We start from the raw sequence: 124394 nt of genomic DNA on the forward strand, positions 1-124394 counted from the left end.
CAATAACAATTATCAACTTAATTAACCCCACGACATTGCACCCAAGATTTATGGTAGTGCAATTAAGTAGGGATAGCTTTTATTTTACTATCACCTTATATAGATGGACCATAAATGGGAGTACACCAGTCCACACATAATATATTCATTATTCGGCCAATAAGAGTTGCTTAAAGAAAACGAGCTCCTTGAGATGCTCAGATAGTTGCTCGTAGACAATAGCCATATAGTTTCCGGGTAGACAATTATCGGATTCATCCTTAGCCGTCAAGGTAAAACGGTAGTTGACTCCATTCACAATTTGCGACTCACACTTCAATATACTAATAAACCTCAAGTGCGTCCCTTCTTTTTTGTTGTGCTCTGCTACTGCCCATTCTGCTAATTCTTTCATGCGTGGACTTTGAGGATCCTTAACTGGAGTATAGCCCCCAGGCTCTGAAGAAGCCATCTTAGATCTTTTATTCACTTGTAATATTGACAAACTTATTACAATATGGATGCTTTTAACACGTATATGTTTTGAAACTTTGGTATTTATAATAACTCCAGTTTATTCGTATTCCAACTACTCCTTCCTTTCAAATAATACATATTTGGACAGTAGACAATAAATAATAATAATAAAATAAAAAACCCTCTTTCATGTGCTTTTAATTAAATGGACAATGTAAATTCAACAGAATTATTAACAAATGAAACTTGGGTTACTAGTCAATTAAAAAAAGAAATATTTTATTTTATTTGGATCAATTTGAGTTAATTAAGAAATGAAAACGCGAGTCAAGGTCTGTAAAATTTTATATTTATTGTATCATAACGTAGACTTATAAATTGATTTAAAAAGGTATATATAAAATAAAACTAAATTATAAAATAAAAAATAATCTTCCAACTTTGTGATTTGTGAGTACCTGACTTTCAAAATTTTCAAAAACATATTTAACTTTTGAAAATGGTTCAAAAAACTCATACGTAAATGATGATTGTAATCTCACTCCTTTTATTTGTGGAGGATAATGATGAGTATATCTCGAACCTCAAGAATGCTATTTTCCTCTTTGAAGCTGCATCGGGACTAAGCATAAATTTAATCAAATCTACCATATCCCCCATAAATGAAATGTGGATTCTTGCAGAACTGAAGCTGTGGCAAAATTTTAGGGGATTTAAAACTAGTTCCTACCCATAAATTATCTCGGAGTTCCTCTTGGAGGTAAACCATCATCAGCCATTTTCTGGAAAAATATCTCTAAGAAGATCCATAAAAAATTGAGCAGTTGGAAGTATTTTCATACCTATCTAAGGGTGGAAAATTAACTCTTATTCATTCAACTCTTTCCAGCTTACCAACATATCAATTGTCTGTCTTCAAAGCTCCTATTGGCATCTGCAAATCTATCGAAAAGTCATGGCGTAACTTCCTCTGGAAAAATCATGGTGATGATAAAATTACACATCTTCTGAGATGGAACAAAATCACCATCACCAAAGAAAATGGAGGCTTGGGTATTTACAAAGTTGCAGACACTAATTTCTCTCTTCTATGTAAATGGCTTTGGAGATTCCATGTTGAACATAATTCCTTGTGGAAGAGAATTATCCTTGCAAAATATTCTCAATCTTTCATCGAGGAGATTCTGACTCTTGCATAATATAGCTCAAAGAAAGCTCCTTGGACAAACATTATCAAAGGGGTGGACTGGTTTAATTCACAGATCAAATGAGATTAATAATGGAGAAAATCTCTCTTTTTGGAAAGGCATCTGGAGTAGTCTTAGCCCAAGATTATTCGCTCTATCCACAATACAAAATGGATCTGTGAAGGATGCTTGGAATTCTATCTCTGCGAACTGAAATTTTCATCCGAGAAGACCTTTGCGTAGCTTGGAAATTCAACAATGGAGGGAGATTAAAAGTGTGCTGACGACCCCTATTGAAAATAGAGGTCAAGATCTTCCATTATGGAATCTGAGTACAAATGGGTTTTTTTCAGTTCCATTGGTTAGAAAAGCTATTCTAAGTTTTGATCAAGAAAATTTAACAAATATAAATGCTGATGTTTTCAAAAATCTGTGAAAATGTAAAATCCCAAACAAGTGTAGATTCTTCATCTGATCTCTTATTCACAGGTGCATAAGCACAACTGAGGTTCTTCAAAGGAAAATTCTCACTCTTCATCAAAATCCAAACTGGTATTATTTATGTCGTCAAAGCAATGAAGACATTGATCATATTTTCATAAATTGTTGTGCTGTCAAATTTCTATGGGCTAAAATTGAGGATCTTCTTCAATAGCCAAACCAGCTTCTAAATGTTTCTTCTCTATGCGCCGATCTTTGCTCTATTACGCAGAGAAAACAAAAAGTATCATAACATTCAATACCATTTCAGCTGCTCTTTGGTTCGTTCGGCTGGAAAGAAACAATCCTATTTTCAAAGGGAAAGACAAACTACAAACTTTATGATACAATTTTGATAATTAAGACTAAAATAAAGAGTCATAATAAAGCTGACATGATAATTATAAATAACCAAAATAATACCATAACGTTGTTGACCTTTAAAATTTTAGTTTAAAGAAGGGAGAGTTTTATTCTAAAGTCTACCATACGCATGAGCTTTACTCTTATCCCAATTATTAGTATTAAATAATTAACTAATTATTATAAATGCATTCACATTCCTCTCATCCACAATAATAATATTTGTAACACAATAATATTGTTTTTTTTTTTTATTTCCTCCTATAGTTTTCTACTAATTCTTTTTATTTTTCTAAAAAGATGTAACTTATTATACACCAACAAGTGGACCGTTTAACCCATAGAAGACAAAGATTTATGGCCAAAAATTTTTTAAATCAATATAGAGAATTCAAAAACTTACTCTCGGATATAAATAATCAAATTAAATTTAGAAAAATCTTGGTAATTAACTTTGAAAAAAGTTATTTATATAAAGTCGACAAATAATAAATGGTTAGATTGTTCAAACATAGTATGGAAAGAGGCCGGCCACATTACTTTTATTTATTTAGTAACCATTAACTAGTTTGATTATCTTAATAAACAATATTTATGTGTATGCTCATGTTCACATGGATGTCTATGTGAACATGTAATTTGTGTGGGTGTGTGTGGAACATGTAAATAGATATAGTTTTAACATTTTAATAAATAATATTTTTTATGAATAATATTTGTGTGGCATTCATACGCACATGGATGTCTGTATGAACATGTAAACAGATCTCTTATGACAATCTTACATTTTGTGAATGTTCAACGATCATCGTTGATGTAGAGTTGTTGAGTAATATAAATAATAATATTATTTTTAATAAAAAGATACGTTAGATCAATAGATGCACCAGATAGTTTCACTAGGTAAATATCCCTTAGTTCCATCATCATTTTCACTTCATTACAATAAAGATCTGTAAATGTAATAGTTGTAAGTAGAACACTATCTACATTTGTTAAGAGTTGAAAAGAAGCAATGCATTATCTCCAAAAACAAACAAAAAAGAGGTAGGTAGAAAATTGCTCAAAAGTTATATTCTATTAGAAAACAAATATAAACAAGACATGTGTTATAAATTGATATATTAATTAAGAATTTAAAAAGCATTTCTTTGAAAAGGTCAGAGAAAGGACTAAAAAATGTGAATAAATAAGAATAATATCTAAGATCAATAATTAAAATGAAATGGTTAATCATATGAGAAATCTTCGGAAAAAAATAGCTATTTTAATATAGGAATGATTATTATATTAAATGGAGAATAACAACGATTGAAAATTTTCATCGATTAATGATATCACTTTTGATTTTGGAGCTTGATGAAGATGCTATAACAGAACTGTTAACCTAGTTGAGATATATTGTACATCCTTAATCTCTTCTTTCGGTATACTTTAAAAAAAGTTATTTAAAAGTAAATTCAAATTCAGATCACAATCCCCATGTAATTCAGTTTCGTTAGGAAAAATAACATTTTAGGAAAGTGTTTATTTATTTTTTGTGTTAATGTTTTCTTTCAAAAGTTAGATGACTAATTATATATATATATGAAAAAGAGTGAAAAAAACATTTTATTCAAATAATTACCTTGGGAAGGCATTTTGGAGGAGTTAATCCTTCCATGGATATAAATATTGGTCGAAATATATTCTTCAATATATATTTCAAAATCGAGAGATTTGAGATCGATATTACATATCTATGGATATCTTTGACATATTTTATTAATACGAGTGTAGAACATGAAAAGGTCAACTATTTAGTTAAATATAAATAAGAATTAATATTAATAAAAATATTTGTTACATAGTTTTGGAATAAAAGACATATTTATCAATCTTAAGTAAATTTTATAATTGATATTTTAATCCTGGATCAATTTATCAAAAGTTGTCATAAAACGAATAAAAGAATCTTCTTTTCTAATGTTTCGTCTCGGTTTTAACCTCTTTTTTACTATCCAATTGATATACATATTTTTTAGGTCACAAAAAAATGCATCTAATATTTATAACTCAACCTTGCACTCCACACAAACATTTTATAGAATCAAATCCAACCCATCTCTACACTCCAAACACAATTTCACTCACACCTCCATCTTACTCCAAATACAGACAATAATTATCAACTTAACTAATCCAATAGCTTTGCACCAGGTAATGCAATTAATCAAGGATAACTTTTATTTTATTATCCATTATATGAATGGACCATAAGGCAAAGGGGAGTAGGCAACACATACATATATAATGCATAAAATCAGGCAAATTAAAAGTAGGAGTTTTATTATATATTCATTATTCGGCCAAGAAGAGTTTCTTAAAGTAAACGAGCTCCTTGAGATGCTTCCATTGTTGCTCCAAGACAACAGCCATGTATGCAGCTTCATAATCGTTTTCATCCTTAGCCGTCAAAGTGAAGCGGTGGTTGACTCCATTCACAATTTGCACCTCACACTTCCATATACGAATGAACTTCAAGTGCGTCCCTTCGTTTTTGTTGTGCTCTGCTACTATCCATTCTGCTAATTCTTTCATGCGTTGACTTTGAGGATCCTCAACTGGACTATAGACGTTGGACACTGGATCAGAAGCCATTTTAGACCTTTTACTTACTTGTAATATTGACAAACTTATTACTATATGGAATGCTTTTAATAGATATATATGTTTTGAAAGTTTGGTATTTATACTACTCCCATTTATTCATATTCCAACTACTCCTTCCTTTCAAATAGTACATATTTAGACAATAGACAATATAGAAAGAAAAAAAAACCCTCTTTCCTGTGCTTTTAATTAATTGGACAATGTAAATTCAACTCATATATTACCTAATGAAACTTGGGTTATGATTGGAGAGAATAATTTATTCTATTTGAATCCATTGGAGTTAATTAAGAAATGAAAACGTAAGTCAAGGTCTACAAAATTTTATATTTATTGTATGATAACGTAGACTTATAATATGATTTTAAAAGGTATACATAAAATAGAGGCTAAATTATAATAAATAATATCCCACGAATTTGTGATTTGGGTAAAAAATAACTCTAAACTTTTAATTTTTTTAAAAATGTCTTTAAACTTTCGAAAAAATATTAAAAAATACTCATGAAACTATTGAAAAGTTTCGTAAATAACATTTTTTTTTTAGAAAAAGATATGTTGAATCACTTTGGTGCACTTGGACATCTCCACTAGGTGGACACTCCCATAACACCATCATCACTTTCGCTTCATTGAAAAGATAAAACAAAAAATACAGGAAGTCGGAAAAGAGGACTAGAGTTAAGCCCATATAGAGTTGTACAAAAGCATTGATACAAAAAGAAAAGTTTCATAAATAACATTTAACTAAAAAAAATTATAAAACTCTCGTTCAATTTTTACACCAAATTTCTTAGCACAAAAGACAAAAAACCAAAAAGTTAAAATCGTAGTTTGAAATTTTCATCCATATGTTGGTATTTTCACATTTATTATATAGGTTCGATTTTGAAAGAAGGGATGAATTGACATTTCCACTAGAAAAATCCACGAATCACAAAAAATAAACATCAAAATGACACTAATATAAATAATAGATATGTTTACTTATTTGAAAATAATGACATATTTATTTACTAATATAACTTTTTTTTTAAAAATTCTGTTTTTATAATTTTTTTCATAAATATCCCTCGAATCAAAATTTCTCTATAAAATTAACACTTCGATATATTTATCGACATTGATATTTTAAACTTTGTTCACACATAAAATTTCAGTTAAAAAAAAAAAAGCATTCTCCTTTAAACGTACTAAAACAATAACTAGTCAAATAAAAAAAATCACACACCAACAGATCTATTAGAATGTCGTTAATAGAACATAAAAATGTCAACTATTTAGTTAAATGTTAATAAGAACTAAAATTAATAAAAATATTCATTATATAGTTTTGGAGGAAAAAACATACCTATTAACCTCGGTAAATTTTATGATTTAATTTATAAAAATAGTTGTCTGATATTGATAAAGTATATGTTGATATATCCATAAAACTAAAATCTCGATATAACGACGGTCATTGATACGTGTTTTTTTTTCTTTTCTAGCTAATGTTTTGTTTCCATTTTAGCGTTTTGTTGACTAGCTAAATCAATATACATGTTCTTTTAGGTGATAAGAAAATGCATCAAATATTTATAACTCAACTTTGCACTCCACCAAGACTTCTTATAAAATCAAACCAACACAACTCCACACTCCAAACATAACTTCACTCTCACCTCCATCGTACCCCAAATGTAGACAACAATTATCAACTAAAACTAATCCAAGGACTTTGCACCAGGTAGTGCAACTAAGCAAGGATAGCTTTTATTTTATTATCTCATTGTATGGATGGGACCATAAAGGAGACTACGCCACACATACATATAATGCATAAAAGCAGGTAAACTGAAAGTAGGAGTTTTCTTATATTCATGATTCAGTCAATAAGAGTTGCTTAAAGTAAACCAGCCCCTTGAAATGCTCCCATGTTTTCTCCCAGACAATAGCCTCATAGTTTCCTTCATTATCGTTTTCATCCTTAACCCTCAAGATAAAGCGGTAGTTGACTCCTTCCACAATCTGCGACTCACACACCAATATACAAACAAACCTCAAGTGTGTCCCTTCTTTTTTGTTGTACTCTTCTACTGCCCATTCAGCTAATTCTTTCATTCGTAAGCTTTGAGGATCCTTAACTGGAGTATAGCCGCCGGCACCAGGCGCTGGATCAGAAGCCATTTTAGATATTTTACTTGTAATATTGACAAACTTAGTACTATATGGAATGCTTTTAATACATATATGTTTCGAAAGTTTGGTATTTATACTATTTCGATTTATTCATATTCCAACTACTCCTTCCTTTCAAATAATACATATTTGGACAATAGACAATTAAACAAACCCTCTTTCATGTGCTTTTAATTAATTGTATAGTGTAAACTAAACTCAATTATTAATAAATGAAACTTGGGTTATGATTTAATTAAAAAGAGAATAATTTATTTTATTTGGATCAATTTGAGTTAATTAAGAAACGAAAACGCCAGTCAATGTCTATAAAATTTTATATTTATTGTATCCTAATTTAGACTTATAAATTGATTTTGAAAGGTATATATAAAATAAAGGCTAAACTATTCAAAAGAAAAAAAAGACACCCCTCCAGTTTGTGGTTTGTGTCAAAAATATCTATGAACTTTTAAAATTTTCAATAATATCGTTAAACTTTTGAACCGCCGTTAAAGTTGTGTTTCAAAAAATACCCCTAAACTATTAAAAATTTTCATAGATATCCTCTAACTTAAAAAATTATAAAGTATTTTCATTAATCCAAATTTTATTCCAAATTTCTTAGCACCCAAAATAAAAAACCAAAATTTTAAGTTAAAAATGTAGTTTTAAATTTTCATCGATATGTTAATATTTTCACATTTCCATGGATATATGGTACTCATAGAAGGGGTGAATTTGTATTTCCGCTATATCGTAGAAAAATTTATGAATCACAAAATATTAACATCAAAATGACTCTTATATAAATATAATATAAATAATAAATAGGGGTCTTTTCAAAAATAGAACAAAGCGGCAAAATATTTAAACAATTTCGAAAACGGAAAAAGGTCACAGGCCTACAATAGAAAATTTAAAAAATGTCTCTGATTAATTGGTATCTGGCACGCATAATATATTTGGAAAACCATCCTTTAGTATTTGGAAAACATCGTTTAGATTTGGCTCCTAAATATAAACAAGTCAAATCTAAACGATCAAATCTAATTCTAAATGGTTTTTTAATAATTTTTTGTACGCGATCGTTTAGATTGATCAGTTAAATTTGGATCGTCAAATCTCAATGATTTTTTTGAGTTGGTAAGAACAAAGTGGACATACCCCTGCTTTGCCCAATATAGCCTCTTCTTTCCTTCGTCACATTGATAGGAGAAATTGACGATTTGTTCAAATTGATATTTGAGACCAACAACTTGTTTGAACAAGTGAATTGCGTTTTTTGGAGATTTCTTATGGATGTGTCATCATCTTAGACAAAAGGAGAATGCCATATGCAAAAAGGAGATGAGTAAGGTTTGTGCCATTAATGATAACTCACTTTATCTTGTTTGTTTTCTCAAGGTCTTTGAGAATGCCGCTTAAATAATCCATGACAATAACAAAAATAAAGGATGAAAATGGATCCCCTTGTTTGATTCCTCTTTTAGGTTTGATTCTAGGACAAAATATTGAAGAATAGAGATGCATTTTTTTATCAATCTTCTACATTTACTAGGAAAATACTTCTTCAATTGCATGAAGTTAATAAAATTCCAGTTGATCTTGTCAAAAGCTTTCTCAATATCTCGTTTGAACACGAAGCCTTTTGTTTTTTTACATCTTCAGTAATCAACTGCCTCATTTGCAATAAGGATTGCATCTGTAATTTGTCTTCCCTGTACAAAAGTCATTTGGTTACCAGATATAGTGTTGGAAAGAATTTCTTTGAGTCGACAAAGTTTTGACCACTATTTTGTATAAGGATGTGGTCAGACTAATTAGTCTAAAATCAGAAGCTTCTTTGCATTTTTCATTCTTAGCAATAAGAGTTATGTATGTTTCATTTACAACTTTGTTTATCACCTCATTTAATCTTGAAACACCTCCGTAATTTTAACATTGAAGATGTTCCAAAACTTTTTATAAAATTCGTGGGTGAAGCGCCCATTAGGTTTAGGAGCTATGTTGCCATGAAAGGAGAGAAGAGCTTCTTTGATTTCCATCTGAATGAAAGGCTTAATAAGAGTCTTGTTGAGCTAGCAGTATCAATGAGCTCTAGTTAAGATTGTATCGATCGTGTTATTTTATTTTTTGAATAATAATATACTAAAGGTAGAGGGAAGGAAAGTCTGTATTCAAATATCTCAATTATATTGACGTATCTCTAACAAAAGTAAACAGGCATAATAATAAAAGCCATGCATTATCTCAAAACAGAAAAATACAAAAGAGTGGTAGCTAGAGAATAGGTCTAAAGTTATATTCTATTGAAAAAACAAATGATTAAGACAGTTCTCATAAATTGATGTATTAATTAAGAATTTAAAAACATTTCCTTGAAAAGGGCAGAAAAAGGAATGAGAATTGTGAAAGCATCCATATCTGCTTGTAAAAAGATAGAAAATTTCTGGAGAAAATTCTTGTGGAAAGGCAATTTTGACAATATATGTATCAACGAGAAGCTCAAAAAGGGGATAATCTCGGTCAAATGGACCACGGTTTTAAGTCCCAAAGACAAAGGAGGCCTTGGTATTACACCTATCGCCAACACAAACTTTGCCTTGCTTACCAAATGGCTGTGGAGATACCACTGTGAGCCAAAAACTGTTTGGAGATCTTTCATAAATGCAAAATATCCAATCTCTATACTTGGTGATATTTATGACAAAGGAAAATACAGTAGTACAAATGCGCCTTGGAGATCTATTTGTAAAGGGATTGACTGGTTCAACAGCAAAATGAAGTGGAGAGTGAAAATGACAGATCAATTACATTTTGGCACGGGTTATGGACCGATAATATTCCCTTGAAAACAAAAACCCCCAGACCTTATGCACTCTCCATGATAAAGGATGGATCAACCGCAGAGGCGTGGAACGATGATATTGGTGAGTGTGGAACATCAAAGCTAGAAGACCTTTAAATGATAGAGAGATCATTCTCTGGAATTCCATTAAAGCATCTTTCCCCACGATATCGAGAGATGTGGATTTTCCTTCTTGGGAGCTGAATAGCAATGGCTTATTCTCTACAATGTCTTCTTATCCAACAATGTGGTTCATGAGTCTTCAATTTACAAAAATTTTTGGAAGTCTAAATTACCAAAGAAATGCAAGGTCTTCATGTGGTCTATGCTCCATAATGACATCCTTACCTCGGAATTGATTCATAATAGAATCAAATCCATGTGCCTCAATATGAATTGGTGTGTCCTTTGCAAGGTAGAAAATGAAACCATTGATAAAAATATTTCTTACATAGTTTTGAAGTAAAAAAAACAAACTTATTAATCTAAGAAAATTTTATAAATTTAGTGTTTTACATAAATAATTGTTGTCGATATTGATAAAATATATGTCAATATATTTGTAAAATTGGAATTTCCATATGGATAGCTACATTGATATTTTAGTTATTGGTCATAAGTCATATTGGTCATAAGTCATAGCAACCCATGAATGTGTGTGTGTGTTTTTCTCTTTTTTTTAATGTTCGATAAGTTTTAGAAATCCCTTCAATTAATTTTATTTTTCGAACGCTATTCATCAACCTCAACCCTAACCTTAGTGGTTTTCTTTGCCCACAATAATCACACGAAAGATGCATATAACTCAATTACTTAAATCAATAATTTTTTTTTATATAAAAAAGATATTTCCGTGCATTTTGTTAAGCAAAAAATTTGAAATTTTATGTAATATTTTAATTATTTTTTATGTAAGTGATGAGAAATGATACATTAATTAAAAAAATATATATGAATATGCCATTCATTTCTGCTTTGTCAAGTGAAAGGACCCATTAGTTTTAGCCCAAGTTTCATTTTGGTAAACCATATTAGCTAGGGGTATCAAATCATCAATCTTTAGATAGGTAATCACACGTGCATAATTGATAATATACACCCCCTAAAAGATTTTGTAGAAAGGTACATTATTATTAACTTGATTATTCATCTAAATTATGCTAATGAATTAGTGGACATATAACTCATCTGATTCAAATACATATCATCAACCAAAAGTTGAGAGGTGTTAGACTTCCAACCCTTGCTGAAGAAAAACATAAATTGTGAGAAAACACTATCATTTGGACCCAAGATTAGACATAGATATATAGCCTATAGGCTTTTTATTTTGTTGATATTTTTCCATTATAAACAGATGTGAAGATGATGTACATCACACAGCATGCAATTCTTTAAAAGTAGATAAACTAAGTAGATAGTAAGGGCACGCAACCTCTTCCCTATTGAAACAACACGAGGAGGCAGGAGTAATTAGTAGAAGCCACATAACTCTAATTTACAAGGTCGTTCAAAAGCTATGAGTTACCAATATTTATCTAATGGCTTCTCCAGAACAGTTGCAAAGGAAAACTCGGTAGAAATTACTGAGAGCATTGAATTGGAGGACAATTTATCTGTTCTTCCACTTCCAGCACAAGCCTGTATTCTTTGTCTAGGCTCATTGGCCTACTGTGTCAGCACCCACCTAAAAGTACTTTGGATCAAAACAAGTCTAATCCATAAAAATTTTATTTAATTTGAACCCAAATCCAACCAACCTAACTCGAACCATTTAGATTGAATTGAATTGAGATCGAGTTTTTCAAGTCATCGGCACCCTAATATCGACCATCAATAGCGGTTTGTTTTGGAGGATCCTCTCCACCGCTGGTCGGTTTTTTACTGTGGAAAACTAAACTATAAATTTTGTGAGGAAGGAAGGAAGAAAAGAGAGAAGACGAAAAGGGAAGGGAGAGGAAATGAAGCTGAAAATAAGAAATGGAGGAAGAGAGAAAGAGAGAAAGAGAGAAATCAAAATAAAGTGGATAATTGTTTTTTTTAAAAAAAGACAGTTATTATAAATGGATATATTGATTAAGAATTTAAAAAGCATTTCTTTGAAAATATAAGAAAAAGGACTAAAAATGTGAATAAATAAGAATAATATCTACAAATTAATAATTAAAATAAAATGGTTATCCTACTGTAAATCTTGGAAAGAAATTAACTATTTAATATAGGAATGATTATTATATTGAAGGGAGAATAACTACGATCAGGGACGGATTTATTAAAAAAGAATGATGTGATTTCTCTCCATCCGGATAATTCATAAAGTCACATCATATTCTGTTGTTTCTCTGAATCCATCACCTTCAACGCCGTTGTGGTGGCTTTATGGGTTATCTAGATTGAGAGGAACCACATAATCTTTCAAGGGGATTGAAAAAAGTAATGCTGAGATTTGGGACGACTGCATTCAGGTTACTTCAGACTTTTGGTCTAGTAGACCAAAGCTTTTTAGAAATTACCGCGCTAATTCTATTGCTTTAAATATCAACACATTAAAGTTATCCAACCATAATTTGATATTATGAATATTTTTCTTGTTTTCTTTATATAGTATTTTAATTCTTTTGGTATGCGTGACAAAAGTGAAACTACGTGAAAGATAAAATGTTTCTTCAGATGGCACCCAACTACTATAGAAAAAAAATGGGTTGGATGGTTGAGTTTGATTAAAGAAAAAAAGAATGGGATAGTTTCCACCTATCCTGTCTTCTCTTCCTACTAATGATAATTATAAGGGATGGACAGGTTGGGAAGCATGACAGCTGAATCAATAATCTTAAAGTATCGTATTTGTATTATAACTCAAAAAATAAAAGTTATATAATAATAACAAAGAAGGGTATATAAAGAGGAGTGAAGAGTTAAGTAGAGATCACAGAAGTTTGTGAGAGAATTAGAATTATAGATATCCAATATATCATATCATATCAAATTAGCTTATAATTTGAAAGATGTCTGTTGGAATGGGGATTGGTGGTAGCCTTCAAATTGTTCCAATGGATCTATCGGACAATACGCTTTGTGATTTACTGGTTCAGCATGTGATGAAGCACTGTCAGACTGTACTTCAAATTGACGCCACCTATGAAGGTTTTATAGATGGTTCGATTGAGATTGGGATGAATGGCAAAACATATTCCTTTAAGTTGAAGTTGAAGATCAAGGTTGGTGATGCTTATGTTATTAAGCCCGTTCTGGTTAAAATCTTTTTTCCATTCATTGGCCTTCCAAGCATTGTGTCTTTCGAGTATCTTGAATGAAATCATGCTATGTATAATGAAAATGGTGCTTTCTTATGCATCATTTTCATCTCTTTATATATCTATCAATAAATATGTAAAACCTCTCTTCAACGAGGGATATTTCAATTTACGTTATATTTCTACTTTTTCTTAATATCGACTTTTTTTTTTTAATCTTTCTTCTACTTCTTCTACTTCTTCAAACTTAATCAAATAATCAAATAGATTTTGGCATGTACTTAACTGATGTAGACTTGTCATCTCATGGGCGTTTAACAATTCAATTAGTATTTAGTTTAGTTGTCGTCATAGATTATTTAGAATCATTTTGCAAACCTAGAGAATTAAAGTGTGTATATTTTAAAACTGTAGAGACCAAATTAATATCTTATACAAACTTCAAAGATAAAAAGTGTATTTTGCCCAAGATTTTAATTGAACTGTCGTAATTATTTTGTAACTAATTCTTTGTTCAAATATGAACTCTGATTAAGACTCTAGACTAGTATGAATGAGTGTGCGGTGAGACACACTTGGTGTGATTTTGAGTTTGTAGATTATATAGAAGTTAAATTTTTCTCTCTTTTCAGGTTTGGCTTGTAATGATCCAACTTTTCTTATTTAAGTCAAAGTTATTATTTTAAACAAAAAACACTTTGGTTGACACAAAATACAATTTTTTTTTTTTTAAATAATAATTAACAAAGAAACTTTATTCGGGCTCTATTTTAAATAAAATGAAATTTCTAAAGTATTGTTTATAAATTACTTAGAAACAAACCATTACATGAAACTCATTTTAATACTCAAAATTGGAAAACAGTGAAAACACTAAGCGGAGCAATTTTGAAAGAAAGTTTTCCTATGGCGATCACGCGTCCTTCTTGTCCCTTGTCGGTCTATCTTTTGTATTATCGCTGCTTGAAAAAATTAAATATAAAGGGTGAGTATGAATATACTCAGTAAGAGATCCACTATCGGACCCGTCAGGGGTAAAAATTGTTAACTTCCTATTGGAAGGTACCCTGTATCATAACAGTCTCATGATCCCGTAGGATGCACATAATGTGCTTTATTGAATATATTTTTAGGGAAGATAAGGGCGCTAAAAAGGTGTCCACCTAGTGGAGATGCTTGAGTGCGTTTAGTGACCCATCAAGTATCATTTTCTAAAAAAATGATGAAAATATGATAGTTGGGAATTCAAAATAAAATAAACATTTTACTTAAATAATTCAACCTTGGAAAGGCCATTTTCAAGGCGTTAATCGTATCCAATGATGAAAATATTTGTCGAGATGTTGATATATTCTTCGATTTATATTCGAAAATCAAAATGTTTGACATGATAGCTTCAATATATGTTAATAATGCTGGTAGAACATAAAAATGTCTTCTATTTAGTCAAATATTGAGAATAATTAATATTAATAAAAAATATTTGTTACATAGTTTTGGAGTAAAAAACATAAATATTAGCCTAAGTATATTTTATAAATTTAGTGATTTACAGAAATAGTGGTCAGTATTGATAAAATATATATCTATATATTTTAATCTTTGGTTATAAGCCATAATAACACATGAAAACATGTGTGTTTTTTTCTTTCTTTTAATGTTTGATAAGTTTTAGAAATTCCTTCCATTCATTTTTCGAACTCAATAGATCAACCCTAACCCTAACATTAGCACGGGTGAGTGCAAAGACAATGAAAGAAAATGTGATTTTCTTTGTCCACGAAAAAAAGGCATATAACTCAATTATTAGAATCAATAATTATTTTCTTATAAAAAAAATACACAGGTGTATCTTAGGTAACACTTACCTTTGTGCATCTCGTCGAGTTGTCCAATCAAATTTTGTCAAGTGAAAAATTATTTTTATTTTTTATGAAATATTTTAATTGTTTTTTTAGGTAAACGATGTGAAAAAAAAATGTAAAAATGACTTCTATTGCAATTCCTTTCTGCTTTGTCAAGTGGAAAGACACCATTTTAGCCACAAGTTTTTTTTTAGTAAACCATTATTAGGTAAGAGTATCAAATCCTTTCACGTGCATAATATACACCCGTAAAAAGAATTACTAGAAAGGTAAATTATTATTAACTTGATTATCCATTTAATTAATGTTAATAAATCAGTAGACATATAACTCAACTGAATAAAGACATATATAATCAACCAAAAGGGGAGAGGTTTGAATTTCAACCCTCATTAAACAAAAACATAAATGATGAGAAAACGCTCATTTGGATCCAAGATTAGACATAGATATAGCCCTATAGGCTTTTTATTTTGTTGATATTTTTCCATTATTAACAGATGCGAAGATGATGCATCGCACATGCATTATTTATTTAAAAGAAGTAGATAGCAAGGCAATCTGTTCCCTCATGAAACAACATGAGGAGGCAGGAGTAATTAGTAGAAGGCCACATAAATATAATTTACAAGATTCAAAAGCTACGAGTTACCAATATTGATCTAATGGCTTCTCCAGAACAGTTGCCAAGGAAAACTTGGTAGAAATTACTGAGAGCATTGGATTGGAGAACAATTTATCTGTTCTTCCACTTCCATCACAGGCCTGCATTCTATGTCTTGGCTCATTGGCCCTACTGTCAGCCCCACCTAAAAGTACATTGGATCAAACAAGTCTAAATCCTCATGTACAACAAGATATGATTGATTTATATTTCCTTTCTCTGAAGACGTGCTCATCAAATATTCATCTTCTAGTTACAAACTTACAATTCAGGTAATCAGATCAACTTGTAATTTATAATAAATTACAAAGAAGTTCATAATTTCAACCTTAAAGTGAATGTATTTGTTTCACTTTCTGGATCACTTGCTTAAACTTCCTTGATGGTTCTTCATACAAGATTGCAGGGTTATCAAACTCTGACGCCATGCTTGGCTCATCAAGAAATGCACGGAACGAATCAGCCACTGAATACGAAAGAGACTCAAGGTTATAACCTCCTTCTAGGAAAAAAATACATCGACCTCCGCATAACTCCTTTGCCAGTTGTTTAATATTGGATGCGAGCATGTAGTATGTTCCGGTCGTGAATTGCAGATTGGCTAATGGATCTAACACATGAGCATCATACCTGCAGATGTAAGTGTCAAGACATTCAGACTGGAACATAATTAATTACTATGAATTTGGAAATCATCATATTAACACACTCGTATACATAATGAATAGAACTTTTTTTTTAGTACAAATGAATAGAATATATGCTTAAACGTGCATGATTAAGAATATATTAACAAAATGTCATTACACAAAAAAGGTTGATTGATGATTCAAGCTTTTATTAAAATTTTCTCGATGTCGGAAACTCACCCAGCAGAGACAAGAATGATATCAGGCTTAAATCTTTGAGCACAGGGTACAATTACTTCATCAAACACCATTTTCATGGCATAATCACCTGAGCCTCCCGGTAGAGGAATATTCAGAGTTGTTCCTTCTCCATCTCCACAACCCACTTCGTCGATTTTACCAGTTCCAGGGTAACTTCCATCCTGAATCAGAAGGGATTAAATTACTAATGACCAACGGAAGTTAATTCTACCAAGTAAAAGAAGGGCAAAGTAGTCTAGGAAACCCCAAGTCTATGCAGTTACTAATAGTCGTGCATTACAGGTTCAAAGTTAATTTTTCATGTCTGAGTTGTTCATGTTTCTGATAATCACGTCAAAGAATGAAATATATATATATACATTGTTCTTAAAGAAAGCTAACTTGGTGAGTCGAAAGGAAGAATATATCTGAATCATCATAGAATGCATCACTTGTTCCATTCCCATGGTGAGCATCAAAATCTATAATAAAGACACGTTTCAATCCATGCACACGTTGAGCATAACGAGCTGCAATAGCTACGTTCCCAAAAACACAGAATCCCATCGGTCCCTTGGGGACAGCATGATGTCCTGGAGGTCTTATCAATGCAAAACCAATTGGTGGATTCTTGTGGGTTTGTGACGCTTTGACCTGAAACCAAGTATAACGGAATATGAAACTTTCAAGTACTTATGAGTTATGCGTATGTGAATGATTGGAAACAGGAACTAAAATCTAGTGTCTCAATGCTTAAAAGTAGAAAGTTCAGAATCTCCCTACAAATTGGCAATTTGGCTAAATATATGGGATAACATACAGAAATTATAATTAAGAAGTGACTAACGTGCTGGGTTGAGACATCACCACTGAGTCAACTAAAGAAATTCCTGCTCCAGCTGCAACTAGTGATTCATTAAATGTCTGCATTGCCAACAGTATCAAAATCTCGTCATGCCAATTGAATTGCTCCAAATAAAAACATTAGTGCTAAATTATCATTCGATATGTTACATATAAGATACTTGCATATAGAACTCCCGGTTGGTAAAACTGGAAGGCTCCATACCAGTGAAAATAATCAGTCCTCACTTGTACAATATGGATCGTTCTCTACCTTACCAATGTGGTACCTTCCCAAGCTAATGTGGGAATTTGTTTGCCTTCCTAACACTCCCTGCTAAGTATAACAGTTTAAACCAACTACCAAGAGAAGATAAAAGGGTAATATAGATGACAGGAGATGTATTGACCAATGGTGGATCCTACACAACTACCAAAAGTGTAGCAACTCAGATCAATGAGTAACTATGGAAATGGGAAACGCCACTAAAGGGAACTAGAACGAGCAAGGCAATGAATGTAAGGTTGGATCAGAAGGTAATGGAGGTTTTCTTTATCCACTCCACATTCATATGAAATCTAGATACAGTTTGTTAAAATCATACTCACCAGGTATCTTTAAAAAAAAATTCTGATCTAATAACTACAGGTTGGAAATGATAATTGACATATTCCAACTGGCTGCACAAGGGGGAGAGTGGAAATGATTTAGTGTTTTTCTGAAGAACATTCCATTGGGATGTTAAGTAGATTCCTTCAAATGGATGGAAATCACTATAGTCCTTGATCTTTTAAGTTTCATGTTATAAAAGTTTAGCCTATTTCAGGGCGCTAATAGCTATGGTCCCAAACTTAAGTAGATTCCTTCAAATGGATGGAAATCACTATAGTCCTTGATCTTTTAAGTTTCATGTTATAAAAGTTTAGCCTATTTCAGGGCGCTAATAGCTATGGTCCCAAACTTAAGGGTCCCGACTTCGTGTATCATAATTTAGCTTAGAGTTCATCGGGCCCTGACTTGACTTCATTAGTGATCACCTTAGGCATACAAGTAAAAGGCTAAGTGGCTATCTTTCTATGTGGAACGCCTAAGTAGAAGACCAGTAATAATAGTATTGTGAAGTATAAACAAAGAAGCAGAAAAAGAGGCAGCAGACAAACTCACAGTGGCAGTGGCATACGTCGGTCCAGAGCCTTCAATTAAAATAAGTCCATCTCGAGAAGCCCTATCCATAGCCTGCAAATATGCAGAAAAAAATAAGAATAAAACAAGACTTTAAAGATGTTACTACATCAAGTATCTTCCTTGGTCAGATCAGTTAACTTCGGCTTGTCTCAAGACTTCTTGGCGTGCTGCTGGATATTCTATTCAAGATTTATCTTAATTGGAATAGTTTTATGCTTCTGGTGCAATCTCGCTACTTCAATGATTTCACTTCACTCACTTTTTTAGCAAAATTGGAAGATTGGATAGTGTATAGTGTATATCTTCCTTTGGTATCTTAATCACAGGAAACTTTTCTGTAACTAGCCTTTTCATGATATTGTGAACAATTGGAAAATTCTCCTTTAGTTTCCTGTAGGCGAGGGTCTTCCCCAGACCAAGGCTGATTCTTTTCTCTCTATTTCTTTAAATACAAACAGGTTTTGTTCCCGATCCACAAAGGGGCAAAGCAATGCACCAAAAATGGGGCACAAAAATTTGACAGGAAAAAAAATCCCAAGGGGCAGAGAAAGACTTGTATTTTCCATGCTCGCTAACTTAAGACGTTGGATTTTTCACCAGAAATTTACAATAATTTGTTTTCAATCCTGTTACCATCTCAATGGATCTACAGGCTTGAAAAAAAACCTCCATGATTATATGTGCACATGAAAGACAGGATTGATATCAGTAAATTCTACAGATATGTTCTGGAAGTGATTTCAAAATAAATTTTACATCAACTTTAGCAATAGAGTGACCCCAAAAAAATGGAAATAATAGATACCAAGAGGATACCTTCTCAAGGCCGGCCACGTATGATTTTGAATGAACACTCACAATGTCATCAACTGAAGCAGGTTTGTAATTTTCAAGTTGAATGACGTTTGAGCCTAGAAACTGCAATACATTGAACCGAAAAATTATCATGAAAACAACTAAGGATAAGAGAAATAAATCATCAAAAATGCAAGAGAGACCGTTAGACAACTCTCTAATGGAACAGAAGTTTATGAGAACAAAAATGTAATTTATTGTACAAGTTAAATGAGCTTTTCCATCCACCAAGCACTAGAAATGAAGAATCAGCTTTCTAGTATTTTACAATATGGGATTAAGTGAGAATTGTTGGTTTCAGAATCTCCTTCCCAGTGTCTAGAATTTCTGGCTTCCAACAGTAGAAAAAAGTACTCGAAATCAGGTCATGTCATTTCAAATTGATGAACGTTTGATTTTACAAAATTATTTTTATATTAAGTAATAAGCTTTCTCGTTGATGGTTGCATAATATTTTACCTTAGGTGTGAGTTCCATATCTTCAAGAGCATTTGCTATTGCAGGAACCCTGAGATGAGATTCTGGATGAGATTCCTGTTACAGAAAATTTAACTAACAAATAAATACAAGAATGAATGTAGGAAAAAGCAGAAAGATTTTGATGGTCCAGTAAATTATAGTTCAAATACAATGTTAATAAGATAGAAATTTCATTTCACAAAATACAACGCTTTCAAGTGAATTAAGCTACCAAAATATTCTTTTCCATGGCTGTGAATCACTGTTATCAGATAAAAATGTTACCGTCCATTTCAACTTAAAAGCATGGATCCAGATATGACACACCAGGGACATGGTGGCAAATCATTTCTAAGAAATCTAAAGCATGAGTATGGCAAGGACTTGTCTATTGAAATGTGTATCATTTTTCTAGGACAAAGAAACTCAAAGTCAATAAGTTTATTGTTTATAAGCGAAACATAAGTTTGATGTATTTCTCTCTCAAAATTTATTATTTTGTCCTACATTATAAAGTGTTTGTTTATTTACAAGTGTTCAATGCATGTCTAACAAATGTTTGAAGACTTATATTGATTTTGTATATTTAGTGTCTAACACATGTATATTGTGCAAACGAGTATCCAGTATGTAAACAAAAGACACGAGACAAACTAAAGTGTTTGTGATTCTTAATCTACAAATCTAGAATCCTAATTTCAAGACTTGAAATGATTTCTTAGCCAGACTGCTTAAGCTAATAGCTTTTTCCAAACAAAGAAAAAAATTATAATTTGACATGGAATATCTGATGAATTTGAGACAGAAGTGATTACTCCAAGGTACTAAGGACCTCCCAAGAAACCATGAACAGTGAATAAAAAACTAAAATTACCATCACATCACTTCTTTGGGAGAAATATTGACCATACAGAGTCTTAAGTAGACTCAGAGTACCTTATTATGACCCGTGGCAGCCGCTATAGAATAAACAATTTTCACGTTATCATAGTTCGCCAGCGGACTGTCATTTAAACTAGTTGAACAGAGTACAGCCCCTCTATTAACTTCCGAACGATATTGTGGTTGTCTCCTAGGTTCAATTCGTAAAGACATCTTCTGCAGAAACGTCGTGTTCGCCGAAGACCAACCAAAAAACTTCCGAATTCCCAACCGGGGATTGACCAAGCAAAGGAAACTCCCTGTTCAAATTTCTCTTCAGAAATTTGTATACAAATAATCGAATAATCTGCTAAAAAGCTTAAGAACAATCATCAAACAAAGATGTAAAAAAGGCTCCTCATTGAAATCGCAACCCCAATATCGAACTTTCGTAAAAGATAGCAACCCTGCTTTTGTGTAAGACTTGGTGAAATCTGAGCATAAGTTTGTTGATCATCAAATAGGTTAATGAACTAAAAACACCAGAACACCCGGAGAAAATCGATTCAAGACGAGGCTTCCACAAGAAGAACCCAGATAGATAAAATCAACTAAAATCCTAATTTTAAAACTGAAATCAAATGCAATCCACCAGAACGAAGAAGACATTAAGAAAACAAATGCATGCAGCAATAATATGAGTTTGTGTGGAGAGAAAGAGATGCCTGCATAACGCGAGGGAGACTGTTGAAGAATGCGAAATTCCATTAGAGAGAGTTAATAAACTGAAATGAACAGTCTAATACAGCTTGGACCAAATATCAGAGGAAGCGGTAAGGTGGAGAAGCCGGAAACATTTCTATCCGCAACGTGGTTCCATTGAAACCCACGATTATTAGCGACAAAATTCGTTGATCTTTAGATGAGTTTCCGTAACTTCTAACTACAAGTTTAACCTCTCACGTACGGCTGCTGAATTAAGCCCTAAAAACTATTTCTCAAAATGATGCCTAACCAAATGAAGAATTTAGAAAATTTGAAAAAATACAGAAAGATCCGATTTTAAGAAAAAATTAATCGAGTTTATGCAACCAAAATTCACATCTCACGTGATAATCACCCATACAACTAAGTACAATTATATTTATTGATATAAAACCTTTTGAAATGATATCAAGCATAAAGTAACGAAGAATATATTAAATGTGAACAATATTATTTGAAAAGTTTGTTCTCCTAAGGTTCGTTACGAGTATATTCAATATCCATCAATCGTAAGTTTATTATGACATTTTCTCGTTTAAAAATGTGTAAAATATGTTGTTGACATATTAGACATAAAATTAAAAATCATAAAATTAATAAATATTTTAAATGTTCCACAATTTACTGCATACACAAATATTTATCATCCATTCGTAACATTTTAACTAGGGGAGAAAAAAATTCTAATGTCAAATTGAAATTAGTCCCTAGTAATTGATGTGACATTTTATTCTTATTCGAGAGTTTTAGGACGTAACTTTATTAATTCAACCATTGCAATATTAAGGATAAGAAGATAAACTTTTTAAAATTAAATCAACAGTAGCCGCTCCATTATACCATATTTACAACTTTGCAAGACTATGAACATAAATGCAAAGTTTCTCATTTTAGATGAGAGAAAAAATGTAACTTCATAACGAGTCGTGAAGAACATGAACAACTACACATTTCTCAGAAAGCAAAAACAACAACAGAAATATAAACATTTTTATTTGTAGAAATATGAATAGTACTTTTTTTTTTTTTTGCTCTCTCTCTCTCTTTTTCTTCAACGGATAGTGCTCATACGATGGCTTCTTATCCGATTGGCTGTGGAGTCTGAAATTAGATAATCATTTCTTTAATGGAATTTAAGGGACTACGTCAGATTGCAACAAACTTACCAAAATCCCTCCTTTCCTTCATTTATCTTACGAACCCCAATAAATTTATGCTATATTCTCCCAAGTAATTCATCAATCTAGAGCACTCTCCGTTCAGAAATGGCTTTTCAGGTGAGAAAAGCAACAACGAAGATCATTCCCCATTTTAGAAACGGGATGGGTTTCTTCTTGGGTCCTCTCGAAATGGGTTTCTTCAACTCTTATTCAACCCATCTTCGTAATACTTCATTTTCTGCTCATAAGATCGGAACCAGAATTTTGGGTTCTGAAAATATGCCTACCCATTTGTTTTCTCGTCGTTTTGAATCGATTAAAGTGGGAAAGCAGTTGAATTGTGTCAACGATGATCGTGACGATCAGGTAGAATACACTATGATATGGTCAACTTTGATTAGTTTCTTCCAATTTCATATTTCATATTCTTTGTTTTTATAACCCCATATCGTTTTAGATAAGATACCTCTTAGTTTTTTAATCTTTATGTTGACGAGTGAGATTGTGTTCTTGTGATGACTGCATCTCTATAATTATTTTTCTCAAAATGGGATCTGATTGGTTGATAATGTAGCTTTAGACTTTGAACTGTATTTTTTTTTTCTTTTCATTCTGCTTGTCAACTCCCTCCTCTTTAGTGTATGTTAGACTTTGAGACATTTCTATTTGAACTGAGAGAGATATTAATAAGTAAAACTTTGAGGGAAATTTCTGTTTTTAGAGTGCGCCACCCCCCGAGTTACATGTCAATATGGTTGTTCTTCCACTTGTGTAGTGTGGAAGGTGGAAAATGTATGCCAAAAAAGAGCAGAAAAAGAGATTACTTTGTTCATTGAGATAATGTATTTTGGAAAATATGCATTTCAAAAAGAGGAGCCAAGCAACCAATAGCAAAAAGGTGCTCCAATCCAGTAAAATAAGGTCTAGAAGGTTAATCGTGAAAAGACCTCTTCACCGATGCGCAAAGAGAAAGATAGAATCTATCAAGGTCAAACATCGCTCTGCTATTTCTCCTGCCATGCTCAAATAAAGACATCCTCTCAAAGTCTTATCTTAAATTTCTCTGTTCTTACCAATTGTGAACAAGTTCATGATATTCAACAATATTCCATTATGTGCAAGGTTTTGGAGTTCCCAGGAGGAAAGGTAAAATTTACTTCTCAACTGAGTTTCATCCCTGATCGCGAGGAGGAGCGGATACCTTGCTTTCGGGTTCTTGATGACAACGGCCGTCCTTGTATGTACAGTAATTTTACACAGGTAATTGTATGCTGAAAATGCCCCAACTCCAAGTGCAACGATAGTTATTTATGTAGTTCCTTTCATTTAGGTAAGCAAGGAGGTCGCTATGAAGATATACCATGACATGGTTACCCTCCAAACAATGGACACGATCTTCTACGAAGCGCAAAGGCAAGGAAGAATTTCCTTTTATGTGACCTCCCTTGGAGAAGAAGCAATCAACGTTGCTTCTGCCGCAGCACTGTCATTGGATGACCTCATTGTTCCACAGGTTACTTCATATCTCCACCTCGTCATCCTCCTTAGTAATAGGAGTACATTCTCATCCTCACATGGAAAGAACACTCTTTGCTTACACTAACATCTTATCTAATTAGTTCACATTTGTGAGATTGGTAATTCTTAGTGTAATTCTCCCATGTCATACAGTACAGGGAGGCAGGAGTGCTTATATGGCGTGGTTTCACTCTGAAAGAATTTGCAAGCCAGTGCTTTGGAAACAAATATGATTATTGTAAAGGGAGGCAGATGCCTGTCCATTATGGGTCTAAGAGACACAACTACTTCACTGTAGCATCAACAATTGCGTAAGATTTGAGCTCCATATGTCAAAACTTTTAACCAGATATTTTAACACTTCGAATCTTATTACTCGTATTTTACTTCAATTTCTAGTTCTCAAATTCCTCATGCTGTTGGTGCTGCATATTCAATGAAGATGGATAAGAAAGATGCTTGTGCAGTCACTTATTTTGGCGATGGAGGAACAAGTGAGGTACTGAATACTATGAAAAAATCGTAGTTAGAATGTGTTGCATCTAACATTACCTTTGTACAGAACACTATGAAAAACTCTTATTTGGGTTGCTTGTTGATATTTACTCTATCGGTGTTCGTAGTTTTTATATTTGATGCTTTGCGCTTCTTCTCCTTTTTCATTTTCTTGTCATTCTTTGGGACTAATGTAACTTGCTCGTTAGTCTCGTTTCATTTCATCAATGAAAAAACTTTGTTAACCTTACCTCTGTAGAATTTTTAGGAGATAAGCAAATAGAAAGTCATTCTACTAAATCTGGTTGAGTCTATGGAGTAATATTGTGTACTCTGGCTTGTTACAAGGTTGATTTTTCTGTTGTTTCTTTTATCATGTTACATTAGGGAGATTTCCACGCAGCTTTAAATTTTGCCGCAGTTTTGGAGGCACCTGTTATCTTTATTTGCCGGAACAATGGATGGGCGATCAGTACTCCTATTTCAGACCAGTTTCGAAGTATCTCATTCTTCTCAGTATTTCCAGTTGTGAAAAATGTATTATGAAATCTAGATTTTGAAGTGTTCAATTATTGTGCAGGTGACGGGGTGGTTGTAAAAGGCCAGGCTTATGGAGTTCGCAGTATCCGTGTAGATGGCAATGATGCACTTGCTGTATATAATGCAGTTCGAGCTGCTCGAGAAATGGCAATTCAAGAACAGAGGCCAATTTTAATTGAGGTAACAGGTGTACACAAACTCTCTCTCTTAATATGGATACCTTTGATGATCTGGTGTCTTTTGTTTTCATTAACAGGCTCTCACTTATAGAGCTGGACACCACACGACATCAGATGATTCGACCAGGTATCGTCCAGCTCAGGAAATGGAATGGTGGAGAGTTGCAATGGACCCTGTCTCTAGATTTAGGAAATGGATTGAAAGCAATGGTTGGTGGAGTAATGAGGCTGAAGCAGAGCTTAGAAGTCGCCTAAGAAAACAGGTATATTTTGTGTTTAGAATAAAGTCTTTTCAACGCCGCACACACACACCTACGTGCACATGCGCGCACACACGAGAGACCACTTCAATCTATGAACAAAAAATTGAAAAACAAGAACAAAAAGGACTAACAAGCGAAGGGAGTTGACCAGAAAGGTTACAAAAACACCATCCAGTGTGAATGGTGGTCAGCGAGGTTAAACACCTTACACGAGAGACCACTTCAATCTATGAAAAAAGAATTGAAAAACAAGAACAAAAAGGACAATAAACAAGCAAAGGGAGTTGATCAGAAAAGGTTACAAAAACACCATCCAGTGTCAATGGTGGTCAGCGAGGTTAAACACCATACACCATCCAATGTCAATGGTGAAATTTGAGTTGAGTTGGCAAGAAACATAGTAAATGAGATAAACAAGAATAGGATATATTCAACTCAAAATTATCATTTGCATTTAGGCTTCTTGAAGAAGAAAGACCTTTTTTTTTTCTCTTTAAAAAACCATTTTTTCAAGACAATAAAAACATATTTTTGAGAGTTAAGTCTTTTTAAGATTTTACAGGAGAATGATCACAAATAACACAAAAAAAAATGAAACTATTTATAAAATATGGTAAAATTTTCAAATGGATTAGAGAGGGTTAGATGAATTTTAATATATTTTGTAAATAGTTTCAATATTTTGCTATTCTTTCAAAATGTCCCACTCTAATACTCAATTAAAATTTTGCAAATACTTTAAAAAGTAGGTTTAAAGAAAAAGAAACGGTGAGTGAACAAAGTGATATATTTTGAAAGTACTTTCATGTCGACCAAATTCTTGTCTATCATGTACGTTTTTAATTCCATGTGTTTTTTGGTTCCAACAGCTATTAGAGGAAATCCAGTTGGCAGAGAGATCTGAGAAGCCCCCTGTGGCAGATGCTTTCACAGATGTGTATGATGTTCCTCCTTCCAACCTCCAAGAGCAAGAGAAGTGGTTAAGAAAAACAATCAAAACACACCCACAAGATTATCCATCTAATTTTCCTCTGTAATTTGTCATTGGGTTTTGAAACACTCTGCCTTAGAAATATGAGAATGGCGGTGCCATTGTTTATGAATAAAGGCCATAAGGCATATTGATCTAATAATTAAGCAAGTGTTTCACTGTTCCTTGGCTTCTATGATTGGAATGTCATAACAAAGTTCTAACATAAATTGACAGATAAAGCTTTTATAAAGGACTGATTTTAATTTCAGTTCAGTTGCAACCTTTGAAATCTTTGCAATATGAAATAAGTGAAGATTGTGGGTGGGGGAGGGTTAAAAAGGTTACATGTCCTAGCATGTGGAATTAAGTTTATCTACAATATTTTAGGTCAAATTCAGTGATTTTACTTTTGTTAAATCTTAAAATTAGTTATTTGAAGGCAATTTTCATCCAAATCGGTTAAATAGTAATAATTTTGATGAAAGAAAAGAAACAATGTAGATATGTTTTCAGAAGTTGGAGAAGCAAGGCATAAACTTTTTTAGTGGAAAAGTACACATTTCAAAGATTTATTGTAAGAACTAAAATAGGAGAAATCTAAAAAAAATGGAGGATGAAAAATATATTTTAGCCAATGTTATTTTAGCCACTGCAGTCTTTACCTATCTCTATTCATCATATTCAATCACAAAGAAAAAAAATATATAAATCATATATATTTCTTACAAATTTTCAATTTGTGATTTAATCACTTGGTAGGGTTATACACTAGATGTATTCATCACCGATGGTTGAGAACTATTTTTTATTTTACACAAACTTCTACAATTTTTTTAAGATCATAAGTACTTTTTTCACTTAGCATTTGTCTCTCCTAGTCGTTACAAACATAGGAAATATCTACTTGGCAGTGAGGAGGCAGGTACTTTGCTTTTATTTTTCAGCCATGAATGTCACCCAATCAACTTACACCTTGCCTACAGTATCTAGTTGTTAGAAAACTTATAAATTAACATCTTTACGATGAAATTTGAATCCATGGCCTCATTCTCTCAGGATGTCACACTTGAGTCTACTGGTATGATAATAAAAGGACAGCATAACCCAAATACAGGAGCTTTATTTTGCTAGATTTTGTTCAGTTGAAGTTCAAAGCGGACAATATCAGAAAAACTGATGTAGTTTCAATTCAGGGAAGAGTTGAGCGGGTTGAAGAAAAGGATTCAGAGCTCAAAACGATGTGAACAGAATCCACTCCAGGGGAAGAAAAATCACAAGGTTGAAGAAGCTGTCTGTTGAAGAGCTTCTTGAACTGCCTTGAGGAGTGATGGCATTAATCTCTGGTTAGTAACAATGATACCCTTGTACAGATCCAAATATCTTCCTTTTGAGAAATCCAGTGCATTCCCAGCTGCATCCGTAACGACTCCACCAGCTTCTGTAAGAATTTTCAGCCAAAACAAAATGTCATAACAAAGCAAAGCACCGTCTGCATATAATGGAATAGAGAGGATCCAGAGAGAAATTAATTCAATATTGTTTTCCCTCAGTTTCATGTTAGTAGTAACGATTCAATAACTAAAGTCTAATAGTGATTTAATAACTCCAATTTTTTGTTTCACCTGTAACAACAATGCATCCAGCAGCATGGTCCCAAATCTTTTCACGGTATCCTTTGTGAGGAAAACGAAGGTATATGGCTCCATCTCCTCGGGAAAGGGCGCCATATTTTGCTTGACTGTCGATTCTAACTGGTGGCGCTTTAACACCAAGATTCTGTTTGGTAAATAATCATCTCAGCCAATGACAGAATAAATTCTTTCAAGGAATAAAACAAACCGGTAGAGATCAAATGTGGACCAAAAGGCATACTTGAGCAATGGAGCTAGTAAGATCATGCAGAGAGTGAGCAGCTTCATATGATTCAAAGAAAGATGCTTCTTCAGGATTTTCAGTAGCACTGACGCTCACCTAAAGTGAAACAAAATACCCCATCTCATTTCAACTTTTCTTTCCAACTCAGCAAAAAATTCCTGAATAAAACTACATCCAATTACGAACCTTTGTTAATGTAGAACCAGTTAGTGACTGCATATATGTTCCCGCACCAATCGTAGAAAAGAAAAGGCAACCAACATCTCCAAGAAGTGAATGCTGATTACTGCTATTAATTGGTCCCAAGGGAAGATTTGGACAGGCTAGGACACCCAATACTACTTTCCCATCATCAAGCAATGCCAATGCAATAGCATACTGGTCTCCTCTTAGAAATCTAAGACACAGAAACATGCACATAATATAGACATATAGACCCATCAATATGAACTCATAAGTAAACATGGTTGGATTAAATCACTCCACCTCATATTTAAAAAAAAAGAAAAAAAAACTAATCATCCTAAGAGTTAATCACATGTAAAGAGACTTACTCAAAGGAGTAGATCTCAAAGTTGCTTCTTAAATAAATAAATGAACAGGTAAAACCCTAACAGATTCTTTGAAGTTACCTGACTATATATCACATTTGTGAATATCAATTACAGGTGCAAAGTAGCTTACCCCTTTGTCCCATCTATGGGATCCAAAACCCAATGCCGACCAGTAGGGCCTCCTTCAGATTTCCCACTGTCAATAGCCCTAAGCACATCTTCTGCTGTTAAGGTTGAAGCACCATACGAGCCCTCGCTGGAAATTGTTTCATTTACAAGTTCTGTAATGCGATGTAATGTTTCCTGGCCACTCTCAGTTCGGAGATCTCCCGAATCCTAGAGACCCCAGACTCCAAAATTATTTTGCTGAACATGTCAAAGAAAATACAATCTCCACACAAACTAGATGCTGACCTCCTCAGCTACCAATGAAAAAGGTTCGGAAGGGAGTTCCCTTTCCAGTACAAAACTAACCAGCGCCTGTGAACCTGGAATGGAAACAAAAGAGCAGTAGAAATCTAGTCAACGATTGTCCTATTAAAATAACTCTTTAAGCATGCATGAGGCAGGATGTATAATTATACACCTTATTCTTGATGCTAGTACATTGGGAAGGGATTTACCAGTCGTAAGTAGTGAAGAGGCAGAAGATAAACTCATAATAATAATGATTTGTATAACTTCCTATAGACATTCAAACTCTTAAATAAATTTCATTTCTTCAATAACTTTCAGGTTCATTCTCTTCTCTGCAGTATTAGTCAAGAATCAAGATATACAGATTGCCCTGGACAACCACGATCGTATGTTTTTTACTCATATGATAAAATAAAATAAGTCAAGATATATTCGGATATTTTGTATCATAAGTTCTAGTATTCTGCCATGATCTAACGACCAGACTAGCTGACTAATTGTCTTGGACTGGGTAATAACAAAATACGCAAACTGAGTGAAGTGATAGAAACTTTACGAACCGTAATCAGCTACGGTCACTGGGCTTCTATCTGATTTGGATTGAACATCAGATTGCAACAATGCCTTCTGCACATTCTGTGACCAGAAACACCAGATATAATAAGCTTAAAGAAGCAATGTATAATTAGTTACAGAAATCCCCAAGAGCGCAAGATTGTAAAAGAAAATTCTCAAAACGTAGGAATTTGAAAAACAAGACCCGATAAAGAAGGATATAGAAATGTACAACAAATTGAGAACTTGGGTTTAGGTCAAAAAGGAATTACAGGAGCAGGGTTCGAATTACACTCTGAATTGCCATTTTCGCTCACAATTCATAGAAAATAAGAAAGGAATTAGAACAAAGAGAATTGCCTGGCAGAGACGAGCGGCGAGAGAGGCGGCTTTCTTGGCAGCGGCGAGCTCCTTCTCATAAGACATTGAACAAACAGCTAACGCAACTGGAGGGTATGAGGGGAAGGAGAAGGAGCTTCTGGTGGTGAAAAAAAGAGAGGTTGAAGGTTTATAAGTAATGGAGGTCTGAACTTTGGGAAAAGTTTTCAACAAATTTATAGCCATCTCCTTCTCTCTCCCTCTCTTCGCCCCTTTCTTTCCTCATTTTAAATCAATTTTCTTTTTCTTTTTCTTTTTCGCCTTCACTGCCTAACAAGAGATTTTTATCTTAAACGTAGATTACCAAATTATCTTCTTTAACTCATGGGCTAACTTGATTTGGGCTTTATTCAGGTCAATGTAAATGGGCCAGCTCAATGGCAATCCCATTGGGCTTAGGGCTCAGTCAGACTGATGATCTTAGCCTGCAGTTTTTTCTTGGTCCAGACCAATGAAGAAGATGATGATTTGTGCCATTTTTTTCTTCTCTAAATTTGTTCAAATAATTTAATTCATTGCTTAGGGTACACAGTTTATTACTCAAACATCTTCTTCCTTTAATTCATGTTCTGTTTTTGCTCTCTTTCTCATCCATTCTCTTCACTCTGCTCTCCTCCTCTGTTTCTACTCTTTGTCAACTTCGACTTGTTTCCAATTTAAAGCTTTCATTTCCCAGAAGGAGTAATCGAGCTCTAGTTCTGGGTTCTGTCCCAAATGTGCTGAAGCATGTTCTTCAAACCAAAAACTAGCTGACGATCAGCCAGACCTGCCAAATTTGGAATTCAGTACTCTGGAGATCAGTTGTTGCATTCACAATTCGCGTTTCTAGCTAAGATGCTCTGTAAGGACTCATAAAAGATGAATTGCTGTGGTCTTTTCTCTGTTTTTCTTCTTTACCCAAAATGACCCACGGTTTTGTTTACCATATAGCTCATGTTTGTGCATTATTAGATATGGGATAATGAAACTTGATTAGTCGTTAAATATTTATGTGATTAATTGCTTTTCTTGTAATCTGTAAAAACATTTTAGGAAAAGGTCTTACCCATGTGGAAATAATGGTTTGTTTCTTCTATGAGGAATGGGGTTAAATTTCATTTAAATAATACACGACGCCTTTGGTAGAATATATGAATGGAAAATGAGAATATGTTTATGTGGGAAGAAGTAACCTTACTCCATTAGTTCTTAAGTCATATCTTAATTGGACTGACAGCCCAAAGCCATGTAAGTAAGTTAAGAGTATATGTTATATGAAACTGAGATAGACAAGAACTCAAAAATGATATCAAAATAATGCCAGATGCGGATGCCTCTGGATGTTTTCAACATATATGATTTGAGGCTGGAAATTGCTAATACTAATTAGGGTTGTCATGTTCAAGATGAGGGTGGGCTGGTATGGAAGTTCCCTCGTGGTTCCTGGGAATGGAACACTAAACGCCTGTAGCCTCTCTCTCCCTCTCCTATGATTATATGATTGTGGAATCTCATTCTTCCATGCACTGAGTTTTGCAGATTTCTAGGAATTGGAGTTTGAAGCTACATTTCGATGGCTATCGTTGAATCAATTCTTGATCTTCAGGTACAAGATCCGCCTGAGGAAGAGTTCTATTCAGCTGATTTGACTTGGACCAAGTTTGGCACTGTTGAACACCATGATGAAGTTGCGTTGATTCCTTATGCCCGAGTAGATGCATTTATAATTGGCGAATGTACTAATATAGAATGCCCGACCCGGTTTCACATTGAGAGGGGAAGGAAGCGATCGAGGGGTAGCTTGAAAGAGTTCAAGGATGACGAATATTTGGAATATCGACAGTAAGTTTCACAGCAGTTCTTACGGTTCTTATTTTTTTCCACTCTTTGTTGCTCACTAAAAAAATAATTTTAAAAAACCAAAAAAAGATGAGTTTTTTTTTCTCAGCAAAATACATTACAAAGTATTTCTAGCATCATGTGATTGTGAACAGTGCATGAAGCTGGGTATAGTTGAAGAAAAGTTCAGCAAATTAAGATTTTAAATTTTCATATAGAAAATTTTAGCATGAGTTTTTTTCTTTTAAAAAAAAAAAGAAGCAATGTTCCTACAAAGTAACCCTTAAATAAAATAGGTTTCCCTCATTGTAGCTTTCTATAAACTCTTTAATTTCTTTCAATGACACTCTGTCCCTTTTATGCATGTGTGAAGATATTGGTGTTCATTTGGTCCTGAAAATTATGGTGAAGGTGGAAGTATTTTGCCTAGTAGAAGATATAGGCTTAACACTCGAAATCGTGCTGCTAGACCTCAATCAATGCGAGGTTGTACCTGCCATTTTGTTGTTAAGAGACTATATGCTCGTCCATCTCTGGCACTCATAATATATAATGAGAGGCGTCATGTGAACAAGTCTGGCTTTGTATGCCATGGGCCATTTGACAGAGAGGCCATTGGCCCTGGTGCCAAAAAGATTCCATATATTTGTAATGAGATCCAACAACAGACAATGTCAATGCTTTATCTGGGAATTCCTGAGGCAAACATTGTTGAGAAACATCTTGAATGTCTTCAGCGATACTGTGGTTCAAATGCAAAAGCAAACAGTCTTGCTTCTCAGTATGTTCACAAACTTGGGATGATCATCAAACGGTCTACCCATGAGCTTGATCTGGATGATCGAGCTAGCATTAGCATGTGGGTTGAACGCAATAAAAAGTCCATATTTATTCATCAGGATACTTCAGAAGATAATTCTTTCATTCTTGGTATTCAAACAGAGTGGCAATTGCAACAGATGATTCGGTTTGGCCATCGTAGTCTCATTGCTGCTGATTCAACGTTTGGCATTAGGAGGCTTAAGGTGATTGGACTTGCCCTAGAATTTACAAAAACTTATGGATATCAGTCACTTCTGATTTTATCTAAAAATTGTAGATGTTTCATCTTCCTTACGTGTGCAGTATCCCCTGTGTACACTTCTCGTGTTTGATTCTAGACAGCATGCACTCCCTGTTGCATGGATCATCACTCGCAGCTTTGCAAAATCAGATGTATCCAAATGGATGAAAGCCTTACTTGATCGGGCTCAGTCTGTAGAGCCTGGATGGAAAGTTAGTGGGTTTTTAATTGATGATGCAGCCACAGAGATCGATCCTATCATGTAGGTTCACCAATCTTTCTCTGTTTTCTCTTTTTCCCTTTCTCAACTCTGTGTAGCTTAAACATAGTTCTAACTAACATGGTCTCATTTTTCAGGGATATATTCTGTTGTCCTGTGCTTTTTTCCCTCTGGCGCATTCGTAGGTCATGGTTAAAAAATGTTGTTAGGAAATGCAGTAGCATTGAAGTTCAGAGGGAAATATTCAAGCGGCTGGGAAAATTAGTGTACAGTATCTGGGACGGAGTCGATGCTTCAGTTGTCCTGGAAGAATTTACCCGTGATTTTGTTGACCAAACTGCTTTCATGGAATATTTCAAGGGTTGTTGGGTGCCAAAGATTGGTTAGACTTCTTCTATTTCTATTTCAATCTGTCCCTGCCCTCAGTGAAAAATAACTCAAAGTAATTGATGAAGTACTTCCGTTTGGAGTGCTAAATATTTTAACAATTGATGGAAGGGTACCTGTTTATGGACCTGGCCTTAAATATTCTTTTTGCTAATATTTTTCTACTGTTACAGAAATGTGGCTTTCTGCGATGAGAGCTTTTCCACTTGCAAGCCAAGAGGCATCTGGTGCTATTGAGGCCTATCACATGAAGCTGAAGGCAAAACTGTTTGATGACTCGCATCTCGGTGCTTTCCAGAGGGTGGATTGGTTGGTTCACAAGTTGACCACTGAATTGCATTCAACCTACTGGCTAGATCGCTATGCTGATGAAAGTGATTCGTTTCAAAATGTCAAGGAGGAGTATATTTCTTCTACTTCTTGGCACCGTGCACTTCAAATACCAGATTCTTCAGTTACCTTGGACGATGAAAACCACCTGTTTGCCAAAGTTCTGAGCCAAAAGGACACCAGTATTTCACACGTAGTTTGGAATCCAGGGTCGGAATTCTCATTTTGTGATTGTTCTTGGTCGATGCAAGGAAATCTTTGCAAACATGTAATCAAGGTGAATATGGTATGTGAAAATTGTCCGAGTTACAAACCTTCCATGTCTTTTCAATCATTTGAGGAGATATTGATGAATATGTGGAAACTACCAATGGATGATTCTGTTGCCTTGGATGTGTCAATGGCTTGGACCCATCAGATTCTTGATGAAGTTCAAAAACTAGTTGAATTAAATTCTTCAAATGATATTAGCTCTGTGGTAAACAAGCTGCCCTTGAAATGGGCTTCTGGGAAGGGAAGAACCAGTTTTAGAAAACCGTCATCTACCATTCCTTTTCCATCGGAGTCCAATACTGTCAAAAAGGCCATGCAAAAAAAGAACCAGAAAAGGAAAAGATTGTCATCAATAAGATAAATTGCCCTACCTGTTTGCTGTTTTATTCCCGTTTGAAAACTATTGACACTGGGTTCCTTTCAATACTTTGATTTTAACTCGGATGATTGTACAAGGTCTGGTGGCTTATTGAGTAACTTAACGTCAAAGTATGCTCATTTAACAAGCACAGATCACAACTAGCACAGCCAAGATTAACTGGACCTCGCTCATTATGGCATGAATATGTCCTCCACACGAAGGTGGATCTCTCGAGTTTTGCCATAGAGGTCAGACTTGTAACGTATTCAAAACCATTCAAAACTCTGCTTGCCATCTGCATTATGCTCACATAGTTTATGTTTTATCCTTTTCAGGTCCTTTCCATACACTTCAATTTACCAGAGATCATTTATATGAAAGCAATCCTATTTTGTTGCATTACATTCAGATTTGATGCTCCCAAATTTTGCAGGAATGTGTATATAGAAACATTGTTAATATGATCGTTTTAGGTAGCTTGGCTTGAACGTGAGGAGAATTATTTGGCTAGCAGTTTTTTGCCATGGTGATTTACTGATTTTAGGTAGTTACTCCAGAAACCATTACTCTGATTTTACAGTGGTTGAGAGCCTAGTTTTTTGCCAATAATATATTGAAGGGAATACACATTAACTGATGTACTTGCATTCATTCCAATTGCTGAGAAAATAAAGTTAAAGTTGCTAGCAAGTTTTATTGGTTCTTTAGCTTGTTTAGAAGTTTTCTATAAGTTGGGATTTGAATTATTTTTATACTAGTAAATTTTCCTTTTCACTCCAAAGACATTTTTCTTTTTGGAGTAATTAGATAATCTCTTTGATTAATTTGGATACACTGAAAAAAAAAATGTTTTCAAAATTAACACTGATCGTTTGGATCACAAAATTGTTTAAGGATCTCTTTGATGTATTTTCAAATTCAATAAATTTGTGATTTAATCAAATTTAATAATAAAATTGAAGTTTGCCTTTACGAAGAACCGAAATTTGAAGCACTCATTCAAGATTTCAGAGTGGGTCCAAAATTGAAGGTCGCCATAGAAATTTCCATGTCCGAAAGCCCTAATCACAGCCATTGTTTGCCAATTGGGAGTGAGGAAATCTCACCTTATCCACACTCTCACCACAATCCCTTATCCATTTCCATCTCAACAAATCTCCTCTTTTATCAGATTCCCTCATAATCTCATTACCCCCCATTAACAACAACTGACCGCCATTAATTCCATCTCCAACTTTGTCCAATCACTTCCAAACCAATGGCCACCATGAATTCCAGTGTTCTGGCTTGCAACTATGCCATTTCCGGCGCTGGATCGGCTGACCTCAACTCTAAACTCACCGCCGCCCCTTCTGTTGCGTCTCCTGGGGTTGTGGGTTACAAGTTGCCGGCTATTAGAGCTCAACAGACTAAGGTTCCTGAAGCTAAGAACGATGGAAGGAGGACTGCGCTTCTTTACCTTGGAGCCTCCCTCTTTGCTGCGGCTGCGGCTGCCTCTAACTCCTCTGCTAATGCTGGAGTCATTGAAGATTATCTTGAGAAGAGTAAAGCTAACAAGGTGAACTACCTATTCATATTGCCTTTGTCAAATGCTGTGTTTCAATACTTTGATGAAAATGTGTTTGATCTCTGTTGGTGTTGAATTTTCAAAGTATGTGAAATCAAAATATTATTTTGGATTTGTATCTTAAACTAGAAGTATCTATAAGGTATGCTGAGGATTAAAACTAGGAGTTTAAGTCTTTAAGATTCATGTTGAATGTCATGCTGAAATTTGAAGCTATGGACTAATGTTTTAAAAAGCCCTCCCATGATCAAGGCCAAAAGCCTTGAGTTTTCTTAGAAGACTATTGCACTATATCGTGCCTTGAACTTTTTAAAACACTACAATGGACTAACATAAACGTATAAAACAAGATTTATATGAAAAGTTTTTCATGTTTCTAAACCTTTTATTGCGATTTTCAACAGGAATTGAATGACAAGAAAAGATTGGCAACAAGTGGAGCAAACTTCGCAAGGGCATACACTGTTGAATTTGGAACATGCAAGTTCCCAGAGAACTTCACAGGGTGCCAAGATCTTGCCAAACAAAAGGTTTGGACATAGTTTTAGTTGTAATCATTATCAGTTTTTTGAATTGTTGACAATATGAGATGGGTTTTTGTTTTGCTGAGTGCTAAGTTAGTTTTATGTTCTGTTTTTGATTGATGCAGAAAGTTCCATTTATAACTGATGATTTGGAATTGGAGTGTGAAGGGAAGGACAAGTACAAGTGTGGTTCCAATGTCTTCTGGAAATGGTGAAGAGAAGAGAACCATTTTTAAGTCTTTGTACCCATTACTCACTTCTCCCCTTGTATCTAATTTTCAACTATTGAAAAGTGTGAAATTTTATTGTTTGCCTTTTTTGGGGACATGTGTTCCAATTCCATTGTTTTCTCTTCTCTATTTGAGACCAAAAGAAGCAAAATGTGAAAGTAGAAACCCTAGACATCTATGGCCTTAACATTTGTTAGAATTCTTCCTCAATAAACATCATTATATGCATTTAATTAGGCCTAATGGAATTATCATGAGAAAGAGTGCACAAAAACTCAGAGGATTGGTGTGTTATTTAATGTAAGCAAATATGTGTCAAGTGATGCATAAACAAATACGAGAGAAAAGTATGGACAAATATAATACAATGCATAAACATAACAAACTTTGGATATAGGTCTTATAATCTATCAGAAATAGACTATATTATTAATAAAAGTACTACTCAATTACTTTGAAGTACTGCGTTATCAATTTGACCGATATTTGATATAAGAAAACGTATATGTATGTTGAACGTATGAACATAAAAGATTCAACATTTTACTTCTTGGTCAAATACAAGTGTTTTAGACTTGTTTTAATTAGTCGTGTGTTTAAAATGGTTATCTAATACTCTATTATTTCCCCTAAAAATGGAATCTTAAAATTTGGAATAACCACGTACAATAATAGGATGAATTAGTGCTAGAAATGTGGGAAAACAAAAAATCAACAAATAGTAAGCATGTTATTTGAGAAATAATGCAAAACTAAATTTTTAGTACTATAATTATATACCGACCTTGATCAAATTTCTAGTTTGATAGGAGAATATGTAAATTATCATTAAATTGTCACTCTTTCCAAAATTATAACATGAGTTCTACACATAAATTTAAACCATTTGTAAATGAAGTTATTAACTAAAGTTCTAAAAAATTGTTGAGCATACCATTATGGTGAAATTATAGTGAAATGGGAATAGATGGGACACAATGGTCAATATAGCATGGAAGTAAAATAATAATGAATGTATAATCGAAAATCAACAAAAGTTAGAACTACTGTATTTTATTTAAATTGGTTATCGCAATGAATAACCAACCAATGAAAAAGTAGTATAATATCATAATCTTTTAACCAAAACTATAATACTTTAGTTAATCCGAATTATGTTAAAAAACTTTAATGTCTTGAAAGTTCAAGATGAGTTTTGTTTCTAGTTTGACTGTACGTAATAAAGATATTTTAAAACAATAAACACAAATAACTCAAACAAAGTTCAACAGTTCTCGAAAAGAAGCAAGATAGAATCTAATCTCAAACGTTCTCTTAACTTTCAAACGTAAAGATGGAAAAGAAACAAATTAGACTTTCCAATTACCAAACATACAACTCACTCTAAGTAAACACTTAGGCACATACATTGCATTGCGCATAGCTTGAAAACTAAAACCTGAATGGTCGATAATAGATTCTATCAATAGAGAATAGAGACCAAATACTGGAATCATTACCTTATCAACCAAATTATATTATAAGGTTATAAATGGGTTAGCTCATAAATATACGTAGTAGTCGTGATGAGATGAATTCCTCCTTTCCAAGTGTAAATGGTTGATTTTCTTTGCTTATAAATTTTCACAGAGCCAATCCCTCTAAAAAAATTTATGCAACAGCTATTTTGTGTTGTCAATATGTGGTTTGGTTTATCATTTTAGCGTTATCTCTGTTCAACTACTCGTTGAGTGAGTGAGCGCGTTTCCATAGCTCACAAGCTAAAATCTCTACCTCTTTCTGCCTTTTTTCCGCCATGGTTTTCTCTGCATCTTTTTCTCACAACTCATTCTCATGCCTAACTCAATTCCCACAAAATTTTAGAAGAAACCCACTTCGCTTTCATCTTATTCGAGCTGTGAAATCCACTGAACCGGAGAAGAAGGTGTCAGAGACCAAAACCCAGGAGCTTCCCGTGGCTGAACCTTCAAGTTCAAGCTCCCCCACTGCCTCTCCCAAGGTTTCAAAGAAGCCTGTCTATTCGAGTGAGTTTCTTCTTCTATTCTGCTTCCAGTCTATTGGGAATTTGAGGATTCAATTTAGATTTGTTAATTTCGTCTTTTATTTGCTTTTTGTGTAGTGAAGAAGGGTCAGATTGTGAGAGTTGACAAAGAGAAGTATCTTAATAGTGTTAATGTAAGTAGTTTTCTGGACTCTTTTTTGTGGCAATGAGTTACCTCTTTACAAGTTTATAAAATTAATTTAGTGCAACGTTACTCAAGCAAGGTCTGCGTGACTTGCTTCATTGCTTGTTGTTTGTGTTTTTATAATCCTTATGTTTCCAATTCAGCTATATACTACCCGTGTCTTTCTATGGCATAGCCAAATCCAACAAGAGAAGTTGAAGACATACTTTTGCAATGGTTTCTTGGCAGGAGGGTAGAGTGAAAGAAACAAGGAAACAAAGGAACAACTCCAAGTGTTGAACTTTAACCATGAATGAACGATGCAAGAAAATATGAAGTTGTTTCTAGTTTGGAATCTTATTCACTCAGAGGAAATATGTAGGGCGTGGACTATTAAATTCTTCCTGACGGGCTCAGTGAGCTGTGTTTGATTTATGATTCTCCTTTTGACCCGTCTACTTTTCCTCTTTGAAGCATGGCTGTGAAAGTGTGGCTGCAATAGGTTAATATAGAATGGTGGCCAACAGTCTAGATTATACGCGAGTGTGAACAATTAAAGTGCAGCTCAACTCTGTCCAACGGAATTTCTAGAACAATTGTAGGCCTGTGCGGATTCTATCTATTTCTGCAGGATTTGGGTAGGCCTCCAATTGTAGAAGTATTCAGTAGAAAGGATAAAAAAGGGAATGCCACTCTTAAGAGTTAGGTTGCTAGGATGTGTGTACACTTTTTTAGTAAGGAATAGGATTGCGTTTGTTTGAATCTCTCCAATTGACCTAGAACAAGAATTCAACCATTCAAACTTAGTTTCTAAAGCAATAAATCTTAAAAACACGGAGCTCTTGTTCTTTCCTTGAACGAGAGTTATATGGGTCCCACTGGAGCGTTTCTCTTTCCAATGACTTCAAGTTACATAAATGACTCAGATTGTGGTTTAAATCCCCAAAATCCTTAAATAAGGACAATAAAATTTTATAGGTAACTCCTATCATCGTAGGTAAAGTTGGACTAACTTAAACATTTGAATTTTGTTTGAAGAGCTGGAATGTGATCTAATTACTGGAAATATCAGGGGTGTTGGCATGCACGAGGAATCGAAGACGGAACAAAAATAAGTTGTGAAGCATGCAAACAATGGGAAAAAGGGTTGGTTGAAAATTGTGGAACGAACTAAACTTGATATTATAAATCGAGCCCGAAATGCTCAACCCAAATGTGGATTTTTGGATTACATTACAATCCATATTCATGCACTATTGTTCTTCAAATAGCCCCTTGATGAAAAGTCAATAGTTAGTTCTTCATACAAAATGAGTTAGTTTCTCTTCCAATTTCCCCTGCCCTGCACCTGAATCGTCTTGAAAGAGGGTGACACATGTGGTGTCATACACTTTTGCATTAGTCTTGTGATGACCTGACCTTTTTGCTCATTTATTTTGTGATGACCTGACCTTTTTGCTCATTTATTTTGTGATGATTGGGGCCATGGGGAAATCGTCCTTGATGTATGGGAAGACAGTGAGATAGAGTCAAGTCATCATGCCTCTCAATGAGTTGAAGTAGACTTGGATTGGGGCATCTTTTTATGGAATGATGTATGAGAAGAAGAAAGCTAACGTTTTATTTCATCTTTCTCTATCTTGGTAGACCATTAAATAAAGAATGAGAAATTTTTATGAACTCTATTTAATAACTTCATTCATCACCATCAAATTTTAGATCACAAACGAAATGTTAGTTTGAAGGAACAGAATTTGAACTGTGCTCATTCTACCATTGCTCAAGACATATTTTTCCTTGTGTTATTGGACTGATGGTAAACATTGTTTTCTTTTCTTTATCAATAGTATCTATCTGTTGGACATCCACCTTATTTCAAGGGCTTGGATTACATTTATGAAGACCGTGGTGAGGTCAGTTCATATAGATTACACTCAGGCCTACTATAATTTATCAGGGACTTTTGATGAGTAATCCTTTTCGTCTCAATCATCTTTCTTCAGGTATTGGATCTTCGCATTTTCGAGACAGGAGAATATGCACTTGTGAGTAACTTTCATTTGGACCCCATGTATATATGATTGTTTGGCTTTTCTTTTTCTTTTCTATAATATCTGTTGGGCATGCACCTTTTCACAAGTTTCTTTACTTCTATACTTTATCAAAATAGTGAGAGAGAGGAAAATTAGAACAAGCAAAATGGATATTTCCCTTTAATGCAAATGGATTGTCATTTTTACTCAAAATTCTTGGACAGATTGCATGGGTTGGCATTCCGACTGCTCCAGCTTGGCTGCCGACAGAAATGCTTATAAAGGTATTTATTTAAAATTGTTCTTAATATCTTTCACATCCTGAGCACTAGAGTTTCGATTAAGCGAGACCATACATTTAAGCATGAGAATCTTGGATAGTTGGAGAAAGCTTAGCAATTTATGTTAAGTTCTTACATAAAAGTTACCCTTCATCAGTTCATTACAACTAAGAAAAGTAGCAATCCTTGAACGAATTTCCTAGAGTAGCATCAATGATGCAGAAATAGCATTGAAGATACAGAAAGTAGATATTGGAATGTTTATCGTTGACTACTCTAGTTTCTTTTTTCTTCCTTCATTGGGTGATTTTAGAAGACATGCTCTCTCCTTGCTAACTCAAACTTTGCTCCTACTCTAGGAAATATTGGGTAACCCTTACTGAACATCTATTATGTGAGTGCTTTTGAAATTGTTAAAATCATTTTTCTCAAGTTTAGAATCACTCTAAAATGCATCCTTAATCATGGAAGATCAATTCAATGTTTAATTTTACACTTTTAAACGCACGTTTGATACTTTCAAAAATGATTTTGAATGATCAAAAGCATTTTTTAAGTTATTACGAAAATGACAAATATGATTATAAGCTTATAACCAATAACCATTTTAGAATCCCTCTCAAACATGATATAATTCTTAGGAAAACATCAAAGTCACTCCTTACGATACAATCATAGTCCCCCACTCAGTTTTGGGATGACTTTGCTTACCCCAAAGTCAATTCAGTGAGACAACCAAGATTTTAAATCAGGGATGTTTTGCCTATCCCTAGATCTATTCCATGTGATAACAAAGTTTTTTCTCCTTTTTTGGCTTCTTTTTCAAGTGGGTTTTTAAATTTTATTGGTATTTTTGTTTTGTTGTCTATTCTTTGAGAGTACCTTAAAAAATCAACTAATATTTCTTAAAGAAATATGAAAACTTTGAGAAAGAAGTTGTAGAGAACATCCGACGGTTGCCATGCCACCACCGGATTTTGATCTTCTTTCTGTTTTCTTAATTTATTAACCTTTTCCAATTAAAAGGGGCAGATCAATATATAATAACTTCCGTTGCAAAACCATTTCTTGAATTTTGTAGTTACGATAACTTTGCTCTTTCTGACAGTCGGAGAAACTCAACTACGAAAGACTCTAAATCACAGCTTTGGTCAACGATGCTCACTTGATGGTTTATAGTTTACACTTTTCCCGATGACTGTAAAGATGTGTAGTTAATTCAAAATACATTAATAATTCATCGCAAGCCTTTGCAACCTTTATGCTTCTGTTGATATTTAACATCAAATTATGGATTAGTACAAAGAAAAGAAAAGTGTTATTATGAAGAATGATAATGTAACTAAGAAGTGATGGAAGAAAGCTCCAGAGAATCTTAGTTTTGAATGCCTGATCTAAGTTAATCATAGCAGGTAATAAACTAAAACTGATTATTACATGTACAGACCACTTTCCCTTTACAAGGACCAAAAAATATTGTTACAAGGTACAAGATATATCTAATCAATTACATCATATCCCCGGTTAGAAAATTCTAGCTCACCATTTTCAATCAAGTACCCTTCTTTCAAATGCTGATACATGAATATCTCTTCACAATAAACTTCCAGAATTTCCATTTGAAAGCCCCAATGCTTAAATATTTCTGATACACAATGGATAAAAATACACCTGGGGATGTGAGGAAAATTCTTTTTCTATTTTTTTCATGAAAAGTTTAGTCAAAGAGGTCTTCTTGGTGATCCAAGATGAGTCTGCACTTTCAAGAGGGATGACTCTCGCGAAGGATCAAGGGTGAACAATGTGTTTGGTCTGGTGTTATATGCATATTCATTCAAATTGTATCCACTTTGACCCACCCCCATGTAAGACGTGTGAGGTGGTGAAAGATAACAGCTCTGATGTGTGGGGCCATATGACCGTAATGGACTCGAACATGGAGAGACAGGCAAGGATGTGATCAATCTTCCATTTCCCCTGCACAAAAAGCAACCGATCTCAAAGTGAGTACAAACTCAGGCCAAGAGGATATGGTAAAGGAAAGGATGTTTAGTACCTAGGACTCGGAGCTCTGGAAGAGAATGTTGGGTTTGTCACATAATCTCCATCACATATGCTTATACTTTTTCTGTTTGGATGACGATCTAACAATGGCTGCATATAAAGTTCAAAGGTTTCAACTTCATGCCAAATTTTGCAACGTATAGCAGATTTGGCAGTTAATTTACAAGCCAAGAGATCGTTGTTTATTTCAATGCATGCAAATTGTTCATTCAACTGAAATGTGATCAAAAGTTCTCAAACCCTTTAATATACTTACAACAGTATTTAAAAGCAAAGCACAAGTCCGAGTGATTCTAAGTTTTTGACTTTTTTCTAATATTATAAAGAAATAATTTCATCTTGGCTTTGCGATTCACTAAGTAAGCCAAGTGATGCCGAAAGGCTTACCGAAGTCTGGATTCCATCGAAGCTAAAGGGGAATGCATCCACAGATAAGTTAACATCAGATGCTCTTGGTGTTACTGCATCTTGAACAAAAGGGTGGTCCAGTAGTTCAGCAGCAGAAGGACGGGCAGATGGATCCCGTTGCAAACATAATTGCACGAAACTTCTAGCATCACTGGAGAGAGAGTCTGGAATTTCGGGAATGTCTTTACTATTCCCAATTTTGAAAATGGCAGCCACCTGTTAATTCCAAGATATAAGGTAAGTATAGCCCCAGATAATTCAACATTAGGGGTTAAATGGAAAATCTAAAAGCAATATTTGAGGAAGATGTCGCACCCCTTCGTATCTGTTCCAAGGCGGTTTAGACGTTGCCATTTCAAGAACAGTACATCCTAAACTCCAAATGTCTACTGCAAGACTGTAGCCATTTGTATTCATCACAACCTGAGATCCCAGGACAAGAAACAACTGTAAGGATGGATACGGAGCAGGAGTACACGTAAAAGAAAATGTTCAATACAAAACAGAAGAGCTTGGAGGAACATTTGTTTTTCATAAACTAGAAGACAAAATTGTGTGAATTTCCACGTTTCTTTCTTCCTTTACATTGATTCTTCTTTTAGCACTCAGCTTTTCTTTTGTCTGTTATTCAAAGCAGAGGGAGTGGAAGTGATAGAAAGTACCTCAGGGGCCATCCAATAAGGACTCCCTTTGAAGGAAAGCATCGAAGTACAATTCGTTATCTGATTCCAACAAAAAAAATGACATCAGAATTCATATCCAGAAAAATAAGTGCCAAAGCATTTTAATATACTTATTTTTAAAATGTGGATCGATTAATGCGAGAAAAACAGAGAAACATTTTGATGCCTTGTGGAGGAGAAAGAGTGAATATACGTACATGTTTTGCCATGCCAAAGTCCACCAACTTGACCTCCCCTTTCGGATCTACTAAGATATTTGCCCCTTTGATGTCCCTGCCATGAGAAGTATATTCCATTAATGTTCAAAAGTAAAAAAGAAAGTACCCTTTATTTTAGACAAGGACCCACAAGTATGAAAATAAAGATTCCTGAGCAGTATTTACAACTAAAATACCTATGCACTGTATTTCTCCCATGCAAATAAGCAAGCCCAGAAAGAATCTTCCGGGTATAATTTCTTATAACAGGTTCTTTGAAGGCGCCATATTCTTGAAGTAGTTTGTGAATTGAACCGCCGGAAATGTATTCTAAGTAGACTGAGAGTGACTCTTCACCCTGATACAGCAAGGAATGAAGTGTCAAAAAATTGAATTACAATATGATCAACAAGTTTTGTTCACAGAGAAACTTGTGTGCAGTATTGTTAAATAGTAACCTTCGAAAGAGTACAATTGCACTTACCATTTCACTACCATAGTACCGGACAATGTTCGGATGCGACAGCTGACTGAGCACAGTAATCTCCTGTTAAACAGAGTAATTGGTCAGAATTACAACCAAGTACCAAAATAGTAAAATGTAAAGCCTTGAAACCTTTAAAAAAATTTCCAAAAGAAGTGAAATAACAAACAAACGACAAAGTACTCAAACTGGAGCATAAGAATCACCTGGTTCAATTGCTTGAGACATTCCTTTGATGTTGAATCATCACTTATAACCCTAACCTCCTTAATTGCACACATTTGGCCACTTACACTGCAATGAATTCAAGACAATGGATTAGAGAAGCAATAACAAAAACAAATGTGGTGCCATCTAATTAACTAACAGGGAGGAGGGAGGTCAACTCCTAAGTAGTTTATTTCACATACTAAGCAACATGATACAAGAACTAAGAGAGTACAGCAGCACCACTTTTTAGACTGGAGTATAGCTTCAATCCATTCATTACGATAAAACCATGAAAATATATTAATCAAAATCACCATTACCTGTTAAATCCAAGGTAAACATGCCCAAATGTTCCCCTCCCTAGAAGCCTTCCTTTCTTCCATTTCGATTGTACAGCTGCGTTGTTATCGCCGATATTGATAGCTCTCATGCTGGTCAAGGAAGAAGGGCTGGTGGGAGCACTTGGAGGAAGCGGCAGCTTATGAGTTGGAGGAGACTCAAGACTCATGCCACAGAAACGTGGGTTCAGAGGCGATGTAGGACTAGTGGGTCCTTTTGATCCTGGACCTGGACTTCTTGCTCTTGTCTCGATTCTGTTATCGGCAAATCCTCTGAATTCAAGCAAATGGACTAAATTATCAAAAGAATTTCAGAGGCAAAGGTAAAAGTCTTTTTTTGTGTAGCCATTACTTCTAATATCTCACCGATAGGACTATGAGCGTCCTCTAAAAAACAAACTGTAAATTCTTTTCGTTCCCAGTTGAAAGAAACCTTATGAAGCAGTCAGAAGTTGATTTGAAAATGTTAGAAAAACGTCCAGCTGATCCCAGCTTTTCGTAACAAGTTTAAAACAGAAACTATTCATATCAGCCATCAAAATTCTCCATTTCACCGACAAATAAACAGTGAGATAGACTGCTAAGCACACAGAACTAAACAAGAAACAGAACAAATCTAGAGTTACTAAGATATCAAAGCATAGGTATAATCAATCAAAGGCCCAGTTTCAGAAATCAAAAAAGAACTCAGGGAAGGAGAGATTAAGATCCCAACAGGGCCAAAAAGATTGGAAAACTCGCTGAATTTCATTCAAAACTCTCAGTAGAATATTCCATCTTCTTCAGCAGAAAACTACAGAAACAGGGGAATAATCAATTAAACAGGGGAATTAAATCCTTCCGGTTCATGATAGGATCTCAAATCAAATAATCAAGAACCAGTAGATGATAATTCGTCTGAAGCCAACAACCTAAAAGTTCTCCACAAACTCCAAATTCTGAAAACCCCAAAATAAGTATACGAAAGTACAACAGAATCAAGTGCCGATCGGAGTCAAAAACCTTCCAAATTAGAAACCCACCTGTAAGCTCCAAATTGAAGCTGTTCTTGAGCAGATGGTTGATCATCTGAAGAGCCAGAAGAGATATCACTAGAAACCGAACTGGACCCAGATCCATTCCCAGCTCCATGGTCAATCCCAAGGCCAGAAGTAGCAGGTCGAGGAAGAGGAAGACTCTTATGCCCACTATCAGAGTCAAAACCAGAAAACCCAGAAGAGGCAGTACCAGAAGAGCCCAGATCCCTGCTAGACCTGGGAGAATTACGAGAGAAAATCAAAGCAGAAACCTCATCAAAGCTCTTGGGTTTGTGGGTGATGGTGTTATTAGGTTGAGTTTTGGGGGAAGAAGAAGAAGAAGAAGAAGAAGAAGACTTGAAGAGGTTGAGAGAAGTGGGGTGATTTTGATTGTGATGGTCCTTATTTCTACTCAATTTTTTAACCCACCCAAGAGGCATGATAGGGGAAATCAGGAAAAACCCAGAAGAAAGAATTAAGAGAGGGATTGGAATTGAGGGGAGGTTCGAGGAAACTCAAAGAAGAAGGTAGAGGAGTGTTGTTGTTAAGATGGTGGACGAAGAAGAAGAAAAGTTGAAGAAGGAAGATGAAAGAATTGGGAAAATTAGAAAGAAAGAAAGAAAGGATTGGAGTGAAATGGAGGAGGAGGAAGAAGAAGAAGAAGGAAGGACGGCAGACGGTGGTTGGATAAAGTGGGGGAAATGACGTGGCAACTTCATGAGAGGGAAGGATTTTAAGAGAGAGAGAAAGAAAGATGTCTTTGTTTACTGAGTTAAGAGAGAGAGAAAACAACCATGGAAGGGGAAGAGAAAGAGAAAGAGAAAGAGAAAGAGAAAGAGAAAGAGAAAGAGAGAGTAGAGCTTTGTGGTGATTTGTAAAAAGAAAGAGAAAAAAGGTGTGAATTTTAATTGAATTCCGTGTTTCCCAGTTGGCTGTTGGTGGCACCCAGTGAGAACCTTCTTCTTCTTTCTCTTTCTTTCACACGCACACACCATCACATACATTTAAAACACTCCCAATACACAATATCCTTTAAGTCTTATTGATAACATATCTCATCAATTAACCTACTCAATTTCATCTACTTTCGTTCGTTCCTTCATTCATTCATTCTCTACTTTTCCTTCTTCTATTTCTAATCAACCTTCAATTTTATCTTTAATCACACTTTATTGTTCATCTTTTCATATTCATTCCTTTTTCATTTTTATTTTTATTTTTCTTTACAATTGTTATAAATTAAATTTAAACACTAATACATAGTTATAAATATTTCTACCAAAAAATCAAATATTCTAAACATAACTTTAATACAATAATTTTTTACTATCGATCTTATGATCAAATGTTGAATTCTTTCTATTTATATATATATACCATTTCTTTGGAGTAATGAAAACATTTTAAGCTTGATATTATTTTAAGTTGACTTCCAAAATGGAATAAGTAAACAAAATTCCTATCAAATATTGTATACCTATTCAAACTTAAGTTTTTTTAAAATTAAAAAAAATACCATAAACTTACTAAAAATTTACACAAAACCTTGTCAAAATTTAATCACAAAATACCTTAATCTAAAAAAAATAGGCAAAAACACTTTAATTAAATCCCAACCAAACTACAAAAATAATATCAAATACATGTATTAAATTTTTCACTATTTATAAGTTTAAACTTCAATTAATGAAATCAAATTTGATGATTCAATAATTAAGAACGCCAACCAAAAAATGATAATTATTATTATTTTAGCTAATAAAGGCTTATGATAGTGCTTGTGTTTATCTTTTATTGTTAAAATACCTACATTTTTCCAATAAATAATTAAATCTCAAAAGATAAACTATAAAATATATATGGCTTCAATCAATCTTAATCCATCTCTATTATTACTATTTCCTTACCTAAAAATTTATTCTAATTATTTAATCCATTTAAAAAACACCTAAAAAATTATTGTAAATAAAAACATAGCAATATTTCATATCTTACTAATAATACTTTTATTTTATCAATATTTTAATTCGTTATAATTATAATATATTTGAAAATGGTTGATTTTATGGAGGGGATCAAAATTAGATTTTTAAACCAATAGAGACTGAAAGTAAAAAAAAAAAAAAAAAGCTTTCTTTTAACGATATATTTTAACTTGAACATTGGGATATTTATATATAGCAATAAAAATAGAAATAATTTGGAAATTGAGATTATTAAAAGAAAAGAAAAGAAAAGAATGGAACAAACCCTGACAGTTGACTTAGGGAAATGCGTTGGACTTTGGCGAAGAGATTAAGTCTTTTTCTTCTTTTTTCTTAAATAGGAAATTTAATTCTAAAATCAATAAATACATAATTGACGATAAATTACGTCGCCAATGTACGGATATCCCACGTCAATAAATATTCCTATCGCAATTCAATTCTTTTTCCTCTTTAATTTTCTACTTATTTTTTACACATAATTCCCTCTCTCTCTCTCTCTCTCTTCTTCTTGTAGTTTTTAATTTAAATTTTTTTAAGTTTTAATATGGTAAAATAAGAAATTCATAACTCATAATTCCAATCTACTTTAACACAATATGTGCTCAACTATTTAATTTTATCATTATACATGCACCAAAGTAAAAAATATTATTCATATATCTACCTATCATCTCTTACTTCACTTCACAATCATTACATTATTTTTCCCAATAGATACATAATCCAATTTGCTAAATTCAAGCATATAGTTTTACTAATCAATTCTTTTAGTTATACTTTGAGAGCTAGCTAACCTAATGATGAATATTATAATTTATCTCAATCGATCATATTTAATATTGTATTCTCAACGCTTTCTAGTTTTCGGTTCTCATAATGATTAAAAATCTACTTATTTTGTGGAAGGAGTAGCCTCTTTGTTTTGGTATCATTTTGTAATTACTAATTTGGTTATTATTGGAGAGGATCATAATAAGACGAAATAGTTTACACATCTACAGTGTCCAAATGAAATGTATTGATGATATATGTATGACATTTTTAGGTGAAGAGATAATGATAATGTGTATATATATTAGGGTCATTTTCATGAAACACACCCCACCATCTTTTTAGTATCTTAATATATATATATATATATATAATCAATGTTGTTTAGGTGGACCACTCAAAACTCATGAACCAAATTTTGACAACATATATATTTTACATTTTCATGTGTAGTCCTACAAATTTCCCTCACCCTTCCTCCCTTTCTTCTCTCAATTTAAGATCAAGTTCATTAATTAGATGATATCTAGGGGTGAGTATTTTGTATTGTGGAAGATTACTATTTGGTTTAATTTGTAAGAAGGGTCTATTTCACGTGTATATAGATTTAATTCATTTTCATGGTTTTTTTTACGAGTAATCTTTTGGCCAAACTTCAAAAATTGATTGTTGAATCAACGAAAGAACATGAGAAAATTTCAGACAATGTTCAAATCTTAAAAGAAGTCCATAGAATGAAAGAGGAACGAGTCGAGGCTATTTTAGCTAGTTGGATCAACTTGTTCATAAAATTCTAAAGTGAAATCATAGTGGGATAGTGACGTTAAACTTATAAATAGATTCCAATGACTTTGGAAGAGGACAAGTAAATTTTATGTGATAATTGTTTTTTTTGTAAAGTTTCTAACTTTAGTATTGGAACATGTGAAGCGTCACGACGCTATTATGAAAGTAACATATTTGCTTTGTTAAGTTATTTCTTTCGTGAACAAATAAATTTAGTGTTATTGCACTCTTACACAAAAAATTAAAGCTATAATTAACCAAACATCAACATCTTTTAACAAAAAAACAATAATTTAAAAGCTTATTAATTATATGAAACTTAATCTATAAGAAAGACATCAAACATCAAATTTATATCATCAATAGCAACACGTAATAATTCAAAAACTAAAGTATATGGCCATCAATTTTATTTTTTTTTCCTTGTAAATAATAATTAAAGAGTTCATGACTTTTTAGATCTAACCATTTAAAAACAAATCAATATCATAAAAAAGTTAATAAAATAAATTAAAGGACCCTCGTGAAAATGGACTTTTTGACATGAAAAAGTTGTATTTGTTAGTTTTAAAAAAGCATTATGTTGACAAAAAGTTGGATAGTAAACCTATACATTCCTCCATGGAATTAAATGTCAACGTAATTATTCATATTGAAATTTCCTAAATCATAAAGATATATATTATACTTTTCAAAAAAAAAATATATATCTTGCCTTTTCCCTTTTTAAAAAAAGAACATAATAGAAAGAAAAATTAAGCATATTCATAATGGTGGGACTCACAAAAGAAAAAAAAAACTAATCCCTTCCTTTGAAAGATAATTACAACTTTTAACAAATTATTAGCGACTGATTTGATAACAATTGATGGATTAACTACGAAAGATAGATTATTTAGATTTTTTAACTGTAGTTTTTATAATTTAAACTTCATTTTTGTAATTAATTTATACTCTTTTTATTTACTTTTAGTAATTAAGTTGAGTTTTATATAATCATCAATTTCAATTTTACTTTTAGAAGCCAACGGTAGACTTCTGTAAATATGTTGAATTTTTTCTTTCATTTACAATTTATTTTCCTAATTGTTATACTCTCTAATATTTAATTATATAATTGATAAAACAAAATAAAAAAAATACATGCATTAATTAACCAAAACATTTAATATTCTTATGCATAAAATAGTATATGTCATTCAAAAAAGTGGTAAGTCACTGTTTGAAAGGATTGATTTATGGGTTGACCTATAAAAATTGCTAATTTTTGGACATTAAATATTTTTCCTTTTTGTTTCTTTGTGAATTTAAAATAAATAGAAAACCCCCCCACAATCAACTGCGTTAATCTGCCATATTAAATTACTCCATGTTGGAATTCAACTTAAATTTGAAGCAAAATATTGCCTTTTTTTTGTGTCTAATTTAATATAAACAATGAAATAAAATAATTAGTGTGTCTAATTCCACATGATAATGATTAGTTTTCTTTTTTTTAATTTTATTTTTACAACTCTTGGAGTTAATTTATTCCACATGATTAATTAGCTTATGTTTATAACTTTGCAAAGTTTCATTAATTATTGTCTCAAAGAAATTAGAGTAAAATAGCATCTTTGTTTGTTGCCCTTTAAAGCAAAAACCTAGCCAAACTCATTTATTTTATTTGCTTTTGAATAAAATGATATTCTTAAAATGGTTAAATACGAAAATTGAGTGAATATATCGAATTGTATGAATTATTTACGAGGTTTTAACATATCATAATAACTAATTTCTAACTTTCAAAATTGTATGGCCTAAATTCTAATTTTCTCCTCACTAGAAGGACTAATATTTTAATTTTATATTTAAATTTAAACCAAATCTAAATATCATACACATATATTAGCTAACACTAGTGTAGCTCATTAATTAATGCAATGTTTGTACTATAGAGTTTAGAGTCAAGGTCTCCCACATTACATATTAGGAAAAAATTAATTTTTAATACATATATAAACAAGTTTCCATGAGTTTTTGCTACTCTCTTCCCATCATATCTTTCACTTTTAAATTTATAATATTGGATTTTATCAACCCGAGTATATAGTTTAATCAATAAAACCTATTTTCTTAAATTAGCAAGATAGGTCGTATACTTTTTAAAAGGATTCTTTTCAAAAATAGAAAAAATAGACAAATATTTACACTTCATCATAGAACAAAACCACTAAAAGACATAATTCATTACACTTGTGTAAATATTTTATTTTATTAAAATTTAACTAGATCTCAAAATGGATTAGAAAAGAACAAACAAACGAATCAATTTGTTCATAAAACGCATTGAGAATCTCATCTTAGAAAAACGAACTCGCACCCATCTCTTCTTCAATTGAATTTAAGATGAAATCACATGCTATCAAATATGGTATAATAGTCTATAAAGTTCAACCATCGTATATATTCAATCCAATAAAATGAAAATGAGATTTTGGAGTAAAACAAGTAAATTACTGTCTATATATATATATATTATGATATAAAAGTTGATTGATAAACAAGAAGAAGAGGGAGAAAAGGAAATAAGTAGTAAAAGAAGATTTGGAAAAGGTTAGAATATGATTGATTTTGATTTTGTAGGCATCCACACAATTTTTTTATTTAAAATTTATTAATTGCTAAATAGCAATAAAACAAATATTAAAAAAGGAAAAAAGAAAAGAAACGAGTGGAAGCAGCCGCGTTTGAATGAGTCAGAATGGGCAGAGGAGACCTTATTGGGGACTCAGTCTTGACTCTTTGTCAAGACCCACTCTTCCACGTGCCGTCTCCCCTTTTTTTTTACATTATTCTTTTTAATCCCACCATTTTCATTTCTTCATTTTTATATTGAAGAACTAATTTCATTAATTTTGAAATTTCAATCACCTAAATTAAATAACACGCAAAACTTTAGAGATTCAATTTTTAATTTATTCATTGATCACTGCACTATAACAACATTCAATATTCATAATTGTTCCTTTAAATTTATTCTATTGAAAGAAAAATAGAATATATAGGAACCAAATTTTAAACATAATTCCCATAAATCATGGGCCTTTATATTTAAAAATTCACATTATGATTCGAATGTACCAATAAATTCTAATCTCCTCTAGTTTATCTGTGCGTTTCTAATAACTGCCTTTTCAACCAATTATTCATTCACAGAATCTTTTAGTTTTTTAAATTTTATTTTTGCTTAATTTTTATTTTATCCTTTATATATATATATTTATAATTATTAATTATTATTTGATTCCTTAATTTAATATAAATATAAAATATGAGAACAATTTAATTGTCAAACTTATTCTTGAAAGTTGAAATTTTAGTAAAAATAGTTGAAAACCAAATGGTACATACGAGGTTACCATTCTAAAATTCTACACAAACAAGTTTGACAAATATGGTCTAATTTTGACATACACATATATATGCATTAGACTCTTTAAACACAAGTAACATTTATATGATTTAGCTAAATTCCAAATCAAGTTTAGAAAAACTTTTTTTTTTTCAAGCTTTGTAATTGACCACATATGTAAAAAGTAGATAACAATTCAAGAAATACATTCGTAAGTGGGTTTGTAATATAATATAATCCAAAATTTATGTATGAATTGAACTAATACTAAACTTATTTGATTTTCACATTTTCAAACCAACTATATATTCTAAAATTTTGAAAGATGTAAATAAAAAATCAAATAGGAATTAAAATTAGACTTGATTAATGAGTAAAACTAAATAGAATTTGGATCATGAGCTAGGAAAAAAAATAAAATAGAGCATAGGATTTTGAATAGAAAAAAAAAAGTGGGATATGTATATATAATATTGAATTGATGGACTAAAATATGAAAGCATGGGATGGAACCAATTATTAAGTTATAAGTACCACTCAGAAAGGGGAGAGGGTATCTGGGACCTACTTTTATGGAAGAATAAAGAGAAGGAATGTGTTTGGGGTCATGAAATATTGAAAATGATCTATCTTATTATTACATTTGTTATATATTTATATTAAAAAGAAACATTTCACTTTAAGTTCTAAAAATGGGTGTGATGGTTGATGTGTGAAAAGTAGATTTTTAATTTTTTTTACACATTAGTTTTCAACCCAATTTTCACATCCAACAAATGTGAAAGTATATGTATGAGGGTAAAGAAACATGTGTCATAATCAGAGTACATAATTAAAAACCTACCCAAAGATTTAGGTATGTGTTATTGTATAGCTTAAACCTAAATCATACATATAATATTTATATGCAGTAATCATAAAATGATAATTTAAAGAAAAGGGATATCTATGGATCATTAATATGTCAATATTTATATATTGAAAAGGAAAAACTCTAATAACACCCATCAGTATATTAGGAAATACATAATAACTTATATAACACACTTTAGAAATGTTTTTAACAATTTTTAAAACATGCACGTATTTTCAATCTAACATGTTAGATACTCAAATCTCAACTTTTCTTTAAACAAGATGGAGAGTGTGAAATCGATCAAAACTCTTGTATGGTTGAATAAAAAGGAAAATGTTAATTAATAAAACACTAGAATGAATATGTGTAAACTGGAAAGTAGGTAAAAAATCACTAAAATGTATACAATGAGGCGTCACTTCATGAATGAGTCCCACCACAAACATGAAAAGAAAAGAAAAGAAAAGAAAAGAAAAGAAAGAAAGAAAGAGGTATTTTAGTTTTAAAAATAAAGATTATTGGTGGATTAGGTTGTGGGACAAAAAATGTTTAAATTGAGACCACAAGGTGTGAACACACGGCCGCCACCCCCAAATTCCTTTCCTTCAATCCTTTCATCATTGTATTTATTTATCAATTATCATCATTATTTATTCAAATCAACAAAGCTAAAGGTCGGTAGGATTTTCCAATCTTCTAAATAAATATATAACTCTTTTTGGAGTTTATTATATAATCAGGATCTTGTTTCTTGCAGATTATCTATCTATCTTGGCAAGGGAGAAAAAAAGATGTCAATCTACGAAAAGTGATTGATAAGGTTTAAAGGTGATGTCTGTTTCAATGCAAGGGATACCAAATCTCAATCATAGATTTGATTCATTCACTTAAAATGTAATGAATAATTACAGCAATAAATTTGATTGTTTAAGGTGGGGTGTTGTGAAAAAATCTACATTAACAAGTCTGATTAGCCTTTCACTAAAGAAGATTATATAATTTCCACAAAGTAACATATAAATTATAAACTTTGTCTGTTGCTCTAAAAGTTGTTACAACAATCCTATTGTTAACTTTAAGGTGTACGTACACACAACTGCTTCACTTGTGCTATAATAATTCAAGAAGTGGGTGAAGGGAGAGGAGAGAAGCTACCTAGATTCAATGGAGTAGGTCTCGGAACCTCTAAGGAATGAACGACGCCACCATATTTGGAAGGACTTGCTGAGATTAGGGCACTCGGTACCACGTTTTGAGAAGAACCTACACCAGTCCATAAATAGCAAATGCTGTTGTTTCATAGGTAGAGTAAGTAATGCCTGACCCATGGCTTCTTCCAGCATTCTCATATCTAGGCCTTTTTTGCAGCGTTGTAGCCAACCAAAATCTAGTAGCATTGGACCAAACCACGCCTGCAGTAGTCCAGACCTTGTTTCTGAACGACAATTCAGTTTTCTTGTCCCTATTGCAATGAATAAGTTTGCTGAAACCCGACTGAGCTCGTACCTAACCATAGGTGAAGTGTTATCGTGCATTCTAATCAGTTCTTTCTGTTCTGCCCATATATTGACAAATTCTTCAGCCATTTGCCAATCGAGTAAAATTTCAAGCAGCCAGTTGATGGTATCTACCTCTGTTGAGATTTGTTCAATTAGTGGCTTCTCGGTTATATTCTTTACACATGTTTCGGGGCCGACGGCATGGGAGGATCCCTTCAAAAGACCAACTAATGAAGTTATACAAGTACGGAAAACTGCATAGAGGTCCTCTTCACTAAGGTCCAGATGATCTTTCTCATAAACTGAGCTCTTGCACAGAAGACCTTTGACTAAAGATTTCAGTTCATTTCTTGCAATGGAATTCGAACACGTGGAAATAGACCAGACAAGCCTGCTGGCTATGCCTTGCTGCGAAATTACTGAATCGAGCAAGCGTAGTCTAGCCATGACATCTCTACTTGTTGCATCATCAAACTTGACTTTTATAAACAGATTCCTTAGTTTCTCTTCTTCCTCCTCTGTCCAAGGCACAGCCTCTAAGTACTTTAAGCATGAAGCAACACACTTCCCGAACATGATACTTGCAGATACCTAAGTGACAAAAATGTATTACTTGTTAGTACGGGATTTCACTGATGGAACATCAATCACACTTGATCAATAAAAGAGATTCAATTCAATTCAATCACACTTGCCGACGGCATGCACAATTCAATTTTTGATAACCGCAAAGGTTAGTAGTAAATAAAAGAGATTCTATTCATCTAAGTGGACATGGAGAAAAACAATTGGATTCAATTAATCATGCATGTGGTCTTTTGCTTAGGATACTAATTATTTCCCAGTTTCAAACGTAGGAACATTGAAAAATCAAAGGACTCGGGGGCTATGAGGAAACAAAAATAAAAATGAGGTTAAAATTACATGTTAGTTCATCAAAATTGGGGTTTGGGTCTACTTGGTCCTAAACTATAAAAAATATTTAATAAATTTCTAAACTTTCAATTTTGTGTCTAGTACATACATGAATTTTTAAAAATTTGAAAGTTCCAAGAACTAGATGGACACAAACCTCAAGGTTTAGGAACTAAATTTGCAATTAAACTTATTTGACCTGAAAAGGTCTCTTCCAAACATTCAAATGCATTACAAGATTTTTTTTCTTATTTAAAAAAAATGTTTCCAAGAAAAAATCGGATCGGTAAAGGACCCATTTCAGAGGATCAAGGCTTCATCATAAGCACAATTCACTAGACAACCTTGATCTATTATTGGTTACGATATAGCACTAGCCTCTTGAGTACCTTTAGTATTTGAGTATCTTTTCTAATATTTGTTCTATTTTATTTCCTTGATAAAATTCAAAAGAGATAATAAATTGTGGTTCCATTTAATTAGGTGGGATATTTTTTTGAAGATTAGCGAGAAGGGGGCACACTAAAGTATGCGCAGCTCCCTTGAAAAAATGTCAATGGCATTCCCCACTCAAAAATGATTGCTACTCAAGGCATGAGGTCATTGACCATTGTGAATACGGGTATCATTGAACCGGGTGGTATTATTTGTTAAGCTATAGTGATCGGAGATTTTTGTATTTCGATCCTTGACATCTACCTGCAGCTTTTTTTCTCTTAGTTGATTGTCCCTTCAGTTTGTCAAATTCCTTCACATTCTCCTTAAATCTTCAAAACAGTAAAACTTTCTTGAGTGGTCACAGATTCCTAGTTAAAGTGTTATTCAGAAGCAGTTCAGTTCAGGATACACTTTTTCACTATACTAGTATAAAATTCTTTTGTAGAGATTTTTTAGCCTTTTGGTCAAATGTTGGACTATGTTCTGTTTCTTAAACCTTTCTAAGATAGAGATAAGACTCCTTGGAAGGAAGTTAGTTTGGTTACTTCGCAGAACATATAGCTCCAGAGGAATAGAATGATATTTTGGGGGATAGCAGGGTTTTGGAGAGAGGCCAGATTGGTCGGCTTCTTTTTACAAGTTTACTTTCTTGTGAAGTTGGTTTTTCATTAAATAATCATTTTTAAAAAATAACTGAAACCAACTTGTTTCTTATAAGGATCCAAATCCATATGCATTATTGGCTATAAACTTCCTTCTTTATAAGATGATGTTAAATCATTTAACATATAGCGTCCTTGCATTTGTCCTTCTTTGTTAGAAATAACATGTAACAGAATTTCCTTGTGAGGTCTAGTTTGTGTTGTATTCTATGCCTGTACTTTGAGATCAAATTCCACATACTGCTATTTCCACTTCGACCAATTATTTCACTAGACTAATCTGTTAAACTAAGTTGATACATTTATAAATTATAAACATACAATACTAAGAGAAATAAAGGTATGAGGACCACAACATAAGAGCCAAGTATAAGAACTGGACTCAAAGACCTTTTTTTGTTTATCTTCAAACACAAATAATAGTGTAATATAATCAAGAATATTCTACGAAACATATTCATCAGCTGATCATCATAGTTTCCTTAATTAAGAAAGCGGTAAGAATCTGGATCCAGAATTATGGTTTTGAAAAGAATACACCAGATTAGATATCCAGAACTTTGAGTTTCTAACCAACGCTCAAGAGGTGATTTAAATTATTAAATATTTCTTTATGGTACAGTTTCTTTGATTGAATGAATAACAAAAGAACCCTTGCAAACGAAATTACAAAAAGGTCTTCAAGCTAGTGCAATAATATAAATAACTGAAGAGGCTATCTCTTATACCAAGTGGCCACAATCATAATCTCCCAAACGTACAAGAAAACACGACTAGAAGACAAGTTCAGTACTTACATAATCAAAAACCATGTAAAAAATTAAAAGTGATAAAGTTATTAGACAGTTAATACTTTCATGCCATCAGTTTAACCTCCTCGGTTTATAAGAACCTTGCCAAGGTTCTCATTGAACATTTACAGCAGATAATCTCTCCACTTATATTAGGCTTTCTTTAATTTATAATAATAATAATTATTATTATTATTTTGAACGAAACAACTTCATTTTTTTTTATAAGAAACAAACATTTCATTGATAAAATGAAATAAGGGAAAACCCCAAGCACTTAAAAGTGAGTACAAAAAGAGCACCAATTGGCAACTAAAACCGATAACAATAAGCTAAAGTTCTTAAAAGGTGCCCAGTTTTGCACCAATCAAAAGCCATGGACAATACCATGTCAAAGAAAATAACTAAAAGGTGAAAAAAAGTCTTGAAAAATGCCTATCAAGCTTGCCCTATAAAGTCCAAAAGAAAGCCCGAAGAACAGCCAGCCAAGTAACCTTCTTGCAACCAATAAATGGGTAACCCACCATAAGAGAGCTAAGGATGTCCGAATCATTGGACAAAGGAGTAGACCAACCAAAAACCTTCAAATGAGATCCCAAAATTGTCAATCAAGAGGATAATGAATAAAAAGATCACCAGGGTGGATATGATGAGGGCGCTAGCTGCTATGGGGGTGTCAACCTAGTTGAGATGTTTGAGTGTGCCTGCTGATCCCCCCACCCACCCCACCCCTCTCATGTACATTGAGCTTTTGTGTCTCTATTTTTCAATATTAAGACTCGTTTCCTTTTCAAAAATATAAAAAGATGAGCAAGGGATTCAACAATAGCACAACACATAATACATCAAGAAGGAGAAAGAGACATATAAGGCATACGACGTTGGAGACAATCAGTAGTGTTTATAGCTTTATGACTAAGCTCCCAAATAAAAATTTTAATTTTCTTCGAGAAGTGATCTATCCAAATGATCGAATAAAAATCCCTTTCGGAAGGCTCGAGAGCACCTATCAAAACCTCAGACATAGATTTTACAATAAGCATAGATCAAGAGTCAATGGTCCATCCAAGAATCATGCACCATATGAAATCTGCTATAAAACAAAATAGTAGACAAAGATACCAATTCCTGAATTTCATGATCAGTAAAATTACATCAAAAGTGCAAGTCTCAGGTCTCAAAATCGGCATGCTATGCTTCAGCAACAGAAATATCAGGAGTACAAGAGACATGAATAAACGAGGAAAAATCGCATAGAGAATACCAGTCATGACATCGATCTTTCTAAAAAGAGATAGTGTCACCCGTACCAATACAAGATTAGCAGTATGGCAGACGGAGCTCCATAGGGACTTTGATGACCTGCTAATAATAGTCGGCCAAACACAAGAGGGATAATAGTACTTAGCCACAATAAGTTGATGCCACAAAGCATTCTGCTTGTGTAAAAACCTCCGAATCCACTTCGCCAAAAGGGCAGAATTTCAATGACGAAAATTGCCAATACCAAAACCACCAAGAAGTTTAGAGCGTTGAATAGTAATCCAATTACCGTTACGCATACCACTTTCATCGCATGAACCATCCCAAAAAGAATCACGAATCAGTTGGAAATTACAGAAGAGGGGGAAGACCCTATAGAAAAGTTAACAAAAGACCTTTCCAACTGGAAATGAACAAGGTAGACCTATAGTGATGAGAAAAGTGTCTTCCAGTAGAACAATTGGCCAATCAAACATAGAGAGAATGTGATTCCAAAAGGATCTAGCAAATGAACAGGAAATCAAAAGGTGTCCCCGAGATTCAGCCTGCTAGCTTGCACATTGAACACCAATGAGAAGACAAAACCATATCGGGCAATCTTCTTTGAAGCTTTTCATGAGTATTCATGGCTCTGAGAGATAGCTCCCACAGGAAGACCTTAAACTTCTTAGGATATTGCCCTTTCCAAAGTGCTTTTAGTGAATGTAGACAAATCTTAGATCCAATAAATGAAGTGGTGAACTGGTGGAGGAGCAAAGAGTTAAGAAGCAAAAGCTTTAGATTCCAAAACTTGATATTGAAAATGCTTTTGAGGTGGTTGCTTGGGTGGTCAAATTGCAAATATTGCTTTTAGTCTACCAGAGCCTTACAAACATCTCCAATTAGTCAATAGTGAATAAAAAATATATGAATGGAACAATGCAGACAATTTACACCAAGAGATAGCAATGTAGAGAACATGATCAAGAAAAAGGTCAAAATGTTGAGCTTTTTCATTGAAGAAATGAGTATATTGTTTGTCCACACTGACCGCGAAAAGGCTCTGATGAGCTGCATCCAAAGGAGGCCTTTTCTACCTTTGACTGGGTGGCCCTTGATAATAAAAGATAGGAAGCTAGTGATAACCGATAGGAAGACCACAGATCAATTGAATGCATAAAGAATGTGGTTCCAAAATCTGATATAAAAAGGGCAGAATATGAAGAGGTGGCTTTTGAGTCTCATTATCTTTCTTACAAAGCTAGGGGAGATTTCCAAAGAAGGTAATTGACGTTGCAGCTTGTCGTGTGTAAGGACGGCCTTGTGTGTGAGTTCCCACAAAAAGAATTTGATTTTTTTTGGGTATTGGTCAGACCTTAAGCTCTCAATTACCAATTGTGGTGCTTGAGAGCAATCCACAATTTTGTGGAGAAGATCCCAGATGGTTCATGTTTACAATACCATTTACCATCAGTTTGTTGAGGTTGGTAATTTGTGAGTGCAAGAGATAGATCGGTCCATTCATAAATTTCCAACTAGTCTGTAGAGTTTAAGGTCCCAACATCCCTGTTGCCTTCCAAAAATCGAAACCATTGAGAGCTTTGCAAGGGAAAGAGAAAATAAATTGGGAAAGGTCGTGTGTAAAGGATGGGTGTTCACTCATGTGTCATACCAAAATGAGACAGAAAGCCCGTTTCCAAGAGTCACTGCAGCATGCTGATCCACCAGAGGCTGAAAGATAGAAATGGGCCTAACTTGTCACTAATGGAAGAGCAAAATTTGGCAGAAATGACCCTTCTCCAGAAGGCACACTTTTCCACCCTAAATCTCCAAATCTATTTGGCAAGGAGACCCTCATTCCTCAGGTTTAGATTAGAAATCCGTAAACTGCAAAAACTTAGAGAGGAGGTAATTTTATCCAACTGACAAAGAGCAAATTGGATCCACCCTCTTTCCCTTTCCAAAGAAAAGAGATTTTCAATCATATGGACCACTTCGCTAGGAAATCTGAAGAAGGATCCAATTTTTTTTACATACAAATTGGAGATTTGGAGATTTAAGGATCACTAGCATTCTTGATTGTTTTTTTCTAATTTGTTTTATTTACATAAATATCTATCAATATCAATATTTTGTCGATATATCTTAAAACAGAAATTTGGATATCAATATCAGCATTGATATTTTAATCCTAGACTAAAGTTAGGGTTTCTGAAGATTCAAGGAAATGGAATACAGAGATTTGGGGATACATTTTTCCGTTAAATCTCTTTCTAGTAAGCTGGATATATCTATTTCATTGTAAAAGGACTGGTTCTCAGCCTTGTGAAAGTCAAACAGTCCAAAAAGAAATAACATTTTTTATTGGATTTGTTGAAGTTCTTGAAAGGAAGCTTCCTCATATAAGACGTATGTCTTCTGTTTGTTATTTTTGTCATGAATCAGAAACTCAAACTTCTATTCTTAGGGTGCTCGTTCTTGTTGGCTTCCTGGTTTAAATTGATTGGCATTTTCAATTTGCAGGGAGCTTTCTTTTACGGATGCCAAAACTAACAGCCTTCAGATTTTACAAGGCCTTCCCTTACCTTCGCGTTCTCAGTTACTTTGGAATTTCAGAATTGTGGCCGGAAAGAAATTAGAAATTTTTTTAAGACAAATATAGTTCATGGTTAGATTGCTTAGAGTTGACTCATCACAAAGCTTCTACATGGCACTCTCCTTCCAAATATAGTTCATGGTTAGATTGCTTAGAGTTGACTCATCCCAAAGCTTCTACATGGCACTCTCGTTAATCGGTTGTTCTCAGCAAGACATTTGTTTAAATTGCAATGCTTTCATTTATCCGTTATAACTTGATCCTCATATTCTTTTTCACTCCTTTGATGCTCGTATCTTTTGAGAATTAATCTCTCTTCAAACAGGTAACTGAAGCATGATTCAACCAAGAACTTTTTCAAGCAGATACTACATTTTTAGTGGGGAAAGCTTCAGTTTCCCACAAGAAACTTCATGCCAGGATAAAGAGTTTCAAAGGTATTAAATAACAACTTAGAACATGAAACATAAACGAATACATAGGTTAACGAGGTCGCCACAATCCAGCCAGCTAAATCTTCAGATATGGACAACTTGCATGTACAACTAGTATGAATGGGTAGCTAAGTTGTTAAAATTTATTCCCAAGATAGGTAGGAACATTCTTATAACAGTTCGAAGAAGCAGATTCCTGAAGAAACAATAGCCATTGAATAGCTCAATTCGATTTTTCCCATTCAAATGTAATTTCAACAGAAAACAACATAGTCCGACCCAACAACTTTTGATGGTCAAAATACATTAGGTATAGGGATTTTGTTCAAAATATATATTTACTTAATAGACGGTTCGACAGATTTTGACAAGAGGGGATCACTGTTGAGTCAAGGATCTTGCCGGTGTCCCAACTTTTGGGGTTAAACATAAACAGCTGATAAGAAAAACAAATACATATATCATATATGACTTGCTTGATGAATAGTTCTTACGATGACTTCAGCCAATGAGAACACTGTTCACCCCCAAAGTCCCAAACCCAACAGGCTTATTCTTAACGAAGCAAAAACAGGAGCAACAAATTTGCAATCAAATTATAAACTTGAAAGAAAAAGAACAAGCCATTGAGATCAATTTTCTATCTCTACCATCATACCCATGTACCTTAAGCACTAACCTCAAGTATGTCGATAACTCGATAGACGCCGATCTTCGAGAGTCGTTTTGAAATATCATCCTCAAACATCAGCTCAATCGTCTCCCTAAACACCCCCAAATTCTCCACCTCAGGAACTTCTATTCTACACAATTTAGAACGCGAAGGGCTGCCATTTGATCCTAAATCCTTCTTATGTTTCACAATCAGCTCAGAAAAAACCTCTGAATTAGCACACAACGCTTCTGAATTCAACTCCAAAACCAAGCACCCACCATTCTTTGCTCTCAAATTCAATCTCACATCGAACAACATATCCTTCTTATCACACCCAAGAGCTGAACCAGAACGCGACAAGCTTGCTGGAGGATCCCGATACTTTTCCTTCGGAGCCCGAAAGCTCTCAACTCGCGGTTGAACGATGGAATCAACAACAGCAGAGTTCTCAGTTCCCATTTCTTGCGCCAAAGTTTCAACATTCTGGTCAGAATCGATCGGCGAAACTCTGCCGGGAGACAAGATCCTTCTTGGGTCAATCCGACCGACTAAACCCAACCCAGATTTGGAACTCTGAGGCGAATTAGGAACAGAGACACTAGGTTTAGCCACATTATCAGACTTAGTACGAGGGGTTCTAGAGCGAGACACCAGAAAGTTATCAGGACTGGAAGGCGGCACTGCAAAAGAACAACACCAAGATCTCCGACGAGACCGAGGCTCCCAAACGGAACTGGGTTTTCTCCGGGAAGAATCCTCCATGGAAGAAACGGGATCGGCAGCGAAAACCCAGATGGGAATTGGGGAGAAAAAGGTGAAAAAGAAGGAGAATAACAAAAGGGTGTGTTGAGAGTAATGAACTGAGTAGTGAGTGAAAGAAAGATGATAAACACAATGAGAAAACTGAGTTGGCGTTGGATTGAATTGAACTGAACTGAACCGAAACCCTTTTTCTTTATTACCCTTTTTGTTGTTGAGGTTATGAGTACGAAAGCTATGGGGAATGGGGAAATTTGGAGCTTAGTTCGGTATGTTAGTTTAATGGGGGATTACAGAAGAGAGATGAACACAAAATAATAGGATTTTTGAATATTGATAGGTCTCCATCGTTCTCGGATTCCCAAGAAACATGCTTTTAATTTTAATTTTCTTTTTGGAGTTTAAGGAGCAATGATTAAATAAAGAGAAAAGAAAAAAAGGTAAAGCTCTCACGGGTACGCAATGTCCCTCAAAACTCAATGAATCTCTATGCTTTCAATTATTTCAGCCGCACTTCTTCCTTCTCAATCAATTTTATTCATTCAAATACCACAAATAAGTCTTTAAATGTAAAATATTTATTTACTGATTTAGGTTGTTAATTAACATTTTAAAGCACAAATACAACAATAGTTTTCTAAGAAATTGGTTTTAGATTATTTAACGTAACAGTTTTATATATATATTTTTTTTTTGTCGATTTTGGCTAATGATTAGTCAATTTCTTGGATTTCACTTGTGGTAACACAAGTGTTGTTGCTTTCGTCATGATTTTTACTTTTGTTTTTGAAGTAGAAGGTCTAAATAAATAAAAACAAAATGCATTGAATAGATTGCCAATGAGATAAAAGATTCTAGGATGTGTTTTTAACATTGTATGGAACTTGAAATGCCCACACAAAGAATTTTAGAATCTATATTTATTTCTAAAGTTATTATATTGAGAAATGGGAATCTAGATTTCTAAAGGTTGTTTATTAGAGAAAGGGATCAGTATTAACCATATTCCTTTCTAATATATTATTCTTGAGTTTCAAATTTCAGTTGCATTATAAGAATATTGAGAATTTGAATGCTATATCGCCTTTTCTTTTCTTTTTTGTAGAAATAATGTATATAATGTGCATTTCTCAACCTCTTCTCAAAATTATTGCACAACAAAAAGTTGTTTTTGTAAGAGAAGACTACCAACTAAATGAATGAAAAAATTGACATTTATGTACATGTCATCAATAAATGATTTATGATTTTTTTTTTTTTTTTGAGGAAAAATTATTTATGATGGTTAAAAATAAATAAATCATGTGAAGAAGAAAAAAACGCCACCATTTCTTAAAACATTTGTGATCAATCCTATAAATGTTTGAAATTCACATTATTTTCAAACCACTACAAAATTTGAAAACTAAAAATACACGTAAACATAATTATAATTTTATTAAATACATGCATATCAAGATAAGCATAATTCAATTAATAATAAAAATAAAAATAAAAATAAAACATGTCTTATTGCAATAGAAATGAAGGTTTATAATGAATGTAAGACAACAATAAAAGAATTAACAAATTTGACCTTTCAAATGAACTCAGAAATAGAATCAACCATTAATAAATTAAAATTAGTATTTGACTTCTCCAATTTTGTAAAACTCAATCATTGAAATTTAGAACAAAGGAACAAGCATAATTTTCAAAAATTAAAAACTAGAAATGAAAGTATTTGATATGTTTGACAGAAAAAAAAAGATTCAAACCAAAGAGTTCCCAAGAACATCCACTGACGTAAACCCACATCACAAACACCTGAAAGAACGATACCGCGATTAAAAAAGAATCAAAATGATAACAATAATATTAAAAACTCCTAGATGAAGCTTTGTCCAAAACACTTACTACTTCAAAGCAAGGTCCATTCAGGAGAAATTACCAAACTTATACTTACCCCTGTAGAACGAAGTTTGCAATCATGCTTTCCAAATAAGAGACTACCATTACAATCTCTATTATTTTCAAGTCTATTCAGTAGATAAAGGATCCAGCATACGTGAGAGAGATTCTAACCTACTCATCTCTCAACACAACAAAATTTATTCACAAACTGCCAAATGAACCCCTGCAGAAAATTCTTAGCCATGGATGATACCCCTTTAAGCTACTACACCAACAATTAAAGCTAAAAAGGTAACAGGGGGCCGCATACAGGTTCTTAATTATCTAGAAGCATGCATGATGATATTGTACAGTAGGTTGCATTTGCACATTCATTCTCAGATCAGATTATCATTGCATCAGTGCAAATGGCTTTGAATTGATAAAACCAAAGCCCTCTTCAAAGGCATTATGGAATAACTTATGGAATGTTTGCATCATGATCCAACCAGGGAGCTTTAGAGCCATTGCATCCCCCATTTGCATTGGAGTGAAAATTTTCCTGAAATATTCATATGTTTGAATTTAGTGGTTAGCAAATGTTGATAAAAAAATAACAATGATTCAACAGTAAAGTGTGTTATAAGTTTAAGCATTGTTGATTCCGTACCTGCACCAAGGCAGACTGGATGGAATCAGACGTGTGCATCAGGGTATCAAGATCAGCGGGATGACACATTTGATTATTGGAATGGTACAGAGAAGGATACTGACATGAAGGAACATTCTGATTGGCAGCAGCCCCAAAAGAACTATATGGGAAACATGGCTGTTCAATGAGGCTAGAACCGCTGTATGCAGCATTAACCATTTGCCTGTCTTGGTTAGTAGAGCTCAACGGAACGTTGAGGTCATTCATCTCCAAGTATTCTCTGTGGTCCAAACAAAGCATTGTTTTGTTGTTAAATGAAAATGTTCGTTCTGAGTTATATATCACTTCATGGCCAGTGTCATAAGCATTCTCATCTCCGTTCAATGAATCACCTAGATCTTCTAAATTGATTTCTAGATCTTCTAAATCTTCAAATATTGTATCAACTTGATCTGTATGTATTGGAGCGCCAGCAGAAGCCTGTAAGCCACAACATGTGTTCAATGGTTAGAAGATATCCCTCAAAAGTAAACCCCATTAATAACAGATTGAAATTCGAGGACACGCTTAGAATGCAAAAGATCATAACAAATTTCCAAAACGAACTTTTTTTTTAATGACTACTTCCATTGAGAAAAAGGAATGAATACAAGTACAAACAAAAAACAAGCCCACAAAAGGGAGACTTCAGCAATGCTCCAAAACAGACTGTTGTCGCAATGCCTTGCGCCCTCAGTATTCTCAATTTAAAGGAAGATATATATATATATATATAGTTCTTACGAAAAGACAGCGCAACAACAACAAAACAGAGCTTAAATTACTAGGATCACCATCTCATTGCTTCAAATAGTTCAGTTCTAAAAAGATCATCACTGGCTTTCAGATTTCATTGAGAATGATAAATGGGTTTTCACACCACCACGTAAACCTTCCATTTCAAAGAAATAGAAAATAGGCTTTCTGCTTAATAATGCAAGGCTTTGTTCTTACGACAGTGAACTAAAATATATGGAGTGCATGGCATCATGTACTCCACCAAAGAAAAAAAAGGAAAGCAAGAAAGAAAAAAGAAGAAGAAAGTGATAGGTCCTGCCATCAAGTGTAATTATAAAATGTACTTCTACTGAGTAATGAAAGTAAACAAGCTGTAATTACATATAGGACCAAACTTACTCCAAGATAAAAGATCATGATGATAATAATGCTGAATATAAAACTACAACTCCATGTAGGACATAAATTACCAAAATATGAACATATAAGAACCAAACACTCCTTGACCAAAATGAATTTACCAACTTTTGTCCTTCCCCTAGGAGCCAGAGTCTGCACTCATGTGCATTTGACTTAAACTTCCAAACGACGAGATTAGGGAACAATTGCTAGGCATTGGAAAATGACAAGGATTCAAGAAAAGTAAGGATGGATAAATTTACCAATTTTTGTCCTTCCCCTAGGAGCCAGGGTCTGCACACATGTGTATTTCACTTAAACTTCCAAACGACTAGATTAGGGAACAATTGCAAGACATTGGAAAATGACAAGGATTCAAGAAAAGTAAAGATGAAGTGTCAAAGCCAACTTGCGTGCACCTTAACTGAACACTTATGAAAATCAAGCAAGAAAGAAAAGCCGAAGGGTTTTAAATCTTAGCTAGGTAGCCACCAGTAGTGGAAGCCATTCCTTTAAAGCCTCTCTGCTTTCTCGCTAGCTACAATGACCACTAAGTAAACTCACTGAGGTTCAAGGTTTACTACTTTAGAGCTGCAGTCTATTTTGATGTAACTTTTAAATCCTCGCCTTAAATTTAAGCTCTTGACCTTCATTCCTCTTTTTTCATTCTAGCATGAAAAATATTAACATTTTCTAATGAACAAAGAAAAAGTGAGAAGGGGGCATGCAAATTGTTTTCATAAAGAAGCAGAAGACAATATACCGGTATGTCATTTCAACAAATTCTGCAGATCATTCAAATTCAAATCCAGAGAGAATAATTATCCTTTGAAGACAAATGATGATGAAGAATGTATGAGCAATAATAGCCATGTAGGACACTAGAAATTGAAACTATAAGCACAATAAAAGAATGTATTATTAGACTAAAGATAAAATCAATTCATTTAAATTCCAAGAATCAGAATGCAAATGTATTTAACACTGCTGAAATGCATGTCTTCTATTGTTCAGAAGATATCAAGTTTCTATAAGGATAATCATTCACCTCATGACAGATATAAGAAAAATTTAAGCATTCATTCATCATAGTCAAATCAACAAATCATTGAAAAGATAAAGCAGCTAACTGCACCTGAAATGCATTGGCATCCACCAAATTCACGTTTCCATGTTCAGGAAAAATATCTGCAATAGTAAATATATCGTCGGGAATATTGCAGTTCCCAGGTATCTCTACCGGAGCAATATTCCCAGATGCAATCGGGGGAATCTCCTTTGAAGTAGCCGCCACATTTTCAGAGATACACGATGCTGGTGAACAGCCAAAAACGTTAGTCTGTGTCAGAGAGCTGTCTGGGGCAAATGAATTCAGTGGCTCTTTATTAGGAAGCACCGACAAGCCAGAGGAAAGATCAACTTCTAAAGAATCAACTTCCTCTAAACCATCCTCCTCCCAGTCCTCCTCTTTAAATGGTGCTCCATATTGGGCGCCATTCCTTGGGCCTGGACCATCTTTTTGGAATATAACACAGAGAACATATGCATCCTGCCATAGAAAACATGACTACATTGGTATCACAGATATCGCTTCCATTAATCAGCTTTAGAAAATAGTTGCAGTAATGGAAGTTTAAGAGAAAAAGGTAGGTTGGAAGCATAAGAGTACAGAGAACGATTAATTATCTAACATCACTTCTTACATATCTTTGACATATTCAATGAATCAATGCAACAATTGCAGTAAGTATTAACCATGTATTACACATGTAGTGCATTCAAAGTTTAAACCATAGCATCAACTCTAAAAGACTGAAACCATCACATGAAAGAAGTAAATTTCAAGGTTATGGAATCATAGTTCTAATGATTACCTGAGCAGCATCTTCTAAAGACAGATTCTTATCATCAAGCCTGTACTCGTGCATGACCCAATCAGTTTGAGCCCCTTTTGGTGCTTTACCTCTAAAAAATGTCAAAGTCTTAATCTGTCCAACCTCCTTATTCTCGTAGTGTACAGTCCTATCCCTTCCAGTACTTTTCCAATACCCAAATTCTGTGGCACGATTCATTCGAGCCCCACTTGCATACTTTCTCTCTCTCGGACAGAAGAAGTAGTATTTCAGATCTCCGCCTTTCAAACACGATTTAGCTGAAAAGTAAACAAACGTTTCAATTTCCATAAGAAGCATATTATAGTGAGAGATGATTGGCAACTATCAAATACAATGGTTAAATAAAACGAAAATGAGCCAGAACATATGAAAATGAGCAAGAACCTGGAAGATCCCAAGGCGCATATTTGTATATGTCCAACTCACAAATGACTCCCGTAGGAAGCTTTCTCTGCATAACTTTCTTCTTCAGATAGAACATTACCAACTCAACATGAGTTGGATGAAACCGAAACCCGGGAGGTGGTGATCTTTTCCACATGGTAAATTTGGAGAATTCAGTGCTATGTGTATGTGGTGAAACCCGTATAAACAACTTCCAACGAGCACGATGGAAAAAAATTTGTAATTTTCTGGTATCTCAATCAGATTGAAACGAAGAGCTCTCAAAAAAATTGTTTTGAAAAGAAGAAATAAACCCAAGTGTTGAATCCAAATCTCAAATAGCTTCGCATAATCCCCTCCAAGAAAAAGAAGAGGGGGAAGAGAGAAAAGAAAAACAAACGTCAAGTCCAGTGGCGAAAGAAGATCTTCCACGAGTACCAGAATCTCCCCCGGTTCATGAAACAAAAATCAAACGGTCTAGATGAATTCTTCCTCTGGAGTTCAAAAGACATTGGTATGCTAGAAAAGCCCTGTTTTGAAAAGCATTAGACGCAGTGCTGATATATTAGACAAACACCTCCTTGAAGAAAAAAAGATTTGTTCACACTTCACCAAACAAAACAAGCACATCGTTGAGCCAAATAGTGAGTAAAATTCAAACGAGTGATATTCATCCAAAACGATTTACAAATCACAACACATCATTTCCTACAACAAACGAGATAAAACAAACCAACACATCTTTCAAAAACAAAAGAATCAAAAGCAACCCGAAAAACAGAGTTATCAAAAAAAAAAAAAAAAAATCAAAGTAACAGCTGCAGAATAAAAGAACAGAACAACGATCAAAAGGGTATTAAGTAAATGCACAGAGTAATCCCGAGAAACCCTCGTTTCTGAGCAAAGTAGAAAGTTACGAACAGGGTCAACTCAAGAACAGAAACATGGAAAAACTCAGAAATCGCCAGAGACGATGATAAACACCAATCATCAGGGCTATGGAAAAGAAGAGATCGGGAGATTTTGAGAGAAGACCGGAGAAACCGTACCAGAATTGCGAGGAAGAGAGCGGGGGAGAAACGGAGATGGCGAACGAAGGCCGCCGTGAACGAATGAAGGAGAGAGAGAGATGGAGAAGGAGAAAAGAGAAAGGGTGTGAAGCATAGACTACGGAAAAAAGGTCGAATGAAGAGAAATAGACATTAATAGACGAAGAGAGAGTTGAAGCAAAGCTTCAGCTTCGGTGGGTGCCTTGCTGTGAAAGGAGTGTGAAGGGTATACATGTAATTTAACAAAATATTTCTCCCTCCCAAATATTGTAACCCTCTCTGCTGAGTGCTGGGTTTAACAAGTCAAATATATAAATAAAATTTATTGTCCTCCGAGTGTGTGTATATATATATACATATATATAAACCAACTAAAATATTTTCATACAACTTGGTAAACTAAAGCTTCATGGGAAATTTTTTAATTTGAAAAACATTTATATGCTCCTTTTACCACTAAAGAATGTGAACATATGTCAATAATAATGTTAAAAGCACCTTTTAGCAATTTTAGTATTTAAAAACTTGTGTAGTTGAATAATATTAGTTAGATTTAAATTGATAAATATATTTTTTTTCTGGAATCAATGTGCATTTGTTAATAATTATTGGTTTAATTTCTCTCTTTACATTTTTTCTAATTTTATCATGTATGCTAGGATGTGTAAATGTGGCTTTTGGTAAAGTCATGCGGTATTCATATTTAGTGTGTTGAAAAAAGAATCAAGGAGAAATGAGATCAAACATTATATATACATATATTACGGAGAAATGAGAAATGAGAAATAAGAAATGAACTAAAAATTTAAAATAGAAACAAAAACTAGATTGTGTAGTATAGAATTAATTTATTATTTGAATGTCTGGCAACTAAATAACTATCATGTCATATAAATTTTCTACCAACCACTTTTAAGATCCACCCATGTAAATGGTATTATTAATAAACCAAAAGAGGTAACAACTGGATTCAAAATCATACAATAAAAGTTCAAATTTATTATTTGATAAAACTTTTATTATTGATAAACTTTGATGGGTATCTATCATGAATAAACTATGAAATTTTACTATATTTTATAAATATTTTCAACAATATGAAGATCTTAGAGTTGTCAATTTGGCCTAATACCTTTCTCACTGAAAAAATTAATATAATCTGCCTCTTGATCAAAGCTGAAGTGAAACATTCAAAATCCAACTATAAATCTTCCATCACAATATCATAATATAGTAGAGATACCAAACGTTTATGCTATTGTCTAATCTGATTGCATAGACTGATAACAAGAGATTGCCCCTTTCAATATGATAAGGTATTCATGTTAAAACTTAAAACACAATAAACATATGAGGAACAGAACAGTTACCAATGCCACTGAAACTCGTCATATATGATTTGATCAAATTAGAGAATTTTTCAAATCAATAGCACAAGAAACAGACACTGATGCACTAAACAAACTTTCTTCTATCACAACCTCTTTGGTACAACAAGTGTTGAGAGGATCAGACGAGTTGGGAAGCACATCTCAAGAGTGCAAAACAAAGATAAAATAAACCTTTTTATCCAAGCAAGAGATTTTCGTTCCATTGGCGAAAGATGTGCTAGCACTGATGCCTGTTGCTTTGCCTTAAAGTACTCCAACGTGTAGTAGCAATCACAATGTCGTTAAGCGCAGGCGGTACGGGCAGCAACAGGCGAGTTCAAAGTCTGTCTTCTCCATTGAAAACCACAATTATTATATACAGGGTATGGTTTTACGGTATGAAAGGGAAGCTGAATCTGCTTCCCCAGCAAGCAGCCATGTTATGCACTAAATCAAATGAGAAAGTCGAAAAATCAATACTGTTCTGGCCGTTGATCAGCCAGCAGTACTTTCCATCGGCTAATAAAATCACTGATTCACTCCGCTCGTGTAGGAAAAACAGGTTACGCACCAACAGCAAAGAATCTATTTTGACATCCAGGGAAACTTTGAAGCCACCCGAACAGAAACAAACTAGCCTTAAACTGCTAGTTGGTTAGAGATATAATCTCAATCAAAACGGTTCACTAGGCTGGCAGTCTCAAATGGTAAAACAAAGAAACCAGAAACACCGTGGGAATCTAACCTCATAATATTCCATTCAAAACTCTCTGATAATAATCGTACTGCCGGGTACGCCACGCATCTAAGCTGCTACTGATTAGTGACAGCACTAAGGACACACATTGCTGCGTGAGAAAAAGTTTTGTAGTTAGCATTCTATCAATGCAATATCCAGTAGGACTTGCGAGCACAAGTAAATTAAATAGAACCTCTTCAGTCAAACTGAGGTGAAATCGTTTTCTAAGATTTTGAATTGTTCGTGGGCCACCTTTGAAGCAGGGAAATCCAGAGTCCTGATTCCAATATGGAGAAAACAAATGATTTAACAAGGATCTGACTCTGATATCACATTAAGCACGAGAGGAACTTATGTGTATTACTAACGAAATAAATGGTATGCAACCATATGGTCTTCAGATTTGCATCAACTATAATACTAAATACTGACGAACTCCAAAAAATAATGACTAAGCTTCCATAACCTGATTGGCAAATATGAAGATAAAATATTGTCTGAATAACACTACAGTTCGTATTCCAATTATCTAAAATATTAGTAATGTATCTTCCTTCTGTTTTTGCGTCTTTTTTTTCATTGATGAGGTGAAATTACAAAAGGGCTCCTATCCAATGGTAAAAAATAAATAAATAAAAATCTCATTTAAACTATAGTAACAATAAGGGAAGCTCCTATTACACCAATGAAGATTACTTAAACTATAGTTACAAAAAAAACTTCTGTTTTTGTCCTGTACATTACATAGAAAATCATGATTTTTCAAGAAAGAATCTTATCAATGGATTATCAATTCTCATTTCTTAATGTTGGAAATGAAGAACTTACAAGAGAAAAGGGAACACAAAATTTATAATTATCCAATGCATTTTTGTTTCTCATTTTATTTTTTTACAAAGAAAAGTATGAGAAATAAAGGAATTCTATATCAAATCCATTTCTATTGTTTTTTTCTTTTTTCTTTCTTTTTTTTTTTTTGACAGGGAAACAAGTCTCTTTTATTAGATAAAAATAAGAAAAGCTCATGGTACAATAGAGTTATACGATGAACAAAATAACCCAAGGATCAGAAAGAGGAAAAAACAATAAATAAAAATTAATCAAGAGTTATTCAACAAAGACTAATCGAGAAACAGAAAGAGGAAAAAAAGGAAAAATGAAAAATATTGTCTAAAGTAACCACAATTTCTTGGAAAGGGAGAATAGAATTCTGGATTACCTCCACAACATAGAAAGATTCAGCATATATAACAATTCAGTAATTTAACAAGAAATTATTATTTGACATTTTTTCAAAACCGAGGCTTTAGATTCAATCAAGAGCTTCAGAGCAGTGTAGAAATCAATATTAGGAATGAGTGAAAATCAAAAATTAAAAATGAAATCTACCTGCAACATCTCAACGAGAAGAATAACACGTTCTGCATGTTTACGGCAGGTGAGAAATCCTTGAATGCATAAAACCTGGTTTCAAACGCAAAAACAACAATAAATATAGCCCAGTTTATGCATGATGAGAAAGATGGAAGAATATCAAGGTCTTAAGGAAAAAGGAGGGTTTATGATTACTTTAAAATAATCAAAAAACTCGCTTGGAACTCCTTCAGCATCAGAATCCATGACCTAGCATCAGTGTTCCAATTATTTGGCAATTAAAAAACAAAAGATGAACTAATCAAAGGATAGCAAATAATCAAAAAGAGAAAATGGAAAGACACGACGTAGGCTGTCAGTCAAGAATGTCTCATATAAAAGTGAACATACCTCCAGGAGCTCTCGGGTTAATTTAAAAGGAGCACTCTCAAAATTTACCCCGCCAGGTGAGTTAGAGAGCATGAAGCCAAAGTCAATATGTATTATATGACCCTCCTCATCCAATAGCAGATTTCCATTGTGCCGATCTTTCACCTAGTAAACACAAAAGTAATAAAGTAGGAAAAACCAATAAGAGAACTCAACAAAACCAATTTATTATTATTTTGTTTTTCTTTTTTGTGAGAAATAATGTCATTTGAATAAAAACACTACGTGAAAGTGGCTAAAAGGATTTTTTTTTTCTCTCTCTTTTTAATAATTTAATGAGAAACCAGGTAGAAGCTCTAAATCAAAGAGAACACTACGCTCGAAGAGGAGCTAGTGCCTTTAGGGTGACGAGAAGAATATCACCAAGATCTTCAGAAATAGAAGTCCAACCAAGAAATCAATTTATAGGCTTAAGATGGAAATTAAAATGTGAAGCAGATGATTTTTGGAACAAACAATCTACCGATGGAGAAACAAACTGAAAAGAAAGCTTTGCAAAAAGAAAAATTAATTGAGAGAGATGCTGTTCCGTTCTAGAACTAAAATGATATCTCCCTTCAGTTGGATGAATTGGCAACAGCACGTCAGCACCTTCTATCAATAAAATGCACTAAGTGCTATAAGCCATTGTTAATAAATATTCTAAAGGCATAGCCATTGTTAATAAATATTCTAAAGGCATCAGCCATTGTTAATAAATATTCTAAAGGCATAGCCATTGTTAATAAATATTCTAAAGGCATCTGCATATTTCGACAATCACGGAAGCAAAGTCGTCCTAACGCACAAATCTAAATTCCTGGTATGAAATTCTCAACATCAGTTAGGAAAAAAAGGCAAATGATCTAGTTGTAAGAACAAACTAAAGGAATGGAGCTTCCATAGCTAAACAAATGAAGCTGAAGATAAAATCAACAAAAGTTCAAGAAAAGATCGCTCTACAATGTTGCTAATTATTCACTGTTTTCCAATTATAGTTTGAACACTATAATTTAATCATCGTACACTTTCGAATGACAAAATTTATTGTCATTTGATATAAGTAACAATAAAAAATCATAGAAGCGTGAAGTCTTGTCTAGCCTCAAGCTAAGAATGAAAAAATTTGAATGATTGTATGTAAAGCAAACAACATTTGAGTGTTCCTTCCACTAGTTATTTTCAAATGTCTGTAGTGGTTCAGCGAAAACACTGAGTTGAAATAATCCAGTCAGAATACTAGATTGTAAATTTAGAAAATAGGACTTGATGAAAGCTTGATCTCTTATTCTTATTGTTATTTTTTAAAAATAATATTTTGAAAAATATAATACCTGCAGAAGGTAGCAGACGAGGGAATAGCCAGCCATACTTTCCACGAAATTTCTCTGTTTAGAGTTCAAACAAAAACAATATAAATCACATAAGCAGTGAAAAAATAAATGGAAACACCTCAAAGGGAGATTATGCACTCACTAGTGAAAAAAAAAAAAGAAAAGAGACAACAAGAATACTACAACTAGATTATTATTGTTGTTAAATAAGAGGACAATATAGGAATCCAGTTTCTATTGACGAATGGAATGCAAGTTACAGCACCCATCTTCATATTCAAGCAAATTGTATATGCATGCATGCACACATACATACATTATACAAATCTACAAACACACATATATGTATTTTTGTTTAAAGGAAAAGAACTATGTATTAGATGTTAGGAGATCAATCCAAACGGAAGGCCAAGGTTATTCAGATTTGGGACCATCACTCTTTTGTAGAAAGGACTTGGTTGGAAAGAGGCTAGCATTTTTAAAGATAATAAGCATTTCACTATAAAGTCAAGTTCTTCTTACGAGAACTTTAGTTGCAAAAAAGGGAGAGCCAATATAAAAAAAACAATCTTCCCCTTATCTAATCTAATGTTGATTTCATTCTCATCAAGAACAGAATTCCCAAAAGAAGAGCTTCATGGCTTTCTGTCCAAACACAAATATCAATACCAGATAACATCTGAAGTATCTCTCTCTCATTCCTGTAGTTACAGATCAGCACCACAACAGATTTATACAAGTTAACATTCGAATCTGAGGCCAACTCAAAGGTCCTCCCTCCTGATTCAGTTGAAAAAAACGGCCATATGTATCATCCAACACCCAAAAGATGGAAGCATCATATTAGCATATTGGAATAGAAATGAAGAATTTAATTCTTACCAGTTTTTAACCTTCAATAAAACCATCCCCTATATGCCCCAGAGATTTAGATTTTCAAAAGTTGAAAAGGAAAACTAGAAGTTTAAAAGAAATAGCTTTTGAGGGAATTCTACATGTATAATATCTAGAAACTGCAATTATAAAATAAGAACAATAATAAAATAAATAAGTAATTAAAATTAAAAGAGGGTACCTGGGCAAGTTTAAAACTTGGGGAGTTTTCTTCATATTTAGCAACAAAGAACTCACGCAAACTAGTGATGCCAGGATATCTACTTTTGATAGAATGAAGTGAAGCCTGTAAGAGAAACAGGGGTGATCTGCATAGTTCTTACTTTCATTTTCCTTGTCAAATTAAACTAAAAAAATAATATAAGATTACCGTATCTGGAATTGTCTCAATAAGAGCAGTGTAAGAAGAAGTAACTAGTACTTCATAGGGTCGTAACCAGAGAGGAAGACCAGCTTCTTGAAATATATCTGGCATCACAAGAAATATGGAAAACAAAGATGTCAAAAACAAAATAATTTACAATAATGATCCATTATTAACATGCAGCTTAGACAAGAGAGGGGAGTTAATTTTGACTTCTTTCAGACAATTTAAGGCCATGATGGAGAAAGAGCTTGATAATCCCCTTTTTAGTAATAGGCTTCAGACTTTAGATTCTTCTGCAGGTAGCGGTCTTCCTTGTTTTTCAAATTTATACCTCAAAAGAAACGGTGCAATTTTAAGGGAAGCTGAGAAATTCTAGTAGTTCTGACATGAAGGTTTAGAATGTACCACCACATATCAATGCTTCTCTCTTGGTGCCCTTTATGGACTGTTTTGTACATTATCCTCCTTTTCCAAATTTCTTTCAGATAAGGATTGATTTTATTGATGAATAAAATAGTCTAAAGATATATGGAACGAGGCCCTTTCATAGGGAGGACAAGGTGTAATCATCCTTCGATTCTTAACAATTGAAGCAGTCTCTCGGGGTTTTGTTGTTGTTGTTGTTGTTTTATCATTTTTCCTCTATTCCTGATTGCTCCTTTGTCTGATCATTCTGTTTCTAGACTTTTCTTTTATAATTGGGAAGATGAACTGGTTCCATGGGAAGTGGAGGGGAAAAAATAAATTATATTGATTTTTTAAAAAAATGGAAATCCATTGGTATCCTAGCCAACATGAGCATAGCTCATCTGGCATAAACTTGTATTATCAACCTCTTGGTCTAAGTTTTGATCCCCCTAATTCACTGGTATCCTAAAAGTTCCTAATATTTTCTCATCCAAAGCCTTTTAAAGCCTTAGAAACAAGGAAAATAAGACTAATCAATTAAGAAATGAACTATGAACTATCAAAAACTTACTAGGTAACTAAATTAAACTATTTTTCCTACCAATTCCCTGCATTTGATCTTCTTTCAATAGAGAAGTTTAGCCAGGGATGCCTCGTCCCCTTGGCCTTTAGCCAAAGGATTGAACATGAAACCCTGGAAAGTGGCCATACCATAGAAGTGTGAAATAAGTTGCACAGCTAGATGCTCCTGTCTGCAATCATCTCCACTCTTCACAATGACCTATGAAAAGAAGAAGAGAAAAAATAAACAACGGAAAACTTTGATTTCATAAACTAATTGGATCTCTACAAAAATCTTTTTATTATTACTATTAATATTATTTGGTAAGAAACCAAGCTTTTGTTAAGCAATATGAAAGAACAACTAAGGGAATACAAAACGGGACCCAAAACCTCCGGAAAGTTAGTGAGTAATAGAAGATGTCAAGGGATTACCGTGCTTAGTTACATATTGATACATCATCAAGTTGAAGGAAATCAATAATAATAGTTGATACTCATGATTTCTTTTTAATAAACAACTACTTTAATTGAGAAAAAATGAAAGAATTCTAAGGCATACAAAAAACCAAAACCCCAAGTATTGCAGGAACAAGTAACTTTTTGTTGCTGATCATTGGATTGGCGCAAAGGTGAAGGTTTGCTCCAGGTTTAGCACTTGTATTATTGCAGGAACACGTCAAATGAACTAGCAGTGGTAGGAGTCTGAAGGTTTTCTTCAGCTGAGATGCATAAAATACAGGGTCCACGAAGGCAGTATCTGGTGCCTTCAACTTTGTATATCACATCTACAATCTTAGTCCTCACCTCAAATGGCCAGCTTCTCGAAAAGCCATTTAAGATTAAAAAGAAGTTGTTTTTGGCGCTCTACTGTAACACTTTAAGAGAATGTACCACAGTACACCGCTGATTCTAACCTCTTTTTCTTTTTTTAGGGAGGGGGGAACAAAAAAGGATAGATAGTCCTTGTTTCAAATGTGACAGTTCATACATTCAAAGCAGCAAAATGCAAGTTTTAAAGCATCTTTCACCCCTACATAACCTTTTCTTTTTTTGAAAAGGAAATGAGAAGAGACTAATAATGCTCAAAATTGATTGTTTCCATTTGTTTTCAGTGGTAGGTTGTGCACGTTTTTGAGTTGAATGCCCTACCTTCCAGATGAAATACTAAAGTCCAAAATAAGTTAAAAAATGTTGTCTCGATTTGAGACAATGCTTGCTCATATAACATTATTTCCTAAAGACAGATATTGGCTACTCTAGCGGCTTCAAATAAATACTTTAAATATATGAATTGGCCATTGCTAGATAAAGCATAACCACTATGCAAGATCATGTTCCATTGGGATGTTGGAAATGCTTCCATGAAGTCCATGGCTGGCTATACGGTGATCAATTTCAGTACTACTAAAGACTAATGTGCTTTAAATACAGACAGAAAGAAATGAAGCATAGAATAAAATAAGATCCGAGAAAACTGAAATAGAACTTACAGAACGCAAGTCCCAACCAGATAACTTTCCAAATTCTGAAGCTTTACGTATCCTTTCTTTCTTAACTGACCAAAGTTCTCCAGATAAGGCATCACTGGCCTTGGGTGTGCTACCATTTGCCTATGTTAAAAAGAGATTTGTAAGCTCTGAACTTCCAAAATCATGTGATATAGAAAAATATAAATATCAATTCAGTCTTCACCCTTGGCTGTGCATCTGATGAATCTTGACCAGCCCCTTTTAGAGGAAGTCCAGGAGGTGCCTCGCCTTTTGCTGCAGCAGCCTGTACAAAAGGAGCACAAACTTGAAAACAATTTAAGGGTATGACAAACAAATAATGCAAAGAAAAATTGTCTAATGTCATCCTGTGAATCATAGAAAGCATTTCATCCTCTAGTTTTTGTTTGAGTACAATCGGTATGATTCAAGACAAGCATCTCACGTAGACAGAAGCTTAAAGTTTTTGTTTTTTGTTTTTTTGCAATGGAGACAAGCCTCTTAAATTATTATTAATAAAAGAGTCTTAAATTCAAAGTACAAGAGTATTATACTAAGAGCAAGAGAAAAGAGAAAATTTAGTCCACCTCTACAACAAAAGCTACAAAACAAATTCCAAATAGAAGAGATCAAGCTAAACAAAACCATATCTTCGCCATATCCGAAGAAATCTAATTACAAAGCATAAAAAAATCCTCTCATAAAGAACTAAATTTAAACTAAAAACTTTCAAGAAGATGCAATCGGCTGCCTCAAAACTGAAAATTAATCCATAATCCAGAGGAAGCTCAAAGAAGTCTTCCACTATTAAGCATCGGCGTGAAGAATTTACTTGCCACCCATATGATGGGAAATCCAAGAATGACTGAAGTTGGTCTTACATTGAGGAAAATACATTAAACTACTCAAGAATCAAATTAGAATTCCACAATCAGTAACTATTGATTTTAAATGATCTGGTATTCCTGGCTCTTACTCACATTGAAACAGGCATTGAGATCGATTTCTACTGGCTCAAACGTTTCTGACTTTCAAGTTTGGTTGACCTATCCAAATGCTCCAATTCCTCACTACTAGTGCCTGAAAGGAGAGTCGAAAAAAGGCTCACCCTTCTTGTTGGATTGATTGAGAGGGGGGTTTTGCTTGGAGAGCCCTTAAGAAATTTTACCTTGGAGTTAGGCAAAGGGAACTTATAGTACTTAAACTGAGTAGAGTTAGGATTATGAGAAAATGACTTAGAAGAACGGATTGGGGCTTGAATTTGGGTGCAACTGACTTCCAATAAATCAGGATTAGGTTCTACAAACAGCTTGGAGCTGCTGGAAAAAACTGATGAAAGAGAATGGACAGTATTTTTCTCAAGCAAAACGAGTACTTGATCATCTAAAATCTGGGCTTTTAAGTACCATTTTACCATAATCTTCTTTGATAAGCTTATAGTTAAAAATCTAGAACCAAAGTGAATTTGCATATTAATGCACAGAAGCTCTACATAGCGGCAATGCGACTGATAACACATTAAACAGACATATCCAGTAGGTAGTATGAAATGGATTTAGAAGGTCATATGGATTTCCATAAACATTCATCACAGGAAGCAATTTGTGCCAGCAAATTTTAAAAAAAAGTGTCACTATATGACAAAATAAACAAGTAAACCAATTCTAAAGAAGCTCATCATACGGGATTTTAAATCTGTAAGCAACTGGTGATATTGATGATGATGATTATTGGTATGCACATGCATAAATGCTATTTGCAAACGCTAAATCTCACCTTTACTTCTTCTATTGCTACTGTACTTGGGACCCGGCGGTGTTCCCTCCGACGTGGTGCTCCCTGAACCTCAATGTCTTGCATTCTAATTCCAGGATCAGCTGTGAGCACAACTCTCACCCACTCCAAGTCACTGCCTCGAGCTGCTCCTGAACCATGAACAACATCTGTTGTACCATGTTGACTTGATACAATTTCACCGGGGTCTGAATCAGTTATTTCAGTGTTCTTTGACTCATTCTGCAGTTGCTTCTCCACAGAAAGTTTCAAACTTACAAATTTCACTTTTGCATCTGACTTATGTGACATTGCCTGATCAATTGCTTGAGCAGTAGAACTGGACATTCGATCAGTACTATTCCGGTAGGCCTCCTGAGTTGTCCACAAGGGATATGCCCAGGGAGGTGGCTTCGGTAACAATGCATCTCCATTTGCTAAAGGAATTCCTCCTCTAGATAACTTCTGAGCACTGGATGGATCCTTCATGTTGCTAAAACAATTCGATAAAAGTAAAAACCAAAACAAAAATAAGATAAAGAGACATAGTGGTCAAAATTTTGAATGTTAATATTAAAATGACTTCAATTAACTGGCAATCATAACTGTAATTGCCATCAGTGTAGCTATGCCTACTGGAACTTACTTTGGAACTTCACTTTTCAGTACTTCAACACATATTAGGTAAGGTGCTTTTTCCCTAGAGTTGAGAAGCACGGCTTCGTCCTCAGGAATATGGACAACACGATACATCCCCCTTCCCATAGGAAATGAAACGCCTGAAAATACAAACAATATCTAAATAATCAAAATGTTCAACTACCAGAACAAATTTCTTGCAGTATCATAGCATTGCACATGTGCTAGAACACTGAGAAATCACCCATTGGCCATCAATATGCAAATGAAAATGTGAATTCATATTAAAGGAAGGCAAGGCAAGGAGACTAGACATTTTTCTCATAACACTAAGAGATTGCATAAAGGAGACCCAAACACGACTAACTCCTAGCTGTTTTTTTTTTGTAGAAACTTTTGCTTCAAACTTCTATACTGCTTACTGAAAAGTAGAGAAAACATCAAAATCATATACCATTGATTTTCAAAAGATGAAGCTGAGAGTTGTAGAGCCCCCCCCCCCAAAAAAAAAAAAAAAAAAGAAAGAAAGAAACAGATAGAGAGAGAGAGAGAGAGAAAATAGAAGGCTCTACTTTGAAGAAACCAAAAGAGAGCCCCGTGGCACATTCCAAATAACTTTTCAGTTTCCTTAATCCAGTGGCTTTGGGGATAGCTCATGTCCCATTTTTTCTAATGAGCCTCTTAGATCAATTTACTCTCTCGTTTCTTATGTTGAAAAAAATTATTATTATTACAAAATTGTATAAAAAATTATTTTCCTTGTTCACCAATTAAGACCTCAACGAGCCTTGGGGTGATAATCACATGACTTTTTTATTTTAGACTTCAAAAGGAAGACGTTAAAGCAAACCATGAAAAACACCACTCCCAATACCTCTCAACCCTCCAAAGATCCTCTGAAATTTCTCCAATCTCTCTCAACCAGATATTTCACAAACAGTCATCAATAAATAAATTAAACCACTTCATAGAACCCTTCTCTGACTCCAGACGGGTGTATAGAGTGTCGATATCACAACACAAATCAAACTTGCAGCACCGAAAAGATCAACTGGAGCATAGACAATTACAAACCTAAAACAAACTCATTTGCCATTGAGCAAGTGAAAGAATTACATCACAACTCACAACACAAATATTTACAAGTTACAACCACGTACCCACACTAGAGCTAGAGACATAAATTTATTCATAGTTTTGAAGATCTCAAGAAGATTTTTCTTCTTCTTAGGGTTTCACTTTCATTCCTTCTTTCATATATTGTCTTCCCTTTGCCCTCCATTGTTGCCCGGAAAAGTTAACAACTTGAATTGCATTCAAAGATACCTTCCATTTGTCTTATTCCTGCAATGGTGCATTTTTTGCAAGAGGTGTGAGGAGGACCTAGATAGTTTGTTTTGGGATTGGCAGTTTGCCCCCTACCTTTAGAGTTACTGCATTGTTTGGTGTTTGTGGTAAATTTTGTAGCAGTTCGTTTCCTTGCAAACTTGTGGGGTGGGGTATTTGGAATGAAATAAATAATAGAATTTTAGAATTTTTTTTAAATGAAAACAACTTCCATCGAGAAAAAATTGAAAGGATAAAAGGGCATACAAAAAAACAATCCACAAAAAAGGGAATCCAACTATTCAAATTAAGACCAATAAAATAGTTACAAAAAGTCTTTAAAATTGAAGCTAAAAAAGAAACATGAAAACGAACAACGGAAAAAATCTCACTAGACTCCCTATTCACACCTCTAAACACCCTAATACTGTGCTTGCCCCACAAAACCCAAAAAATAGCACACATCTCTTGCAAGCCACAAAAAGTGAGTTTTCTCTACACAAGTGGGTTGAGAAAAAACTCCTTGATCATAGCACTAGCATCTTTGTGATGAGAAACCACATTACCAGACATCTGGTATAAAGAATCCTAGGGAAAACTTGCAAACTCACAACGGCCAAGAATACCATCCTAGTCTTCCTTCACCTTCAGACAAAGAATACAATAGAAAGGACCAACATCGAGGGAAGCTTCCACTTGAGCCAATTCATCATGTTAGCACGACCATGTAAACTTGCCAAGTAAAGAACCCCACTTTCCTAGGGATCTTAAACTTTTTAGAGAGGATCAGAACTTTTAGAAGCTCACCTTATCATTTTATAGAGGTTGAGGGTTCAGTGAGGAAGTTTGGGAAGGGGCTTGAATTAGTGCCTCCTTATGGGCGTCAAACACAAGAACCTTTCTTAATTATAAGCTTGGCCTTGTTCATATGGATTGAGTCCTTTTTTCACTCTTTGTTCAATTTTACTTTTTCTTTTAAAACAGAAACGGATCTCTTTTTGGGAGGGGCATCTTTATCCCTTGTATATTCTTTCATTCCTCTCAATCGAAGGGGATTTCTTACCCAAAAAATTTACAAACAATCTTTTTGAAAACTGACACTTGAAATTTAAATGGAACATAGAGAATTAAAAGAATGGTATTATTTTCTATGGAAACTACTAGACAGTTCTGAATATATTAGCACTGCATGCTACATGTTGCACTAAGAAAGAAAAACACTTCTAAATTAGCATCATATAGATACCTTATAAATAAGATCATACCTCCATTATTTTGAGCCTCAGCTACTTTTAAATTTATCTCTGCAAGAGACTTTAAACAAAATGACAAGAGATGTATGAACTATTTTAGTATGGAACTCAGAAAAAAATGTATAAGAGATCAATTGGCAAAAAAATTATAAACAACCTCTCGAAGTGCACTTTTGCGATCTTCAATTGGAAATACATCCACTAAACCATATGATGTCTCACATAAAGAGTGAACAAAGTCCAACGACTCATGATAAGCTCCTTTTCTGAATTGAGATGCAGTGCTATTTGGAAGTGGAGGCTTAACATTTGACTTCTCATTTCGCTGCCTCGGGGAACCCGGATGCTTCTATAAAGTTATAAGCATATAGTTCAGACTAAGGTGTCAAAAAGTTGTAGTATAGAATCAGGCAACTGATGCAGTCCAAACCTTAGGTGTTCACATATTGCTTAATTCTGTCCCCTTAGTGTTCTCTAAAGGAAATGAGGAGGAAATTTATGGCAGCATTTTTTTCTTTTGAATTCCTCTTGGTTCTATTAGCCTAATTTCCACCTTAATTACTAATCCTGCTCCATTATTGCCAACTTAGAATTTCTTTTTTTAAACTTCCAGGTGATGTCACCTTAAAAGTAATATCTCATAATTAAAAAAGTTATTATCATAAACATAATGAACATAACTCTTTCTTACTGGAAAATAAATCAGGAGGCCAATAGTAAGTTACCTCATTGTGCTTCTTCATTCCAAAAAGCTCTGAGTCTTCAATGGAACGCTCGCGATCTCGAAACAACTTACGGAAAAAATTTTCCGTACCTCGACTACTTTCGGGCAAGCTATCTATGTTATTGTTTTCACTCAATTCCATACTCTTTGCCTCCTCCGGATGCACACGAAAAAGTCTGCGAAACAATGAGAAATCTGAATGTTCTTCTTCCTCCCCGTTCCCATTGGCCTCTTCAACCTTTTCAATGATATCATTTTTATCATCGAATTTGTCCTTGAAAAGCTTGCGAAAAAATCCTTCCTTTTCATCATCTTCCCTGGATTTAGAACATTTTTCTTCAGAGTTTGTATCATCTTCATTCCTGTCATTTGCATCTCGCTTATCTTCAGACTTATCCTTGAAAAGTTTTCGAAAAAAACCTTCCTTTTCATCATCCTCCCTGGACCCAGGCTTGGAAGCTATTTTATCCAAAGATTCATTCTTGCTATCACGAAATAACCTTTTGAAAAATCCCTCTGAACTTGAAGTCACATCCTCATCTTCTCCTCTACTGTCCCTCAGAAGCCTCTTAAAAAAACTTTCTCTTTCAGAATCATCGTCATCTTTTTCTGATGACTTCCTGAAGAGAAGAGTATCTCGAATCTTAGAACCTGAATCATCATCATTTCTACTGTCCCTTAAGAACCTCTTGAAGAACCCATCCTTCTCAGTTTCATCACCATCTTTATCTACTGACTTCCTAAACAGAAATGCATCTCTAACTTTTGGGCTTGGGATAAATTTCTTAAAGATATTGTTCTCATCAGGCGACAATTGACCAGCATCTTCATGCCAATTGTTCCCTGAAGAAGGCGAGAATGACATGGACCTTCGGTCAGGTGGAGAAGACACAAGAGAAAACAACTGCTGTTTTGATGAAAATAGTTTATTCAAAACCTGGTTCTTGCTTCCCAGGCTCGTTGATTCTCCTTGAGGTCGGACAAGAGGTGGCCATTCACCCATCAATGTCGCTGCAATCTGACACTTCTCCTGAATCCTACTTATCCCATCAGTATCATCAGAGTCATCAAGCTCAGCAGCTAAAAGCCAATGCACCTTCATAGCTATATGAAGTGACTTCGAGCACATATCAATTACAAATTTATCCAACGACGGACTAGGCTTATGCACCATCATGTAGCATATCTGAAACAAGTAACTCTCCAAACCTGATAGAGGCAGCGTATACATTCTATTACAGAGATAATCACGAACCCCCGAGTGTTCATGCTTGTAGAGATAGCTAACAGCAATCCACTCACAGAAAAAAGCCGAGTCAAAGAACCGAATAAGCCAACCACTCTCACCACTCTCGCTCGTCGTTGTGGCCCTGGAGGCGATCTCTCGTGGTGACTCATAAGAGTCACCACGAGCGAGTCCCAGAAACCTCACCATTCTTACTCGATCATTATACACCAAAACACCAACTCAAACAAAACCAAAAACCCCAAAATCCTCTCAAAATTCAGATCACCACAACACACAAATCCTACTCAAACCTCCAGAGACAACCTGAATTCCAAAAGCGACTGAGAGTTCAAACTCCAGAATCACTAAATTCCAACACCCACACTAAATCACATTCGTCAACCAGAACCCCAATTTTTTAAAAAAGAAAAAAAACAATATAACCAACAGCGAAACAATTCCTTTAAGGCCCCCCTCCCCTCGGAGAGGGGAAATGAACGGAAAATGAAAAGGAAACGCCAAACGAAGAATGCAAGTAAGTTGGAGAAGGAGAATCAAGCAGGAAGGGAAAGACGTGAATAGGAAACCACACACCTTGAGCAGGAAGTGAAATCGAATTGGTTGGAAACAGAAATTGACGAAATGGCGCGAAGAGAAAACAGAGGTTGATCGTGTGGATCTTGAAATTCGTTTGAAGAAATTGAGAAACGGTTAGGGTAAAGTGATGAAGGTGATGTTGGGTAGTAGTGGAGAAATGGTGATGGTGGTGGTGAATAAGAAGAAGAAGAAGAAGAAAGAAAGAAAAATGGTGGTGGTCGTCGAAGTTTTTGGAGAAAGAAAGAAAGGTCGAATGAGAGAGAGAGAGAAAGGACAGACATAACGTAAGTAATTATTATTTTTTTCAATTTTTAAATTTTAAATTTCGATTTTTTTATTTCTTTTTTATTACTGAAGCACGAAGTTAGCCTTAGTGGGGAGATGGGTAAGCGTTTTTTTTCTTGGATTTTAGTGAGTCATCATTTGTAATTAAAATTCATACCAAATGTTCCTAATTTCAAAAAAACTTGTATTTTAGGTCAAATTACGAATTTGTCTTTTTGAACTTTAGTGGCTGTAAAGATTACTTTTAAAAATATGTATGTCTACAAGAAACGTAAGAGAATTTGAATTTACAATCCAGTGAATGAATGGCATATGTCTTAGACTAAGCTCAAGTTAGTTGGCTTATGACTTATGAGTTAGAGTTGACAAGGTTCAAACTGGCATACAATACATGTCAGCGATGAAGGAGTTGCATGATCATTTTTTGATGTGTTGCATTTGTTCTTTTTTGGTTAAATGGTAGTAGATGTAGAGATGTAAGCTTGAGCATTCGATTTTTTAAAAAAATATGTATGATGGATTGACTAATTGAGGTGTGGTGGTGCGGTATACCACATAAACATACAAATCTTAGCTAGTTTAACACGACGTCTTAGATCCGACTCATAGAAAGGTAAGTGGCATGTAGAACATATATTGTTTTTAAAAGTATTGCACTCAAATAATGTTAAATTACATGTTTATTGCTTGCAATTTTCAAAAGTATCAAGTAGGTGATTGGATTGGCAATTTTCTGCCAAATATATTTGAAAAGCATCTAATAAATTCTAATTCTCAAATTTTAATTTGACCTAAAGTTAAAATATCTTTAAATTTTTTCAGTATCAACATCCATCGTCGATCAAATATTTCCAACATACAGTTTTACAATTCAAGTATGTGTTGGACACAAATTTACAAATTAGGTTTCATTAGTTATAAAGTTTAATTTGTTTCTCATATATGGATTTTTAATTAGGTACAAAATAATTAAATATATCAAGGACCAATATATATGTAATTGAATATTTAACAACTTATTAGACATGACAACATTGAAAGTTTAGTAACCTACGAGCTTGAAAGTTAGAGAATTACACTTCAATAGTTTTAGGTTCCAAATTGAAACAAACCTACAATTTCAAATACTAAACTTGTAATTCATTGAAAGAATAACTTTTAGATTAGGTTACTTTATCCTTATTTTTCTTTTCCTCTTTTTACTTTCATTTATACATAACCACATTTAAAAGTAAGATGTTAAAAACACGAGCATACAAGAAGGTGGATCGAAAACTATAGAAGCCAAGCAATAGGAATCAAACATTCATATGTTATGTCAACTCACTTTTATCTTTATAAAAATTATGCCTCAAATTACGAGTTTTATTGACATTGTCATATTTGTATGATATATATATTGTAAAATTTAAAATCATACTAAAGTTTTTTAAACAAACAACAAAACTAAAGGATATTTAGTCAACATTTGTATGATGAAACACTACTACTTCGGGTAACTCTTACCTTAGTTCGACGCAACATTCGGAGGAAGAAAGTCTAATGTTTTACATTAACACGATAAGATAAGAAGGTGACGTTAAGAAACCAGCCTTTGATTTCAAGAGAATACAACGATATAAATTGAAGTGATAAAATGATACATATATGGTCCTTTTGAAGTGTATCTTACAAGGTAAGTAGAAGTTATAAATTATCAGAGATAGAAGAGGACATAACAAAAAATAATGAAATCGGGTCCTTCAATAGTTGCTTGGATTCATGAGACACAAGTTGATCTGAAGAGCATACTGGTTCCTACACTTTAACATCTTAGGACTTTCTAACGATACAAGTCACTAGTAAGCAGGTTAAAAAATGCCAAGGATAACCCCTATAGCCGTGCTGCATCTTCATGTAATTTCAGAGCTGTTGTTTAGATTTACATATACACTCTGGATATGAGTTTTCGTAGAATGATTCTTCGGTTCTGAATCGCGCTCGACCCTTTATTCCAGCCTGTGGACCTCTTCGTCTCCTTGGACCCCCCTGTCTGTGAAGATTATTATTGATGTCAATTACTTGTTGCTTTGCTCTTTAAAGAACCAGATAAATAAAATGGTTCCTAATCAATTTGGAGCTTGGTGCCTGTCTAGATTGTGGAAGATGTGGAAGCAACTCTCGTGAAGACAACCGAGTGAGAAATTTATACAAATTGCAACAAAGTTTACCTGTTCTTATGCATCTTCTGCACATGATCTGATAGTGAGGAACCTTCTGTTAGCTGTCCCCTTTCCAGCTTATCAAAAAGTTCAACAAGCCCTTTTCTACAAATGACAAATAGAGTGAAAATGTAATAGAAGGGGACAACAAAACAGTCCGAAGGAACTACTATCGATATCAATTTCGTGAAGATGAAACAACCATCAACATCTATCATAAATATTGAATATTCAAAATCGTTTCAAACATGCACAGAAATGCACCTCAATTATTGTGCTGGTCCCTAATAGGTTAGATTGGCAAGGTAACTCGTTGGAGATTACATTTTAAGTAGGCATCTACGACAAAGTTAACCTATTCTCTTTAACCATTTGCTATGATCATTACAGGCGGATCCTTTAGAGAGTTTTAATAACGTGCCAAACATTTTGAAGAAAGTTTCAATAAGTTATAAACCCCAAGAGTTGCTTGCAATACATAAAAAGTACTAAAAAAAACTAATCATGTAAAATCAAGTGTGAAAAAACAGGATGAGAAAATTTTCTAACAAAACTGATTATCAGACAGCTAAGATTTAGCGAAGAGATAAACCTGTCATAGAATGCTCCAGAGAAAGGTCTGGTTGCTTTCAAATAAGTCTTACCTCTCTGGAGTGATGGTTTTGCGATGCCCTAGATATCTCCGGTGGCCCTCTACAGCTCTTGCCATGTTCCCGGAGTAAGTTGGAATGAAAACGTCACTCTCAATTGAAATTATATAATCAAGTGCTGCACTCTGAGAAGCATGATTGATGAATGGCTTCAATTCTTCCTCTGTTGCAAGTGTTTCCTGTTAGGAGAACACAGTTAGCCATAATTGCACCAGATTTGTAAACTGGCATAACTAAACCACTCCTCATTGAGGTTATAAGAAATTATGGTGGACTAACTTTGGTAACAATATTTGGAAACCGAGAAGAAAGCTCAGAAAGTCGAGTATCACCACCATAGATTTCCCCAGCTGCAATGTAGATTAATGTTGATGGAAGATAACCAAGAGCCTGCAGGAATATTCCCACTTCCTTGGGAGTAAGCGGACAAAGGCCTTCTATTCTGTGCTCTGTTGAGTTTATAATTTTTACCTTCCAATGAGGAGTTTTTTCCCTATAAAAGAATAACAACAATGAGAAACAGGAAAAGGATGAAGACTGAAATAACTTCTACATATTTTATTTCTAGAGAAGTCCGACATGCGCATACATAATATTCACCTCATTATTTTTAGCTCTTCAGCTTCAAGATGAGTCAAACCATAAGTACAACCAGTGAAGGAAAGCATGTCTTTCTCATATCTCAAGTGAAGGGCAATATATCTTTCTCCACGCAACCTAAGCCGCTCGACCAGCTTCTGTGGTGTCACCGTCATGCATGCTCAGAACCTAATTTAGCAGGAAGCCCTATAGGAGACCTCTTAAATTTATAGATACTGGGAAAAAAAGTTATAGGAAGCCTAAATTGACGTTCGTTATCACCCCACTATAAGATGAATTTCTCGTATATTTCTAGATGAGCATTTGAAAGGATCTTCAATCCTTTTTGGTTGTGATGTTACTTTGATGAGAATTTCTGAACGGTTAAACCTACATCAGTTCACTAAATCCAAACATCTACAGCATGTTCGATATCTAGAAATTTAGAAAACGGCATTAAGTTATTCATGCAACATGAGCTAACAAATATTTTAAAACCAGCAACAATCCAAACCTTTCCAAAGTTCTCAATTGGTGGAGCAAAATGAAGGGCTTCATACATTGCACGACATCTGAGCCTTTGAATATCTAGGGGCAGGTCGTTATTTGCCAATCGAGAATCAGATTTTGCAACATGAATGACCTACAGAAATGTACTTGATAAGACAGCAGCACGTCATTCAAAGAAATCATTAAACAACCAATCAAGAAGGAAAGATTAAAAAAAAAAAATCAAACAGGTGTAGCCTTTTCAGCTGAACAGTTCAAGATATAACAAGAAAATACTTTGAATTTTAACTGACTAATATGTGTCTGAAGAGTGGAGACTACAATTGCAATTTCAAATTAGATATTGTAATTGCCAAGACTACAGAAACATCCAACCGAACTTCAGAATGATCAATAAACTAAAAATTTTTAGAGGAAATTAGCTCTTTCAATTAAATTCAAGTTTATGGTTGGATCTCTTGTGGATTACTGTGAATCCAAACTAAGGATTGTAACCAGCACCAAGCAGATGGAGAAATTCAAAAAAAGAAGGTTCCTCGTTTTAACTTCAAACTCATACATAGTAGTTTTTGAAACATTCAAAATACCTGATAATCTCTCCATAACCGTGCAATCTCTTCATAGTAACCAAAGCCAGCCCATGAAGTGAAATGCTTACGAGCATGGGGAATAGACTCCAATTCCTTGGGGAGCTCCTTCACTATCTTAACATCACTTTGTAAGGTTTTGATAAAGTGATGTTCGTTGAAAATATCTGAAAATGTACTGTGAAAAATTGTATATTACTAATTGGGGTTAAATTATAAACAGAATCAGAAATTAACTGATCCTCAAATTGGCAACAGAACATAAATGCAAGTACCTTGTATCATGCCAAAACGAACGTTTATCCAATTGAGGAATAACTAGAGTCCCATTTAAGATTCGTGCCACAGCCACCATGTCAGAAATCTATTTTATAAATTAAAAAAAAATGTCCCATAAACAAAATCTTATCAACAAATTTGTAAAATTTATTTCTAAGGAAGTAGATAAACCAAAATAAGTATTTGTAAATAATATTTGGTCAATTTCCGATCATCGGTAATAAAGTTAGCAACTTACACCTGCTCGCATTTGATTTAGTCCTCCATTACTTCTCACTGTGATGTAATGATCTGAAGTTTGGGCAGCTGACACAGTAACGAGAAATTAGAATCAAAATAATGATCCATTTGTGTTCTGTGTGCAGGCATGGACTAAGAATGCAATGACAAAAATTTACAAGATAGTTAAAATCTAAAATATCTTTTCTTAAACTTCAACAACAAATGAGATCACAACCACTGTGTAAACATGCTTGCACTCTATAACTGAAGGAAAAAAGGACATGAGTACCTTCATATCTTGATGTAGGCTTGACACAGGGATGGAAGCCATAGCTCGATGGAGCATTCCACAGGTGATCAACAGATTTCTTCATAACAAAGAGCACAGCCAATTTAGTGACTGTTTTCCCCCCTTTTCTTAAAAGGAACTGGACAAAATTCATTAAAGCACGAAAAAATAACATCCTGGGAGCAGGGGGAAGAGAACTCCCCCTCCTAATGAAGACTACTAAGGAAAGAAGCCCTCCATTCCCTTGGTGATGGGGAGTACTTACAAAGGAATTTACTATAGCTGTGACACTGCACTTTTAGATTGAATATACTTCCTTTTTTCCTAAATTCTGAAGAAATAAATAAAAAAAAGAAACCCGTGATAAAAAGAAGCTGGCTTCAGAACAATTTCTACATTGTTGAAGGTGTACAAAATAATTTAGCACTAGGCAAAGTTTCCTGAACGAGAGTATTTTTTATTCACCCTTTGAATGATATGCAATCTTGAAACGTTGCTTCTTCCGCTCTTCATCTTTAAGATTTTATTTGATAAAAGAAAAATCTACATTACACAGTGTTGTTCTTACGCAGTCTAGCTAGATTTCAACTAATACAAATGCCACCCTTAATTCACACTCAATCCAATGTCTTCACATACGTGTATTTCAATTCCAAATTATCAAACCACAGGCAGCTAACATGTCGGAAACAAAAGAACGGTAATGAAAATGACGATACGAAAGCACAAGCTAAACTAAATCTTGCAACAAAACAAAATACCAAACAATAAAATGAAATTATACCGACAATAAAGCGAAGAAAGCACCATACCAGCTCAGATTTAGATTGAAATTTCTCTGGCTTTGAAAACAACGGTTTCTGTTCATCATCCAGTATGTTTCTGGTGCAGAACAAGAAAACGAATATGGAAGATGCAAAAATTAAAATCAAGAAAAGGGTAACAGCAAAAGGGGAGGATGATTTTCGTATGATAAATCTGGAAGTTGGTGGGATCCTGTGTTGAACAAAGCTTCGGTTCACCATTTCAGCTACGGATCTCGACCATTTCTATCTCTCGATTATTCTTCAAAAAATTTTGGCTCGTGGAGCAAAATCAGCTCGTTCCAAGTGAAACATTCTTCGAGTCAGCGTAAGATTGATACGAGCAATTGGGCTCAACCGATGCTACGTCCGAAATAATTTCAGAATTGGTGTTTCTTTCTGTTCTTCTTCTCCTCTGTTTTTTCCGACAACAACGTATCCAGTGGTGGTTTAAACCTACTTCTTAGTAAAAGAATAATTAACCCTTTTTTATTTCTACTTTAACTGCCTAACTTAGTTTTTAAATTTTGTCTACAAAACATAGCTTTTATATATATATAGTCAATAAATAATAAATATGTTTGATTTTAATAAACTAAAATATAACAAAATCCAATATTTTAATACACTTATAGAAACCTATAAATATATATTATTAGAAACTCAATTTTTACTCTATTTAATAGATATTTTCTAAATTATATAAGATGAATTGTTCAAAATGGTAATACTATTTAAATATTTATCGATATAGTAAAATATTAGGAAAATTTTTACCAGTTGTAAAATAAATTAAAATATTTACAACTTATAGCAAAATTTTATATTTTACTAAATATATAAATTGATAGACTTCTATCACTATCTATCAATGCCACTTATATAAGCTATCAATGTGTGTCATCGATAAAATCTATAAATTTTACTATAGTTTGTAAATATTTTTTCAAATTTGTTATTTTTTACAATTCTCCAAAATATTAAGAAAGTTACATTTGATGATAAAAAAAAATGTAGAAAAAAAACAATTCATAACATTTTTTTTTCATATTGCAAGTTTGACAAATATGACGGTAATTAAAATTTGATACTTTTGCAAAGTTTGAAAGTATAAATGACATAAACCCTAAATAATGTAATGTAAGTGTAAACAGTAAAGCTTGAATAAGAATGTCAAATACTAGTGAGGTATTATACTTCTCAAATACATGCAAGTGGTAAAAGAAAACTAAATTTTGTTTATTAAGCTCGATATGTACGTGGTATGGACTCGTTTTTTAAAAGTGGACTAAAAAAAAGATACTCGAGCTGTTAATTTATATATTTTTTTATGTGTTAGTAAAGACAAAAATTTTATGCCCCATCATTATTTAATAGTTACACTTCTAACAAATTAGATGTGATATTATGATATTTTAGGTAATTTATTTGGTCTCAAAAGTAATAGTGAACTACACGAGATCAAATTTTTACAAGTTGGATCTACTGGATATGTGTTATTGTATTGTTTTTTCTCACTCGAACTCGATATTTGTATATAGTGCCAATAGAGGTATATTTAACTAGTCAAAGTGGAGATATATTAGATTTTGTGTCGTAAAACTTGTGATACGTTGATGTACAACATTTTATATTGTTTAACAAAGTTGCTCTTGATGAATTTGTTTGCGGTGAATGATTTGCACGTTGTGATCATGAGTATAATTATTTGTTTATTATAATATGAAAACCCGAAGTTTACATGCGGTGACATACAAGTGGAGTAAGCATGAGTTAATAGTTTAAATGATTTATAATATATGAATAATGTTAGGCACCTTACTATGAGACACTATGGATACAATGCATTTTGTATTTGATACAAATGATGTGATAACATATTGTTCAAGTAAATACATGTGAGTGGGGTGTCCTACGCAATGAGACTGTATAAGATTGGACCATGAGAAAAATCACATTTATTGTTTAAAACTGATTATTTCAAATTCAACAACCTAGGCAACTTGGTCTTAATGTTGAGCTAATCACTAACTCTTGCTTACTTGAGATTATCCTTATATTTGCATGGAGAAGAGCAACCCAACAAACCCTCCATTTTATGATTAAGACCACATAGATAACTTGTGAATACATAAATTTATTCATATCCACTTGTAGGGACAATAGATAAACTATTCCCTCAAGTGTCTATAGGTATCAGACAAGGCATTTCACCCCTCTAGTAAGAGAGATTTAATTTAATGGTTGAACTATAAACCAATTGTTAATTAGATGATAAACGAATACTTCAAGAAAAACATGTAATTTCGAAGGAAAAACAATATTTTGACTCGATCGGAATTACGAATAACCTATTAACGATTAACTTGGTAATCATGGTTAAATCAAGTAGATACAAATATATCTACAATTACCATAGTGTAATTTCGAGCTACTAACATTGCCACCGGTTAATGAATATTGGTTAGTTAGGTTTAAAAGAGTTTACCCATTAGCCTTATATTGTTGAATCTCACAATACATAGATCAATTAGATCCCTACTAACTCGTATCATAATCAATCTTAGAAGAATTTTGGTATAGTAAAATATTAAATATATTATATTAGTATCTATCGATATCAGTCGAGCCTCTCTTCATTTTTTGTATTATATAAATATTTTGGTTAATTTGACATTTTAAAATCCAACAATTTTATAAATATTTTGAACGCTTTTTAACCGTACGAACTATCGTTCATCGCTGAAAACACACAAAACCTCAGATAAAACTCAATCCTCTACAACTGCCGTTCTTCGACAGTTCTCAAGAAAGTTGAGCCGATAGAAACACAATCAGATAGAAGCGAATAAGATTTTCCCAAATGCTGGAATCATGAAGTTTATGGCTTCAAACGCACTAAATTTCATACAATTATCGCATCCAATCCTTCCTTCCACCACATCTCTCGGTCGAATTCAGCTACTTCCACCATGCTCTTCCTCGTGTAGCAACCATGGTTCAGCTACCAAAACTCGTTCCAGAGACCGCAGTATTACTTTCCCTATGTTCCGGAAGCACAGAGTTTTCACTCCGAAAGCCTCAAGTTCGGATACAGACGCGGTGGTAGCATCCCCAAATGTAGAGGAAGACGACGAGTCTGCTCAGCTATTCGAGGTTTTTCTCTTCTTCTTCTCCTTCTTCTAATTTCAGTGTATGTGTTTGGCGTCGGCTTATCGACTAAGTGGAAGAGGTAGAAATGGTAGTCGAGGTTGATCCAGAGAGAGCTGTTCTTCAGTTCCTTAAATTGAAACTCGTGTTTAGTACACGAACTTGTACTTGACGATTGAAACTTAAAAGTAACAATCACAAGGAAGGTGTTTGTTGCGTAAGGTTGTTGTGTTGGTGGTCTTTTAAGTTTTGACAATGACTATGTTTGTTGAGAAGACATCATTATGTGTAATGAAGACGAACGTAAGTCATATAATTTTCTCTCAGATATTCAATGCGTGACTGCACATATATTTATTTATCAACCATTGAAGTATTTTATTTTTTTAGTGGGCGACAGTCGATACTAATTTGATTCACTTAACTTTTTTTCTTTAGTAATCTCACATATGTGAGTCTTGAGTTTTTCAGAAAGTAAAGGATGCTGAGAGACAACGGATAAATAAGTTGGAAGAACTTCAGAGGAAGGCGAATTTGCAATTAGAAAGGCAGCTTGTAATGGCTTCTAGTTGGAGTAGGGCCTTACTGACCAAGCGTGGAAAATTAAAGGGGACTGAGTGGGATCCTGAAAACTCGCACAAAATTAATTTTAGTGATTTTTTGGCACTGCTTAATTCGAGCAATGTCCAGTTTGTTGAGTACTCAAATTACGGTCAGACAATGTCAGGTACTCATAGTATATCCTCTTTATATTTTAGAATGCCGGCAAGTTTCTTCAAGTTAACCTACAAATAAGAATAAGGAAAGAAAAAGACTACAATTACGAAAATGAAAGGGTCCCTATAATTACAAATTTTAGAGCCTTTAAAGGTATTTAAATTAGCCTGTAAAGACCTTGCTGTTCCATGTCTTCAGCAATTGATTGTTAGTTATATATTCAAAAAGCTTTTGTTCAGTGATCTTGGTAGTAGGGTATAATGGTTATTTTCTGAAAACTTTCTGACGGTTGATTGTGATGCTTGTGCAGTCATTTTACCTTATTACAAGGATGAAACAGGTGGAAGTGCAAAGAAAGAAATCATTTTCCGGCGTCATGTGATTGATCGTATGCCAATTGATTGTTGGAATGATGTCTGGAAGAAGTTACATCAACAAATAGTAAACGTTGATGTAATTAATGTGGATGCAGTCCCTGCAGAAATCTATTCATCTGTTGCAACTGCAGTGGTTTGGTCTATGCGGCTAGCACTCTCTGTTGCATTGTATCTTTGGATTGATAACTTGACGAGGCCAATATATGCAAAGTTGATACCTTGTGATTTGGGAGTGCCAAAAGCCACAACTAACCCACCTCTCAAACGCCATGCACTAGGATCTTTAGGGAAGAGTCGGTAAGTAGATATCCTGGATCAATGTTTTTTCAATTTTTATAGGGATCTGTCTGAGTTATGTAAAATTTGTCCATTTGGTTGACAATTCTGCTAAGGCTGTACCATGGGCTCTGGTTCTTTTATTTTCTTTAGCAGTCTCCAATTTCTGTCATACAGAATGTTCAAAAAACAGTGTCGTGCTCTTGGGCCGATGCACAATACTTTCATCTCTCTTAAAGGAAGGTGTTTTTTTTGTTTTTTTGTTTTTCTGTTGGTTTTAGAATAAAGAATCCCAGAAACATGTGTTGTTACGTATTCATGTAGTAATGATTATCTTTCATGCTACTCCTGGAATTTGACTTGTATTCTAAATCTTTATGGCTTTTAAACAGGGCAAAGTTTATATCAGCAGAAGAAACTACTGGAGTCTCTTTCAATGATTTTGCTGGGCAGGATTATATAAAAGGGGAGTTGCAAGAGATTGTACGAATTCTCAGAAATGATGAAGACTTCCAAGACAAGGGCATCTATTGTCCAAAAGGAGTATTACTCCATGGGCCTCCTGGAACTGGTAAAACCCTGCTAGCTAAAGCTATCGCTGGTGAAGCTGGACTTCCATTCTTTGCTGCAAGTGGAACGGATTTTGTTGAGGTGAGGTTTGTTGCTCATCCAACTTGAAAAATGGAAGGGAAAGGGTTCACAATAAGACTATAATTAGCATTAGCAAAATGTGGAAGAGTCACTATAACTATAAAAATTTGGATGAAAAGTACACATAAAAAGGGCCAGTCATCTTGTTTGCCAAATCCCTCCTTTCCAGTCTGTTGGTTTGTTTATGAAAACTCATGGCATTTCCCAGTCCTTTTGCTATTCTTCTTTTCTGTTATGGTAAATTGTAGCCAGTAGATGTGGTTATTTTAATACACATTTTGTTTATTAGAGATCAAACTGTACCATCAGTATAAATATTACATCCTGAGGTCAAATGAAAAACGCTAATTCTTCACAAGTCTCAGTACGCTCTTTAGCGGCTTAGGCTTTTGGATGCAGCATCTGAGTTCAGTCTGGTTACTCTTTTTGGAATGAACTGAGTAGGTTACTAGGTTGGTTAATTATAAGATATTTGAGTTGTTGAAACATGAATAAAAATGTTAAATCACTGTTTGACTCAAAAGAGCGGTAAGTTTAATTATATCAACAATTTAGCACTCACATCACTCAAGGGTTAGAAGATTCATAGAATACCTAACAAGTGAAAATCAATATTAATCGGAGAGGTAATAATAATATAAGGGTTTGAACACATGACCTCATGTTTTGATACTATGTCATATCACCTATTAACTCAAAAGTATAAGCTGTGATGGATTATGGTAAATTTAATTATATTAATAGTTTAACAAAGATTCCTTGTTTAAATGTGATCAATGTACTTGATGAAAGGCAATGAACTAAAAACGTTAGCAATTTGTTACTTGTTTCCTCAGATGTTTGTGGGAGTGGCAGCCTCCCGTGTGAAGGATCTTTTTGCTAATGCCAGATCATTTGCACCTTCCATTATATTTATTGATGAGATAGATGCCATTGGTAGCAAACGTGGTGGACCTGATATTGGTGGAGTAAGGAATTTCTTCATTCTATTTTCTAAATATTATGTTTAACTCAAACTTTCCAAGCTGCCTTTTATATTTGTTTTTTCATTTTTCTGCCATATGTATTTCTGATGACTACATGGAAGTGAAATTGAAATTCATTTTATATGACATCTTCTTATTTCTCAGCTGCAAACAATTCTTGACTCTCCTTTCTGTCTCCCTTTGTCTCTCATGTGTTGGTGTAGATAAACCGAGAATGTGATAATCTTATTTTGTAAGATTTATAATGGGTGCAACCACATCACATATTAGCCTTTTATTCTGTAATCTATTCTTTCGTAGGTTTCAGATCGAGTACAAAGTTTACTATAAGCAGGAAGTGGATGACCTTCTTGATTCTTTGTTCATAGTTCATCTTTGATTTAATGTATTTGTTATTTTCAATAAGAGCTCATGCAATCTGCTAAATATTAATTTTGATGTGGCCTAGAAATAATCATTATTAAAATTTTGTTGTAAGTGTAAAGTCTCAGAGCATTTAGGCCTTCTTAGGACAAGAAAGTGATACATTCTGTTGTAAGTGTGATAATCATTATTAAAATAAAGCCTGATTTTCTTTACCAATTTTAGATATCCATGAGGGTCTGAGCCAGTTTAGGTGTACCTCAATTAATTTGACAACCTACATGATCCTACAACATTTGGGTGTGAATGAACTTCGTAGGAAATTAGTTTTTAGGTAGATGACCACAATGGATTGAACCCATGGCCTCTTAGTTAGTTATTGAGACTATATTTCATTTTTTACCATCAGGCTACCCAAAATTGTAATGGGTAGCACTTCAAGTGCATCTATAGAAACAAAGATACAGTAAAGCGGCTTTGCTATGGAACCCTGCTCTCCACTTGGCATGCTTGAACTTGAATATTCATTGCATGTAGTATAGATTTAATACAATGTGCAATGCAGGGTGGAGCAGAAAGGGAGCAAGGCCTACTTCAAATATTGACCGAGATGGATGGATTCAAGGTTTCTACTGCACAGGTATGTATAGAACGTGAATACATCAGTATATGATAATATCCTAGCTGGAAATCTCGAGCAATAGATTCTCAGCTATATTTGATATGCCCATATTTTAAAATATAATCTGTTTCCTCTCTAATTTTGTATGATTTATTAATTTAAGTTTTGGTGAATATTCATTATTCAGTCCGTATAATGGAAGCAGGAATAGTTATTTTGAGAATATGAGAGTGGGGAAATCCAGATAGTTACTGCTATGGTAAATTGAAGCGGAAGTTTGTACTTTTACGTTGGGTGCTGTTAATGATGGAAGTTGTGTTGTTGTAGAGAGAATTCGCTACCTGAGTTTCAAATTTTCTCATTTCGATATAGTTTTCCTTTTTTTTTTTTCTCCCTAGTCCTTATTGGAGTTTGTATTTTTATGACATTAGTTTCCGTTTTTGGAATGTTTGGTACTTGTTAAAAGAAATCTTTGTATCATGTAAAATATCAACTCTTCGTATCATGAAAAATACCAACTCTGTGTGGTCAGATCAAGATCGCACAAGTTTCTCATAAAAATATTCATCCAATCAATATTTTTGGGACTGTTTTCTCATTTTTTTAAAAACTTGAAGAGTTAATTTTTGATTGTGATTGGTTAAATCTGGATTTTTCAGGTGCTAGTTATTGGTGCAACAAATAGACTTGATATTCTTGATCCTGCTCTGTTGAGAAAGGGCCGTTTTGATAAAATTATTAGGGTTGGATTGCCATCAAAAGATGGAAGATTGGCCATATTGAAGGTAGTTCAGATAGTTGGCTTTGTATTGAAGTGTTTGAAAACTCTTAAAAAGTTGCGATATCTTACTAGGATCTATATGTTATTTATAATGCAGGTGCATGCGAGAAATAAACTTTTCTCTTCTGAGGAGAATAAGGAGGCCCTACTTCAAGAAATTGCTGAGCTAACCGAGGATTTCACTGGTGCAGAATTGCAAAATATACTGTATTAATACAAAAATCTTTAAGCTATGACTATATTTAACAAATTTTTATGTACATTTTTGTTAGAAATAGTGGGCTTGAGTCATGTTGAAAGCCTAAGGGTAGGTAAGATTTACTTTCCGTAATTTTTTATTATTTTAATTAGGCTCTTGTTTCCTATAAACACTTAATGGCAATCAAACACTTGATAGAATCCTAGACAATCAAACACTTGATGGAACTCTAGCAAAGGGGACAATTGTCCACATCGGTGAAGCCGTCGTCACCACAGTTGATTCCTGGATTAGCGCTGCCATGGATGAGTGGTTCCGAAGTCTTCAAAACCCACTGGTCATCCTTCCTGCCCCGCCACAACCGTCCGACAACCAGTAACCTTCAGCCGTCAGTTCCCTCATGCATTGTCGGTCTGGATTCCCTCATACGTGTTGTCTGGCCCTCACACACTGCCACGTGCGCCTACACCTTCATTGTATGCATCGCCACATGCACTATCACATGTGCCACCGTTAGGACTTGCCCAATCGCCGACCTTGGTTCAATCTTTTTGTACTAGTGTGATTGTGTCGCCTTCTACTAGGTTAGCCACAAACCCTAGTGGCTGCCTTGAGGTTGGAAATCCAATCCACTCGACCTTTGAGGTAGGTGAGTCCTTAGCGCAGTCATGGGCCCATGAGCAAGGTCCGTCTCTCGGTATTGCTCAACATCCACTGGACATGCTACAACAACAAATTGCAGCGATTGAGGTAATGCTAGGGGCTCCAACAACAGTTTGACCTCACTGGCAACCTCGCTCCCTGCTTTATCCTCTTCTTATATGTCTAATCTAGTGACACAATTTATAGGATATTTTCCAGGGGAGAATTTGAATGGTCAAAATTGTTTTCCGTAGTTTTATTAAAATGATCCTTGAAGGGCGCCACAAGTTTGGTTTCTTGATAGGGGAGATACTTTGTCCTACACAAGGAGACCCTTAGGAATGATACTGAAAAGGGAAGTACTCTTTTATTCGGTCCATATTGATCAACACTGTCGAACCACAGATTGAAAAACCTTTACTATATGCTACAACCGCTAAGGACATTTGGGATATGTCTCAACAATTGTATTTCAAGCATCGGAGTGCCTCTCTTCTATACACTCTGCAAAAACAAGTTCATGAATGCAAACAAGGGACAATGAATGTGACATCCTTCTTTAATAGACTTTCCCTTATCTGGCAGGAAATGGACCTATGCAGAGAAATTATCTAGAATTGTCTCAGCGATGACATACAATACTCTAGGATTGAGGAGGTTGATAGGATACATGTTTTTCTTGTAGGTCTCAACCTTCAGTTCGATATTGTTCTCTCCTTGATGGAGGTTTGTTTTGGTGTTTGCCTTGAGGAAGATCGTACCAGACCTATGAGTAGTCTGACAAACTTTGCTATTGGTTTTGCTACCTTCAATGCGAGGTCCTCTAGTCATGACAGTGAAAAGCAGTGGAAAACCAATCCTTGCCTATGAACATTGCAAGAAACAGTGGCATACTAAGGAGTAGTGTTGGAAACTACATGGTTGACTCTAGGTGGTAAGGAACGCCCTTTCAACGACAAACATAACATGGGGCGAGCTTATGTGAGTGAGTCTGCTAGCCCTTCTCAGCTATCTGAGGATCCTAGTCCGACTACACTAGGAGCTATTGCTCAATCAGGTATACTTCAGTCCTTCAGTCTTATTAATGTTGATGGGAGGATTATGGACTCTGACGCCACTTATCATTTGACAGGATCTCAGAACATTTTGTGTCCTATATTCCGTGTGCTAGTAATGAGAAGATATGGATAACAGATGGTTTTTTGGCTCCCATTGTTGGGAAGAGGCTGATTTTTCATTTTGAGGGATTGACTTTACATATTATGTTGCATATGTCCCGAATGTTCTTTAATCTATTGTCTAGAAGGAAGCTTACTCGTGAATTAAACTATAAAGTGATATTCTTACCAGATTCTGTTTCGTTTTAGGACTTGAGCTTCAGGAGGATGATTGGCACTGCTTGGCACAGTAGGAGACTCTACCTGCTTGATGATGACGCCTCCTCTAGTAGCATTTCTTGGACTAGTCTTTTATCTTCATATTTTACTACTTAGGAAAAAGACTGTATGTTGTGGCATTTCTGCTTAGGCCATCCCAATTTTCAATATATGAAATACTTGTTTCCTCATCTTTTTTCTAAAGTTGATATTTCTATCTTGTCTTGAGATGTGTGCATTCGGGCTAAACAACATTGAGTCTCCTTTCTCTCACAACCATATAAGCCAACCCAACCTTACACTCTTGTCCATAATGATGTTTGGGGACCGTCCAAGGTCACTACCTCCTCTGGCAAACAGTGGTTTGTTACCTTTATTGATGAGCACACCTGCCTTACTTGGGTTTCCTCATCTCCTACAAATCCAAAGTCACATCCACATTTCAAAACTTTTATCACATTATAAAAACAAAATTCAATGCAAAGATTGCAACCCTACGCAGTGATAATGGTCGCAAGTTTCAAAACCACACCTACAATGAGTTTTTATCCTCTAAAGGAACTGTCCACCAGAGTTCTTGTGCTTACACCCCTCAACAAAATAGGGTTGTTGAGAGAGAATTGTCACCTTCTGGAAGTTGCCTGTTCACTTATGTTTTATACTTCCCTTCTTTCCTATCTATGAGGCGATGTTGTTCTCACTGCAGCTCATCTCATCAACCGAATGCCTTTCCATATCATACACCTCTAAACCCCTTAGAATGTCTCAAAGAATTCTATCCTACCACCTATCTCATTTCTAATGTCCTCCTTCGGGTGTTTGGGTGCACAACCTATGTTCATACCTATGGTTCTAACCAAACTAAATTCACCCCCTTGAACTCAAACTTGCGTGTTTTTTGGATACTCTCTGCACCAATGAGGCTATGAATGTTTCACCCATCCTTACGTAAATACTTTGTCTCCATGGATGTCACCTTTCTTGAGGATTGTCCCTTCTTTGCCGTTAGCCTACTTCAGGGGGAGAGTGTGAGTGAAGAGTCTAACTATGCGAATCCCTTAGAGTCTGCCTATCCTACTCTGGTAACCTTACCTGACCTAAATTCTCACACTACAATCCTACCTATAGACTAAGTTTCCTGGAAAACCTACTATAGGAGGAATCTAAAAAAGGAAGTTGGGTCTCCTGTTGTTCAGTTGGCTTCGGTCCAGGATTTTGAACCTTTACGAGATCAATGTATGACTGATTCCATTGACTCACATATTAATAGCAAAATGAGTGAGAACGATAGACCCGAGACGAATTCTACTAACGCACATACTAACAGTAAGGTAGGTGAGAATGACGGGTCTACAAATAATGGGTCCGAAACAGCTGTCCCTGAAGATATGGTTGAGAAGGTTAGTGTTGATGAGGTCATTACAAATAGAGAGGTTAGGGTTGATGAGAATGAGGTTGTGAAATCTACTGAAAATGAAACCAAGTAGGACCATTCAGGAAACATCAGTAAGTATGATCCTTATCTGGGTCTTCCTATTGTGCCGAGGAAAGGTACCAGGTCATGTACAAAGTACTCCATTTCTAACTATGGTTCGTAAGAGAACCTCTCACCCCAGTTCAGATCCTTCACTGTCAACCTTCACTGTATTACAATACCCAAGAATATCCACCTTGTCTTAGAGCGCTCTGAGTGGAAGATTGTTGTAAATAAAGACCAGTCCCTATATTAACTTGATGTTAAGAGTGCATTCTTGAATGGAGATTTAGAAGAGGAAGTGTATATGAGTCCTCCAGGATTTGAAACTCAGTTTGATAATCAGGTTTGCTAGTTTCAGAAGTCTTTGTATGGGTTGAAACAATCATTGAGAGCTTGTTTTGATAAGTTTACCACTTTTATCAAGTCTCAGGGATACAATCAAGGGCACTTCGATCACACTTTGTTCACAAAAGTCTTCGAGATTGGAAAATTGTCTATGTAGATGACATTGTGCTATATGGGGATGACACAGTTGAGATCATCCAACTAAAAAGGAAGATCGAGGATGAGTTTGAAATTGAAGACCTGGGGAATCTGAAGTAATTCTTTGGGATGGAAGTTGCTAGGTCCAGAGAGGGCATCTTCGTGTCCCAGAGAAAGTACACCCTTGATTTATTAGCTGGAAATGATGAGATGTCCTTTCTGATACGCCCATTGAGTTCAATGCCAAACTCGAAATTTCAGGTGACAAGATTCCTGTTGATCAAGAGAAACATTAGAGTCTTGTGGGAAATTTGATTTATTTGTCTCACACTCGGTCTAACATCTTCTATGTTGTGAGTACTGTCAGTCAGTTCATGCAGGCTCCTTATGAAGACCGCATAGAAGTAGTTAACAGAATTTTGAGGTACTTCAAAGCAACTCTCGGTAAAGGGTTGAGGTTTAGGAAGACTGACAGAAGGTGTATAAAGGTCTATACTGACTCTGACTGGATAAGGTCTATTGGTTGTAGAAAATCCACCTCGGGATACTACACCTTTGTGTGAGGCAATCTTGTTACTTGGAGAAGTAAGAAGCAAGGAGTTATGGTTCAAGCAACGTTGAAACCGAATACAGGGCTATGAGTTTAGGGCTATGAGTTTAGGAATCTGTGAGGAAATCTAACTCCATAAAGTGTTGTTTGATCTTCGTCAGAACTATGAGGTGCCTATAAAACTATTTTGTGATAAAAAGGCAGCTATTAGCATTGCCAATAACCCAATCCAACATAACGTAACCAAAAATATTGAGATTGACAGACACTTTATCAAGGAGAGACAGAACAGTGGTAGCATCTACAACCCTTACATACTCTCAAGCCAACAGATTGTTGATATACTCACAAAGGGGCTCCTCAGGGAAAACTTTGATTCATGTGTTAGCAAGTTGGGTCTTTTTGATATTTACGTCACAACTTGAGGGGGAGTGTTAGAAATAATGGGCTTGGGTCATGTTGAAAGCCCAAAGGTAGTTGAGATTTACTTTACCTTAATTTTTTGTCATTTTAATTAGGCTTGTGTTGCTTATAAATGTTTTCCCCTTTGTACCTTTATTACATAAGAAAATAATAAGAAATATCTACATTACGGTGTTTCTCCCTGTACTAGGGTTTTCACGTAAATTTGTGTTTGTTTTACATCTCTACCTTTAATAACTTTACGTTTTAAAGGAGAGTTGAGGATATTTATATATTTTCAAATGTGGACAGAAATGAAGCTGGAATTTTGACTGCTAGAAAGGATATGGACTATATTGGACGTGAAGAGTTGCTTGAAGCATTAAAAAGGGTTAGTACGTGTTTGCTTGTCTCACTCCCGCCATTTTTTAGGAGCTTAGATATAGCACTTTTCCCTTGTAAAAGGATGATAATAAACACATTACACTAATTTTTATTGAATAGGTGGTTTAACTTGTCTTTCAATGGTTTGCAGCAAAAGGGTACATTTGAAACTGGTCAGGAAGATAGTACTGAAATTCCGGAAGAGTTGAAACTCAGATTGGCATATAGGGAAGCAGCTGTTGCTATTCTGGCTTGCTATTTACCAGATACCCACCGCCCATTCATTGAGGTAGAGTTGTCATCTTGTTTCAAAGTTTTTATAACGTTTCCTTGGTAGAGAAGAAGCTTGTTAACTATTTTCATTCTTATCCTTGCAGACAAATATAAAGTCAATCCGTAGTCAGCCAAATATGCATTATGCTGAAACTCCAGGGAGAGTGTTCTCAAGAAAAATAGATTATGTTAATTCCATTGTGCGCACATGTGCTCGTAAGTTATATGTGGTGCTTATGCTTTACTTTTATAATTTTCTGTGGGTAATTTTTTTATTTGGAGTTGCTACATGTGAAATTGAACTTTGGGTAAATTGTATGAACCACCCTGCTGGTATTTGTAATAATTGCATCCTTAAACTTTCAAGTGTAAAAATTAAACCCCAAAGTTTTCAGTGTAAAAATTGGATTCTTAAACTTCCAATGGTCAATCTAAACCCTCAATCTGTAAAAAATGTAAAAAATCAGCTGCTTCGGTTGGGTGTGACATGGGGGTGTTTCCTTCGTTGTAGGTTTGCCTTTGGGACATTAGAAAGCGTTTGTTATGGGATCTGATTATGTGTAAGATTTGTAGGAGACTTTAATGTTGGTAGTTCATTTCAAAATGTAAAATTAAATCGATTATGCTTCCAGGGTAATCTCTTGGACGTTTGCACTATCTGAAATAATGTTAGAATTACTAGTTTATATTCACTGGTTTTATGTAAATTTTTAATACTTGCTCTGTGGATTTCTCACAGCCCGGGTAATTGAGGAGGAAATGTTTGGGATTGATAACTTGTGTTGGATCTCTTCAAAGGCTACGTTAGAAGCTTCAAAGTTGGCAGAACTTTTGATTCTGCAGACGGGGATGACAGCTTTTGGTAAAGCGTACTACAGGAAACTTGGCGATCTTGTTCCAAATGTTTGTCTGCATAATTGAAGCTTAATACTCTTGAAGTTTTATGACAGTAATTTTCTCAACAATAAATATTTCAATAACTCCGTTAATTTGAATACTTTCTACAGCTTGCATCCAAACTTGATGCACTTCGTGAGGAATACTTGCGTTATGCTGTGGAAAAATGCTTTTCTATTTTGAGAGAATACCACTCCGCTGTAGAGACAATCACAGGTCATGTTGTTTTATGTAATTCTTTATTCTAATATATGTAACAATGGTGGACTGTTGAATGATCTTCACAGTAGTTAAACTTAAATATTGAGATGCGATTAGAAATTGAGGAAGTTGATTTCTTTCAAGTAAGGAATCGGTATCATCTAAGTTCTATCACCTCTTGAACATGTGGCATTTGTATTATGCAGATATTTTACTTGAGAAGGGAGAAATTCAAGCTGAGGAAATTTGGGACATATTTGAAAAGGCTCCTCGATTTCCACAGGTGTTTTTTCTTGACTTTAGAAAATTGTATCTGTTATTGGGAAATTATCATAGTTTGCTTACTTTCACATGGTAATTGTTCGATTTCTCTCACTCTCTTGTGCGCTCTCTCTCTCTTTTGGATAAAAATTCACTTTTGCTATTTTCTAATTGCATATATTAAAAAAATGGGCAATCTTTCTTAAGTTGTTAATTACCAATCAACCCAAAAGCTTGAGTTGATGGGTTATTTAATATTATATCAATACTCTAACACTCTCGTTTGCCTATGGGTGTTATGAGAGATTTTCTATAGGAAGGGGGGAGGAAGGTCACGATCCCCATTTGGTCAACTGGGCAGCAGTGGGGCGCCCTTTGAGTCAAGGGGTTTAGAGATCAGTAATCTAAGATTCAGCAACAGATCCTTGTTGGCCAAGGGGTTTTGGCGCTTTCCCCTCGAGTCTGATTCTTTATAGCATAGGATTATTGAGAGTAAGCATGGTACGTATCCTTTTGAGTGGACGGTGAAAGGAGTTATAGGCACACATCGCAATCCTTGGAAAGATATCTCTCTTGTGCTTCCGACTTTTTCCCGATTCACCCATTGTTTTGTGGGGGAGGGTAAGGATATGTATTTTTAGGAGGATCGGTGGGTGGGGGAGTCTTCCCTTTTTATTCCTGCATCTTGATCGTTTATCCACTTCTAGAAAGCTTTATGATATCTAATCTTTTGGTCAGGCTCGATAACTTCTTGCCACGATCAAGGAGTTCCTCCTCCATCCATCCTTCAGAGAGGGTTTTTTTATTTTGTATGGATCTATGGGATATGTGCTATTTTGTGGACATTTGGAGGAAGAAGAATGATTGGGTCGTGGTAGGGAAAGGGATCATAATGAGGTTTGGTCTTGATTAGATTTTATATTTTCCTTTGGGCTTCGATTTCGAGGTCCTTTTGTAATTATTTCATTGGTGACATTCTTCTCAATTAGTCCCCATTCTCATTTTTCTCTCAATGAAAGTTGGTTTTCTCGTTTTTTTTTTATAAAAAAACTCCCCTTTACCTATGGCCTTGAACCAATTAAGTGAAATTCAATTAGAGAGAAAGGATTTTATAAGGGTTTGAACTCAAAACCTCTCTTTTTTTTAAAAAAAAAAAAAACCTCAAAACCTCAAAACCTCATATTCTAATACCATGATAAATCACCTATCAACCCAAAATTTTAAGCTAATGGATTATGGTAGATTTAATATTATATCAATATTCTAATACACATGAGGAAACTTGTCTTGGGTGGGGTGAGCTATTATGACTTGCTCATTGTTTGGTTCTTCTAGTGTAATAGTCGAAGTTCTTAATTTGTATAACTTACACTTAGCTACAGCAAACCAATTTGAAATATTGTCTCCAATGTTTACTGTTTGTTAACCATCTTCTCTCCTCATCTTCTCTCATTGTCTACTAGTGTGCACCCAAAAAACGGACTATTATAACCCACATATTATAATAATCATTGACTATAGTAACCAACTCAGAAATCAAAGAATTTTTCATGACAAATTGCTCGGATGGTTAAATCTTTACGAAATTGCTCACAGAAATGCTTCATCGTGGTGCAACCTCTCTAAAGATTTTGACAGCTAAGCATCTCAGATTTCAAACTAACTTGGAGCGCTTTATCGCCCAAGTCTAACCACCTAACAATTTTGATAGACTTTTGGTTTATCAAGGATTGTCTCTTTGTTTTATATCTTATGTCGTAAAGACTGTTTGGCCTTTAAGTCATACTTGTTATCGCTTATTTTGGATATGATGAGGGCATTAAGGGGGGACGTCAACTTAGTTGAGATGTCCGGTGTGCCAATCCTTGAGTTATTTTGGTCATTGTATAATTGTACTATGAGCTTCAAGTCTCATTTTTATTTAATAAAAGAGGCTTGTTTCCTTGTCGGGAAAAAAAAAATACTCAGCTTATAAAAAGATTATGTAAGTCTTGTAAAGAATTTGCAGCCGATTTCCTCAAATGAAAAATAGAGTAATGCATAGACTTCTCCGCTGAAAACGAAAGAGCTGAGCATTAGTCCAATTTTCTCAAGTGAAAAGTAGTGGGGGCTTGCTGCATGAAGAAATTTCAGCTGAAATTCATTTTTTTCTCATCCCTTATCTTTTAATTGAATTGTATGGATCTTTGTTTGATGTTTAAAGGCAAAAATTTATATGTCTGCATAACCTGTCAATATATGCACGCACATTTTTTTTTTATAAAAAAAACAAAAATATTAATGTGTTCCTAAATGTGTCTTGCCCTACCTTCTTGGAAAGATGTGTCACCGTGTGCAAAAACATTTGTCTATGGCAAGATCTAGCTTGAGGGCTACTTGTTTTGTTTTTTTGTTTTTGAAAAGGAGACGGTCTCTTTATTAATATAATAATAATGACACAAAAGCTCATAGTACAAGAGAATTATACAATGAACATATGTAACTATGGATCAGGAGGTGCACTTGAGCATCTCAACTAGGTTGACACCCCCATAGCATCCTCATCATATCCAAACAAGCTAAAGACCAAAACATAGGAGTAATGTCCAAAGGCAAAACAAAACCAAAAGAAGTACAAAAAAATACAAATACAAATAAAAGACTATAGGAGACATCCATCAACTCGCGCCGAGACAAACTTGAGTTTTGCATGAATACTCTCCTCAGATTGTGACGTTGGGCTGATGCAATTTTGACTTTTGTTATTCAATAATTTCACTTGTCAATGTTCAGATATTCAATGTCTTCAAACTATTTAAGGGTATTTTTGGTTGCACCTTATCAGCCTTCTGTGCGTCCAATTGATGAACATGGAGCTCTGCTGTATGCTGGACGGTGGGGAGTTTATGGGGTTACACTGCCTGGAAGGGTTACATTTGCACCTGGAAATGCTGGATTTGCGACTTTTGGTGCCCCTCGACCTATGGAGGTACATGACAGTCTATAATGCTCAGATTTACTCCATCCATAATGTTGAATTACTGATAAATGGATCTTTCCTCTGTGAATTGAACCCTTGTGCAGACACAAGTTGTTAATGACGAAACATGGAAACTAATTGATGATATCTGGGACAAAAGGGTTCAGGAAATGAGAACTGAAGTTTCAGAAGAGGTTGAAGAAGACAAAGAGAAGCCACAACTTCTGATGGCCAGTCATTTCCTTTGAATGTAATAATAAATTCCTTCATCTGTTAGCTCTCTCATTCATTGTTATTGATTCATGCACTCGCCTTTTATTTTTCTTGTTAACTGAAAACAGATATTGCATTGAATTATTGATAATGAGAAGTATAGACAATACAAGTATGTAGGACCAGGGAACCTCAAAAGACAGAAACTGAAACTAAACTTTGTTCTCGTAGGTTAAGAAGTCATGGCAAACTCATACATTACATTTTTTGACCAATCAAAAGCATAGAAAAAAAAAAAACTGAACTCTATCCATTAACAACTTGTCATTCTTCATGTTTTCTCAAAACATATGCTTGTTTGTCTGAGTTTTATGACCTAATTAAGGGTGGTACTGCTAACATTAGTCCTTTACTTGCAACATTACGATAAATATCCCTACAAAATAGTGAGTGTAAATCTTCTGGAACTACCCGGAAAACATATAACTGAAATACTAACTGAGTCCACCATTGAAACATTAATTTAGCCCTTGTGAACCTTATCCTGTTATTGTTTTCTTGCATTTTCTGTTACACTTCATATCTGTTGTAACTCTCAAATTTTAAATGGAGGAAATATCTTTCAATCATTTGATTGGGAGGAAGAATGAAAGAAAAACAAAAAAAAAAATCTTATTTCTAACAAGAACTTTGCATTGACACCCCACCCAATAAAAAGATTCTTGCCCTGAAGAAATTGGTCTGCCTTTTACGTCTCTATCTCTCATTCCTCTTCATGTTTGTATCATAGGATCTATACAAGGGTTTCAAACTTTATTATCGCGTCATCTTTTTCATTCAGGGTTTATATTGCACACTCTTAACAACTCTTCCCTTACACTTTTCCTTTGATGCTTTCCACTTCCATGCGGGAAAGCAATTGTGATGGTTTTTGTTTACATAGTCTTGCAGATCATAGTGGGATCCTTAATATTTGCCGTAAATGCATGCCAGATTCCTGAAGGTCTGGAAATTTGCATCCTTGATGATTATGTTTTACGCAGATGAGGAGGGCTTTGAAAAATGGCACATTTTAGATTTATACTTGCTGGAGACTTCGTGGCAATAAAGATGATGCAATGATTTTGTTTTAGGCCGTGAGAAGTTAGTGAAGTTAAGTGGCTTCTGCAATTTTAACTGAATCTCTGGAATTGCTTTTCGGCCTGAGTTACCATCAACGAGAAGGGGTATTTGTTTGTATTAGTCCTTGTAAATTGTATCGTTTGTTCATCGGCTCTTCTGAATTTGTATTTCGTTCACAAAGTTTTGCACACACCACATCTTATTAATCAATGAGAAATGTCCTTTTCCTTTCATTGGAAGAACTGGAAAATTGGGCAAATAAATAATGTAAAAAGAATTCATTAGTGCATTGTTTATTTGTTGGCTATCGTTATTCAACTATCATGCTAACCAAGATTACAACACAACTATAATGTGGTATTTTTCTAGATTCTGAATGTTAATAGAGAGGATTCAATATCCTCGTGAAGCACTCTCTCAGGAGGGAACTTGGGGAGAAGGTTGGCGATTCTTTTAGCAGATTCTAAATATGATTTATGTTTGTATACTATGGCTGCTAACTTAGCTTCTGCATTGGTACACTGGTTTTTGAATGCAAAGATGTGACTGGCACTGTAATTCTCCTTCCCGAGTAGGTCGGTGAGCTCCTTTTCCTTCAGTGTCCAGCTACCATTTCTCAAATTGAAGGCATACAAAGGAAGGAATCTTTGTCCATAATCAGCTATGAATTCTAAAGCTTTTAAAATGAATTCGAACTCCTCATTTGACATGTAGTACGGAAAGCTGACTCTTGTCCATCCAGGTTTTATTCCCTCATAGCCCTATTAGATTATTAAAGATAAAGTTGAAAGATGATGGAACGAATCTCACTATTTCATGGTTGAAAAATCAAACTGATTAATACCTTAGCAATGGCAGTTCTGTAGGCTTGCGAGCATGCTTCATCAATGTTGAGCAGCTTGTGACCATAAGGACCAGCACAACTGCATCCCCCTCGAGCCTGAACTCCAAACAAATCGCTCAGGAGCGCTGCTACAAAAGGACCGTGAAGAGGTTTGGCTCTCATACTCCCCGTTTCTTCCCACATGTAAAGCTTTTTAACCTTTTCTCTGCTGTTAGGATTACCTAACATATCTGTGATACAGTTGGGCAATGAATTATTGGTCGAGGAGTAAATGATAAAAGATAATATCGCCTGTCGCTTTGTAGACGTGCTCCCTAAAATACTGATGCTTCTATTTGGGAGAAGTCTCTTCAAAGCCCTTTCTATATACCGATGCTCTTGCTTCTCTATCTCTTGATAGCCGATATATTCTTTTACCCAAAAAGCCAAAGCTGCTCTTATTATTCCTATAATCTGTGGCGTTCCACCATTTTCCCTCTCTTCTATGTTTTCGTAATACAGTGTGTCCTGGAGAAAGTTTTCCACGAGCAAAGGAACAAACGTCAAAATATATCAAAATTTCAGCTTCAATCTATTGGCTTCCATTCGAACAAAACTCAATTTGGTAAGCTTTCCATTTACCTTTTCAGTGAAGCCATTGACATAAGTCACAGTACCACCCCCACAAGTTGATGGAGGAGATGATTTTAACTTGTAGAGACTTTTGTTCATCAGAAGGATTCCAGGTGATCCAGGCCCTCCAAGAAACTTGTGCGTACTTAAAAAAATGGCATCATAGCCATCAATTTCCCCCGACTTCATATCAATTTGCACATAAGGACCACTACACACCATAGACAAATAGATTCAATTATCATATATTTAGTGAATGCTTTAACTCTAGAAAATAGGTAAAATTTCATGTACCTTGCAGCAAAATCAAAGCAAACATGGCCTCCATATTGATGAATTAGTGTAGCAATAGCTTTTGTGTCTGAATAAATTCCTGTGACATTACTACAAGCTGAAAAAGAACCCAAAATTGGTCTATTTCCAGCTTTCTTACATGCTTCAAGTTGGGATCTGAGCATTTCGAAGTCTAAAAGCCCATTCTCATCCATTCCAATTTCAACTACCTCGGCTAAGCTCTGCCGCCACGAGAGGAGGTTGGAGTGATGCTCATAAGGTCCAACAAAAACAACCCATCTTTCTTCTTCCTTTAGGGTTTCTATTACCCTCTCTCTTAGAATGGATGGCACTGCAATGCCCATCACTTCTTGAAGTCTTTTAATGGCGGAAGTTGTGCCTTGTCCACAGAATAGAATTGCTTCTTCTTCTCCACCTCCTAAGCATCTCTTGATGTACGTAGTTGCATCGTGCACCATCTTTGTTGTATGGTGTCCTACGTAGCTGTCACATGTGTGAGTGTTGCCTGCAGATAAGGCAAGTTTAGAGTTAGGATCAAACTATTGACCCTTGAAATGGTAATCCGTGTGATTAAGTAGTTATGCTTGACTTGTTAATTTTGTTTTGTTTTTTCTCTTAAAGAGAATAAGTTTTGCTGTTATGTTTAGCATAATTATTTAAAATAGTAAAATCGTCTAAACTATTTACTGCTACATCGAAATTTTGCATTTTTTGAAAGCATTTTTTATGGTAATTTAATGTTTTAACGATGTAGTGGTTCTCTTTATCATGTTTTTTTTAAATTTTATTTATTTATTTTATTATTATTGTTCATTTTTTAAGTACAATGGATTCAACCTTTCTTTGATCCCAAGAAAACAGTGTAACTGACCATTTTTAAAATAGAATTCTCACTTCAAATATGGCTTGATATCATATCAAGTGTTTTTTTTAGAATATATCATAAAACTATTTTTAACTATATTGTAAAAATATTTTATTATACATCACACATAATTATATACGATACTATTCTAATAATTTTGCATTAGCCATATATATGTGTAGAAAATGTTAAATCATATCAAATAGATTTTTATGAAAAAAAAAATCATATTTACCCTCTAAAATTTTGAAATTTGTTGGGATAATTTAACCTATATTCTATTGTACTGGTGACAGGGTCTATATTATATAGTAAGTAGCCAACCCTTCCTAAGTTCTAAATTTTTAATATAACTTAAACGGTAGATATAGAGAGAAATTAACCATAAAATGGAAGAACTTTTCTGAGGATGAAATCTTCAATATAACGAAGAGAACGACCAGAAGCTGTATGATCAGCATAACACAATCGTCTTTCTCCAAATGGAGAATCAATCTCTGCTTCTCCACCGATAATCTGAGAACGCAACCAACCCATCCTTTCCTCCACCCTGTCGGAAAACGGAATGCCGTCCATCTCCACCGTCCGAAATGATCTCGACCGCTCGCAAACTCCATAGCTTTCAGGGGTGGCGCTTTCTGCAGCTTCTGCATACACCCTGTCACTGCTGTAAGCTTCTCCGGCGAAACTTTGGGGTTTTACCCACATGGGATTCTCCACCTTCAACTCCATAGTATTAGCTTTAGAGAAGAAAAGATAATGGAAAGAAGTTATATATATAAACAAGTGAAGTTGTGGACGCGGTGAACAAGGTTTTTAGAAGTGGGAAAAATGTTTTGAATTTCCGGTGGGTTTACACATTGTTGGCCGTTTGGTTGGACACCATAACAGATTGTTTTGAAATGAAACCATTTTTTTGGTTTCATTTAGGCAACTAAATCTTTTTTTTTTTTTAATTTTTAAAAATAATCGTACAAACAATCTTTTAAATCTTTATTTTTATAAAAAGAATTGAAGGGACGTTTTTAAAAATAGTAAAATATTGAAATTCTCTTAAGTTTTTCTTGTTGTTGTTATATTTCTTTTGTAAGTAATTTCATTTTTTCAACCTATAAAGACTTTTAAATTTTAAATTTTATTTTGTTATCTAATTTTCTTAATCAAGGTTTTAAAAAATTGTGCAAAATTTTAAAAACTAAATTTTTTATTTATTTATTTTTAATTTGGATAAGAATTATTCTTACACTCAAAAGTATGGTAAGAAATTAAGAGTTAATGAACTTAATTTTTTAAAATATTATTCAATTTAAAACAAAGTGGTTATCAAATATCTGTTTGTCTATAAATTACAATGGTTAAAAATTTAGTGATTCATATATTTTAACACGTAACAATTTAAGTTAGGTCAAAATGAACTTGATTGAGATAATCTTTCTATTATATCAACTTTAGAGTTCTGATTCACTTATTTCGACACATATTGTAAAAAAAAATACATTACAATATAGTTCACATAATTCTTTTTAAACGACTTTTATTTTTATCATTGTTAACATACACTCTAATTCCTCGACAAACTAATTTTTTTTTTTTTTGAAAACTTCTTGATATTTAGAAACAACACAAAATGAATAATAAAACATAATATATATGAGCAACGTTTATAATCTCAATTTTTTGAAAAAAAAAACTAAAACTCTAATGGTTATGGAACTTTGACTTCTTTTTCCTTCACATTTATGTTTTTTTAAAATATTTGTTTTTAAAAAATTGTGGAAGATTACAAATATGACAATATATTTACAAATTATAGCAAAATTTTATATTCTATCTATAATTGATACACTTCTATCAATTTCAATTAGTGACATTGACAGAGGACAATAGTTTATCACTGATAGCATCCAAATTTTATTTTAGTTTATTTTACTATATCTTAAAATGTCAATTTATTTTATGTAATTTCGTTTGGGTATACTGTTTATCGTTTTCTATAAGTTAAATTTAAAATGAAAAAAATATAATTTTTAAAATATGATTTAGAATTTTGAAACGAACCCAAAATATCCAAAATAATCAAAGTTTATTAATAGTGTGAGGATAGTTCAATTACAATCAAAATCAAAAGTCTATCTACTTCTTGGAAGTTTAAATCCTCTATAAACATTCAATCAAATTTTATTGAGTAATAAATGTCAATTCTAGTAAATTCCATTGGACTTAGTGATGATATATGTCAACTAACTGAGATTATAATTACAAAAGAAAAAAAAAATCTACCAAACTATATGATCGAAAAGGTTAATATGTTTTGAGCATTTTTATAAATTATAATATAATTTAGAAAAATGTAATATATCTTTCTCATAACTTATTATTATATATTTAAAAATGATGAGGTAAAAATAAAGTAAAGCTTTTAGAGGGAAAATCATGTGGCGACGTTCATAGAAACAGAACATTGGAAATCACAAAAATGGGAATTATTTAATACAATGAAATAGATAAATAACATAAAGTAGTATGAAATTTGGAAAATTCAATCTCCCATTATCATCATCTATATCTTATTATTATTATTATTATTATTTCTTCTTTTCCCACAGCAACAATACAGTGTGTTATATATATATATAAAAGAAAAGAAAAGAAATGTAAGAAACAATTGGTGGAAACAGCTTTGAACATTGAAATTTGAAGCTTTGAATTTTGACCAAAATATCTTTTCAGGCTACAACGTGACCCCTTCACTTTTGTGAAATTAAAATACTTTGCTTCCTTAACATAATTGCTTAATGAAATTTTCAATTTTAATTTCCAAGTTTTGTTTTTTATTCTTCATAATATTTAATATTTAATATATCACTGGTTAGGATTTTCAAAAGAGTCTCATAATTTATAGTTGTTTAAACTAGAATCCAATATTTTATATAACACCCACTTGCCTTGCTTAAACTATACTTGTGTCAATTTTAATTTGTATTTAATAATTAATATCTAGTTTATTGACTCATTTTCTTTTAAATGTTAATTATAATTTTTTTTCTTATATATATAAGAGTTGAATTCTTACCCTAATTTAACGAATAAACTAACAAATAAAAGCAAAGGTTTAAAAGTTAATTTTTAATTTTCAAAATTTGAGTTGATTTTTTAAGACATTATTAAAAATAAATAACAAACAATAAATTTGGAGTATTTATAAGCTTAATTTTAAAATAAAGAAATATGATAATAATATTTGTTAAAGATAAATTTACCTGTGGTTTTTGTCATTATATATATATATTTTTTTTTTTTTTGTATAAATAAAGGATTGAGATTGTTTTAATTGATTTAAATATTATTCTTAAGATCATGGATATGAAGGATTATAATGAGAAATCTATTCAATTGATTTTGTCAACTCTTTCTTATATCTTTGATTAGTAATATAATCGAAATTGAATTTGGAACCCATAAACTATGGATGTCAACATCTTTGCTTGATCTCTCGAAATTCTAAATAAAGTAGAATATAAATTTGAAAAAATATCAAATGTGTATATTTTTTTTCGTCCTTCTCTTCCTCTCTCTCTCTCCATATCATTGGGTTGGTTGAATTACGAAAAAAAGATCAAAGTTTTGACAAATTCATCTTCTAATGGAGTAGGATTATTGTTCAAATTAAAAAAAAAATCTTCTTGAAAAATATACAAAAAAAGAAAGGGGTTTGAAGTCAAAGGTCAAAGATCAAAGGCCAAAGGCCAATATTGCTAATTTCTAATCATAATCATTTTTTAAAAATATACGAAAAAAGGGGTTTGTTTTAAATAATTCGCTGTCTGACTCTACTAGCAACCATTTTTGTAAAAAATTGAGTTACTAACTAAAATAATTAGTTTTTGAAATTTGAAATTAGGTTCAAATATACAATTTTTTAGTTAGAAAAAGAAAAAAGAAAATCATGGTGTGTGTGTGTATATATATATATATTATTATTGTGTGTGTGTTTTCGAAAGATGGAGAAAAGATTTGCATTGAAATAAATAAAGGTTTCAAAAACCAAATAGAACGTGAACTTATATATATATATATATTTCTAATTGATCTCATCAAATTTTAAAAATTTGAAAGATTATGTATCTTTGCTTCTATTTTTTTTTTTTTTTTGTACTCTTATCTCTATATAATTTATTGCTAATTAACTTCAATATTCTAATTTCTCTCTTTTTTCTTTTTTAAAAAACATCCCCTTTCTTCTACTTGCTTTTCTCCTCTAAAAAAACAATGTATATAGATATACATAGAAGAAAAGGGAAACTTTCTATATATGTATTTTTAACACAAGTTTTTCTTTAAGAATAGACTTACATACTTAAATGTTAGCCAAAGGGAGATGATTAATTATCTACATTTTCTAAATCATGCAATCATTAAAAAAGAAAAAAACACTTAGAAATATGAAAGTGAAAATCCCCAGAAGGAGAAGGAGAAGAAGAAGAAGAAGAAGAAGATTGTGTATACATACCTGGAAAGGAGCTTTTGTTTGGTTTGATCAAATGGGATTTGATCTTACTCTTAGATAGTTTTATCCCCATTCTTGTAATTTAAATAATTTCTAGAACAATAATATTATTCTCTAATAATTTTCACTTTTGCTTGGAAGCTTTATATAAAATGAATCTCTCCTAAAGCATTGGAAAAGGAAATTAGAGGTATTTATAACAAAATGTTTGGAGTTTTGAGAATATGATCAGATTGGCTGAGCTCCTCCAACTTTGACAATTGACTTTTTTGTTTTTTAATTCTTCATATTTAAAACTATGATGTGAACCCTTTCAATAATATTAATTTGTTTTTATGATATTTATTGCTTTTTATATAATTTGACTATTTCTTATGTGGATCATATGGGTCTGTGAATAATGATAGTTAAATGCCAAATAAGTATTAACTCTAATTCTTGAATTATTGTCAACATGTATTGTGTATTTCTAGATTCGAAGTTTAATTATTGTTCATGACAATCATTTGCTTAAGAAAAGAATGTTAGTTTTTGTTGCTTCTATGGGATATGTTCTCTATTGTTTATATATTCACCATCTTAAATTAATATCTATGTTTACCATTTTTTTTAAACAAATAGAATACAAAAACATCCATTGAATATGTTTTCTATTGTTTATATATTCACCATCTTTGTTTAGTATTTATATTCACTTTTTCTTTTAAGAAGCAGAATACTAAACATAATACATAGGCTAAAAAAATATCACAACCGAAATTAGAATTTAATTCACGCGTCTCCTAAGTCATCAACTACAACCAAAACACACACATTATGCATCCTCTTTAATGCTAAATTAGTTAAAAAGATCTATCTTTATGTTTAATGTTGAATGATCTATTTCATGTAAAATTTAAATTCTATTTCTAATCATGAAGTACTTTATAGCTCTTCTGTGTTAAATCCAACTATTATGGCCTATGGAAGTATTTACATTGTTATATGGTTCTATTGCATAAATTCTTTTTTGTCATCTTTAAACGTATGGTTGGCCGGCCTTAATTAAATTGAAAATTTTCACGTACACTCATAGTTTTTTAGGAAAAGAAAAGTCTTACCTAGAAAACTACGGTGTTTGGTTTGATTATTTTTATTTTGGGTTTAGGATATAGATTTTTTTTAATTAATATTGAGTAATTTATTTAAGTTTTTTTCTTCCACTTGTAGGTATTCCATATTAATTTATCTAGTTATATTATGAATTATAAATTCCTTATTTAAAACTCATAAAATAATGTTCTTTTTTAATGCAAAAAAGCTCAGTTCCAGAAATTAATTAATTTTGACATTTTTCTTTTGATAAAAAGATAAAATACACATTTCCTCTCTAAATTTGTACCAAAATTTTATTCGATTCCTAAAATTAGACAAATAAGATAAACATGACAAGTAATTAGATATATCATACGACTATGTAGGAAGGTTAATTATCAAAAGACTATCAATTTTATTTAGAAAATATAGTAACATGAACTTTATTATCAAATTTTTTTTTGCTATTTTTATAAACATCCATTCAAATTATGGTATTTCAGTGCTTTTAAGAAATTAAAATGATCACATTAACGTACATATGTCACCGGACTCACATGAATTTAGATATGGAATGAATGTTTATAGGTTTAATAATTGTCAAAAATTAAATTTTAAAATTAAATGATTATAACCCTAAATCTCTATTATTGGATTATTATTTGGGTAGATATTAGAAGATATTGATTTTTTCTTTAATTGCATAGCTATATATTGAATATTTATAAAATTATATAAATATGATAAATTAATTTCCACGTGAAAAGAACTAAAATGATGAGTAATTCATATATCTATCTATCTATGTGTGTATATAAAGTGAAGTTATTGGTTTCTGATGAGCAACAAGAGAAAAAAAAATTGGATTGATCTCATTTATCGTTGATCAATTTCATTTATTGTCATCCAAACTCATTAACAAACCATTTATCTCATCAACTTCCAACCTCCAACCCCCTTCAAAAAAAAATATTAAAAATGGGAGATGAAAAAAATTGGAATTTTCTTTTTTGAAATTTAATATCTATGGCGATATCTTTTAAGCACACACATCATCAATAATCTCTTATTTGTTTCTTGATCGAATCATGCATGCATGGTTTAAATCTATTTTTTGATATACACAAATGATATGATAAATTTTGTTTTTTTAAAAAAGTATTTTAATACTTTTTATAAAAGCAACTAGAATGAATGTACAAACATAAATGAATATTGGAATGTATCCACTTCTTATCAATTTAACAAACATTTCATATATATATATATTGATTTATTTATTCATTTATTTTACGTACACGTTATGTCTCTACATAGTAATTGATGTAAGATCATATTTTGTAATAATTATCTTATATTTTTGTAATAATTAATCACACAATCGAAATAAAGCTTTCAATAACGCAAATATAATATATACACACATCAGCATTCTATAACTTATTTAAGTTAATCTCTTGAGTTGTAAATTAATTTTCTTTTAATTAAGCAGTTATACATAATGTACCCAACCTGGAATGTACTCACTGAGTTTATCATTTTTAGAAGTCAAAAGAATTTATTGAGTTTATTAGTATATATATATATATATAGAAAGCATAGAAAATATATTTCATGTACTCTATGAAATTAAAATTATAATCATAATGAAAATGTTATAGATTTAATAAAATAAAATGGAAATGTAACATGGTTTTGCCTGTGCTAAAAACTAGTGTATACATATTTAAAACATCTCATAATTAAAAACACAAACAACATTTTGATTTTTATATAACTAAACAAAAAAACAAAAGGCATTAT

At 33.8% G+C, this 124394-nt stretch overlaps 13 protein-coding genes across 23 annotated transcripts; 5 read left to right on the plus strand and 8 right to left on the minus strand.

Annotated features, from left to right (window-relative positions):
• Positions 1-15901: 15901 nt before the first annotated feature.
• Positions 15902-21939, minus strand: LOC101205371 (histone deacetylase 14). Of its 2 annotated transcripts, XM_004148615.3 has the most exons (9): positions 21731-21939; positions 21081-21325; positions 20145-20219; positions 19647-19748; positions 18810-18881; positions 17669-17725; positions 17204-17455; positions 16802-16983; positions 15902-16562 (listed from the first exon to the last, which is right to left on the minus strand). In XM_004148615.3, exons 1-9 carry the CDS (start codon positions 21771-21773, stop codon positions 16262-16264), a joined length of 1329 nt encoding a protein of 442 aa, XP_004148663.1. In that variant the 5' UTR covers positions 21774-21939; the 3' UTR covers positions 15902-16261. The 2 variants fall into 2 exon arrangements, with proteins under 2 accessions (XP_004148663.1, XP_031743012.1); XM_031887152.1 differs by lacking the exon at positions 21081-21325 and having other exon boundaries at positions 21731-21934.
• Positions 21940-22703: 764 nt separating this feature from the next.
• Positions 22704-27105, plus strand: LOC101205130 (2-oxoisovalerate dehydrogenase subunit alpha 2, mitochondrial). Of its 2 annotated transcripts, none has more exons than XM_004148614.3 (9): positions 22704-23296; positions 24053-24190; positions 24261-24443; positions 24602-24759; positions 24848-24947; positions 25331-25442; positions 25524-25663; positions 25740-25925; positions 26795-27105. In XM_004148614.3, the coding sequence occupies exons 1-9, from the start codon at positions 23036-23038 to the stop codon at positions 26960-26962; spliced, it is 1446 nt and encodes a 481-aa protein (XP_004148662.1). In that variant the 5' UTR covers positions 22704-23035; the 3' UTR covers positions 26963-27105. The 2 variants fall into 2 exon arrangements, with proteins under 2 accessions (XP_004148662.1, XP_031743011.1); XM_031887151.1 differs by having other exon boundaries at positions 22712-23296; positions 24053-24167.
• A 697-nt stretch (positions 27106-27802) lies between these two features.
• LOC101204881 (SAL1 phosphatase) lies at positions 27803-30923 on the minus strand. The gene is made up of 8 exons (XM_004148613.3): positions 30660-30923; positions 30305-30380; positions 29742-29815; positions 29458-29663; positions 28960-29170; positions 28771-28869; positions 28521-28674; positions 27803-28336 (listed from the first exon to the last, which is right to left on the minus strand). Exons 1-8 carry the CDS (start codon positions 30861-30863, stop codon positions 28170-28172), a joined length of 1191 nt encoding a protein of 396 aa, XP_004148661.2. The 5' UTR covers positions 30864-30923; the 3' UTR covers positions 27803-28169.
• A 263-nt stretch (positions 30924-31186) lies between these two features.
• Positions 31187-35819, plus strand: LOC101204643. 2 transcript variants are annotated; one of them, XM_004148612.3, is made up of 7 exons: positions 31187-31518; positions 32196-32498; positions 32869-33520; positions 33621-33820; positions 33916-34160; positions 34339-35377; positions 35465-35819. In XM_004148612.3, exons 2-6 carry the CDS (start codon positions 32230-32232, stop codon positions 35127-35129), a joined length of 2157 nt encoding a protein of 718 aa, XP_004148660.1. In that variant the 5' UTR covers positions 31187-31518; positions 32196-32229; the 3' UTR covers positions 35130-35377; positions 35465-35819. The 2 variants fall into 2 exon arrangements, with proteins under 2 accessions (XP_004148660.1, XP_031743010.1); XM_031887150.1 differs by having other exon boundaries at positions 31188-31518; positions 32263-32498.
• A 403-nt stretch (positions 35820-36222) lies between these two features.
• On the plus strand, positions 36223-37639 carry LOC101204396 (photosystem I reaction center subunit N, chloroplastic). The gene is made up of 3 exons (XM_004148611.3): positions 36223-36687; positions 37101-37226; positions 37346-37639. The coding sequence occupies exons 1-3, from the start codon at positions 36388-36390 to the stop codon at positions 37433-37435; spliced, it is 516 nt and encodes a 171-aa protein (XP_004148659.1). The 5' UTR covers positions 36223-36387; the 3' UTR covers positions 37436-37639.
• Positions 37640-39069: 1430 nt separating this feature from the next.
• Positions 39070-43275, plus strand: LOC101204156 (NAD(P)H-quinone oxidoreductase subunit O, chloroplastic). Its single transcript, XM_004148610.3, has 6 exons — positions 39070-39474; positions 39570-39625; positions 41463-41528; positions 41619-41660; positions 41873-41932; positions 43038-43275. Exons 1-6 carry the CDS (start codon positions 39246-39248, stop codon positions 43065-43067), a joined length of 483 nt encoding a protein of 160 aa, XP_004148658.1. The 5' UTR covers positions 39070-39245; the 3' UTR covers positions 43068-43275.
• Positions 43276-43304: 29 nt separating this feature from the next.
• LOC101203907 (mitogen-activated protein kinase kinase kinase 3) lies at positions 43305-48155 on the minus strand. The gene is made up of 11 exons (XM_004148609.3): positions 47336-48155; positions 46296-46586; positions 45972-46059; positions 45766-45828; positions 45479-45639; positions 45282-45357; positions 45064-45123; positions 44717-44824; positions 44381-44617; positions 43986-44083; positions 43305-43906 (listed from the first exon to the last, which is right to left on the minus strand). Exons 1-11 carry the CDS (start codon positions 47767-47769, stop codon positions 43651-43653), a joined length of 1872 nt encoding a protein of 623 aa, XP_004148657.1. The 5' UTR covers positions 47770-48155; the 3' UTR covers positions 43305-43650.
• Positions 48156-55977: 7822 nt separating this feature from the next.
• LOC101203669 (BTB/POZ domain-containing protein At2g13690) lies at positions 55978-65480 on the minus strand. The gene is made up of 2 exons (XM_004148608.3): positions 64381-65480; positions 55978-57214 (listed from the first exon to the last, which is right to left on the minus strand). The coding sequence occupies exons 1-2, from the start codon at positions 65116-65118 to the stop codon at positions 56276-56278; spliced, it is 1677 nt and encodes a 558-aa protein (XP_004148656.1). The 5' UTR covers positions 65119-65480; the 3' UTR covers positions 55978-56275.
• Positions 65481-66941: 1461 nt separating this feature from the next.
• On the minus strand, positions 66942-72386 carry LOC101203420 (NAC domain-containing protein 82). Its single transcript, XM_004148607.3, has 6 exons — positions 72144-72386; positions 71095-71624; positions 70690-70967; positions 69951-70364; positions 67658-68119; positions 66942-67549 (listed from the first exon to the last, which is right to left on the minus strand). The coding sequence occupies exons 2-6, from the start codon at positions 71249-71251 to the stop codon at positions 67469-67471; spliced, it is 1392 nt and encodes a 463-aa protein (XP_004148655.1). The 5' UTR covers positions 71252-71624; positions 72144-72386; the 3' UTR covers positions 66942-67468.
• A 986-nt stretch (positions 72387-73372) lies between these two features.
• On the minus strand, positions 73373-88899 carry LOC101203177 (phosphatidylinositol 4-kinase beta 1). Of its 4 annotated transcripts, XM_004148606.3 has the most exons (17): positions 86805-88899; positions 86237-86428; positions 86092-86140; positions 83508-83640; positions 82865-83354; positions 81294-81374; positions 81092-81211; positions 79749-79818; positions 78633-78730; positions 78444-78548; positions 77369-77422; positions 76017-76160; positions 75822-75875; positions 75642-75716; positions 74446-74529; positions 74259-74361; positions 73373-74157 (listed from the first exon to the last, which is right to left on the minus strand). In XM_004148606.3, the coding sequence occupies exons 1-16, from the start codon at positions 88236-88238 to the stop codon at positions 74260-74262; spliced, it is 3285 nt and encodes a 1094-aa protein (XP_004148654.1). In that variant the 5' UTR covers positions 88239-88899; the 3' UTR covers positions 73373-74157; position 74259. The 4 variants fall into 4 exon arrangements, with proteins under 4 accessions (XP_004148654.1, XP_031742647.1, XP_031742648.1 ...); XM_031886787.1 differs by having other exon boundaries at positions 74259-74529; XM_031886788.1 differs by having other exon boundaries at positions 73373-74361; positions 86805-88898.
• Positions 88900-90506: 1607 nt separating this feature from the next.
• On the minus strand, positions 90507-95481 carry LOC101202945 (O-fucosyltransferase 38). Of its 2 annotated transcripts, none has more exons than XM_004148605.3 (11): positions 95043-95481; positions 94231-94309; positions 93958-94025; positions 93716-93804; positions 93441-93618; positions 92858-92986; positions 92365-92501; positions 92044-92257; positions 91759-91943; positions 91124-91219; positions 90507-90945 (listed from the first exon to the last, which is right to left on the minus strand). In XM_004148605.3, exons 1-11 carry the CDS (start codon positions 95253-95255, stop codon positions 90816-90818), a joined length of 1518 nt encoding a protein of 505 aa, XP_004148653.2. In that variant the 5' UTR covers positions 95256-95481; the 3' UTR covers positions 90507-90815. The 2 variants fall into 2 exon arrangements, 1 of the variants encoding a protein (XP_004148653.2); XR_004217671.1 differs by having other exon boundaries at positions 90927-90945; positions 91707-91943.
• Positions 95482-97764: 2283 nt separating this feature from the next.
• LOC101222980 (probable inactive ATP-dependent zinc metalloprotease FTSHI 4, chloroplastic) lies at positions 97765-114700 on the plus strand. 4 transcript variants are annotated; one of them, XM_004148603.3, is made up of 17 exons: positions 97765-98189; positions 98655-98910; positions 99211-99574; positions 99946-100204; positions 101041-101172; positions 102119-102193; positions 102835-102960; positions 103054-103163; positions 108398-108476; positions 108621-108758; positions 108847-108958; positions 109482-109645; positions 109750-109855; positions 110047-110123; positions 112926-113069; positions 113165-113310; positions 114217-114700. In XM_004148603.3, the coding sequence occupies exons 1-16, from the start codon at positions 97908-97910 to the stop codon at positions 113306-113308; spliced, it is 2568 nt and encodes an 855-aa protein (XP_004148651.1). In that variant the 5' UTR covers positions 97765-97907; the 3' UTR covers positions 113309-113310; positions 114217-114700. The 4 variants fall into 4 exon arrangements, with proteins under 4 accessions (XP_004148651.1, XP_011657750.1, XP_011657752.1 ...); XM_011659448.2 differs by having other exon boundaries at positions 114225-114700; XM_011659450.2 differs by having other exon boundaries at positions 114267-114700.
• LOC101223213 lies at positions 114659-121682 on the minus strand. The gene is made up of 6 exons (XM_004148604.3): positions 121521-121682; positions 117394-117750; positions 116146-116650; positions 115861-116062; positions 115240-115746; positions 114659-115156 (listed from the first exon to the last, which is right to left on the minus strand). The coding sequence occupies exons 1-6, from the start codon at positions 121588-121590 to the stop codon at positions 114761-114763; spliced, it is 2037 nt and encodes a 678-aa protein (XP_004148652.2). The 5' UTR covers positions 121591-121682; the 3' UTR covers positions 114659-114760.
• Positions 121683-124394: the final 2712 nt, after the last annotated feature.

This window comes from Cucumis sativus, chromosome 6 (genome assembly GCF_000004075.3).
Source record: "Cucumis sativus cultivar 9930 chromosome 6, Cucumber_9930_V3, whole genome shotgun sequence".
Lineage (NCBI taxonomy): Eukaryota > Viridiplantae > Streptophyta > Magnoliopsida > Cucurbitales > Cucurbitaceae > Cucumis > Cucumis sativus.

Coding starts and splice junctions, on each gene's coding strand:
- LOC101205371 (XM_004148615.3), bottom strand. CDS start 21,773: ATGGAATTTCGCATTCTTCAACAGTCTCCCTCGCGTTATGCAG. Junction 19,749..20,144: donor ATATGGAACTCACACCTAAG/GTAAAATATTAT, acceptor AATGTATTGCAG/TTTCTAGGCTCAAACGTCAT. Junction 17,456..17,668: donor TTTCTTTAGTTGACTCAGTG/GTGATGTCTCAA, acceptor ACTTGGTTTCAG/GTCAAAGCGTCACAAACCCA.
- LOC101205130 (XM_004148614.3), top strand. CDS start 23,036: ATGGCTTTTCAGGTGAGAAAAGCAACAACGAAGATCATTCCCCATTTT. Junction 25,664..25,739: donor AGAGGCCAATTTTAATTGAG/GTAACAGGTGTA, acceptor TTTCATTAACAG/GCTCTCACTTATAGAGCTGG. Junction 25,926..26,794: donor GAAGTCGCCTAAGAAAACAG/GTATATTTTGTG, acceptor TGGTTCCAACAG/CTATTAGAGGAAATCCAGTT.
- LOC101204881 (XM_004148613.3), bottom strand. CDS start 30,863: ATGGCTATAAATTTGTTGAAAACTTTTCCCAAAGTTCAGACCTCCATT. Junction 29,171..29,457: donor CCCATAGATGGGACAAAGGG/GTAAGCTACTTT, acceptor TCTGTGTCTTAG/ATTTCTAAGAGGAGACCAGT. Junction 28,337..28,520: donor TGGATGCATTGTTGTTACAG/GTGAAACAAAAA, acceptor AAATTCTTACAG/AAGCTGGTGGAGTCGTTACG.
- LOC101204643 (XM_004148612.3), top strand. CDS start 32,230: ATGGCTATCGTTGAATCAATTCTTGATCTTCAGGTACAAGATCCGCCT. Junction 33,521..33,620: donor TTGGCATTAGGAGGCTTAAG/GTGATTGGACTT, acceptor TTACGTGTGCAG/TATCCCCTGTGTACACTTCT. Junction 33,821..33,915: donor ACAGAGATCGATCCTATCAT/GTAGGTTCACCA, acceptor CTCATTTTTCAG/GGATATATTCTGTTGTCCTG.
- LOC101204396 (XM_004148611.3), top strand. CDS start 36,388: ATGGCCACCATGAATTCCAGTGTTCTGGCTTGCAACTATGCCATTTCC. Junction 36,688..37,100: donor AGAAGAGTAAAGCTAACAAG/GTGAACTACCTA, acceptor GATTTTCAACAG/GAATTGAATGACAAGAAAAG. Junction 37,227..37,345: donor AAGATCTTGCCAAACAAAAG/GTTTGGACATAG, acceptor TGATTGATGCAG/AAAGTTCCATTTATAACTGA.
- LOC101204156 (XM_004148610.3), top strand. CDS start 39,246: ATGGTTTTCTCTGCATCTTTTTCTCACAACTCATTCTCATGCCTAACT. Junction 41,529..41,618: donor TTTATGAAGACCGTGGTGAG/GTCAGTTCATAT, acceptor ATCTTTCTTCAG/GTATTGGATCTTCGCATTTT. Junction 41,933..43,037: donor CGACAGAAATGCTTATAAAG/GTATTTATTTAA, acceptor TCTTTCTGACAG/TCGGAGAAACTCAACTACGA.
- LOC101203907 (XM_004148609.3), bottom strand. CDS start 47,769: ATGCCTCTTGGGTGGGTTAAAAAATTGAGTAGAAATAAGGACCATCAC. Junction 46,587..47,335: donor CTTCAATTTGGAGCTTACAG/GTGGGTTTCTAA, acceptor GCTTGAATTCAG/AGGATTTGCCGATAACAGAA. Junction 44,618..44,716: donor CTTGGAACAGATACGAAGGG/GTGCGACATCTT, acceptor TGGAATTAACAG/GTGGCTGCCATTTTCAAAAT.
- LOC101203669 (XM_004148608.3), bottom strand. CDS start 65,118: ATGGAGGATTCTTCCCGGAGAAAACCCAGTTCCGTTTGGGAGCCTCGG. Junction 57,215..64,380: donor GAGTTATCGACATACTTGAG/GTTAGTGCTTAA, acceptor TTTGTCACTTAG/GTATCTGCAAGTATCATGTT.
- LOC101203420 (XM_004148607.3), bottom strand. CDS start 71,251: ATGTGGAAAAGATCACCACCTCCCGGGTTTCGGTTTCATCCAACTCAT. Junction 68,120..69,950: donor TGGATGCCAATGCATTTCAG/GTGCAGTTAGCT, acceptor TGTGGCTTACAG/GCTTCTGCTGGCGCTCCAAT. Junction 67,550..67,657: donor TCCAGTCTGCCTTGGTGCAG/GTACGGAATCAA, acceptor TGAATATTTCAG/GAAAATTTTCACTCCAATGC.
- LOC101203177 (XM_031886787.1), bottom strand. CDS start 88,238: ATGGTGAGGTTTCTGGGACTCGCTCGTGGTGACTCTTATGAGTCACCA. Junction 86,429..86,804: donor GAATGAAGAAGCACAATGAG/GTAACTTACTAT, acceptor ATAACTTTATAG/AAGCATCCGGGTTCCCCGAG. Junction 78,549..78,632: donor TTGAGACAATTCCAGATACG/GTAATCTTATAT, acceptor TTTCTCTTACAG/GCTTCACTTCATTCTATCAA.
- LOC101202945 (XM_004148605.3), bottom strand. CDS start 95,255: ATGGTGAACCGAAGCTTTGTTCAACACAGGATCCCACCAACTTCCAGA. Junction 94,026..94,230: donor GCCTACATCAAGATATGAAG/GTACTCATGTCC, acceptor TTACTGTGTCAG/CTGCCCAAACTTCAGATCAT. Junction 93,805..93,957: donor TAAATCAAATGCGAGCAGGT/GTAAGTTGCTAA, acceptor TTTATAAAATAG/ATTTCTGACATGGTGGCTGT.
- LOC101222980 (XM_004148603.3), top strand. CDS start 97,908: ATGAAGTTTATGGCTTCAAACGCACTAAATTTCATACAATTATCGCAT. Junction 102,961..103,053: donor GAAGATTGGCCATATTGAAG/GTAGTTCAGATA, acceptor TTTATAATGCAG/GTGCATGCGAGAAATAAACT. Junction 108,477..108,620: donor TGCTTGAAGCATTAAAAAGG/GTTAGTACGTGT, acceptor AATGGTTTGCAG/CAAAAGGGTACATTTGAAAC.
- LOC101223213 (XM_004148604.3), bottom strand. CDS start 121,590: ATGGGGATAAAACTATCTAAGAGTAAGATCAAATCCCATTTGATCAAA. Junction 117,751..121,520: donor AAACAAAAGCTCCTTTCCAG/GTATGTATACAC, acceptor TCTTCTCTAAAG/CTAATACTATGGAGTTGAAG. Junction 115,747..115,860: donor TCAATGGCTTCACTGAAAAG/GTAAATGGAAAG, acceptor AACTTTCTCCAG/GACACACTGTATTACGAAAA.